Raw genomic sequence first — 144179 nt, 5'->3', positions numbered from 1 at the left:
TTGTAAGTGGAACTACTTCCTTGATTTTTTGGTAATTTAATTATTAATGTATAGAAATGCTACTAATTTTGTATGTTGATTTTGTTTCTTTTATCTTGCCTGGATACTTTCGCTATCACATCCAGTACTACATTGAATAGGAGTGATGAAAGTGAACCACTTTGTCTTATTCTAGTTCTTAGAGGAGAGGCTTTCAACTTTTCCCATTCAGTATGATGTTGACTGTTGACGCATCATATGGACTTTTAAATTTTGAGGTATGTTCCTTCTATGCTTAGTTTGTTAAGAGTTTTTATCATAAAGCAGTGTTGAATTTTATCATTTTTCTGCATATATTGAGATGATTTTATGTTTTTGTGATGTGATGTATCATATTTAGAAGACATACAAATGGCCATTTATATGAAATAATGCTCAACATCACTAATTATCAGAAAAATGCAAATTAAAACCACAATGAGATATCATCTTCTATCAGTTAGAATGGCTATTATTAAAAAGACAAAAAATAATAGATGTTATCATGGATGTGGAGACAACTGAACTTTCATATGCTGTTGGTGGGACTAAATCAGCACAGCCACTATAGAAAACAGTATGCAGATTTTTCAAAAAAGCCATGGGTGCAGCAAACCACCATGGCATGTGTATACATATGTAACAAAACTGCACATTCTGTACCTGTACCCCAGAACTTAAAGTATAATAATTTTTTTTTAAAAAAAGCCAAAACATAAAATTACCATATGATCAAGCAATCTCACGACTGGTTATGCATCCAAATAAAAATAGATCAATGTATCAAAGGGATACATGCACTCTCATGTTTATTGCAGTACTATTCATGATAACAAAGATATTAAATCAACCTAAGTACGCATCAACAGCTGAATGGATAAAGAAACTGTGGTGTTAATACACAGTGGGATACTATTTGGCCATAAAGAAGGAAATCAATCATTTGCAGCAACATGGATAGAACTGGAGGTCATTAGGTTAGTGATATAAGCCAGGAACTAAAAGGCACATATTGCATGTTCTCATTCATATGTGGAAGCTAAAAAAGTTGATCATGTGTTGGGAGAAAATCTAATGATAAATACCAGAGACTGGGATGGGTGTACGGGTGGGTTGTGGGGTGGGAGGTAAAGAATTAGAAGAAATAAGCTCTAATCTTTGATAGAAGACTAGGGTGACTACAGTTAGCAACAATGTAGTGTTGTTTTAAAATAGGTAGAAAAAAGAACTTGAAATGTACTCAACACATAGAAGTGATAAATACTTGAGGGATAGAGACTCTAAATACCCTGACTTGATTGTTACACATTCTATGCATGCGACAAAATTTCCATGTACCCTATGAATATGAACAAATGTAAAATATCAAAAATTTGCTAAAAGAGTTCAATTTAAATGTTCTCACAACAAAATAAATATGTGAGGTAGTGGATATACTGTTAGCTTGATGTAATCATTTCAAAATGTGTGTGTGTATATATTTTATATATATGTATATATCAAGATATCAAATTGTACCTCATAAATATATACAATTACAATTTGTCAATTAAAATTAAAATTTTAAAAATAAAATTTTCTTTAAACATGAAAAAGATCACATAAACTTTACTTCTCATAGTAATAGAAATGCAAATAAATACAAAATATTTGTCAAATATTTTTGACCTCAGTCTTACTTTCCTTTTTTTCTGAATTCTAATTCTATATGTGTTAATTTTTTTCTTATTGTCTCTTGTGTTTTTGAGGCTTTGTTTATCCTTCTTGATTGTTTTTTTCTACATTTATTTTCTGTTGATTCATTTTCAAGTTAATTTACTCTTGCCTTCTCTTTATCCATTTTGATTTTAAGCTAATGAAGTAATTGTTATGTTATTTTGAATTACTTTTTGGCTCTAAACTTTTTATTTTGGGTCTATTATATTGTTTCTTATTCATTCCTAAGATAACCTACTTTTCATTCATGAGAAACATGACTTTCTTTAAATCTTCGAGTCATCTCATTATCTGTATAACACCCTTCTCTGCTATTACAGCATCAGAGGCATCTCTATGTTGGTCACCACTGATGATCTTTTCTTATATACTTCTGTTTCTTTGTATGTAGAAGAATTTTGGATTTTTCCCTGGACATTGAGAATAGACTTGTTACGTTCCTCCAATAAAAGCTATGTTTTAAACTAGCTATAGAACTTAGCTGAAATAAAAGTTCAAAATTCTTCCTTCTGCAATGAATTGCATCTCATTCCACTGGAATTATTCTAGTTTTAGGTGGACTACCTAGGTCCTTTACTATGCATGTGTGATTCAGCCATAATCCAGTGATTTGTGCTACAATTATACCCCTCCTTCTCTGGTTCTTGCCTTCCTGGAGTTTTTCCTTTCATATCTCAGTGGCCATGGTTGCCCTGAACCATCTCCTTTTATTCTCCATGCAAGAATTATTGTGAGTTTTCTATCAGAGACCTAGAAGCCCACCACCACCACCTCAGCACACCTGTGGGTTTTCCTGCATGGCGATATATCTAACAAACTTAGAAACTCATGTGTGCTATTTTCTTCTTCCAAGTGTTAACTCCTGCTATGGTTTGAATGTGTTTCCCAAAGGCTCATGTGTTGAAAATTTAATCTCTCTGCCCTCATGAATGGAATAATATTGGCTCTGCCTCCTGAATAGATTAATGGATTAATGAGAGCTCTGTCCTCATAAATGGATTAATGTTGCTATCACAAGAGTGGGTTTGTTATCACAAAGTAGCTTTGTTATAAAAGCGAGCTTTCTCTGAGTCTCTTAATCCTGCACTCTCAACATGTGATGCTGCCCACCATGTTATGGCACAGCAGAAAGGCCCCTACCAGATGCCCGTGCCAACCTCTTAGACTTCAAGACTCCACAACCAAAAGCTAATACATTTCTTTTCTTTACAGATTACCTGGTCTGTGGTATTTTTGTAGCAAAACAGACTAAGACAATATCCCTTCAGTTCTTGATTTATTTGTTCTCTTTCAGTTTTTTTATTTTCATAATTTTACAGGATTAATTGTCATTGTTTGCTAGAGTATAGGTTTAAATAGGATTTTACTTAGCCATACTAGAGCTAGGAATCCTGCAACCCCAGTATAAGCTAGGTCCAAATAGCAACTTTTGTTTCCTGAGACATCTTTAGAGTAATTGATTTTAGTCTAGTATTTCTCTTACGCCAAATTTTATTTTCTGTAAAGAAAACTGTGGGCAAAGATTTTCACATTTGACATTTGAAAAACTCTTCAAAGAAATCCTTGGGATCCATCTTGCAAAAAAGACCCAAAAATTTCCTTTTATCCAAGATACAATACATAATAATAAAAAATAATTTACTGATAATAAACATTAATTTATTGCTTTCAAAAAGCATTTTATGAACTTTTAGGTAAAATAAGCTACATGAAGTTACCCAAAACATGTTTTTCTTAATTTATACCTGTACTACTGAGGAGATAATTGTCAATTTTAAGGTGATTTGTCTACCACTTGACACATATATTTCTGAGGCACAGAGATGGGACTGATGGAAAAAATACTCAGCTACAATTTTATGAACAAATCTCACAAATGAGGAATTACTCAAGTAGCAATTTCATTAAAATATTGCCCGATATTATTGGGCTGAAAACAAATCTCAATGTATAATAGTCTACTTTCTAATTGGGATGATACAAAGAGCTGACAAAAACCATGAAGTAGGACACCAACTATTTTATTTGCCAAAGACTAAAATGCCTTCTTCATCTTCCTATATACATGTCTCTCTACATGGATTAGGGAAATGCTTAACAAAAGCCAAATCATAGGCTGTAGTAAAGCTTTATGCCAACATCTTACACTCCTCAAGAGATATCTAAATCCTTTTCCCTAAATAGAAACATTTGTGCAAAGAAGTATTGCCAGATCTGGTGTTTTCGAAATATAGGAAGAGTTTTCTTATCCAACGTAAAAAAAAAAAGGGACATTAAAATCGGGATCACAACTATTTTACTGTATTTTGTTGTAATCTAAAATATTTGGCTCCTTTTGTTGAAAATGAGCAATGTTTCCATTTTTAAAACGATACTATTAACACATCAGCCAAAATTTCTCTTTCTCTTTTTAAACACAGCAGTAAGTCAGTTTCAAGAAAACTATTTACAAAATAATTCTAGATTTATATCAATTCCTCTAAGATCTCCTCAACAAAACTTATAACATTATCTCTTTTAGAGCATTTGGGCTGCTGTAACAAAATATTATAAACTAGGTAGCTTATAAATAACATAAATTTATTTCTTATGCTTCTGGAGGCTGGGAAGTCCGGGATCAAGGTGCTAGGAGATTAGGTGTCTGGTGAGACCCTGTTTCCTTGGGATCTTCTTGCTGTGTCCTCACTTGGCTCAAGAGGATGAGGCAGCTCCCTGGGGCCTTGTTTTTGTTTTTTGTTTTTTTCTTTTTTGAGACAGGGTCTGGCTCTGTCACCCAGGCTAGAATACAGTGGCCTGATCTCAGCTCACAGCAATCTCTGCCTCACAGGTTCAAGCAATCCTCCCACCTCAGCCTCCTGAGTAGCTGTGACTACAAGCCCATGCCACCACACCCAGCTAATTTCTGTATATTTTGTAAAGGCAGGGTTTTACCATGTTGTCCAGGCTGGTCTGGAACTCCTGAGCACAAGTGTTGTGCTCCTGGGCCTCCCAAAGTGCTGAGATGACAAGTGGGAGCCACCACACCCAGCTGGGGTCTCTTTTATAAAAACGGGCATAAACTCATGAGGATTCTGCCTCTTAATACCCTCCTAATATCATCACCTTGACAGTTAGGATTTCAACATATCAATTTGGCGGAGATACAAACATTCAGACCCTAGCACTCTCCCACATCTAATTTTACACAAATGTTTTAAAATAACTTACATTTAGTGAGTTATTACTAAGCATGCAGATATTTCTGCACAGGAAAAAAAAAACTCTATTTCCATTGATCCAATTAATATTTAATTTAATTATGCAGTGATTAATACTGCAGCTAGCATAAAGTTTTGGAGCAAAAATACAATGAATTACTGAATATATACACTGGAAAGCATAATACTTGAGCACTGAGCCATGAATACCATCTATGAGTATCATTTTTATAGAGAAAATAGAGTCATTTATCTATTAAGTCAGAGAAGGAGCTTCTATTTGACACAAGTTTTCTTCCTTTATTCTCTACACAAAATATGAACTTCAGAAAAGACTTAGGGAATAAGACAGGACCAGATTTTAAACTCAATATATAAAGGAAACACAATTCAGGAAAAAGTAAGAAACATATATACATGAGAAAGGTTGTCACTAAATATCTTTCCTCTCTCATACGTGTTATTTAGTTAAGTAGTTTTCTTTAAATTTATTTCTAATTATCACATAATTGGTGGTTCTAATCATTAGTGAATAACTCAGCCTTCATCATGACTGGGTAATTTATTGTATACATTTGGGCAAATAAGCAACTACACATAACCTCACACAATTTGAATTTTACTCATTCTTAATGAAATTAGTGTAAAATAAGGCAATATAATAAAATTACACACACACACACACACACATACAATTTCCATAAGACCTTTCTTTTTTGTCTTTGGGCTACCAGGCAAGAATAACTCTTATAGGAGCAGAAAATTCTACAAAGTACATGAAATGAAATTAATGCAGTACATAAACCAAGAGCTCTGGTGTTTTACTGATGGAAGTTCACGAGAAGTGTGGGAATGAACAGTATTATTGTTGCGAGGTTGTGTCTAAATAATTGCTGATTATTCATTTATCTATTTCCCTCAAATTATAGTTGTATGCATTCGTTCAGAAACAATGCTTTTGTCAGTTTGTTTGGGGTTTTGTTGTAAAAGTTTTTAATAAATATTTTGCCTCCAAAGAACCTTTCACTCTTCTGCCTGGATTTATAAATCTGGGTCTCAGTATTCATTTTGGTGGCACGTGGAGAATGAGAATCTAAGTTCCCAATATTTAGTATGTGGTTTTCGCAGATACCACCTTACACTGCACAATGTTTGCATTAGAAACAGGACACCACATTTGTGCAAACATAGCCCTATGAGCAAAGGAATGTGGAATTCCCTGACTTCAGTGGTCCCTTTTTTGTTCTGGACGTTACATTTTTGCAAGACACAGACTGCACACATGTATATTGTGTCCTGGTAGATTTCTACTTCATGCCTTGTGTGCAGTATGGTACCCTTTCTTTCCTCCATCCCTGGCAGCCTTCACTACAGAGACTGACCTCAGTCAGGGCCTCAGGGTGCAGAATGGGGCAAATAGTCTGAAGCTCTGGGTTCTTCTTTCGTAGATATTCATATTCATCTTATCTTCCTTATTGCTGCCACACTTTGGCTTTTCAGGTAAATGTGAGGCCATTGATTCCTTAGCCTTTGCAGATTTTATTGTGCAAATCAGGTAGCACCTTGGCTTTCTCCACTATCAGTTCAAGGTTCCACTTTCTTGTGCTTTCTACATTAGATATACTTTCTAGATTTTGACAATGTTTTACTCTTCTCATTCATAGTTTTGTTTTCTTTCTGTAGTCATCTCTTAAAAATTCTCACTATTGTCATTCGATGGAGATTTTCAGAGGCAAGGGAGTTAAATCAATAATTCTATGTATCACCGAATTTTTAAAATAAATTTTATAGCAATATCTATCATTTGTCTATATCTTTGTGGTGCAAAACACTACAAGAAGAAGTTGTGAAAGAGTAATCATTACAAGCAGAATATGGCCAGTAAGAACATGGTGACATTATAAATACAACCAAGACAGTATAACACTTTTTAAAGAGGATTATCAAAACTATTTTCTCTTCCAGTCCTATTTTATATATATATATATCAAGAAAATAATGCAAATTTTAGCTCAAACTAAACATGCTATCAAAGCAAAAAAAAGCAGAACAAAACAAAGTTCAAAATATTTATGGTATAAAAAAATCACCTGGAACTCTCAGTAATGACAATTTTCTGTTGCTTTTATGTGAGCTGTAAAAAGAAACATTGGCACCGGTGCTCTGGACTCAGGCTCACTAAACACACCAAACTGTAATTGCCTGAAAGTTTTCACGTTCATTCAAATTGACTTGCCTTGTTTTAAGCTTACATTAAAATTTGTTTTCTAGATAATCTTGATTTTGGAGGAGGCATTGGAATTGGTCTTCAGGAAACAAAATACGCTCTTTCAGTAAGTAATGCTATCATTTGAGGGAATGTAAGTCAATGTACATTTCACCATTTGGAAGTATTTACCCTAATGAATAAGATTAAAATTCACTTATAAATAAACTCCATGACTAAAAATTTTAGAAAATTATACTAATATGTACATGTCTTCAGTTTTCTATTTGCTTACTGTGTGGGATGCAATCAAGTAGGTGTATTGAGGAGCTAGTATTAATAATTGTCTAGTCATTTTCTTGCAATTCGCACAGGAATTTTGTTGCTCTGGATGAGGGAAGCTAATATAGTAGAAAACAGAAGGATATAAATATTGAACTAAATGTTGGGGAAATTAGGATTAAAATTCTGAGTAAAAGGAGTTAACCAAGCGTACCAAAAAGCTCTCTTGTTTCACTTTCTTTTATCATGAGGAAATAAATTGAAATATCTGCTCTATGATCTGCAGACATTGACCTTCAGTGTGATCCACAGATACACAGTTTATTCTATTTAAAGAAGCAAAAAGGACTGACATATTGAACTAAAATACCAAACTATTTCACACAAAAATTATTTTATTAATTTTGAATGGGATTTTTAAAATGTAATACTTTGCACCATGTCCTGGGAGAAAATTATCATGAATTCTGCATTATAGACCAGAACATTGCTTAATGAAGAAATAAATATAACAGAAAAATGATATCATTAAAGACTATTTTGTGTATCAATGATATATGTATTGTCTTTCTATACTCAAGCTCAATTCTGAGCTTTAAAAGAATCATGGAGAAACTTGTCTGTCTTATCATTTCCCAGTGATTTCTGGACTCTAAAAAACACATCAAACAATTTTAAACTACCGTTATTTCTGATAGGTTGTATCTGAAGGAAATATTGTGTTAGCTTAAATCCTTAAGTTTATTTGTCATTTTTTTCATTCCTAAGCATAAATTTGAATATTTCTATCTCTCCAAATGATATCTTCTGTAGGTGCATAATCCCAGTTTTTCACAAGATAAGTTGTATTAATAATATTTCACAGAAATAAAAGTGTTCTAACTGGAAGACATAACATGTTGTCACTATTGGTATTCCTCAGTACTGGTTAAGAAGATTTTTTGATAAAAGGGCTTAAACAATAGGAATGAACCACAAACAGACACAAAATATGTTCATCTTTTAGGGGGAATAAATGAGCTTCTTTTTTTTTCTTTGCTTTTTTTCGCTTTATCAAATGCTTTCTTTATAGCATTTGATAAAGAAAGGATAGAAGAAAGGAAGGAAAGAAGGAAGAAAGATGAAATTGCATATATCATATCAACTTGAAAGTATATTCTCAGATTATAAGATAAAACAAGATTAAACTTCCTAGATTTAAAAAATCTGCAAGTACCTACAAATTCTTAATACTTCTGTAGAAAAATGAAACACCTGGAATAAAACAGTCAAACATGAATGGACCATGAATTTCTGGAATAATGTTTGAAGAGATGAAAACGTTATCAAAGCCCAGAATTCCAAATTCTGCTCTTTAAAATTTTGATAGACATATACTTTTAACATGACTAATGTGTCAGAATTCAAAATTTTCTTATTGATAAATAACGAAAAGGCAACTTGGTCCCTGGTACAAAATTAAACAAATTACGTATTATGCCATCAAATATATAATATTAATGATTTCATATTTGACACCTTGGTGATATTGCTCTCCAACCCAAGAAAAAGGTATGTCTCTCCAATTATTTATGTTATTTTAATTTTTTTCCAGCACTAGTTGTATTTTGCAGTTTACAGCTGTTTCACAACTTTCGTGAAAATTTTCCCTTAGTGTTTTATATTTTTGCTACTAATGTAAATGTAACTGTTTTCAATTTCCATTTGTTCATTACTGTATATAGAATATAGTTGCTTTGTATATTAATCTCGAATTTTGTAGCTTTGCCAAACTTATTTATTATTTCCATTTTAAAAATACATTCCACAAGATTTTCTACATAAACTATTATATCATTTGCAAGTAAAGATAGTTATTATGACAGATGCTCCATTTTATCTTTTTTATAATGTACTTGCAATGAAGAAACTTTGAAGATTTTCAGAGGACAAGTAGTCTAGAGTAATTGAAATACATATTGAGCAGAATTATCAAATAAGATTTATGTTAAAACAAAGTAAGCAAATTCATACGAACGACTCTAAGTTCCTCTAATCATGGCTCTAAAATGAATTGACGCATCTGCCTCAGGCCGATAACAATGGATAATGCTTTCACTGGCTTAATGCTCAAGGGAAATGACAGTAAGATCTTACCCTAAAAAAATACCTAAAACAATCTTTGTCTGTCTTCATCTTTTTATTGGAATAAGGCTATTAGCATTTTTTGCCTTACACATGTGAGATTATAACTGTATTACATGTTTAATTTTGTGCAGTACATCTTGGAAAGATATAACAGCAATTCAGTCATAGAGAGCCAGAGTGGGGATCTGACACAGGTATCTGAGGAATGATTGGAAAAAGAGAGCTACTTAATTTGCAAAAGTAAAAATTAGCCATAGATGGGAGAGGAAGGTGGGGATACGATAGGTAATAAGGGCTTCTAAATGTGCAAGGAGCCTTCACATGAAAAGAATTAGGGTACATTCACATGGTTGAATGTGTCTTTTAGAAAATTATGTGACTATTTTCATTTTTATTCACTCACTTTGAAAGTTTTAAAACAATGGTATTCTGACAATTATTACTCTGCTACTGAAAATTCCTAAATCCAAACTTTACAAGCTGGTCCTTGAGACAAGTATTTGGCTCTATTATTCACAATTAAAAGAGAGAGAATCACTAATAGTATTGCCTTTTGCATTTATAAATATTTGGCACAGTTAAAACTTTTGAAGCCTTTCAGCATCTTGGCAAATAAATTTGAGACAAAGAACAATAATTGCAAGTTGGCAGTGTTTATACCTTGAATTATTTACTATTTTTTATTAGAAATACTTGAATAACACCAACAACACTTATCACATTTACTGGAAAGGGATTTGTGCTTGTTAGACAATATTTTCAAAGCAAAATTCAGTTTTATATAAAATAGGTAGTAAACATATTTCTCTAAAAAGTTATTCTTTCTTCTCTTTATTTAGTTGTTTTATATAAACAAGTTCTTTTTTTAACTTTTATTTTAAGTTCAGGAATATATATGCAGGTTTGTTGCATAGGTAAACTTGTGTCATGAGGGTTTGTTGTAAAGATTATTTCAGCACTCAAGTATTAAGCCTAGTGCCCATTCGTTATTTTTCCTGATCCTCTCCATTCTTCCACTCTCCACCCTTCACTGTCCCCAGTGTGTGTTGTTTCCCTTTATGTATCTATGTGTTCTCATCATTTAGCCCCCACTTATAAGTGAGAGCATGAAGCATTTGGTTTTCTGTTAAAGTTAAAATTGCCAAACTGCCCAAAGCAATTATAAGTCCAATGCTATTTCTATTAAACTACCATTCACATTCTGCACAGAACCAGAAAAAAAAAACTATTTTAAAATTCAGATGGAAACAAAAAGGAGCCAGAATAGCCAAGGCAATTCTAAGCAAAAAGAACAAAGCTGGAGGCATCATGCTACCTGACTTCAAAGTATACTACAAGGCTACAGTAAACAAAACAGCATAGTACTGGTACAAACGAGTTCTTAAGAAAGTTTTATATTAAATAACTTTGTAGCTAAAAGAAGTACTTTAAGGATATGAAAATGAAATAGTATATATTTTCCTGCTATGTTTCTAATTCCTCTTTCCCCTATTTACTTGCATGTCTCTCATTCTTTTTTTTTTTTTTTTTTTTTTTTTGAGACAGAGTCTTGCTCTATCACCCATGCTGGAGTGCAGTGCGATCTCAGCTCACTGAGACCTTCACCTTCTGGGTTCACGTGATTCTCCTGCCTCAGCCTCCCAAGTAGCTGGGACTACAGACACATGCTACCATGCCCAGCTAATTTTTTGTATTTTTAGTAGAGATCGGGTTTCACCATGTTGCCCAGGCTGGTCTTGAACTCCTGGCCTCAGGTGATCCACCTGCCTTGGTCTCCCAAAGTGCTGGGATTACAGGGATGAGCCACCTCGCCCAGCCAGTCTCCCATTCTTTATATTAATACTATTTTCACTAGAAAAGTGATGATTATTGGCTTAATGTGGGCTTGTTTTTGGTAAATGTTATAAGTGATTAAAACTGAATGCATCCCTTTAAGTTCTTGGACTCTATTAATTCTTAGTTTAAATTAACTAAATCTAATAATGTTTATGGAAGAAAATTTCTTATTAAATGAATTTGAGATTTATAGTCCCTTAGATACAACACTCATATAATGGACACAAATATAGTAATGGTGTAGGTGAATTTAAACATAATTTATTTTCGAAACTACAAAAAATAACTAATACTCAGAAAAACACTACTATGTTCCAGGATCTATCTGAATTGCTTTATATACTTTAAGTCACTGAAAAATAATTTTATTATTAGCACCATTCAGCCTATGAGAAAACAAAGGCACAGAAAAGCTCAGATTTATTCAAAATCACACAGATGGAAATCTTTGAGCTGTTGTCACACTCAGATTCCACCATGTGCTTCCAATTTCCATCATAAAAAAACTTACTGAAGGTTAAGAAACATATTTGTTAATTTTGTTTATGGCTTACATTTTGTATAATCAAAGTTGCTATTCTCAAGCATAAGGAATTTAAATTTCAGAAATTTCTAATGATTGATTTCATGTTACTGTGCATATGCACGACTATTAATTAGAGTAAATCATTTCAATATCTATACTTTCTTAAGGTATCAGGAATCCTCTAAGTTGACTAAATAATTTATAAAATTCTTATTGATTCTCATTATGTGCCTCTGATATGATACACTTAGAATATCAAAGTAAAAATCCAATTTAAATATGAATGGCTACCAGGTACTTACTGGGTACCTCTTTGAGAGGGTTTCCAAAGTCAGGCCACTTTCAAATCCTTTCAGTCATTTGTACAATACTGATATTACTAAATTATAAAAGGAGTTATTAAAAAATCAATGAGATAACTTCATACAATTAATAGATTAAAATGGATAAACTTGTGGCATTGTAAGTTCAGTGATTTATTCATTTATCCAACATTTATTCAACACTATTTCAAAATTCACCCATGTGATCCATAATGACGACAAATGGTGTGGTGTATTTAAGTCACCCACAGAGTCTGCAGATGGTTTTTAACAACTGCCTCATATAAAAATCAACTCTAGAATCAAGCTGTTGAGGAAGGCTTCTTCCTTCCTTACTGAGTATCATTGAAACCTAACTCGGGTAAGGATAGTGTTTCTGTTTCTCTGGCAGTACTCTACTACATATGCTGCTTACTATCTTTCACATTGCCATTATACTAGGTTCATTTGTGAATTGGGAATTTGATTTATTTACATCTGACTCCTCCTGTTACTGTTGCCTAACAATTTTCTGTTCATTGTCCTCATTTTTTGGTCACATTTTTCTCCGAAAAAAATCCAGTCTTCATTATGGATATGTAAATATTTCTATAGATAATTCACCTTCTTCACTGTAACCACTCATTATTTTGATCATACCTTAAAATGTGTCACTATAGGCCCAGTGTGGCAGCTTGCACCTGTAATCCCAGCACTTTGGGAGGCTGAGTTGGGCAGATCACCTCAGGTCAGGAGTTTGAGACCAGCCTGGCCAACATGGTGAAACTCCATCTCTACTAAAAATACAAAAATTAGCTGGGTGTGGTGGTGTGCACCTGTAATCCCAACAACTTGAGGGGCTGAGACAGGAGAATCTCTTGAACCTGGGATGCGGAGGTTGCAGCATGATGAGATTGCACCACTACACTCCAGGTAGACCACAGAGTGAAACTCAGTATTTAAAAAAAAAAAGTGTCACTATAAATAATTATTTTCATGTAAAAAACGGAAAGTTATATATCTCATTTTCTTAACAACCCATATGGTCTTCCTGTAATGAACAACATCACTCTTCCTTTAGAGTGTCAAACTAACTGATCTTTAGATCTCACCCCATAAAATATAGCATGTCTTATATATTGCAGTTGAAATAATAGTTCTAAAACCTAAATATAATTATGAAAACTTTTTGTCATACCTATGACAACTCTGGCTGAAACTGTCCAAAATTCATGCCGCACCCCAAGAAACTAAGAAATATATTTAAAATTATACAGATAATAATGAATAGCAATATTAGTTGGGATTCTTCCCCCCCAAAAAAACCAGAACCAATACTAAGTGTATGTGGGATGTGTGTGTGTGTGTGTGTGTGTGTGTGTGTGGAGAGAGAGAGAGAGCGAGAGAGAGAAATGGAGAGAGTCTTCTTTTTAATTATTATTTTAAGGAACTGGCTTATAAGATTGGCCATTAGCAAGTTCAAATATGTAGTACAAGCCAACCAGCTGGAAATTCAGGTAAGATTTAATGTAGTCTCGAGGCCAAATTCCTTCTTCTTTCGGGAAACTTCAATCTTTGTTCTTAAGGCCTTCAACCAATGGGATGAGTCTCATCCATATTATGACGAGTAATGTGCTTTATTAAAAGTCTAATGATTTAAATATTAATTACATGTAAAAAATACTTCCTGAAAAAGAATCATCTAAAGAAGTCTTTGAATAAATAACTGGATGCCATAGCCTAGCCAAGTTGGTGCACACTATTATCAAGAAAGAATTGAAAATATGAGATAAGAGTTGAATAAACAATTGTACATTTATACTGTGCAGATTTTAGTTAATGTGCATTGACTGTGATGGATATATGCAGTATTTTGATAAGCAAAAAATAATGGAGTTATTCAGCAGTATGGTATCATCTCACATAAATAGCATTGAGAATATTGCAATGTGTAACACTTGGAAATAATGTCAACATACATGTTATATATGTTCATATCTTTTCATACTGGTATGTTTATGTTTATTTCAGATAAAATTCCTGAAATATGCTGCTGGGGTAAAAGAATAAATATGTTATTTGTACCTTATTTTTAAAAATGACTGTGTATAAAAATTACCAAGAAGTAGCAGGATAGTAATTATAATACCTGGTTTAAAGCAAAGCAATACAAAACAAAATGTTGTGGGTAATGACTATAGAAAAACTAATTACATATTTTATATCAAAATGACATACTGTTGAGATGAGATGAATCCGTCAAGTTACCTTTCCATTTTCCAGTTGAACATATTGTTATATTCTCCATAGGCATGGAATGGATATGATACATGTCAACATCAAATGATTTCTGACCATGAGAACGCAGTAGATGGGAGGTAAAGAGTTAAACTTCTATGTGGAACAAAAAATTTCCTAAAGAAATAAACAAAACAAAACAAAATGTGGCTAGGTTGTGGCATGCCTGAGGTAGCTCTTGAAGCCACATACAAATTCTTCAGCGTCACAGATTTTGTTGAGTTGTGATCTGCTGGGGGTCACTTGCTTAGGGTAATTAACTTCAGCAAATGTCTCAATTCAGGAAAAGTAAATGCAAGGAAATAACTTAATAGAACTGACAACCTTTGGAACAAGTTGTTCCAGAACTGGCTAACAGAATTATATGACAAGACATAGATTTCAGATATATAAGCTATGTTTTTTAAAATAAGCAAGTAAAATTAATGCAGTACTATATTTTACTTAACTCAGTATGTACCATGTATTATCATTTCAACATGCGTCAGTATAAAATTATTGATATGATACTATGTATTGTTTTATTTTCACATAAGGTCTTTGAAATCCTGTGTGTATATTATATTTACACAACTTTTCAATCCAGACTAGACTTATTTCAAGTGTTAAATAGTCAAATCTTTCTAGCAGCTGTCATATAGGCCATTCTAGAGTTGGTCCTCCCCACCGTGTTTGAACTATTAAATTCACCTGGTTGGGACCAGGAAGCGCTCCATAATCTACCATTCGTGAATAGGTGAATAGAATGTTTTGTGGCTTAAATTTGAGTAACTGTCAGAAAATAGACAAACCTGTTTCATTTCTTGAGAAGAGCAGTTGGTGGAGAAATTGGGGCAGCCAATGTAGAACATTAGTGTAATGCTAAGAATGACTTGATAGTTGCTTTTGTAAATTGTATATAATTTTCAAACTTGAGCAGCTGAGATCTCCATTTATTCATTCATATTTACTGAGTGACTACATTGAACAAAATTGTCGAGATACAAAATTGCTAGTGTTTTAGAAACAGACTCTGCAAGTTAGAGTGCATCCAAAGGAACAGAAAATAAGTTAACAATAGAATACATAATTAAAATTTTGACAAGTATAGACATGTTTTCTAAAGATATACAGAAAATAATCGTAAAAAAAAACTATAAATCAAAAAGTCTTAAAAGTCTTATCTTGGGAGATATTTAAATCAGGACTTGAAGAATAAGTTCTACAAATAGTAGCAGGAAACTATTTCACAGATTAAAAATAATAAGTGCAAGGCAATATATCAAATTAGACATCAGTATGTGCAAAAATATGAAAGTAATCGATTGGATCTGGAACATTGTGAGTGAGAGAAAAGAGAATGAATTTGGAGGAATGACAAGTAGCTAGCTCAGGAATGCAGCACAGACCATCACGAGTTTTCATATTAACTTGCTGAGTGGCCGTAAGTTGTTTATCACTTTTTGTTTCAACTTATTATTGATAAAATGGACATAATAAAGATAACCACTTCCCATGGTATTTCTAATGCTTCAGTGAGATACCAAATAGACAGTGCATGGTATATTTCTTGCACATAGTAACTACTTAATGAATGTTAATTTTTTTTATTGCTGGCACTATGCTGAGGAGTTTGATATTATTTGAAGGCAGAGTAAGACATAATTTAGGTAGTGGCATGACATATTGCAATAAGCACTTTAGAAGAATGACTCTGGGCCGGGCGCGGTGGCTCACGCTTGTAATCCCAGCACTTTGGGAGGCCAAGGCGGGCGGATCACGAGGTCAGGAGATCGAGACCACGGTAAAACCCCGTATCTACTAAAAATACAAAAAAATTAGCCGGGCGTGGTGGCGGGCGCCTGTAGTCCCAGCTACTCGGAGAGGCTGAGGCAGGAGAATGGCGTGAACCCGGGAGGCGGAGCTTGCAGTGAGCTGAGATCGCGCCACTGCACTCCAGCCTGGGTGACAGAGCGAGGCTCCATCTCAAAAAAAAAAGAAGAATGACTCTGGCAGCTGAACAAATGTGAAGGAGACAAGTCTAGTATTAGAAGTATTTAGAGACCAGTTAAGAGTCATTGCAATAGTCCCTGTAAGAATGTTGGCTTGTAATTGGATAATAATGGTAGACATGGAGACAATTGAATAACTTTGATATCTGTTTAAGAGGTATATTCAACAGAACTTGATAATGGATTGAATGTGGGAGACAACAAACAGAGAAAATGATATATTTTAACCAACAATCTTGCCCATCATCTCTTAGCACTTCCTGACATCTTAGGGACAGGAGCCATTGCCAGCAAGTTTCTTGTTAAGTTTTGCTGGTGAAAAGTTTGAAAGGCAGAGAAATAAAGCCAATTTGGAAGGCAGAAGAGAAGAAAACCCATTAATTTTCCTCAACAGCCTCAGGCATGTGCATGGTTTTTGGCAGATATTAATTTGTGCAGCTCTTTAGTATTTCCCTGAAAATGTCCCCGTTTGGTGACATAGGCAGTTGAGATTAGTGTCAGAAGTTTTCTTGTATTTTTGCAAATTAATGATTTTTTGAAAATCAAAGAATGAATTTGAGAGCTAGCAATATTTTTTTTTGACCATGACCTCTCCAGCATTCAAAAGGATTTTTTGGTGTATCGTTTCCTATATTAAATACCTATCTTCAGGAAAGAGTAGTTTCTATTTTTCTGTTGACTGCTTGATGGCAGAAATGGGCTGAACTTCCCCTCCATTCTCATTATTTTAATTTTAACTCTACCAAAAGAGGAAGTTCTGTGAGTTCTGGAAGGTGAAAGATTAAAAAACAAAACTGATTATTCTAGTAATGATAAGCAGACCATGGACATCGAAGGAAGCAATATTCTACACCTTTGAGGCTTTATTATTTTTTTCCGTAAATTTCCTGTCAAGTGCTATAGATGTCTGTGATCATAGACATTTTCCTGCAAATCTGATAACTTTCTAATCCCTGACAACCAAATGGAAACTATGTAGTAAACTTTCTCCTAGACTTTTTAAAATTGAATCTTCTAATAATTTTCATGCATTTAATTTCCTAAATTAAATTTTATCTCATTTGACTTACCAAGAGTTATGAAAATCAAACTCCAATGTATACATTACTGTACCCTGTAATTTATGTTTAGCAAATATTAGATTAGGAAATAGAGTAAGGAAATAATGCATCTGGATTTTAAGAACAATAAAACCCTTCACAGTATTTCTTTTTTTTTTTTTTTTTTTTTTTTTTTTTTTTTTTTTTGAGACAGAGTCTCACTCTGTCGCCCAGGCTGGAGTGCAGTGGCACGATCTTGGCTCACTGCAAGCTCCACCTCCCGGGTTCACGCCATTCTCCTGCCTCAGCCTCTCCGAGTAGCTGGGACTACAGGCGCCCGCCACCACGCCCGGCTAATTTTTTGTATTTTTAGTAGAGACGGGGTTTCACCGTGGTCTCCATCTCCTGACCTCGTGATCCGCCCGCCTCGGCCTCCCAAAGTGCTGGGATTACAAGCATGAGCCACCGCGCCCGGCCCACAGTATTTCTTATGATATTTTTGTAGATACCTCTGAGAAATGTGGGTTCTATTATAGTGTTTGTACAAAGTGTATTACATGTTAATGGAAGTCCCTAAATTGAATTCTCCAGCTGATAAGGTGTGATACTAATGACCTTTGATATAAGACTAATATGCAATTTTATGTTTTCAATTTTTCCATGACTTCAATTAAATTGTAGAAGATATGTCATCGTATTATCAAATGTAATAAATCTGAGAAATCAAAAGAATAGATTGTATACTGTTAAAGATTCTCTTCATCTTGTGATTTTTGGGGGGGCCAGTTTACTAAGTTTTTTATTATTTTTTTTTTACACTTGTAAAATCCAAATCTTTAGTTAATTTATAAGAAGGCATAGAGAAACTTTCACCTGCTTGGCACATTTTCCCAAGTTTGACATAGGCTCTCTAAAAATAATGTTGGTGTAAATTCATGCACCATAAATACATGATAACATTCAGGCTGCTGTAGTTCATTTAATTCTTATTAGCTTGAAATAGAAGGCGTCTATGACCCAAAAAGAGCAATGGTCTCTCTTAGCACAGTTTTAACCATTCCTCTTTTTGGATAAGTGAATTTAGTAAGGGTAATTTATACCTATCCTAAGAGCCTAATTTATGATTTCATTGATCACTTATTAAGCACACAGCTCTGTATTATATTCTGTGATTATTAAAGAGATAACTTTTTGGCATGATCAATTAGGATCAATTCAGAAAGGAGTAACAGAGATGAATAAAAAATCTAAGCCAACTAGTGATAAAAAAGACAAATAACCACTGTATCTTCATGTGTCCTGCAAAGTGTCACTATGGGACTCTGAAAATGAAGTGACTTGCATTTAATCCTGTTTCTAAATGTACCTCTTGATGCATTTACTAGTTTCAGAAAAAGGGCATGTGGATAGAGACAGTGCTTTAAAATTATTTCAGAATATGCTTTCTTAGTTTAATTTTAAAGTCAAGTAGACTGATTTCACACTGGACTATGTTTCAAAATAAAATTGCCCATAAAGACACTATAGTTATATCCTGACAAATTCATGTTTTAGAAAAATTCCCATAATTCTTTAGTAAAGCATTAAACCCACTTCACTGTTAAATTCTATAAGAAAAATGATCTACAGGCTTTTGCTTTAAAGAAATGACAGGGATGGCCACTACTTAAAGAAGATCTGTATCTTATGAGAAGTACTGTATATGATAATCACTCTACTGAAAGTGTCCATTCAAAGAAATAGCTGCACTGGGAGAAATTACGGGTGAAATGTGGAGTTATATGCTAAAAATCTAGGTTATTTCAAAGTCATGTAGTCTTCTTTTAACCAAGCTAAGTTAAAGCAGAGCTGACTGAAAAACCAGTAGTAAAGAAGCATCTTCTTTAAGAAGTGAAAATACCAGAAAACCAAGGATAAAAATGGCATTGTTGATCAACTGATCTGTTGATTGGTTGTCCATCGAGCTATGGGACTATACCTAATCAGAGAGTCAGATAGCACTTAGCTAGATATAAGGAACATAATACACTTACTAGTTATAATAATAATAAAAGTTTACATATTAAGTATCATCATTTATAATATACTTTCAGGTACATTTTCTAATTTGATCTTCAAAAACATCCCAGGTTTATTAAGCAGATGTTTTTAATGAATTCCTAGAAAGATATTAAAATATGAATAAGCAGGTTATGAAAACCTAATTGGTTTTTCTCCTTTCTAACCTCCTCTTTCAGATAGATCTTCCTGTAATTGATTTTGCACATGAAAAATCTGAAGTAGGGGATTTAAATTACTTGCCTGTAACTGATAGAGTCAGTACCAGAACCCATCCTCCAGAGCATAATCAAGGCAAATTCTGTATCATATTGTTTAACTCTCAGGACATTGAAAATAAATCATCATTTAAAAGACTAAAAGTATTCAGCTATAAAAGACATGAGCATTCAAGCCATGAAAAGATGGAGGCAACTTAAATGTACATTGCTAAGTTAAAGAAGCTAGACTACCATATTAATCTGTTCTCAAACTGCCCAAGACCGGGTAATGTATAAAGAAAAAGAGGTTCAGTGGGCTCACAGTTTCACATGGCTGGTGAGGCCTCACAATCATGGCAGAAAGCAATGGATGAGCAAAGTCATGTCTTACATGGCAGCAGGCAAGAGAACTTGTGCAGGAGAACTCCCATTTACAAAACTATCAGATCTCATGACACTTATTCACTAGCATGAGAACCTTATGGGGAAAACCACCCCCACCATTCAATTAGCTCCACCTGGCCCTGCCCTTGACACACAATTTGGGTGGGGACACAGCCAAACCTTCTCAACTACAAAAGCTAAATATTGTCTGATTCAAATTATATGACATTCTAGAAAAGACAAAAGTATAGAGAAAAGTAAAACTGGCTTTCAAGTTTTTGGTGGAGGGGAAGGAAGGCTGAGTAGATAAAGCACAGGGAATGTTTCAGGAAAATAAAACTACTAAATATGATACTGTAATTGAGGACACCTGACAGAAGGCACTTGCCAAATATCATTGAATTTTATACCACGGTATGTCATTTAATATAGGTAAATAAAAATATTTATTTTTATAATAAAATATGACAAAACAATGTAACTTGCTACAAATGAATGAAAAATATCACTGAGGGGGAGAGTTGCTGACCTAAGTAATTTTGTAAATGAATGGATTCTGTAAAAATAAAGGTGAGAGAAAACTGTAAGCCCTGTTATCTAGGTGATAAAGTTTTGTCCAACAAGGGTACTGGTTAACAATCCTGATATGATAGATGGCAGATACTAGAAATCAGGTTTCCCACTGTTGGAGTGAAGCTTAAAGATAACAAGTGTAGAAGGCTAGAATCATCCATGACCTAGTGAACTAGAATTAGAGACATCAATATTAATTCTGCACACTTAATGTTGACACACACACATCTTATACACAATCACAAGGGTATGCCATTGAGACACAGGAGTTTCAATGGCCAAACCTGGAACAATTTGAGCAACAGAATAAACTACTATTAGATTATCACCCCAAAATATAAAGTAAATATTCATGAGTTCATACTGATATAAATAAATGATTGAATAACTAAACAAATGAGGAAAACAGATCAATATCCCTTGCAAAAAAGTCTAAAAAAAATATGTGGGTACTCTGCTCTCAATGAGAGGAAGCACAATTCCCCACATCTTAAGTGGGGGCTGCACATAGTTACTTACTTTCAGAGACTAATATATGAAAAAGGGGAAAAAAGAGTAATTTGAGAGTGGAGAAATACAACAACCTCTGTCTTAGCCAGGTAATCAATGTCAACATTAGCAGTGATAAACCATGTTGATAGTATGTAGTTTTGAAGTGATAGGAAAATGGCACTTTACTTCTGTGTTCTTCCTTTCAAACACCTATTAGCCTATCGTAATCTTTAGAAAATCATTAGTCAAATCCCAATATTTCTACAAAATGCTTTACCAGTACTATTCAAAACTGTCAAAGTCATCAAAGATAAAAAATAAATAAAACTCTGAGAAGCTGTCACAGCCAAGTGGATCCCAATGAAACTTAAACACTGAAAATAACAAGGTATCCTGGAACTGAAAAGACGTTAGATACAGATGAATTGAACCAAAAAAAAAAAAAAAAAAAAAGAAAAAGAAATAAAACACCAGTTAAGATCTGAGGAAGTCTGAATAAAGTATGGACTTTAATACTAAAGTATCAATAGTGGTTCATTAATTGTAATAAGTGTACTGTTGTAAAATATTAACATTAGGGAAACTGAGTATATCGTATGTGGGTATGGGAATTATGTGCTATCAACAATTTTTCTCCAAATCTAAAATTGTTTTTAAAAATAAAGCATAGTAAAATTTTCTTGGGAGGTAAACATTTGTGGTTGGAGTTGTTTCACGTCAAATACTATACAACCTTCTCTGCAAAGTGAGTGGCACCCGCAGAATGGTATAGCACAGTGTCCTCTCTCCCTATCATGTAACCAAGCTTCCTGCCATTAATTTTTGCGTTTGCTTGGCCATCAACTTATAGCCCAATAAATGAGATCCACTACCTGTAGGTTTGGCCTACCTTTGAGGTAATTCTCATTTACCTGCAAGCTGAACAAGGTTCTAACAGCCATAGAAATTCCACCGTGGAGTAGGTAAATATGCATGAGGCACACAGTATCATGTCTGCAAAGATCATGGCGATGACCGACTCCTTAGCTCCTCATTAAGCTTTTTCCCACCACACAGCTGTGCTGGTTCCCCCACTGGGACTGAGTAGCCATTGGGAGGATCACTCCTCGATTTTCCTAACCCACTTTATAGTTACCGCTAAAAGCATTCCAATTGTGAAAAATATCATCTTTTGAATATAGCTTTTTGGTAATGAAAAGGTTTTGTGTTTTTTTTTTTGTTTGTTTTCCCAGCATCTGCTGAAGTGCTGGCATGTAAAGGGTACTTAATAAATATGCACTAATTGGATGAATAAACGAAACTTGAATATGAGCGCTGGCCTTATTTAAATTAGAAAGAGGCTGGGGCGAGAATCTGTCAGAGCGAAGTCTCCATCTTACCGTGTGATTTCTTCCCATTCTGATAGACACATACGCACATACAGAAATTTCCTCTGATTAACTTGTAGCGTTGTGCTGAGGAAATGGGAAATACCGTTAAAACGTCTGTCTGTGCATTTGTGCAATTATGTATTTGTGTGTTCATCTCACAACTTCCTGTGTTAGAACCAAGTCATCCTAAAATATGAAACCACATAGGAATCATCCTAAAATATGAAACCATATGGGAATCATCCTAAAATATGGAACCATATAGGAATCATCCTAAAATATGAAACCATATAGGAATCTTTTAAAATGTCTGTGTGCTTGTGCATTCATGTATTTGTGTGTTTATCTCACAACTGCCCATATTAGAACCAAATTATTCTAAAATATGAAACCATATAGGAATCAGGTCGATACTACATTTTATAGCTATTTCATGATATTAAAAAGGAATTTTGAAGCTTGAGAAACAAAAGATTTTCTAAAATTTGCATTTTTATCATATTACTTTTCGTAGTTGAGGGACACTTTGGAGACATATTGTCTTACAAAGTGGTTTAATAGTCATTTAACTATACGAGACTTAACTTTTGAAAATATTAAGAAAGCCAACTATGCACTATAGTACTCCAGAGAATATCTACCTATTTTTTAAGTATTCCAAGCCAATATCTCTTGATTCTTTTATTATTAATGCAAAATATTATAGGTATGCTATCTAAAAATTCATTATTATTCTGATCTTCTCAAATCTGGGGCAATGTCTTAAGGCAAACGCTAATTGTAAAAGCCACATATCAGAACATTTCTACCTGAATTAAGTAACTGCCTGGAAGAAGAGAAGCATATGGAATTGCTTTATAAAGGTGATGATGATGTTGAGATTCTTATGTCTCTCAGTGGGACTGTTGCCATGTTTAACATATTTAATACATTTAAGCATTTCACCTTTCAGAAAAGCAATTAGAAGTCATAATGGAATACTCTGATTTACTCAATGCTATGTAGAGTATAAAAATAAGTACAAATGATTAAGGAAGGGAAATTTGGGACTGCCATCTGCCTCAGGGATGAGTGTACATGCCATAGAAAGCAGCATTTGGCTTTTTGAATATTGCAGCATGTGGCAAAACAAGAGCCAGCATGGAATGAATAGCTCTGCCTCCATAATGCTCTTTGAGTTCCAACCCCAGGGTTCTACAGGCTTTGTGCAACCAGTTTTATCAGGAAAAGAGAGCACATAATAGGTAGCACGACTCACAATGGCACACACTCTTCTGCAATCTGGAATATTCACTAAATAGGCTAACATGATTCATTCATAAAAGTCTAATGACTCTCAGTGCTAGTTATCACTATACATTTTAATAAAACTATCAATTATTTTTGACTAATATTGCAAATAAATAACATAAAAATGAAAGCCATAAGAAATTTAGCATTTAAATTAATATGATATAAAATTCTGTGTGGAATGATACTACTTCTGTATACCTATTAAATCACATTCTCTTCTTCTGAGCTGGTAATAGTAATGCTTGTCTTGGCACAAACTACAGAAAGGCCCATATGCAGCCACCTAAGCAAAAATAGGTAGAATGCACCCCCTGCTGGGGGAGATCATGCAGGTGACTTGTCTACTCTGCCTTTGCCAGACCATAGTCAAGCTGCATTTCAGCAGTAGGGACAAGACATTTTAACTACTTAGTATCACAGTAATGATACAATGCTAATAACTGTCACCATGCTGTAATGTTTTCTCCAAAAATATTACCAAGAAAGGATTCTACATTACTTGCTTTCCACCATAGACTAGAAAGCAGCCACTTAGCCATATTTGTCCTTTGAAGATATATCTAGCTATGCAACTCCTGATGTGTTTTTTCTTGTTTTTGCCCTTTACATGTTTATTATTTCAGAGATTTGCATGGGCCCTAAATTGAAACACAAGACATTTTAAAATATGGACTCAAATGAAAAACACCAATTAAGTTGACTGGTATTGTCATAAGTTAGCCACCTTAAAATCAATACCTTATTTGAAAATGTATGTTTGAAGGTGCAAAATAAAATGGGTTTTATATATATATATATATGTTTTCTGAGTATATATATATGATTTATATATATATATGATCTGTATATATATATGTTTTCTGTATATATATATATATATATATATACAATTTTTTTCTGTACCTTTGGATATTCTGAGTGTGTTATTTCTATGGTTCATTGGCACCAATAATGAATAATATAATAATAATAATAATAAATACAATATGTGACATGTAACCTACTAATAGAAACTCAGACTTAGTAGTGACATAAAAAATGGACACATGGATTTATTTTTGAAAAAAGAATGCTATTCACCTCCTTAATCCATCTATGTGAATATATAATATTTATACAGTATTAACATCTAAAGTAATAGAAAAAAAATCATTGGCAACCATAAGTAACAAAAGCAGCTATGTTACTAACTGAATGAGGTGGTGCAAATGGGCAGACATTATTCTGTAATGGACAAAAGCCTGAAATCTAGAATTTGTTTGCCTGGATTTAAGTTTTATAAATAAAAATATAAATACCGTTTATTCATATATATATATATATACACGTATTCCTTATATAATGGCATATATAGTGTATTGCAGTTTTTCTAAAGCAATAAGACCAGCTTACTTCTGGGGGACCTCTGTTTTATTTAGGCTTCAAAAGGACTCCTTTAGAAGACATACTGAAAAAATATTTTTTTCAATGATTGTGAGAACTGGTCATGATTTATTGCTTGTATAAGTGCAAATCTTTTCTAAAAACTATTAATTTAAGAAAATCAACATCTAAGTCTGATAGGTTGTAACCATACTCACTCTTTTAAAAGTGAGTAATTGATACGCTTTTCAGCATGTTAATTTTGAGTTATGACAATTGTTATGGTTTGGCTGTGTCCCCACCCAAAATCTCATCTTGAATTGTAATCGCCATAATCTCCATGTGTCAAGGGCAGCACAGCCAGTATGCTGTAAATGGACAAAACCCTGGAATCTAGAACTTGTCGGCCTGGATTTAAGCTTCAACTCTGCCACTGTTAGGTGTACGACCTCGGGCACAATACAAAGACTCTCTGTGTGCTGGTTTCCTTATCAGTGTCTTGGGGGTAATAATGATACCTACCTCATTAAATGAAATAGTACCTTAAAAACACTTAGAATAAGACGAGAGAGAGAGAGAGATTTAGAACAGATTTGTTGGCTATAGTCATTAAAAACTGAAAAAACCACAGTCCTCCTATTATGAATGTTTTCTTCTTTTGAGCTGCAGCGCAACTCCATGAGGACCAGGTAAAAGCACCTACACCTTTGCAAGGTGTGAATGGGGGCTAAGCTCAGCAACCAGTCTCACCTGAGCACCGACCGCTCGCCCTGGCCCCATTTTCTGACTCCACCGCCAAGTGTTTCTCATCATTACTTTTTCAGCCAGGACACAGATAATTTAAGATTTTACTTGGGGTTTATTATATAGAACTCAAATTAGAGAGACTCAGTAGATGCCACTAGTGTAATAGATGCTGCTAGCAAATAAAGTTTGCTCCTTGTTATTTACTTGATATTTGGGTTGACAACACAAGCATGTGGAAAATTTAGAATTTTCTCAGTTCACACGTTTTCCTAGTACGTCCTTTTGTACAAATTTCCTTTTCTGGTCTTTGCGCAAAAAAGTAAATAAAGTAACAAGCCTGGGTATAGATAATATGTTATAAAAAAGGGAGACTTTTGCTGTTGAAAACTGTATTAGTGGGACAAATTAATTTAATAGTGTTTGATAATGAATATACTATGAATATATACACTGTATATCAACCTTTTATTATTACAACTAGTAAAACTTAAATATTTTTAAATTATTAGTGAAATTCTCTCTATATAAATTGAATATGTGAAGTGTTAATACATATGTTTTATATAGAGTTGAAAATAGATAATCAGTTCTACAAAGGAAGCTTCCAGAATAACACAGAGGTCATCTGGGATAAGAAAAATGTTTCTGAAAACTAAGGTGTCAGTTTTAGCTGGACAATTGCCTACAACTTGCCTGAGACCTAAGATTGGCTCAGATATGCGAAGGCTAGATGATAAAAACGTACTCATCAGAGAACATATGGGAATGTGACCTTAATTTTTATTTTTAAAAAGTATGAGGACAGGGGAAAGCAGATAGGGATGTCAAGGGTGCAGCTTTTCATCTTGCATTTTCAGAAGTGACAATCTGCTTGTAATTTAATTTTTATTTCTTAGTATAAAATTACAACTGTGGTCATCAGATCTTAGATATTAACAACGTGTTTGAAAAGCTACCTGTTAGTGCTATTAGTATATTTCTTTTGTTCTATGTAGTTCTAAAATAATATGGGAATGTATTTTTCTTCTCTATTACTTACAAAATGAGATAAACCAACTCTTTTTCAACAGGATTTCTCCTGAAATATCTATACCTAGGGAACATTGCCACAAAAAGGTTGGTTACTACTTAACTTGCCAGCGTTTTTTTCCCAAAATAAATGCCATAGAATGATTAATTTTCATCAGAGCACCTCATACATAATGCATAAGTTGAGCAATTAATTTCTTCCTTTGGTATTAGAAAATTACCCTGGGAGGGTCAGGGTGAGGAGGCAGTAAGTAACAGGAAGATAATTATTGCCCTGATTTAGTTCCCTTTCTTCTCTCTTCTTCTCCATATTAATTCTCGTACTTGAGTAAAAGGGATAGATCTATAAACCTTCCTAAAGGTAAAATTAATAATATAATGATTCCTATTTTGATAATAATAACAACTGGTAAAAATGTCAAGTGTTTGCTATACATTTGGAAATATTCTACATTCTTTGATATTATTTCAGTTAGTTCCCACAACAATTCTATGACTTACATATTCTTAATACCTCCGTTGTACAGGTGAAGGTATCAAGAGAAAAAATTCTAAATAACTTACTCAAGGTTACATGGCAAAGAATGTTAGCAACAAAAAGTTAATTAAAATGAACTTCATAGACCACTTACTTTCACTAGCATACCAACTAGGTAATATTATGGAAATGTTTAACATTACCACGTGTGAATACTATCCATCGACTTTTCTCCCTTTTATAGATAAAACATTGTATTGATGTCTACCTCTATATAATCATAAAAATATTGTAGTTTTCCTGCCCAGCCTTATTTGTAGCTGAGATAAACCACTTAGCACTGTGGAAGTCAACGGAATGTATATTTTAAATATTAAAATGAATAAATACAAAGGAACTGCTTGAAATAAAGCTGTGTAAACTATTTTAATATGCTCTCAGATGTAAGGATACTATAAATTATATTTTCTTTGTATAGTTAGCTTATGGTTTATATTTAAAAAGTGAATTTCAAATTATTATTTAAACTACATGAAATGCCAAATTGATTTATGTTTCCAGACTATTACTATTTGGTGGGAATTATCATGAAAATGAATTCTTTTATTCAGTTTGAGACATTTTTTCTGATGCCTACCTTGGCCAAATATCGGACAGTTTCCACAGCTTCTTGTCACTTTCAAATATCTTTTAAAATCTACGCTATTTACTAGAAGACCTTAACCTCACATCCAGTATAAAATCTAACTCCTATCCTCTCCCAGAGGAGCAGACCTCTGATGCTTCTGATCCTCTGAGATCTGGGTAGGAAGGAAGATATGAGAAAAAGGGGACACAGTAAACATGTTGGTGGCATCCTAACCTCACAACCAGTGACCTCTGTAACCACAGGCATCTGAAGGCTGGTACTCTGTCATGGGGCACATGCACGGACAATTCAGAGACACATCTCAAGGACGTGAGATCTCTATTGTTCCTTGACCTATGTAATGTATTTTTGGATGACTATCTTAAGCTCCCTCTCACCTCCATCTGTGCAAAATTTCTACAGCTGCAGTCCCTTAAGCTATGTAAAACTCATTCAGCTTCACCCTGTCAAAAGCTAGGAATGGCAGTTCCCAGTTACTACCCTCTCCCGTTCCCTGCTATTTCAGATGGATCGGACAGTCATCTTCAGAGCTCTCTAGGAAAAAAAAGGCAGCAAAAATTTCTAATAGGTCTCAAGGAACTACTTGCAATTGAGATGCTAGTCCTTCTTCCTTCAGGAAATCACAATTTCCATATAGACAGAAGGATCTGACTACGTAAAAAGTCACATATTCCTTTCCTCCATTTATCTGTCTACTTAGTCTCCCTGTCTTTTACTATCAAATACCATAGACTGTAAAAAATCTTGAAGCCACCTTGTAGGTTTCTGGTAGCCCTGAGAGCTGTGTAATGCATCTGTTACCAAGTTGTACTTTAAAATGTGAAGTAGGATTCTTATGCATGGCACATGATTTCATATTTCTTACACTTTGTGAAAATTTATTCATATGAGACTTTCTACAGCCATCATTAATAACCTGTTTTGATTGAACAGTATAACTTCATCAACTATTTTTCCTCCAGATATATCAATGAGTTCAAGCAAGATAAATGTCAAAGTTGTGTAATTTTTGGAAAGATTTTGAAAAATCTTTACTGTATCCACTAACTACTCAGTACTAAGCCATTTTGAAAAATACTTTAATTCCATATTAATATTCTATAAAAATAGTCAATGGAAACCAAAAGAATTTCCACAAGTGACTAAGTAAAATAGATTGGATTCATTACTACATTAATTCCAGAAATATTTATTGGTCACTTTCTGTGTGCTAGAAACATTTTTACACAATGATAAATGAACAAAACTGATAATTTCTTGCCATTAAGGGTTACATTCTAATAAGCAATAAGGACAACAATAATACCAGGTAGCTGAGTAATTTAATACAAAGCAAGACAAAGCCAGGGTCACCAGAAATGGCAGTGGTCTTTCTGAGGAAGTTGCAGCTGATCACCGACCTGAATGAAGTGAGGTAATGGAAAATAGAAGTGTTTGAAGGAAGATTGCTTTAGTAACTGAGGAGGAGAGAGGAAAGAGGAGAAACTGCACAAGTGGGTAGAGATGGGAAAGTCCATGGCCCATAGGGAAGGTGAGGAAGTTGATTTTTATTTTCAATGTGCTGTGAAGCTGTTGAGATCACTCAGAATTGGAAAAGAAACAGATCATGGGTTCTAACAGAATAACATCAGCTGTTGTTATAATAATTCACTGTTATTTATTGAGCAGTTATATTTTGTCAGGCACTATTGGTGCTGCTGGTTTTACGTATCTTATAATTAATTCTTCATAACAACCATGTGAAATAGGTGATTGGACCTCATTTTACAAAGTGAGGTCTGGAAAGATTAAGCAGTTTAACAAATATACGTTCGTTTAATTGAAAGCAACTAATTCAAACAAAGGTCTGTTAAGCTCAAGCACATGCACTGAGTGAACAACTAGAAGTTCACTAGTCCTAATTTTCTTGTTTTTACCATTAAAAATTTAAAGCTTACATACAAAGCTGTGAGTCAACTAAAGGAGATATTGAAGTACTGTGGGTATTAATGTGAAGCTGTGCTATTTTCATAAATATTTTGCATTAATTTAGAGTTTATTAAAATTTACAAAAATAAATTCTTAAGGTAATGCCTTTTTAGCTTAAGAGCTGTGTTCTTGCAACACCCATGTGATGCAAAAACATAAAATAATTATTGAAAATAATACAAAGTATAATTCCTAGGAAGTTGCAACTTCTGTATTAGAATCAGATAGTATCTTTTGATGTGGTTAAAAGGAACATATTTTAGACTACCAAACAGATGTGCAATCATGTCTGTGCTTTCCCTGTGTATCCTATGATTGACAATCTTATCATCAACTCAACCAGGATCTATTTTAATATATCTCTTTAGTGCCACTGGACACAAGTATTAAAAATATTTGTATAAGTATTCCATTAATGTGCATTTTAATGAGTTGTTTATCCAAATGTATTCATTGTTTATAAGGCTTTTATTCATACAACATTTCTGTGATCCCCAGAAAGCCTTTTTCTCGTCTATTTTCCATGGATTCTTCCATCTGTTGTTTATCATACTTTTTAGTTTTCTACTGAGATTACCTAGCATTCTTTTTTAAATAAAGGAAACAATACTTCATGGAATAATTCATGAAAAGTTCTCTGACTATACGTTTTCAATGTTCATGTCAGTATGATAGAAATGTAAATGTTCTCTCCATTTGTACATTTCTATTTGATTTGCAAATTTTTGCTCCTTTAAATTTTCTCTTGTTTGGTATTTTTACTCTTTCCTAAGTAAATAATGATATCATTGCATAAGAATTGACTACATCTTATGTCCTCTCATCCACTTTTAATATCTTCCTAAATTATTTTACTTCAAATCTGGTTTTTTCAAGCTTTTGTGAAATGATAATATTTGTGTCACCAACTTAATGGTGCCTGTTTCAGATTGATGAAAAACTTTATTTATTATGTGATATAGATGTTTAAATTTCAAAGTACCAATAAAATATATTATAACCATTTAACTACTTCATCAATAGTTCAAAATTACTCAAATTATTTGATTTAACATGTATGGCCAATTTGGTTCAGCTTAGTCTCACATGCTATTAATAAAAAAAGATCATATGAACCAATTTTAAGAATTTTGTATTCACTACTTTCTTCCTGCTCAAACTATAAATTTTGAAATCTACCTTGATTTGGATAGAATAATAAAGGCCATTCTTAAAAGGTCAATTAAAATAAAAGTGTTTTATTAACTTGTTATCTAACATTACCATAAAGCTTTATGCCCAACAGCTTAGCATTGATTTCCTTCTTAAGGCTACAACAAATGTAACTATTGCATCTAATTTTATATCCAGTAATTAAAAAATGACACTGAAGCATCAGTCATATTCCAAGTTCTTAACAGAAAGGGAAATACTGAGAGTTGTATCATGTTTTATTCCATGAATGGTAACAGTCAGCTCAGTTGATCATAATATTTAAAGTGAGTAGTAACTGAAGTTTGAATCCAGTATTCCTTTAAGTTGTCTAAATAACTTTTAGTAGAGATAAAAATTTACTTAAATTTTTCCACATTTTCCACCAGTTTAATAAAGTTTGCATTTCATTATGAGTAAATATTGACTTGTATTTTGCTATTGTATTTTGACATGATAAGAATGTGTTTTGAGTTGCATATGAAAAAAATCTATGACAAACACCTAAATATATTTTCCTTTTTTAACACAAAGTTGTAATATCAAAAATAATACAAATTTATACCATATATCTCTGATTAATTAATATACACCAAGTATCTGTTCAAATTTGAAATCAGTTTTAAAGAGTGCTCTTGGCAAAGGTTTTAAAATATCAAACTATAATGAATCATGGCATCTTAGTTAGAAACCTGCTTTCCATATGAGGTAAATGTTTTTAAACATATATGTAATCACCCACATTATCCTAGGTGTTAAAGTTTTAAAGTTTATCTCTACATAGTATCAGGAACTTAACCACATAAACATTTTATTCTTACACTGTGAAAGATGAAAATTGAGTAAATAAAATAACACTAAGATACCTTAATTCAGTGCCTTTCTCACGTTAACCATTTAAAAAGGTTGAGCATTTGCATTAGATGACATTGAAAAATAGTAGAGGAATATTTTAGTCATATGCCAGAGCTGGTTTTATAAGACTTTTATTCATATAAAATTTCTGTGATCTCCAGAAAGCCTTTTTCTCATCTATTTTCCATGGATTCCTCCAACTGTTGTTTATCATACTTTCTAGTTTTCTACCAAGATTACCTAGCATTCTTTTTTAAATAAAGAAAACAATACTTCATGGAATAATTCATGAAAATTTCTCTGACTATACATTTTCAATTTTCATGTCAGTATGATAGAAATGTAAATGTTCTCTCGATTTGTACATTTCTATTTGACTTGCAAATTTTTGCTCCTTTAAATTTTCTCTTGTTTGGTATTTTTACTCTTTCCTAAGTAAATAATGATATAATCGCATAAGGATTGACTACATCTTATGTCCTCTCATCTACTTTTAATATCTCCCTAAATTATTTTACTTCAAATCTGGTTGTATTGATGCCTGTGAGTTGATTGCTTACATTTCTCCCCACATCTCTGTTCAATGAGAGCATGTAGGTAGCTTAAAATAATCATGGGGTATTTACTCCAGGGAAATCAGAAAACTCCATAGACTAGGGCTTTTCCCACCATAGAGCCAGGGCACAAAACTCTTTAAGACTACCTACCATTTGGTTCAAATACACATTAGCACTTTTAAAAATTTTGATGGTAAAAAGCCCTAATTATTTGACTGCACTGCAGAACCAAACATGCATGCTAACCTTTTAAAGCGAGGTCCCAACTCGTTAAGGTAATCGTAGCTTTCATCCTGATCAGAGACTGCTGATTCTAAGGAGCTCAGGGATCCAGCTAATGACCCTGTTCCCTCAAAAGCGTAGGTCTGGAGGGAATCAAAAGGAGGGGCACACGGATCAGTATCAGCTTCTTCGAGCTTTTCCAGAATGAATTTCCTGAATATGGCACTGTCGGGGCCAACTTGCAAAGACTGCCTGTATAGGCTCCTGATCTCAGCGCTTGTGGTTTTCCGAGTCTTGCGTTCCCGCATTCCGGTACTGCTCCTCAGCTCTGCTATATCAAAGGCCTCTGTATCTTCTTCTCCACCCCCTTCATCATCATACTGGAATATGTTCTCTCCGAAATCTTCACTTTTCTCAGGAAACAGAATCTCTTTTCTCCGTTGTTTTAAACCCAAAGTCAAAAAAATAAACCCTGATGAAGAAAGCATATCAGAATATCAATAAACAATAAAGAATATTATAAACATTACAGTCTTTGCTCTCATTTCAAGCTCAAGATGAGTGCTTAAACTTTATGATTATAAGACAAAAAGATACATTTGTTATTGAAAATTTGCCAAAGGGACTTGCAAAATTACAAAAGAATGTAGCACAATTTTTCTGGCTGATGACTTAGAGACAAGGAAAACCATAAAAATATAGTGAACTATTTTAGATGATGAACAATTTAACATTCAAAATCTATTTTTCTCAAATATTAAAATAGAATAAAGTAGAATGATAAAAGTTTGCAACCTGAATGCATTTGTCAACTTTAGTAGCCAATGCTTCATATTAATAGTAGTTCAGAACAACAGAACAGTTTGATATTCCCTATTGGAGCAAAATTCTGTGGCATAATTATTTTCCAAATTAATATGTATTGACTATGAAGCATACATCAGGCATTCTTCTAAAAGCTTTATATTTATTTATTGATTTTATTCTTGTGAAAGCCATTATATTATTATATCCTATTATAGATGAGAAAACTGAAGCACACAGATGTCAAATGACATCGCTAGAAAGACACAGCAAGTTAGATACAATGGGATACTGTTTAGTCACCAACAGTGAAGTCATTTACAGCAACGTAGATGAACCTGCCAGACATCATGTTAAGTAAAATAAGCTAGGCACAGAAAGAAAAGCACTGCATGATCTCACTTATACGTGGAATCTAAAAAAGTTGGTTTCATAGAAGTAGAGAATACAATGGTAGATACCAAGATTTGGAGAGTAGTCAGGGGAGCGGGAATGAAGAGAGGTTATTCAATTGGTACAAAGTTACAGTGGGACAGAAGGAATAAGCTCTGGTGTTCTATTATACCATAGGGTGACTGTAGCTAATAATTTATTTCAAAATAGGTAGAAGAGATAAATTGGAATGTTATCACTACAAAGAAAGGCTAAATGTTTTCAGTGACAAATATGCTAATTATGCTGACTTGAGCATTATATATTATATACAGGTGTTGAAACAACACACTGTACCCCATAAATATGTCCCATTTGTATCAATTATAAATACAATAAAATAAAAAAAGACAAAAGTAGAAAGTTGGTTCAGAGCCTGTGCTCTGTGATACCACATAAATTTCAGAAATTCCAAACTATCATGCATTGGAATCATAACACATTTGTCTAGAATTATTATTTATTATATAAGATAATTTTAGCATCATGTAGAAACAGAAAAAAATCAGAACATTTTTGCATTAATTTTAAATAAAAATGTGTGTGTGTGTGCATGTGTCTTTGTGTATGGGTATCAAGGATAACCAAAACCCAACCTAGGATCTTATGTGGCTGTTCAGAATTTCACATGTAGGATTTGAAACACACATGAAGTAATGTTATGAGTAGTATCACAAAGAGAAATACATTGGTTATGTAGTATTTATATAAAACTTGCATTTAAAATATCTAAAATAAATAAGGTCACCATATTTGCATTCAGTTATGGTACTTTAGAACTTATATAATATATATGGTTGAAATAGAAAGGAGTCTAATAAATAGTTTTCTGATCTGAATTGGAGATAAACATTTATAAAACATTCAAAGGAAATCACTATTATAATAGTTGACCCATAACTCCCACCTGCTAAATTTTACTCACATGTGTAACTGCGAAGCTGCCCCTTGTTTGTTTGTAGGTTTTCAGGGCTTGGTTTAAGTCTGTATCTATAGGTAGCTCAGTATTTTACTCCCCCCATATTATACTTTTACTATTTATCTTTGGGTCTGGATCTAGCCATGTAGCTGTGAATTCAGCTTTATAATCAAAGATCATTAAAAATAATTTTACAAACTGAAGCTAGGTCCTAAACAATTGTAATGGTAGGTGGCAAATGAGGAATGGATGGGTTTTGAAGCCTTAAGAAAGATAAGTTAAGTGAAAACAGGCAGGTCCTGAAACATATCTCATGCCAGTTTGAATGGTCAGTTTGGCATTTCAGAAACCGTCTGATACATTTGCTCTCACTATTCAATGTAGTTTCATTGGCTTTCGGTTTGAAGTTTTGAGGGAGGCAAGAAAAGAGTTTAGACTATATATTTTGGCATTAAAAAAAGGAAAAGGTTATGCTAGATGAATATTTTATAGTCCTGAAAGCCTGATTAAGACCTTTTGGGGTTCAGCTGCCTCATGTGTGAAATGAATATAAATTATCTGCTTATAAAAATAGTGATAGCAATAGAAAAAAACAAGCAAACAAAAACCAATAGCGCTCTTTTACTGGGATTTCTTTCTCTTCTGTACTTGGATTTAAAAAGACGTTCTCTTATACATTCCTCATTTCTAACACTTAAATACTTATAAATATAATTGGTATGTTGAAGAGATATCCACACTTCCATGTTCATTACAGCATTATTCACGATAGCCAAGATATGGAATTGATGGAAGCTAAGTTTCCATCAGTGAATTAATGGATAAGGAAAATGTGGTATATAGACACAATCAATGCTATTTAGCTTTAAACAAGAAAGAAGTTCTGTCATTTGCAACAACATAGATAAAACTAGATAACATCATACTAAATGAAAGAAGCCAGGCACAGAAAGACAGACACTGCATGACCTCACTTTGACAAATCGAAAAAAGTAAATAAATAACTCATATAAGTAGAGAGTAGAATGGTAGTAGCAGGATAGGTGAGAGAATGAAGAGACATTGATCAAAAGACAAAGTTTCACTTAGACATTAGGAAGAAATTCAAGAGATCTGTTTTACAGCATGGTAACTATAGTTAATAAGGTATTTTATACTCAAAAATTGCTAAGAGAGTAGATTTTACTGTGCTTTTTTTTTTTTTTTAAACTCTAGTCAGTTGTAGTAGAGTGTTGCGTAACAATGTGTTGTGGTCACGGAATTTTAGCACATCATTTTCTAGCTGCGTGACCCCTCATAGCTTTTTGAGTTTCCATTCCTTCATCTATAAAGCGTAGGTGATATTAGTTACTACTTAATAAGGTTATTGTGAGGTTCAGATTGCATAGTGCATATAAAACACTGAAGATTGTCTCCTGGAGTGTAATAAGCACTCGAGAGAAGCTCACCATTATTATCACTAATTTTTACATATTTTATATTGTTACATTGTATATGTGTCAAGAACATGCATAAACAGATGTGTATACACACACTCACACACTCATACAATTCAAAGATCACATCTTTATCCACTTATTTATCCACTTGATTTAAGAATAATACTACATTCAGAGGAGCAATAAACATACACACAAACCCACATTATAATGCCATAATAGAATTAACTATTTTATGTATTTATCATATACATACATTTTAAATAAATGAGTATATGTTGAGTTCAGCACTACCTACCAAATATGATCATAATGCAAATGAGAATAGCAATGATGACTTCTGTCTTGAATTCCATGGAAAGTGCAAGCTCCTGGTACTGGCAGGTCTGTGTGCTCCCACTGTCACCACAGTCACAGACATGGATGGTAAGGGTGTTTGTACTTGTAAGTGACGGGATTCCATTGTCAGCAATTAAGATGGAGATGTAGAAGACAGGCTCTTCTTGAAGGTTAAAACCAGTTCTATTAGTCAAAATGACAGCTGTGTTATCTAAAACAAAAATCCATGTGTATAATTTTTTCAACTACATAAGAGAAATTTGTATGCAATAGTCACATGTACTAGGGACAATAGTATAGAGATATGATCAAGTTCAAATAAAAGGAAGAGGAAATTTCTGATGAGAAGACAACTACAACATCCACACTAAATTATTAGTGTTTTGACATTACCTAAACCCTAATTATGTAATAAGATGATTATTTAAATTATGCAGTAAAATTACTATTTAATATTATTAAATATTGAGTTGATACTACTTAATTATTTAATTAAAGTATTTATATTATTATTGAATTACTTAAATTGGTTCCAAAATGTCTTTGACACATATATAAAACATATGTGTAACACAGAAAATAGCTTTTTAATCAGATATCAATAATTTATAGGGACTACCAATATGAAATATATGCTGATAGAGCTGGCTTTATTTGTGTTAATTACCTATGACATGGTTTATTTTCTAATACTTGGGACCCATTATTTATACAAATCCAGGGAATATACAAGACTTTCAAAGTTATCTGTCAAAGCACATGATCTCAAATACTATATTTTCTAATTAGACAAAATAATTTCACTTGGTAGACAAGATCCTATTAGGATATTTCATATCACATTGATGTTATTAATCTATTTTTGTATTTAAAATTCTGAAAATCATTACACTTAGTCTGATTCATTTACCTAGAGAGTCCATTCAAAAAATCCATGAAAACAAACCATAAGCACTTCAACAAATATACAATTACTCTTCTGTGAATACAAAAATACTATAAATAACTTCTGCCATTGTAATTTCTTGTACGTCAGAACTGTATTTTCCCTTTACTTCTTTTTTTACCATCCCTCAAAATATTTTCTGTAGTCACCAGACAAATTTTAGAAGACAATAGCAGTAAAAGGAAAACAAATAAAAGCCTTTTGAAATGCATGCTTAAGTAGGACATTTCCCAAATCACCTTTTTAAAGACAATTCACTATGAAACACTTAAGGTCTACAAAGCCCATGTGATTTTATTTGCTAGGCAGATCTAAGAGTTGAGAGACAGTTGACACTTTTTAAATATGTATTTTATTAAATTACTTGTGACCACAAGCATTAAACCAAATCAATTTTGTATGCTTCAATGTATTTATTTCACCTCAGTAATTTATTTTATATTAATTTAAATTAATCTCTATATATACAAATATCAATGTATTTAAATATATATATTTAAAATCTCCAGCTTAGATTCATTTATATTAATATATGTATTTTAAAATATAATTTTTAACTTACAGTATAATAATAAAATAAATAAAATAACGTTGAAGTTTGCAACATCAGAAAAATAATAATAATGATACGCATACCCCCTGAATCTCAGAGTTTGTTACATGGCTAAATTTTGTGGAAAGCAGTTTGGAGATTTCTCAAAGAGCTCGAAAGAGACATTTGTGGTTTTTGTCTGAAACATATTTGAGTTTCCTCCCTGGGGGAATTTGACGAGGGCAAAACAGACGGAAATGTGTTGCATTTACTCTCGTATGAAAGGTCTCTTCTGGAACAAAGCTTAACCTCAGCTGTAAGGAGAACTGCAAGTATTTGGTTACAGATACTTGAGTATTAAATTAACGGTGTTTCATCACTTTGAGGTATAAAAAAATTAAAATAGAAGTTCTTATTATGACAAAAATATCTCTTACTGAAGCTCGTGAAAAAGAAGCAGCGTGGCTTTGTATAAAGTTAATCCACCTCTACAGAAAGGAAAAAGAAATTCTCCCCCTACAAAAAATTCTTTGGAACACTTATTCCTTAGATTGATACAAATTATTTAGTTTTGAAGGAATAAGAACTATATTAACCCAATTTCATATATTCTAAGCTCCTAATTGATGACCCTAAATATTTTTGAATCAATCAAGCTAACATGACTGTAACTAAAATAAATATCATTTTCTTCCTCAGTCATAGATTGAAGTCTGAGTTAGTGAAAACATGAAAGGAGCCGTGGTGTCAGAACTGCAATTATATTCGCAGGGTCATTCAGACTTTACAAGAACTTACAGCCATTGATAACTTTAAAAAGTGTTTCTACTTTGAAGAAATGCGGTGAGAAATGGAGCCAATATTTTTAGAAATTAACATTGAGTTTGGTTTGCCATTTTCATTGTTACTCTTTTGCTTGATTTCCAAACATTATTATGTTGCAAGAACAGTATAAAAATCAATGCCATAAATTCCATTAAAGTCTAACATAGGTCACAAAAACGGATCAAAATTCATTATGAGTGAATGACATTACCTTGATTATCTATGATTGTAAAACTTGAATTGTTAGTGTCTTCTACAGATAGATTAAAGTAAAAATGGTGCTCTTCTATGGATTCATCTCTATCCACTGCACTGATAGTCTGAATTACCTAAAAAAAAAAAAAGGGGGATAGACTTTTGTTGTTGTTTGGATTCAGGAAGAAGATCACTGCTGTTATTATTATTAGCTTTTATTCACATTGCTTTATTACAATCAGTAGGGACATTGCAGAAAATAACTGTCAAATCAGTAGATAATATTAAAATATTTCTTCTCTGGCTAAAAATATGTTCACTTCCTTTTTTCAAGGGGTGCTGTAATATTACACAATAAACAAATTCTTGTTGATGCATCAGGTGGATTCCAAAAGCTGTTTGTTAGAAGTCTCCAAAGCTTTGCTTTTGTATTACTCACACCCTCCCTGTCTACATTTCACTCTTTCTTCCTTCTTAACTTTTTCTTTATCTGAATGTCAGACATTATGATTTGCTAAAGTTGTCTATTTCCTGTTTTTACTGAGAGCAAAACTGTGGTAGAGTTACTGGCTTACTAAACTATTTGCTAAAGTAATGAGATTTGCAATTGATTGAGGAAATAATGCATTTAAAACGTAGGGGCAATGTACATGATTTCCTTTGACCCATAATGATTATAGGAAAGTGTTTTACATCAAATAAGTTCATCTGTATATCTCAGATCATAAAACAGTGAAGTATTGCAGATATGAACCAATCCATTCTCAATTAATTTTTTTCTTTCAAGACATGAATCTGTCAGTCAAGTAGTTCATTATTGTCGAAAAAGATGCTGTCAAGATCACATAGTGAGATTGTGATTAATTGTGGAAATTAAAGTAAATTGATTATAGAAGTTATTGTTTTGAATTTTCTAGAATTAAAGTGCTTTTAACAATATGTCAAACAAAAATAGCCTCATATGCAAGATGACAAACCCAGATTTATATTATACTTCAAAAAAATAGATATGTCATCACAGGCATAAAGAACATTAGGAAACCAATACGATCTGTATATTATTTCTCCACATTGATTTATTTTTAACTCATTACACATTACTAATAAATAATATTCATTTAGTGTTAAGTAATTTAACAAAACACATTTTATTCAATCCATGCTTATAATTATACATGTGGATATTGATTTGTGTTAAAGTAAAGGCTGTATTTTAGAATATTACAGGATTTTGTATAGGCTGGGTAGAGGGCAGGGGCTTGGAAACCCAATGTTCTGAATTGTGGCTTTGCCATTTACAAGTTTTTAACCTTGAAAAATAAAAATACTAATACTTAACCTTCAGAGTTCATTTTCAGGATTACAGGTCTTGGCTTGTCAGAGACTTTGTCACACGACAAACTGTCTATTATGTGTTCCTCATGAAAATATTCTCTTGTTGAGTTTTTGCATACCATGGTGTCCTGAATATTGTTAGTAATAGGCATATGAATATCTTTATATGCATATTTACTGAAGTAAGATTGATAACAAAGTATAGAATTCATGTTTATCTTGCTGGTGCATGTGGTTACAGTGTTCAGATAAGGAATATTTTATTTTACTACCTGATGTTCTGTATTAAACATGAGCATCTGACTAAATGTTGTAAATGTCTCCCTTTGGGAATGAAGACTTAAGAAGACTGGAGATAGACTGTATGTATTTCAAAAGATTTTTAATAAATCAAAATACCTTACACGTATGTACAGGAAACTGAATGAGCAAGATTTCAACAGTCTGCCCCCTTTTAAATGAACATGTCTCTGCTTATATTTGCTCTGTACTTTGGGCTTCCAATAAGATGTGTTTTACTGGCTTTCATAATTGTTTTAGAAAAATAGGAAGACACTGACATAAAATGAGTCATATATCAAGTATTATGAATTTTATTGAATTTACCTTGAACAGGTACACGTAAAAATAAACACATATCTCTAATAAAGAGACCACATTAATGTGTTCATAGGTCTTGATGGAGGATATTTATTTTTCCTTTAAATATAACAATGAAAAGGTTTTCATTTTCATTTTAAAATAAAATTCTAAGAAAAACTTCTATCTGTTGCACTGGTTAAAATTATTATCAGGGACCTATCGCTGACCTTATACATTTATGAAAGGAGTAAAGATAAAAGGTAAAAGTATATACCAAGAACAGCCATGGCTTGAGAGATTGGGAAAAGAGAAAAGCAAAATAACTCCAAATTATGGCCAATTCTGAAAGAAAGCTCAGATTTTTTTTTTTTTTTTTTTTTTTGAGACTGAGTCTCACTCTGTCACCCAGGCTGGAGTGCAGTGGCATGATCTTGGCTCACTGCAAGCTCCGCCTCCCGAGTTCATGCCATTCTCCCGACTCAGCCTCCCGAGTAGCTGGGACTACAGGTGCCCGCTACCACGCCCAGCTATTTTTTTTTTTTTTTTGTATTTTTAGTAGAGATGGGGTTTCACCGTGTTAGCCAGGATGGTCTCAATCTCCTGACCTCATAATCTGCCCTCCTTGGCCTCCCAAAGTGCTGGGATTACAGGCGTGAGCCACTGCGCCCGGCCCAAAGCTCAGATTTTTAATATTCTTTTTGCTCTCAAGGTAGAATTTTGGCCAATTTATTTCTGACACAATACGTTCCATCATCTATATACAGTGCATGGAAAGCTACAATGGAAATATATTGTGTAAGCCCCAAGAATCAAAAAGTAACTACAATTTAATAAGAACTTACCTATGGGCCAGGATCTGTTCTATACATTATCTTAGATAATCTTCACAATGGTCCTTTGGAATAAATCGTATTATTGTTCCTATGTTATAAATGTTTATATTAAGCTTCATATAAGCTAAGTCTCTTAGGTAAGCAAATTGGCTGGGCCAGAATTAGAATGTAAGCTGATGTCATAGTCAATATGCAATATGAGTAGTAAGTGTAGCCCTCTAGGGCATATTGTTCACACCCTAGATTTGTTCTTGTCCTACCATATTTGCATACAAAATGATACCATAAAAAACATGGAATTCCAAAAGCAAGTAAAAACATGTCTCATAAAAGATAGTGACAGAGAAATGAGTAATATAATTTTATAGGATAAGCACCAAAAATAATGGTTAAAAATAGAGGAAAATAATGTGTTTTGACATGGGAGAAAGGGAAGATTTTCTAGGGTAAGAGTACAGCCAGTGAGCTAATACTTGAATAAAAATATGAATTGATGAAAAAAGTGTGATCCTAAGCAAAGAATATCATGAAAATTAAAGAACTCAAAGATATCATACATTAGGTATAAATGTGTGAAATTAATATATTGTAGATTAAAGATGGCCAACTATTGGAAGTTTCATAAGTTCCAATTTAGTTATTTGACTTTAAAGATAATCAGGAGAATAAAGATAATCATTTTCCTACTATTAATCATTATGCACTGTCTTTTTTTAAGAAAAAGTCACACGTGGGCCAGTTTACTAAAATATCATTCCAGATTAATTATCCTGAGTCAAAAATAAGCCCAGTACTCACATTCTTCAAACCAAAGAGATGGTTCTTATTAAACATGCAATTGATGGACAGCTAGTTTAAGATGCAACTCTTGTACACAATGATTTGGAGCAAGCAATACATTTGTGTCTGTTTCCTTACCTTCATGGCAAGTTACAATGAAACCTACTTCCAGGATTAGTCAATGAATAAATTGTTGAATAAGATTATAAACTATAAATTGAATCATGAACTCTAAATCAATATACAAATACTGAGTATTAATTTATATAAGTCATCAATTCCTTGAAATGCACTTAATAAACAATAAAAAATGCTTCTCAATAGAAAAATGTTAAACAAGAAGTTGGAGTTGTAATAAATGAAAACCTGGAAAGATTTTCTTAAAAATCTTATCTGAGTTGCTTATTTAGTTATTCCAGGTAGGTATACCTTGTATTAGGCTAAAGATGCAAATTTTCTCCCATTGCCAAGAAATTATTACACAAACATATGTATGAGACCATTACTTTTTATGTTGTTCTAATGAGTAAATGATTTTAAATTACACCTGTTTTGACAAAATATATCTATAAAACTCAAAAAAGGTGTTGAACATCTGTTCAAACAGGCCAAGTGCAAAATAATACACTAATAGAACTAGAACCAACAAGAAAGTCTAGGCTGTAGTATGCTTGTTGTCTTTCTTTGTTTAGCAAAATATTAGAAGAAAAATGTTGAAAAGGTCATTATAGTATAATATTTCAGACCTGGATAGAACTGGGGATACTCTAAGTTTTCTAAAAGGACTTTTCAGAAAATTACATTATATTTATTTAAATGTCATAGATATCGTAATTGTTTTTGCCATTAACTTGTAGAAATTGATATTCAGTTGAAAAATACACATTCCTAGATTTTTATCTCAATATGCACTTTCTAATTTTCCTTTTAAAGTTAATATTCCAAATATACTTTTAAAATTCACATGAAATCAGCATGTATATGGAAAAATATTAAATTGTAAAATATCTCATTAGTATCTTAAATGTATCCATTTAAGGTGTATTTCATTAGTACTTACAGCACGCCAAGTAATCCTAAGGCCTGGTGGTACAATCATGGATAGAGTTAGTCTCTGTTACCACTGTTCACATTCTAGTGGTGTAGAAGATCAAGCAGAATTGCAAACTTAAAAAGTATTGAGGAAGTACAGAATACCGAAATTACATTAAAAACGCTACAAACACCTAAAGTACTTAATACTTAAACACTGGGGGGTCAGAGAACCTTGTATCTGTGCTGAAATTAGATCACACTGCAGAAGTGAGGAGGGGATACATCGCGGACATATTAAAGAGTTTCCACTTTATACTGAGGGACACCCCCAGGCTCTAAGTTGGGAATGACATGATCATTACTTTTATTTGGGATCACATGGTTCCAGGCAAAGGACTGCATTTTAGAATGCTCCTTCTGAGGACATCCATAGTGTAAGTCTGGAAACAGAGAATCTTGTCCACAAGCTATTGTCATGATCCTATTGAACAACTGCTTGGTAATCAAAATCACTTTACATGATATACAAAAAAACACTAACAATCACAATTATGGAATGTGTTATTTTTAATGAGAAACAATACAGAAATTACTGAGCAGTGTTCCTAAATTGAGAATGGTACAGTATGCTTCAAATAGAGATACAGTTCCTGAGTCCCAAAATTTGCCTAAGGGTATGCTGAGCTCCAGAAGATGTCACCAAAGTAATGTTTTTTCACCATTTTCAAGAGGGCTATATATTCTCCTCGCTACTCTCCATCCAGTAAAATCTGATTCTCCTGAAACTGCATGACTGCAGACTTATCTAATAGATATAATTGACTTATAAAACTGATACATTGTTGCATATGTGCTGTGAGATTGGATGAAGCAAAGTTTGATTTTACAGGAACATCCCTCTGCAGACCTGCTTAGGTCAGGTTCACTCTAGAAGAGAAGATAGGTCCCTTAGGTGAGGTTCACTCTAGAAGAGAAGATAGGTCCCTATTAGGGTAGAAAGAATGATGATAGAGAGAAAAACATTAAAGACATATGTAGGAGATGGGATCAACTGAACCAAATTATTGATTGGATATGGAGAATAAAGACTAGAATTAATTTAAAATGATGTCTGTATGTTTTTTTTCCTGCAAAACTTGACATTATAATAATTTTCCTAAGGATACTGAAAAAAGGGAAGGCTTAGGAGCAAATTTGGTGTAACCATGGGACATCTGAGTTGTTTTCTCAGGTTAGTCAGACACATAGCTTAAAACAGAAAAATCAGGCAGAGATACAGTTATTTGGATGTGAACTGTAGTCGAGAGGAAGAAGTGGATAAAAGAAGAAATAATGAGTTCGGGAAAACTTCTGGACACAAAAGTGAAAGGAAGAGAATCATAGATCACAAAATGCAACCACTGAAATTTAGGAAAAAGAAAATTTTTACATGGAGACAAGGTAAATGTCTTTAGACAAAATATTGGTATGAGTGAATCTGAAAATTATCAATATTATACTTTACCTCCAAAAAAAAAAGACATTTAACATCAGTCAAAATAATGGCACTCATTGATTTGAAAAATAATAACCATTTGCACCACACGGTGAAGGCAAATTACCCTGATGTCAGCTCATTTATTGTACTAATATTTTGCAAATTGCTGAAAATTCTCTCCTTCTCTTCCCCACCCCAGCCACTTACACATTAAGAACAAAACCAAAAATTTAGTTTACCCACATAGGTATTTGAGTAAATGTTTGGATTCCTCCAGAGTAGAGTGTGACTACTCTGGCATTTTTATTTTCTATGATTAATTTATTATCCATCCAAAGAAGATAGATATCAGACATCTTTTTACCTGTCATTTTCTCTGGCTGTTTGAGCATGTGGGAAATGAGACAAGAATCATCTTCATAAATTAAAAATATGTATAAAATATTAAATATTCTGTTAATGATTTTAATTAAAAGCATGTGAAGATGATATTTTGGATATATTATATCAAATAAACATTATTAAATTAACATTATCTGGGTGTTTTTTATATTTTTAAACGTGGCTACAGGAAAATTTACACTTCTATCATTTATTTAGAAGCACTGCATTACATACTCTTATATTTTCAAATAATTTTTCTTCTTTTCAGTGACTTTATTTTATATGTACTTTATATATTGTATGAAATTCAGCTTTAGAACTCCAAGAAATAATAGTGTAAGAGAAGGCATTGATTTCTCATTACTGTTTTAAATTATATTACCCTATCAGTTTCAATATTACATAAAGTTTTGATTATCGATTGAGGACTATAATATTTTATCATTATTATACGTATTATGTGTGCGTTGTGAAGTCTTATATTTATTACCTAGGATTTAGGATTATTATTCTTATTCTTTACTTATTTATTTATTTATTTTTGAGATGGAGTTTCACTCTTGTCACTCAGGCTTGAGTGCAACAGTGCGATCTCGGCTCACTACAACCTCTTCCTCCCAGGTTCAAGCGATTCTCCTGCCTCAGCCTCCTGAGTAGCTGGGATTACAGGTGACCACCACCATGCCCAGCTAATTTTTGTAGTTTCAGTAGAGATGGTGTTTCACCATGTTGGCCAGGCTGGTCTCGAACTTCTGACCTCAGGTGATCCTCTTGCCTAGGCCTCCCAAAGTGCTGGGATTACACAAGTGAGCCAATGTGTCCCGACTAGGTTATACTTAATAATACTGAGACTATGTCACAGAGAAGTTTCTAAGGAATATTTTCGGTCAAGAGACTTGTATAGTTGAGTTTCAAAGTTACAATTAATTTTCATGTTATTTAAACTTTCCTAAAAATAATAAAAAGTTAACAATATACAATGCTTTGAAATCTATAAATATTTTACATATCAAGTCAAAGGAACTAAATGATACACATAAAAATTATATAAAGAAACTTTTCATTTGATACTAAGAAACGCTTAGATAAAAGTAAATTGTTTTAATCCTCTTTTCCGTTTTTCTTACATTATTTCATTTTCTTTCATTCCAGTCTAATGACTTTTTTAAAAAACCTGCATTTTGAAATGATTATAGATTCACAAGAAAATGTAAAACTTGTGCATGCAGTCTCTCAAACACTTCATTCAGCTAAACCAATGGTTACATCTTATGTACCTGTAGTACATTAATATCACACGCGTATGATGACAAAACAAAAAAATCAACCTCTATAATACATTTATATTGGAGTTCTTAACTTTTGTTTTTTACTTTGTTAATTTGACTCCCTTAAACATCTAATGAGCGACATTATTAACCTGCTCCACTCTCATCTCCAGCAGACACTGACAATGTTGTTTCTGTGCAACATCAAGTGTACATAGACACAGTATAGCTCATTCAAATCTCTTTAGAAGAGAATGAACTCCATCTTAAGAACTTGTAATGTATGACATGACCCTTAATTGCCACTGTTAATATTAACAAAACTACTTGTACCACAGTTCTCTTTTACCTTCTTTCTTATTTGTTTTTTATCTTTACAAAATCCTTAGAAGATAGAGATTGTAGAGTAGAAGTTGTATGATTATTTTGAAATGAGGAGATTAGTATTTAGCATGGCTAGGATATTATCATCTAATTGGGGACGTGTGGATGAGTGATAGAGATCTTCGGCTATTGCACTGTGTAATTTTTTGTTATTTTAGCCTGTTGTTTTTGATGTTTCATTCTCACATAAGGGGAAACATATTTGAATTAAACCTCATGGTTTCCTATACATGTGATTTTTAGACAATAATCAGGAATACCAATCAGCCCATACAATGCCAGGAACTTAACACTAGAAAACAAACGTGTATTGCAATCCTCTCTAAAGAACCACTTTGCCTTTCAAAAACATGGGACAAAACAAAACCTAACAAAGAAACAAAAAACAAAAGACATTTAAATAATACATAAAAAGAACAACACTTATTTTGCTATCCTGCTCATTTTTCTCAAAGGGTAAAAGAAGCAAATCCATCAAATTCAAAAAGATGCACTCAGCTATCATTGGAAAGCTGTGTGCTAGTATTGCTTAAGAGTAAATGAGGGCCGGGTGTGATGGCTCACACCTGTAATCCCAGCACTTTGGGAGGCCAAGGCAGGCGGATCATGAGGTCAGGAGACGGAGACCATCCTGGCTAACATGGTGAAACCCTATCTCTACTAAAACTATAAAAAATTAGCCGGGTGTGGTGGCATTCGCCTGTAGTCCCAGCTACTCGGGAGGCTGAGGCAGGAGAATCACTTGAGCTCGGGAGGCAGAGGTTGCAGTGTGCCGAGATTGCACTACTGCACTCCAGCCTGGGTGACACAGCCAGACTCTGTTTCAAACAAAAAACAAACAAACAAACAAACAAACAAAAAAGTGAGAAACGTGATAGACGGTTCCAATCGAAAGAGAAATAGAGCAGCCTCAGTTATTAAACACCTATCTTTTTTTAAACTCTGGCCAACCTGGGGCCAAGAATGATAACTAGCTGGAAGAAAATAGCTGGTTTTTTTTTTTTTAAATTTTCTGATGCTGTAGCACATCTAAGCAATCTCCAAAATATACAAATAAATCCATCATGAAAAAGTTACCAATTTTTTTGGAGATAAGGAATTTTTTTCAAAAGAGTAAAGAAAATATTGTATACAGTATAATTTTAAGATCTGTATATCTTCACTGAAACACATTTGGAGAATTTTATATTGTTTTAAAATTCTATATTTTACCCATTCTACCTATTAATAGATTTGCGTTATAAAAAAAGTGAACCAGCAAATTTCATGGACAACCTTATAATCACATAACAAATTTTAAAAAACAAGTTTTACAATTCAAACAATTTTTCTTTAATTATTTTTCAGTACAAGTCTTCAAGTCTGATAGTCTGATAACCTTGATGACAAAATAAAGGTAATACAAGAAAATGTTGCTCTTGTAGGATGATTTATTGATTGTTATGTAATCTTATTGCCTTAAATAGTGTTACTTCAAGATATTAATCTGGTTGTTTTATTAATCTAGGAGGTACTTTGAAAGATCACTTTTCTTTTTATTAGGTTTAAGGTGCTTTATTAGATAAATGGTGTCCCAAAACACCCTTTACTTTGGTTATTATTCTTAAGTAAAATTTTCTTTATACTCAAAACATATAATTTCATTTTATATACATTTTACATACTTGCTGAAATTTCTATACACGCAAATAATTCATCAAACCAATCTATGAATCAATTTACTAAAAATGTTCACTCCCTATTAATATTAGTAATAAATAGAATGCGGTTTCTGGATTTGGTAAATTTTTTAAATGTTAATTTCTATGAATGCATATTACAGAGAATAATTTGGGAAAGCTTCAATAGTACTCTTACCTGGTTAAAACATTCAGATTGATAAATATGTCACCTGCAATAGATACAAAGTGCTTCGATATTTCTTCGTTGGCAAAGTCACCCACGGTATTTACATTAAGTCATTTACTACATCAACACTGAGAAACTAACTTTTATAAAGATCATTTCTTATCAACCAGCAAATATTCTTGCATACTGAGGACAGAATGACTTCTTCAGGATTTTGCAAATAATTATCTTCTCACTTATCTCTGATCTTTATTTATTTATTTAGTTTGTTTGTTTGTTTGTTTTTGAGACATGTCCTCACTCTGCCCAGGCTAGAGTGCAATGATGCAATCATAGATCATTGCAGCTTTGAACTCCTGGGCTCAAGTAATCCTCCCTCCTCAGCATCCTTGGTAGCTGGGACTACAGGCATTAATCACCATGCCCAGCTAATTTAAAAAAAAAAAAAAAGTAGAGATGGGATTTCACTGTGTGTCCCAGGCTGGTCTTGAACTCCTGGACTTGAGCGCTGCTCTTGCTTCGGCCTCCCAAAGTGCTGGGATAACAGGTGTCAGCCATCACCCCCTGCCTGCCTTTATGTTTAATTAAAATGTATTAGTCTGCCAAAAAGTTACAGGGTTTATGTAGTTACTTGTTCTGTTTTATGTTGTTGTTGTTGTTTTGAGACGGAGTTTCACTCTGTCCCCCAGGCTGGAGTGTAGTGGCGCGATCTCGGCTCACTGCAAGCTCCGCCTCCCGGGTTCACGTCATTCTCTTGACTCAGCCTCCCGAGGAGCTGGGACTACAGGCGCCCGCCACCATGCCCGGCAATTTTTTCGTATTTTTAGTAGAGACGGGGGTTCACCGTGTTAGCCAGAATGGTCTCGATCTCCTTACCTCGTGATCCGCCCGCCTCAGCCTCCCAAAGTGCTGGGTTTACAGGCGTGAGCCACCCAGCCTGGCCTAGTTTTGTTTTGAGACAGAGTTTCACTCTTGTTACCCAGGCTGGAGTGCAATGGTGTGATGTCGGCTCACTGCAATCTCCACCTCCCAAGTTCAGTGATTCTCCTGCCTCAGCCTCCCAAGTAGCTGGGTTTACAAGCATGTGCCACCAGGCCCGGCTAATTTTGTATTTTTAGTAGAGACGGGGTTGCGCCATGTTGGCCAGGCTGGTTTTGAACCCTTGACCTCAGGTGATCCACCTGCCTTGGCCTCCCCAAGCGTTGGGATAACAAGTGTGAGCCACCATGCCTGGCCAGTTATTTGTAATAGAAACGATTATTAATGTTTTACACAGCTTTCAAACGTTTTTTATACAACTTGATTTTTTATCATTTTTCTTTTAAATATAATATATTTTATTTTACATATTTTTTCTTCTTTTTGGTATAGTTACTTTTTAATATGTTTCATATTAATTCGAACACATTTAAGCTTAAAGAGTTCTGTGCTATTCCTAGGATTTATGTATTTATTAGACATTTAAAATATTTTGGCCTTAAAAAAACGAAATTAACAACTTTCTATAGGGATATCTGGAAACTAGTGCTGAACTATATGTAAGATTGTCTGTAGCAATTTGATAGAAATAATATTTACCTATAAATTATTTTTAATAGTTACAATTAAAATAAACCCTCTGAAAAATTGATACCTTTTCCTAAAACATTAATTTATAAATATTTATACTTATTAAAAGTAGTTGAAAAAATAAAAATCACAAAAAAATGAGGTGAAGTTTTCTTTAATACTGTCTTTATCACTATTAAAAATGAAAGAGGAAGCGTAGGAATTAATTGGACAGGTTTTCCAATTTTATTTACTGACAATTCCATCTGTATTTTCTGCAATTCCTCACTAACAGATCACAGAATCTTGGGAAATGACTGATTCCATATTTAGGACGGGAAATGTGAAAGGCCTGGCTCCGTATCAGCCTGGGTCCAACAGAGGGAGAAAACCACATGATCATTTGAAAGGAGGAATTCTAACAGAATTGTAAGCTATAATATCAGAGCAATCACAAAGATGTAAGGAGAACTCTAAAGGGTATCCTGACCCTCTGAGAAAATATCAGGACAGACAAGCGTGGGCGGAAAGCCTTCTCCCTGGGACCAGCTTCAGCCTACCTTGGAGGAGGTGCAGCTGCAGCATACCCTATGGAAGATGTTCACAGGTTGCCTGGGTTCACATTCTAACCCACATTCTTCAGGAAAGAAGAAACAACCCTCCAGGATACCAGTGGGCTGAAGGATAAATATGCAGGACTTGGCGCGCACTGCGTTGCCAGGTCTGGAGCACAGTGTTTACACTTGGGGGGGAGGGGGGAGGGGAGGAGGGGAAGCGGGGGGGGGGGGGACTCAAGGCAGTTATCATGAGCCCAGGCTGCAGTTGCTGGTTGTCAAGTGCCTGTACATTTGGTACATTACAGTCTGTATGTGTGTCTGGGGCAAAGCACCACACAAATCCCCACACGTCCAGAGAGCTGACCATGCAGCATGACAAAGGGAAAAGCAAAGATGCCACGTACTGGATCTAGAAGTGTTCTCCTGCGATGTTCATCCATCGCCCTCTACCGACAAGGCTCAACCTTGCACTCACTGTAAAGGAGAAAAGCTCTCCGGGGGTGGGGGCGGGGGGTTGGGGGGCGCAATTCCTGTGCGCAGCGCAGGACCTTGTTAAGCAGGTACTGAGGCATGAATGTGCACCAAGAAGCAATAAACTGATCAGTGGCAGAACCGAGAACATATTGCTGTACCAGAAACCATGTAAGCAATCAAAGACTAGTATGTTGTCTAAAGTACACAGAAACTGACATGAATGTGTGAGGATCTATTTTTCTAAACATTCTTTGTCCTTTTTATAATTCCTTTTGTGATGTAGATAGCTTATTTAGTTAGACAAGAAAAATAAGTTTAAGAGATCGATTGTATATAGTTAGTAACAATTGACTGTGGTTAATAACAACATTTTGTATACTTCAAAATTTCTGAGAGTAGATTTTAAGTGTTCTCTCCACAAAAAACAAGTATGTAGGTAATGCGTATGTTAATTAACTTGATTTAGCCATTTCACAATGTATGTGTGTATGTTTGTGATATATATAAACATCATCATGCACCATAAATATGTGCTATTTGTATTTGTTAATTAAAAATATTTTAAAAAATAAAAATAAAGAGTACTCTAGGGAAGTGGAAACAGTGAACTTCGTTTTGGGTTTCTTAATCCCTGCCGAGTCTATCATCCTACGCACATACTCTTCTTTTAGTTTCTGGTATAATGAAGCTTTTTATTTCTTACCAACATTCTCTAAATTGTGTGTCCTTCATGTTTTATTCTGCCCCAATTTTATTTTTAGCAATTCCCTTTCTGGGATCTCAGGCTGAGATTATATCAAAGAAGGTGCCACCTTTCTCTTTACTATCACTTTCTCATTCTCAGGTGGAGAGCTGTCAAAGCGTTTTTCCATTTCGTTTGTGCCACCAAGTTCCCTGCTTGAAATCTAAGAAAGTATATACTGGTTCTGGATTTTCTCTTGGCTTAATCCAGAATTTACATTATTTAATTTATCCGACACATTTGTGTTCTAATGGTGTAGACATTTCCTTATTTTGGTGATTAACTGCTCCTTATGTTTAAACATTTTCTCTATTTACTTCTAAATAGAATGCTCTTCAGAGTTTCCTTATCAGCACCACTTAATATTATTGTTAAGATTATGGTGAACCTAATCAAATAACTTTTACTACCCTTTGTAATAATTTTTAAAAACGACTTATATAGAGATATTGCATTAAAATAATTATGGCTCATATGTACACCATTTCAATTACATGAGCTATGCTTTATTACCTTCGAAAGCATTTTTTTTAGGGGTTGCTTCATTGGTTTTAGTGTACATACATTAATATTTCACTTCTAGGAAGGAAGAACAGATTAACAGCACTTTAAAAAGTTTTTAGTGGCACTGTGGGAGGCATATATTAATGTTAGGTGTTTGGTTTTGATTGTATTAACAAAAACCTACCCAGTGAATTTCAAATCAGAAATATGAACCCAAGTCAGTCTAACTCTATGATCAACAATGGAGGAAACACAACAGTCTTGTGCTTGTGATAGCCATAACTCCTGGATTATTAAAACAAGGAATCTCAATATATGAGAAAGTATCTACTATAATGTTATATACATTGACAGCACTCAAACCATGTGTCCACTGATTTCAATTCGTTAACGATCACGTAGAAGCAGGGTGAGAGGAAATCGTTGGCTTCTCCTTGGATTTAAGTGGAGGAACATGACAGGTAGCCATGTATCATTCTTTCAGATGCTTATAGGACTGAGACGGACTTCCAGAATTTGACAGTGACATCTGCATGTCCCAAAATAATTATTTCATGATGTGTGACATTCCTCCTTAAGGGAAATCGTAAAATAGGGCTGACCAATGTCCTTTATTTTGAGTTTGAAGAGTGCATATCCCAGGAAGGAGTTTGGGATCAGTCAAATTGACCTTCCTTTTATTTTTGCCCTTAAAATCATAAATAGCATTCTTTCTGAATAGAGAAACAGAAAAACTTGTTTTTCATATTTTTAATTGTGCACATAATCTAAAGAGAGCTAGTCTTTATGATTAGCATGGAATATGGAGTTAAAATCACTATCATTCTTGGAGACAGACATAAATTTTAATTCTGGCTTACCTATTGCTACATTATATGACTCTGAGAAAGTTCCCTAAGTTACCTAAACTTTTTAAGCATAGTATACATATATGTACATTTATAAGAAGTATTTTATTTCATAGCTTCTTCCATAAAGCTTTACACTTATACTTTAAGCAGGGCACAAGAAAACTCTATGCCATTGCATCCAATAGATATTTCTCTTCCTCAGTAAAGTTTAAGACTGAGAATACTTTTACAGTACATTGGAATAAACATTAGCATTTGAGTTTCCTTTGTATCAGTTCTACCTATTTGTAGATAATGGTATTTCATTTTTGTGGTTGTTATAGAGGTACTTCAAAGAATAAACAAATATTAACTTACTTCAAATTAAAAAATTATATCTTCAATGACTATGTGGGTATGTAGACACTTTTATAAATCTAGGGTACATTATGGAACTTAGTAACATGGTGGTTTTAAATGCCTTGAATATTATCAAGATACTTAAACATTTTCATGATATGTCATCATCCAAAGAATTATTTCATCATTGCTCATAAGTTTTTTCCACATATATATTTAAAAGACATGTAATTTGAAATTTTGTGTAATGAAAGTTTGTGTGAAGAATGACAATAATGAAATAAATCTTCAGTATTCATCATTCTTCTTTTTCAAAATTGTGTTGCTCAAAGTATTACATTAAGTTTGAAAAATATATAAAAGAGGACTGGCACACCATCTTTTAGTTTCATTTCTATTTTCATTGAGTATATGTGTATAGTAATATTTGAATAAGTGTTATAAAGATAATTTCAACATCAGGGATATTTTCCAAGAATTAGTTTTCTTACTGTATATATAAATATGTATATATATATATATACAGGTGTGTGTGTGTATATATATGTATGTATATATATGTGTATCGTGAGCTTAAATATTGAATGAATTACAAATAAAATTTTTAAAATATCTATTATATATTGGTGCACTCAAGTATACATATATATTAAGTTTTTTAGTATAACTAACAAATACTACTTAGTAATTCTATTTTGAACTATACCCATATGGTTAGTATTGTCATTTTGGCTAATTTTTTCATATTTACAAAACATATAAAATTGTTTTTCCAGGTTGCATGTGAAATATATTTTTCTGAAAGCATATGAATTGAATACTTTTCATATTATAATCACTATATGTGCATACATACATAACTATAGAATAAAATCACCAAGAATCTCTGCTGTCATAAATCTAGTAATATATTGAGGAAAATACAAAAATATTAAACAGAAGTGGCCACCTTACATTACACCTGTAATCCTAGCACTTTGGGAGTCCGAGGAGGGCAGATCACGAGGTCAGGAGTTTGAGAGCAGCCTGCCCAACATGGCAAAAACACGTCTCTACTAAAAATACAAAAAAAATTCAGCCAGGTGTGGTGGCGTGCACCTGTAATCTCAGCTACTCGGGAGGCTGAGACAGGAGAATCGCTTGAACCGAGATAGGGAGGTTGCAGTGAGCCAAGATCATGCCACTTCACTCCAGCCTGGGCAACAAGAGCGAATCTCCATCTCAAAATATATATATAACAGAACTTTGTTCAATTAAAATACTTACCACATGGGACATTTACAGAAATAGGTGTATAGAAGATGCAGTAAATTAAACCTATTTTTTTAAAGCTTAAAAACGGGCTATCTAATAAATGGATAATCTAAATACATTCATATGTACACTTCATATGTAGATGAAATGAATGAAGTAATTTACTATACTAGTACTTGAAATATGAAATATAATCATAATAAATATAAACCATAATTTTATTTATACTTCTAGAAATATGTTACATCTAATATGTAAATGTAATATATATTTATTAGAATATTATAAAATTCATCATTTCAAAAATTATTTGTATTTTAAGAAAACTGGCGTGCCACATTTAAAGTATCATTAGATTTACATTATTATTTAAAAGTTGCTTGTTATATTTGTCAATGTGTCTAAGTAACCAGATGCGTTTGAAAGTCTTAAGAACATTAGATATGGCTAATTTCTAAGTATATAATCTACTTATATTACCAGGTTTGAAGAAAAACGTCTAAGCTGAATTTCTGCAGGAGCCATGGGTCCAAGTTCATGTTCATTCTGGTTTTGTGATCTCTTCTACCCTATGCTGTATGTCTATACATTTCTAAAATAGTTCAATTTTGGTTCTAGGGAAAGTGCAACACAATGGAGAGCCTCTGAAATTTTTATATCCACCTTTTTCTTTCCCCAAATCCTTGGGTTCTAACCCATTAGAAATGAGTGCTTTAAATTTTTAAAGTCATTTGTATATTTATAACAATTCTATTATTGTTTTCAAAAACATTTTGGAAAATATTTATAGGCAAGATTTGATCATTATTTCCAGTGAAATCACATTCAAAAATACACATAGCTTAATGAAATTCACAGTCACTTCAAGAAATATTGACAATTTTCACTATGTTGCAGTTTAATAATCAGTAACAGTTAAGATGTACCTATTTCTTAAGATATGCCTACTCCTCAGCATAGCAGGAAATTGAAGATCAAAGATAACTTTGGTTACTAACATTTATTGAAAGAGAAATATAATTTCTGCTTTTGTAAAATCTAAATGCTCCCTGACTAGCTTTGTTGATAAATTCAAAGCTACTTAGAATAATTGAGTTGATAGTGCCTGTATATCTATTTAGTATCATGAACTCTAGACTCTAAAATTTTGAACATTAGTGGACATTTTTTAAAGAAAAACAGCTTATGGTATTTAATAGTCTTCTATGTGTTCTAAGAAACCTGATGATTATGTTAGTTTATTATGTACCGGAGCTTAGAAGTACACAAATAACATTCTAATTTAAGTTTCACATTTTACAAATAAAAAAGTGAGCAGCAGATAAGAAAGTGTGTGAAATAAATTGTGAAGTAATGATAATGTATTTCAAAATGAGTATGCTCTCATAAGTGTTTACATATCTAGTAATTTGTACAAAACTCAGTTTTATTTGTGTTGCTATACCTGGTATAGCGATTAAACGCTACGAAAAATCATTCTGGCATATTTTCCCTCCATATGTTTATGTTTATGTCTCATTTTACCTGTACCTGCCTGATGAATAAAAAAAAAAGAAACTTAAATGTGACTATTTAACCTATAGAATTAATTTTTTTCTTAATTGTATTGGCAAAGTGTAAATGAACTACTGAATAATAAATATACTATAAAAGTAAACTACTGAATCACTATCGTTAGCAAATTTTTAAAAACATTTTAGGAATTTGAAATTAGAGAACTTGAAATTTGCATGCTTTTAAAAATTAAAATATTATTATACAAAGCTCACAACATAAAAGCATGTAATTAATATGAATAGAATAAAATTAATTTTTTGATGTTTTAAAATAAGATGAACGCATAACCAAAATTATTATATATTATAAAGCTTATTATATATATAATTTGTATATATATTGAATATAATATATTATAGAATTGCAATAATTATATAAATTATAATATATGAATATTAAAGATGTTAATGATATCTATTATATAACAATATTGTGTAATATACAAATAAATTTCATATTATGAAACAATGATGTATTGTTTAGACTTTGTAATTTATAATGAGTCCTTACCTGACCAGAGCCTGCATTTTCACAAACATATGTCTCATAGTATTGAGAGAACTCAGGAGCATGATCATTGATGTTAAGAACTTGCACATACACTGGGATCGAAGAGATCTGTTCTATATTGTCTGCAATTTGAATATATATAATAATCATCTAACATATTTAAGTATGTCTTTAGAAGAGACATTATTAAAATTACATTAGAGGCTATGTGGTGTATTTTTATTTTACTTGAGAAAAGCAATCTGAGGACAGGATATCTATAGATTCACCTATTTATCAACAATAGAGCCTAGAAAAAATTCTATGCTCAATATACTCAAACCAAGCATGGGTGCATTGTACTTGCCATGGGCTGTAATAAGTGATGAGAAAAAGTAGTAAAAAGATAAAGTAAAATAAGGGTATATGGAGAGCTTGCAAGAGTCCAGGAATCATTTAAAGTTTTGTATTAACTCATTTAATCTTGATCAATACATGGATTATTATTCCCCCCAATTTTACTGATAAAAAATTGATAAACCATTTTGTTTCAAAAATTACAGTTTAATTATTTGTGTAAGGTTATAGCTGCAGTGCTATAACAAAAATAGCAATCAATTCTGTGAACCACTGAAATTTAGAGCGTAGCTTTTAACAACAAATAATTAGAATCTAAATATATTTTAAAGTAAAATAGTTATAATAAAATCTAAATAAAATTTTTATATAAACATTGAATTGAGAAGAATTTCTAAGTGAGCCAAGAAATTCAAAAAACATAATGAGAGAAAATTGTGGTTAAAACATTTAAATCCTTCAAATTGATACAAAAAAAGATATTTCAGAAAAAAGTATGAACTAGGAATTTACAGGAGAGAAAATTCGATTTATCTTATAGCAGACTTTCTCACTGCTGTCACTATTAATATTTTAGACTGGATAATTCTTAGTTTTGGGAGGTTCTCCTGTGCATTGTAGGATGCTTAGCGGCATTCCTGACTTCCATCCCCCAAATATCTGCAGCATCCCTCCCACCCCAGTGTGTCAATCCAAACTGTGTTCAGACATTGTCAATGTGCCCTGGTTGAAATTTGGGGCAGAAGTGTTGAGCCAAATGGCCTGCGGTGGAGACACACTGAGCTATCATGATGTTCACGCAGCCTCTCACCACAGGTAAGAAGAATGGTTTAGCACATGCCATTTGTGATAAAACAGCACCCAGTGATAGCTGAGTGCTGAAAAATAACAACGTAAACCAACTCCAGCAATGGATACTGAAATTTAAACTACACATATCTGTGACCCAATCTGTTAAACTTAAGCTACAGTCTAAAGTATCAGTATTTGAGTAAATGACCCAATTAAATACATTCCAGAGTTATGTGCATCACATCCAAATTATATAAACGACTCAAATGTACATCAAAAAAGAATTGGGGAGAATAAATTACAACTGAACTATGACATTATGTGGATTTATTAAAAATGTGTGAGTCTGGCCAAGCATGGTGACTCACACCTCTAAACCCCAGCGCTTTGGAAGACCAAGGCAGGAGGATAACTTGAACTCAGGAGTTTGAGAGCAGCCTGAGCAACATAGTGAGAACTCGTCTCCACTAAAAATCCAAAAAATTAGCTGAGTGTGGTAGTGTACATTGTAGTCCCAGCTACCTGGGAGGCTGAGGTGGGAGAATCGCTTGAGCAGGGGGTTGTGGCAGCAGTGAGCTGTGATCGGGCTACTGCACTCCAGCCTGGGCTACAGAGTGAAACCCTGTCTCAAATAAAAGAGTGAGTCAATGTAACACGTTTTTGTTGTGAGCTCTGAAACTGGATGACTTGAGTTTGAATTTTGGTTCTCAATTTGAGAAAAATACTTAACCAGAATGCCTCAGTTGGCATTCTGAAAAATGGGTGTGATAGTAGTAACTGCCTTATAGGGTTGTTGTTAAGATTAAACATATACATAAAGCAATTACATAAATTACATGAAGCAATTACATAAATTGAATAATATACATAAGGCAATTAAGAGTAAATAGCACTAACTGAACAATGAATGTTAAATATCATTTTATTGTATCTACTAACCAGACGTATTTTGTGAACTGAAAAAAGTAAGTTGCAGCTGTTATATTGTGTAGTTGTTTTTTTTTTTTAAACTTTCTCTCTCTCAGGCTGTAGTGCAGTGGCAGCATCCCAGCTCACTGCAACCTCCACCTCCTAAGCTCAAGTGATTCTCCTGCCTCAGCCTCTCTAGTAGCTGAAACTACAGGCACATGCCACCAGGACTGGCTAATTTTCGTATTTTTAGTAGAGACAGGCTTTTGCCATGTTGGCAACGGTGATCGCGAACTCCTGACCCCAGGTTATCCATCCACCTTGGCCTCCTAAAGTGCTGGAATTACAGGCTTAAGTCATCATACAGGGCCTCTCTTTTTCTTAAAAACAAAAAATAAAAAAAAGCTATAGGAAAGGTGCATACAATTAAAAGGTTATAAGGGTGGGATTCTTTAGTTTGTCTCAGTGTTTTTATTTAAAATATATGTACTATTTGTAATGATAATTTGACAGAAAAAAAAATTAAAAATTAGAGGCCTGGTACTTGTTGAAAGCAAGGGAAAATATTTTTTCTTTCCTTCCTTTTCTCAGAGCATTCATACACACACACACACACACACACACACACACACACACACAGAAAGAGAGAGAGAAAGAGGAAAAAAAAGCTTTGTATGTAAGTTTTTTCTTTGTCCCTTTGAAGTGTATGGAAATCTTTCAAAAGTTCAATAAGTTTCTTGGAAGCTTTAGGATGCAGGATTGTATTTCTTAAGTAATGGTGACCATCTCTTTGAAACGTAATCTTCGAGGAATACAGCATCCCTATAGCCTCCATTGGGAGAGGATAGGAGACTCGTTTTAGCAACGTTCTTGTTCTAAGTTGTAGAACTACCTCTTGTCATAGAGACATGAAAAGTTAAGTTGTCCTTTGGATAAAACCACTTAGCAAACACAGGCGGTCACTCCATCTACCCAGTGAATATCGAATAAATTTTATGTGACAAATAGTGCTAAGTCCTCATACTTGAACGTCTAGATAACATTTAACTTGAGAACATGTATATAATGGATTGCATTTGCTTGACTACATAAGAAGGTGAGATTTCTTCCCATTTTGGCAATCTCTTAGATTTCCTATGATGCATGTCACATTGTGTTTTAATGCTTTCCAGTAATAAAATTTTTCTCTCTGTTCTACCTTTGAGGAGAGGTTTTCTGGGCTGGGATGAGATTTTGCATATAATTGTATTTTCCCAACAATAACAGTTACAATTAAGATATAAATTGTAATTTTCAATTAATTAAAAATTAAAATTTCTAGGATTTATTACACACACACACACACACACACACACACACCCATGGCCTTTAAGAAATACAGCAACTATTAGTATTTATCATTTTGAGACTTTTCTCCATTGTGTGACATTTAGGATGAAAATAAATTAATGGAACATTTAAAAATGAAAAGATATTTCTAAAGATTTCAAGAAGAAATGAACCAGAAAATTAAGGTTCATATTTGTTATGGTTTTAGCACATACATCATCACAGAATATCTTTTTGCTTAAATAATTAAATTGTATAACGTAATTCAGTTGTGAATAAACTGACAGAAAATTAATAAGAAATTCATAATGTTTTTATCTTTGTGTTCCTAAACTTTGCTTGAAATTAAGTTCAAATTAAATCTTTGGTATTACTGTACAAAATGTATATAAAACTTCACAGCTTCACCTTAAAATAGTTAGTAGTTTTATTCTTAGCTGGCATACTGATAAATAGCATTGTGCTTAATTTGGGAAGCTTTCCAGAAAAGAGACTAAGCACAACGAACTTCATTTGCTGGAAAAAAAAAATGTTAAAAGGGAACATCTCTTTGCTATAATCAGTATAATTACTATGGTGAAAGCTTTTCAAGGTAGTTAGCAAATGCAGCTAGATGATTTTTAAAACAGTTTTATGTAATGCCCTGTTTTCCACCAGTAGGTGGTTTATTTATATTGCTATTGAAGCTTAAATGGTCAAGCCTAATTATTTTTGGTTCAGTATTGATTTCATACTAGTAAAAAAATGGCAGTTACACATATTTTCCCCAAATAGATCTAAAATGGGCTTAACGATGTAGAATTTTTTTAAATGTTAGAGAAACAAAAAAAAAGGAAAATTTGTTATCCAGTGTTATAAAAGCTCATTCCAACTAGTTTTTCCTTAAAATGAGAAAAAAATTGTTCTCAGAAATATGCAATGAATAAAAGCTGCATTTAAAATAAACAGCTTTCCATTTTCTGACACGAGAAGCCTTGACGTTTCCTCTGTTGCAGCGGGCATTTATTCCATTGTAACATTTGCCGCCTTTTATGGTTTAGTTAAATGGAACCTTGAAAACCCAGATTCAAGCTCTCCTACAGTGTTTCCATAGAATTGTTCATTGTATCGCAAAAAATATGCGGAGATGCCTTCTACTCCACCATATCACCTGCCATTTGCCTAATAAAGTAAGGAAAAGAGAGATATATGCTCCCTGCCTCAACAAAGAGTGAAGAAAGGAAACACGATTATTAAAATTCTACGTAAAATCAACTGTAAGGAAAGATGCATCTGAGAATATTTTCTATTCGCAATTTTAATACTTTACAATTCTAAATCTATTGACAATTTTAATACTTTACAATTCTAAATCTATTGACTATGGAAATGACTTTGATATTTTATATTGTGTTACATTTATTTCTTTAAGCTTTAATAAATATAATTGTATGAATAACTGATTCATAATTTTAAACACAATATCCAAGTGGTCAATCAGAATAATTTGCAACCCGAAAACGAAATCATCTGCCTAAATAAACATGCAGAATTTCAGGTGAATTTCATTTATATTTTGTGGTTTCCTCAATTTATTCTTGTATGAAAAATTATTTACTGTTATAATTAGAAAATAACAGTTCAGAAGGTATTTAGTGGTACGCATATAAATAAAAACTAATAAAATAAAATACACAAGTACACACATTTACATTGAATGTCATTTAAATAATTCCAACAACATTTTAAAGTAGCCTAGTCCCCATGTATAGAAATTGTGTAATTATTTACGAAATATGGCAAACAGCTGTATTGGATTTCAAATGAGTACTTACATTTTTCTGTGGCTGTAATACTTAGGTTGTACCAAGCACTGATTTCACGATCCAGTGAGTTAGTTGTAGTGATTGTACCATTATCATCGATATTGAACACTTCGCTCCTAGTAATAGAATACCTGAACCAAAAGGAAAGTATACCTTAATGTTTTTATTCTAGCTACATAACAGTGTTACATAACACTTTTAAGCAATAAGACATGTTATTCAATGCATACTCTACATAGCCAATATATACTACTGAACAACTTTTAAAATAGTATATTCCTGTATTTAAGATTCAACTCAGTGGAGACAGAAAAAAATATATAACATGACTTTAGATTTAAATTGATGGACGCTAAATCTAAAATTAATGATTGTGAATCTTTTTTTCCTATTAAATAAATTAAAATATATCTTCAGGCTAGACAAGTATTGATCTCTTTCCTACGTCACAGGTGTTGCTTGCGAATCTGTTCATTTTACTACAACTACTTGACTTGATATTTAACAAATGTTTTTGTTTGTTTAAAAAGTAAATTTGATAAAAAGTAAGGTCTATATAGTAGATAGAATTTTAATTCTTTTGGGAAACCTGAAAGACCTCTGGAATCTGAAATCAGGACTCCAAAAGAATATATATATATATATATATATATATAATGTAAAACATATATATAATACATTATATATGACACATATTTACATTTTATAACACATTACATATTTTATTACATATATAACATACATGTAATATTTAATACATATATGCTGTATTCTATATTACATATACATGTTTTATGCATATATAATATATGTAATATATAATACATATATGTTTTATTATATATTACATATATTATAAATATTATATAAATATATTATAAATATTATAAATACATATGTATGTGATATATTATATCATATTTATTTTATATTATATATATTTTTACATATAATATATATGTTTTATATCTATATACACACATATGAAACAAAAGTAAAATATAGTAGTTCTAATGTGCTTTTAGATTGTGCATGGAAGAAAGCCAAGTTACAAATTTCTCCCATTAAAAAAAAAAACTGAAAAATGATCTCAACCTCCACAATGAAAGAAGACTTTGAAATACTCAGCATGTCTCATCTACATGGAAACAATTGATAATAAAAATTAAAGAGTAATAATATCTAGGGTTCAATAATGGCTTCTCATTGCATGTATATTCCTGAAGACTTTGATGAGATATCAATGAAGTTTACCATAATTATATGGCAAAGATGAGAATATTTTAATTTTGAGTTCCAGTATTTCCAAAAACATTATACCACTTTGTAACTTGGTATTCAGATAAGGATTCAATAGAAATTATGAAGAATTAAGCTTTAGAGGAGTTCAGTTTTAACTGTACTCCATTTAAAATATTTACAAGTATTTTCCCTAAATATACCCAAGTGGTTGCCTTTCACACATAATAGATTTGTTGGCAAAATTATACAGTGTTTTAACAGTTGTTATTTTGAATTAAACATCTAATCCTATTTCTGTAAAATGTCATTGCACATAAAGCCCATTTAAAGTTTGATAGGATGTTATAGTCTTTAATAGTTTAATTTGCATCTGTTAGAATTTAGGAAGAAGAGCCACATGAACAATAAATTGGTTCAGGTCCCATTAATTAATTAAAACAGAAATAAAAATATATGTAGCCCTTCTGGGATGTGATATAAGCAGTGATGTGTAGTATATATCATTTTTCTTAACCCCTTTTAGAACCACAAATTCTCATTATGTAAATTTTCTTTTCCCCCACTCCACCTTCACTGGACAAAATTTGTTTGGCCTTGAGGTAAGTTTTAGTTAAATTTTACATATATGTAAAATACAAATATATATTTTTCCCATTTTTAAACTAGGGAGACAAACATCAGAAAATTCATAAATATGTAAACAGCTGACTTATTTAGATATGTACCATCATCACCTCAGCAAAATTTAAAATTTGGAATTTTCCCACTAATCCAATTAAAAATATTTAAAATAATTTTGGACTTACAGCATTTCTACATGCTCTTCACTCAGCTTTTTCTAATGTTAAAATCTTATATAAAACTTTAATCTTTTTAATAAATTAATCGCTATAATGTAATTAATCAAACTACAAACTATAGTTGGATTTCACTGTTTTTTTTTCCACTCATATTTTTTTTCTTTTACAATCCAATCTAGAATCCAATATTGCCTTTCATTTTCTTGTGTCCTTAGTCTCCTCCACAATTCCTCAATGTTCTTGTCTCTCAAGACCTTGATGCTATTGAAGAGTATTGGTCAATTATTTTATAGAGCGTCTCTCAATTTGGGTTTGTCTGATGCTTTCTCATGATTAGACTAAGGTTACATATTTTTGGCAGGAATAACACAGACATGATATACTTTCTTAGGCTATCATAGCAGGGGAACATGATGTTCATCATGTCTCATGAATGGTGATATTAACATTGAGAACTCGATTAGGTGATGACCCCATTTCTTGGGTAAAATTGCTATTTTTTTCTTTTGTAATTCATAAGGATCTCAGAAAACTATTTTAAAATGTTCTGGTTTCTCAAACATTTATCCACTAATTTTCAGTATCCATAGATGAATAATGTTAACATTTTTGAATACTTTCTTTCTGGAACCACAAGATGCTCCTGGATAATCTTGTCTTTTCCTTACAACAGCTGTGGATTCCAGTTATCAGATGAGTTGCAGCATCTTTGATTGGAGAGCAGTATTAGAAAGCAAGATCTAGTATTAAGAGTTCCCATTGCTTCTTGAGTTTCATTGTTTTTAGGTCCTTTGAGCAGACATCAACAGGAAATATATGTATGTATACCCATGCATACAAACACATCTGTATTTATTTCCATATGATTCCTTCTGTCTGTATATATATTAAGAAGGCATTCATGCATCACACCTCAGATTTCAATCCAGTGACACACCTTCATGTAACTTTTCTTAATTTTTTATTTGTAACCATTTCCCTTGACAGTAATCAATCTTAGTCTTATTATCTACAGTATATTTACTTACGTGTTCAATCCCAATATACATGTAGAGTAACACTGCAGTCCCAAAATGGTACCCATGTAAAAAATATATTCATTATGTAGAGTACATTTTTTCTGAATAGCCATTGTTTTGTCTCTAGATTTAGAATTGAAATACTCTCTTCCAAAATTACTTAGGTTGTATTTTCCTATACAACATAATTTTGATTATGTTATTTGTCTATAATATAATAAAGTACATTTGCAATAGTTTGCCTTCAATTTTGGGAATATCTCCAAAGTTCTGTTTGATTTTTTTTTTTCCAGAGTCTACACTAATTGGTATTTTACTCTATATCATGGAGAATTCTGTGAACTTGGACAAATGAATAGTCATGTGTCCGCCTTCACGTAGTGACACAGAACAATTTTATCACCCTCCTTTCCTTTGTCATATCTTTTTAGTTTAGGTACCACAAGGTTTATTTTTGTTTGTTTATTTTTTTTAATCCATTCGCCTATTGAAGGATATTTGAGTCAATTCCAGTTATTGGAGAACATGTGTAAAGCTGCCATAAATGCTTGCATACAGGTTTTCATGTCAAAATAAGTTAATACATTTTCTAGGCCTGCTGCAACAAAACACCACAAACTGGGTGGCTGAAAACAATAAATTAACTCTATTAGATTTATCACAATCAAAGTATCAACAGGGTCATGCTTCCTTTGAAGCCTGTAGGGGTGAATCCTTCCTTCCCGTTTCTAGCTTCCAGTGATTTCTGGCAGTCCTTGCTAGTCTTCCGCTTGTAGACGCATCGCTCTGATCTCTGCTTCGGTTGTCACATGGCGGTCCTCTCCCAGTGTCTGTCTTCTTATAAGGACACCAGTCATTTTGAATTAAAAACATACCTGCTCAGTTTATGACCGTATCTTAACTATTTACCTCCACAATTACTCTATTTCTTAACAAGGCCACATTCGGGTGTACTGGATGTTAGGACTCAACATGTCTCTTTGGGACACAATTCAACCCAAAACACAAAGTCTCCTTTATTCCTGGGTAAATGCTTGGAAGAGGGATTGATAGGTGTTGTGGTCAATATAAGTTTAATTTATAATAATCTTGTATCTTTCTGCATTGATAAACTCACTTATTACTGGGCATTTTTGGGAATTTCATGGAATTATGTAGGCAATAATCAAGTCATCTGCAAATAAAGAAAACTACATTATTTCTCTCCAGCTTGTGTGTTTTTATTTCTTTTTCTCACTTACTGCATGGCCAGGACTTCCAATATTATAGACTTGGTCTAGTGAAAGAGTACATTCTTACCTTGTTTCCAATCTTAGGGAAAAAGCACATAATATTCCATAATTAAGTATCATATTAGCTGCATTCTTTTGTAGATGCTCTGTATCTGTTTAAGAATCTTCTATTCATATTGTGCTGATTGTGCTGATAGTTTTTATAATAAGTTAATTTTGAATATTGTCAAATGTTTTTTCTTTGTCTATTGAGATATTATATGGCTTTTCTTTTTTAATCTGTCAACATGGTGGTTTATATGAAAATATTTTAATATATAGACACATCCTTGCATTCCTGGGTGCACTCCAGTTGATAAGAATATACTTTCCTTTTCACAAATAGCTCAAGTTACTATTATTGTAAGGAATTTTCATATTTGTTTATGAGGGATATTGATCTGTAGATTTCTTTGCTTGTTACATATGGTAGAATTTATCAGTGGCATCAGTTTTTACTGGAACTGCTCTTTGTTTTTGTGAAGCTTTTTAACTGACTTCTTGGTGGTATATATATGCTTGTGTGTATGCATGTGTATGTATACATATTTATGAGGTGGTACATATATGGTTGTTTGTAAATGTATATATATGTGTGTGTGTATGCTAAGGTTACTTATCTTTTAATATAAATTTAGTGGATTCTCTCAAGAACTTCCTCTAAATGTATAGGCATAGAACTGTTCAAAGTAGCCCCTATAATCTTTTTTATCTCTGTGGGATCAGTATGTGTGCTCCCTTTTTCACTTCTGATAATAATAATTTTTGTCTTCTCTCTCTCTCTCTCTGTTTGCCCCTTGGTCTTTCTTGATAGAGATTAATAAACTTTAGCAATATTTTGAAAGAATCTGCTATTGGCTTCATTATATTGCTCTGTAGCTTTCAGTTTCACTGCTTGTGATCTAATTGTTTTATTTCCTTTTTTTTCCTGCTTGCTTTGCTTTTTATTTGCTCTTTTCTAACAGGAAATAATACACCATCTTTCTCATACTTACAAAATATTTCAAAGTTTGACTTTAGGCTTAATTTGAAAAGAAACTTCAATAACGTCCAAAAAGTAAATAATACCCATTGATACCAAAAGAGTAATCCCTATATCTGAAGTCCAAAAGATTAAGGCAATTGTCTTAGTTATCACAGACAGCTATTAAAAATTACCATAGACTGGGCAGCTTATAAACAACTGATATTATTTGTCACATTTCTAGAGGCTGGAAGTATGAGATTATGATGCCAGCATGATTGGCTTCTGACAAGAGCCCTCTTTCAGTTGCAGACTGCTGACTTCTGTGTCCTCACAGCCAGAGAGAGGCTTGAGAGAGCTATCTGGGTTCCCCTTTAAGGGCACTAATCCCATTCATTAGGGCTCCACCCGTGTGACTTGATTCCTTATAAGACCCACCTTCTCGTACCCACCTAATACCTTTTCATTGAGATTTAGGATTTCAAAATGGGACCCACCTTGTAATACAATTTCACTGGTGTTTCGGATTTCAAATATGAACTTTGAGGGACATAAACATTTAGACTTCTGAAATAATACATAGTCTTAGTGATAAAATAAAAATTTTAAGAATAATTTCTTATGAAGTTCTTAATAATTTTATGGTAGTAATTTTATTACAGATTGTTTGGGCTCCTCTAATTTTTACCACACAAGGCTCCTTAAAAGAATTCTATCATCTCACTTTCAAGTCTAAATATTAAATTTTTCCATTATTTCTGTGCCCCATTTTTTTTAAATTGACATATAGTTTGTTATTATAATTCATATAAAGGTAGAACTTGCCCCTCAAGCTTTTATGACCTCAACTACAGCAAGAATATGTTGTTAAACCAGTTTATTTATCCCACCCAAGACTTGATGAAACTGAGTTTGGGAATTTCCATGCTTTACAGAAACAGCAGGTGATTCTTAGTAGGAAAAACTAATATGAGTTTAATGAATTGGGGCTAATTTACTATGTTTAATATGTGTTAGTGTTTCTCCCACAACAATGAAACATCCCTAAGGCTAAAATACAATAACCTAATATTTTTTCTGGTTTTCATATCTCTTACCATGCAGTGAGTATTAAAGAAGAGATATTATCAAATTAAAACTCAAATTGAAATCGTTTTGCATTTTATGTTCAAACATTTTGGGGATCTTTTGCTTACAAAAAAAAAGAGATAAATAAAGAAAACCAAAAAGAAGCCTCCTGAAATGTGCTGAAGTGGATATTTTCATAAGCAATCTGATTTTGTTTTTATGATGTATTTTGAATGTTTGTTAAATCAAGCTGTATCACATGGAAAAAAAATCAACAATATCAACAACACAAACTGCTGTATCCCTAGTGATCCTAACATATATATGAAAAGCAATATTATTTAAAAGACACTTTTAAATGAAAGAGCATCTGTCAAATCATTAAAACGTGTTTCTTTGATGGATACAAGTTATTTTAAAAGTAATAATTGCCAGTATAAAGGTAGAAGTCATTAGCTAAAATATTTTCAGACTGAAGTAAGTAGACACCAATGGTGATACTATAAAATACAAAACCTCTTAATATTTGGTTGCACCTTAGGTTTTTCTTCACATATATGTAGCATTTTCACATGTAGTAAGCATGCAATTCTTCATTGTGCATTATTGTGCTTTAAAATGTATGCAGTGGTATTATCTATGCATCACAAGCATCATGAATTATAATTTATTCACTTGTATTCCTAAAATTAACAGTTTTTAATACTTTATTATTATAAATGATAACATATTGAATATCTTAATCATCAAAGCATTTTTCAACATTCCATATTATTTAGTGTTCCCTGACGAACAATGAATAGGTATATAGATACATCTTTTAAAGTAAATAATTGATATGCACTTACACAATCACTAAAATCTCTATGACTAATTAAGAATTATATATGCATATCAGAAGGCAACATTTTATGAACTGGAACTATAATGGAAAAGTGGGAACATTTCTTGGTATCAAAAATTAAATTGAGCTTTTTCACTGAGCTACTGCAAGATCTTCACAGAGCCAAGCAGTAGCTAGCATTTTAATTAATATATGAAGGTTTATGGAAAACAGGTGAGTAAGTAAAGCTGTTGGAGAAATCATTATGTAACAAGCTTGGTTTTTTATGCCCAACCAGACTATACCTCAACTACTGAAACAAACAAACAAAAAATAAAACAAAAGGAAAATAAATTATAACATAGTAACTGAAAATAACAGACTATTTTAATAGATGGCAAATATTTGTTTAATTGTAATACAAGAATAGATTTTTTTTTTTTTTTTTTTTTTTTTTTGAGACGGAGTCTCGCTCTGTCGCCCAGGCTGGAGTGCAGTGGCGCGATCTCGGCTCACTGCAAGCTCCGCCTCCCGGGTTCACGCCATTCTCCTGCCTCAGCCTCTCCGAGTAGCTGGGACTACAGGCGCCCGCCACTACGCCCGGCTAATTTTTTGTATTTTTAGTAGAGACAGGGTTTCACCATGATCTCGATCTCCTGACCTCGTGATCCGCCCGCCTCGGCCTCCCAAAGTGCTGGGATTACAAGCGTGAGCCACCGCGCCCGGCCAGATTTCTAACCCTTTGAACTCCTTTAAGTGGTATCCTGTAAAACACAGGTTCCCAGCCCCCAGGCCATGAACTGCTACCTGTCAATGGCCTGTAGGTGAGGGCAGGCGAGCCAGCCTTACTGTCTGAGCTCTGCCTCTTCTCATATCCGCGGCAGCATTAGATTGTCATAGGAGCATGAACCCTGTTGTGAACTGTGCATGTGAAGGATCTAGGGTGAGAGCTCTTTATGAGAATCTAATGCCAGATAATCTGAGGCAGAACAGTTTTATTCTGAAACCATTCCCCTTCACCCCCCCAACCTTGGAAAAATTGTCTTCCACCGAACTGGTTCCTGGTGGCAGAAAGGTTGAGGACCACTGCTATAAAAGCTTTCTCAATTTTTGAATATCATTTCAAGTAAATAGTATTTAAATAAGCCACTTTTTTGTTGTTGTTGAGACGGAGTGTCGCTTTGTCGCCCAGGCTGGAGTGCAGTGGTGCAATCTTGGCTCACTGCAAGCTCCAACTCCTGGGTTCACCCCATTCTCCTGCCTCCGCCTCCTGAGTAGCTGGGACTACAGGTGCCCGCCACCACGCCTGGCTAATTTTGTTTTGTATTTTCAGTAGAGACGGGGTTTCACATGTTAGCCAGGATGGTCTCGATCTCCCGACCTCGTGATCTGCCCGCCTCGGCCTCCCAAAGTGCTGGGATTACAGGTGTGAGCCACCACGCCCTGCCTTAAATAAGCCACATTTTGATCAGCTTTGTTTCAGCTCTAATTGGGGGTTTTAAAAAAAACGATTTTTTTCTCTTATCTCCTTTCCCCAATTAAGAGGGAATATAATGCACTGAATTTTAATTGGTAATTGCCTCTTTCTTACACGTGTTTGAAATCACCAATTTTACTGCATCTTAACTGACATTGAGGTTCCCTATTTTGTTTAAATTGTTACAAATTAATTAAGACATACAGAAATATAGATACAGATATAACCTTGTTTAAATTTGCACGCAGGCTAGGGGCGGTGGCTCAAGCCTGTAATGCCAGCATTTTGGGAGGCCGAGATGGGTGGATCACGAGGTCAGGAGTTCGAGACCAGACTGGACAATGTGATGAAACCCCGTCTCTACTAAAAATACAAAAATTAGCCGGGCATGGTGGCACATGCCTATAGTCCCAGCTACTAGGGAGGCTGAGGCGGAAGCATCGCTTGAACCTGGGAGGCAGAGGTGGCAGTGAGCCGAGATTGTGCCACTGTACTCCAGCCTAGAAGACAGAGTGAGACTGCCTCTCAATTAAAAAAAAAAAAATTGCATGCAATTTTATTTTTAATCTAATTTATATTTACTTATTTATTAATGCAAAACTGGCCTTACAAACATACCTGATAGGAGATTTCCTATTGTCTGGGTCTGTGGCAGACACCATGCCTACAAATGATCCCTGTGGGGTTTCTTCAAAAATTTCAAATATATAATATGGAAGGAGGAAAAAAGGAGGCTCATCAACATCTTCCACCTGGATCTTAATGAAAGTGGTGGAAGCTTCAGTGTGGTACTTCATGAGCTGCTCAGCAACATGATGGTTTTTAACTTTTGCTCTAATACCATAGTGGTTCTGGTGCTCAAAATCCACTTTCTGCAAAGAAACACAGTGTACACAGAAGAAATGGCTTTAGTAACCCAAGATACTACTTAGAAAAAAAGTTTTACCTGTTAAATTAAGTCTCAGTGGCCTTTCAGTTAGATTTTTCTTTTTATGTACATGGATCTCTCTGACATAATTGTTAATCAGGCATAACAAATCTGTGTGTATATTGTTATTTACCTATTTTAATTTGGAGATAAAATTGTACTTTTGAGAGCATAAACATCTAATGAAACTGAGAATTAATTTCCTAGTATTTAAGATATTTTCCAAAAAGTTTTATTATAAGAATTAAAAAAATGTTCTGCATATAATTCAAAACACTCTGTAATAACTATCTCATCTCTAAAATCCTTTTCTCCATAAAACTTAAATTACGGGTTCTCATTTCAATTATTTAAAGAGTTAAAAACTAACCAGCTACACAAAATATGTTATGTTTTAGTTTTGCGCTATTCTGCAAGGCAAATAATTTTAACATGTCTACCTTTTTTAATATAACTATTCCTTCTTGAGTTTCATGATTAGTAATAATGTCAAATGTTTGCGAATCATCCTCTTCAATGCTGTAATCCATTTCTGCGTTCTCTCCTATGTCATTATCATATGCCATGATTGTTCCTATAGAAGTCCCAGTGGGTGCAGATTCAGAGACAGTCAAGCGGTATAAACCTTTAAAAACAAAATTTGAGGTATTTTGGATAAACACTTAATATAGGAAACTTGCAATTATAGTTTTTTTTTTTCATTTGTTTATTTGTTTTTTCGAGACGGAGTCTCATTCTGTCGCCCAGGCTGGAGTGCAGTGGTGCGATCTCGGCTCACTGCAATCTCTGCCTCCTGGGTTCACGCCATTCTCCTGCCTCAGCCTTCTGAGTAGCTGGGACTACAAGCGCCCACCACCAGGCCCGGCTAATTTTTTGCATTTTTAGTAGAGATGGGGTTTCATCGTGTTAGCCAGGATGGTCTCAATCTCCTGACCTCGTGATCCACCTGCCTCGGCCTCCCAAAATGCTGGGATTTCAGACGTGAGCCACCGTGCCGGGTCACAATTATAGCATTCTTTATTTTTGATCTGTAGGGAATCCCATATCTACCTTTCCCAGTTACTTGTTCTTAATCTTTCTTTTTTCTTTCTCTTTTTCTTTCCTTCTTTCTTTCTTTCTTCCTTTCTTTCTTTCTCCTTCCTTCCTTCCTTCCTTCCTTCCTTCCTTCCTTCCTTCCTTCCTTCCTCTCTCCGCCCCCATATATAGTCTCTTTCCCTTTTTTTTGAAATATAAATATTTTCTAATCTATTTGAGCATCTATCATCATCTCTCAAATATATCTTAGGAAAGTCTATCACCAATATTATCTCTATTTACATGCATGTCTCCTCAATATTCATGTTTTACTTTTTATTGTAACCTTCAACCATACCAAATTAAATTTGACAGAAATAACTTTCAATTTTACTCTAGCAGTCCTGATACCTGAAGTTACTGAATAAATATACATGTGGAATAAAGGTGGGAGAGTCTGCATGCAAATAGTTGAGTTCCAAGAACGATAGTTTGATTTTGGGGGTCTGAGCCTGCATTACATTAGCCATCCTGGAAATGCAAGGAAATATAGATTGAAAAGAGTTGGTAAATGAATGTAGTATAAAAAACATTTTGTAGTCAAAGATGAGCTAATTGATTTGGTCCTGAGAAATAACTGCAGATGTACTTAAAATACATAAATATAACTACAAATTGCTGGGCATTTTTTTTTCAGGAGTAACTTGTGTAAAACTGATATAGAACTATACTATTTTTAAATTATCATTTGCAATTGCATTTTCATCCATGTCAATATATGACATTATTCATGTCAAGCGGCATCAGCAAACATGCAATATTTTAAAGAATGGAACTCCTTAGAATTCTAAAAAGAAGCATGTATAATAAAATTCTTCTTTAAAGGGATTCCTAGTCCTTTAGCAGCATGGAGGAGGCAGTCACTTCAAAGACTGCATTTGAGACCTTACTTTTTAAGTGGGATAAGTGTTAATTTTTAAGAGCCAATATTTTACTACATTTTTAGAGCAGAAGTTGAAGATTGACTATATAGTAGTGCTTTTTACATTATAGAAAAATTGTTTATGTTATTGGAAGATTAAAAATCACTGACATTAATCTGTAGAAAACAATTACATTGCCATGAACGTGAAAGCAGATGTTTAAGACTTAAATGTTATTGAGTTGATATTAAACTATTGGTCTTCAAAATGAAAAAGAACTGAAATATTTTCTTCAGTCAATATTTTGTCTACACAGGTTTCCATAATTTCAAAAATTATTTTATTGAACATGATTTTTACAAGGTCCTGTCCTAGAGGCTGGAGATAGAACAGGTGACAATATATATAAAAGCTGCCACCATCAGCTCATATTCTTGACGATAAAACAGACAATAAATAAGATACTGGTATATATGAAGGTAGTATTCTGGTGGAACGGTTTAAAATTAATGATAAGGTGTAAAGTATTCACTGTAGATGTGACTTTTGGATAAGAATTGAAGAAAGAAAATGAGTATCTGGGGAAATACAATTTCAAGAAGAGGAAAAGCCAGCGAGTCTGGAGTGTTCCGGGGAAAGAGAGAAGGACAATTGCCTGGTGTTGGCTTCTTAGTAAGCAAACGGGAAGATAGAAACACTAAGGTTTCAAGAGGTAATGAGACAGGACTGGACAATGGCAGATTACTTCAGACAATTATGACTACTTAGGTGATACTAAACCTAAGGATTTTGACGTCTGTGAGGGAGATGGGAAGATCTTCAAGTGATATGATCAGATGTGCATTTTAACAAGATTATAAAGCTGTGTTGAAAATAAACTAAAGGAGAACAATGGTGTAAGCAAAGAGACTAGATGAGAGCCTATTGCACTAACAGAGACAAAATAAGATGGTGCCATGTGCCAAGGTGCTAGGGGTGGAGTTGGTGAGAAGTGTTCATATTTCGGATATTTTCTAAGGCAGAGACAAAAGCATCAGCAGGGAATTAAATTTTAACTCTGAGAAAAAGAAAAGTAGAAAAAGTAGCTTCAAATCTTTATGAAAGGAAGGAAGAGGGTATGCATGTGTGTGTATGTGTGTGTGCATATGTATATGTGTGTGTTGTGTGTATGTGCATTTGCTTAGAGAATATTGAAAGCCAAGAGCTATCAGAATTGTGGAGGTTATCAATTCAGACTGGGAGAAAAATTATGGTTGACCTGGGTATGGCCACCATAATCTGAGTGGGATCACTAATTCTTCAAACAGTGGTGTTTATATCAAATAAGCAAGGTTTTGGCTTGAAGAACATGAAACCTGGATGTGTGGGTACATGAGATGGGAAAATCTGTTGGAATTAGGGGTTCAGAGGAGGGGCAGCTGGAATCAGGAGTTCAGTTAAGTATGTGTTAGGTTTTAAATGTGTAATATATATATATGTGTATTTATATATAATATAGGTGCATTATATACTATATATGTGTATTATATATGTTATATATGCTATGTATTGAATGTATATTATATATAAATATATTATATATTTGTTATATATTATATAAAATATTTATTATATATTATATAATATGCATTTATATGTAATACACATATATAATATATATAATGTACATTTAAAACCTAATATACACTTAACTGAGCTCCTGATTCCAGCTGCCCCCTCCTCTGAACCCCTTTATATATACATATATATATTTTTAATATATAATATATGAAGTTGATGAGCAGACAGATTTACTTTTGCAGAGCTCAAGGGAGAAGTTCAGTCTGAAGATGTATATTTAATGAGGTTCTCAGCCTAGAGGTGGTATGTAAAGCCATGTGTCTGGATAAGATCATAAAGGAATGAGTATAAAAGGGAAGAAAGACAAGATCAAAGGCTTGACTCACAAATATTCCAAAGTTTAAAGTATATAAAGAAGAAGAATAAAAGGCAAGGAATGAAAAAACAGAGACTAGTAAGATAGAAGAAAAAGCTAATGAGAATGGAACATTAAAGTTTTCAAGGAGAGGTTGATCAATTACATAAAATTCTTCCAAGAAATCAAGTGTTATCAGAACTGAGAATTGACACTGCATTCCCTTTAGGTTATTGATAGAAATGATCAGATCAGTTTGGTCAAGTAGTGTGGATGTAACTCAAATGGAGGAAGTTTTGAGATTTTGAGGTCATTAATTGGAAACAATAAGTATTAACAGCATTTTAAATGAATCTTCTCTAAAGAGAAAGGAAAAATACAAAGCATCTTTAGCTAAGTATGGAAGTGAAGGCAAGAAAGTGTTTTTGTTTTGTCTTGTTTTAGGATGTGAGAAAAAACAATAATAAACATGTTTGGATATGATAGATATTGACCAGCAGAGGACGCTGTTAACACAAGGGAGAGGGATGTTTGAGCGATGCCTTTAATTGGAAGGGTAGGGAGTGTTGCCCACAACAGAGTATAGGTACTGAGTATTTAAATTGAGAGGAGGGTAATGGGATTCCCACAAGGGAAAACCATGTGGACAAGAGTAAGGAGGCCAGTATCAGATTCACCCACACTCGTATATGAGTGAAAGTATTAAGAGTAATACCATCGTCTCATATTCAGATTCGAGTAACGAAGATAATTTTTAAACATATTTTAAATATTCTAATTTATTCAAAATATTTTCATATTAAAGTCAGGAAAAATCAGAGGGAAACTGAGAAAGGTAGTAGAAGCTTCAGGATATTTTATCGCAGCAAGTTCCTTGGGAATTTTCCTGTCTTCCAGTCTTCTACTTGCTATTTAATCATCACCTGCATAAATTTAGACCAAATTTATTTAATAAATCCAGCCACTATTTCCCACATATTATATGCCAATTATTTTATAAAGTTCTGGATATTTCATATTTGACTTAGCGCTCTCCTCTTGCCTTCAGAGGCCATATTAATGTTGTGGACAGAACACAACATATGTATCATATACATCAGATGTGATACTACATAGAGAGAGATGAAGGTGCAGACTCTGACCCCTTTGCCTATAGTCCATCCACAGAGGAACTGTTTTCTCAACCCATATAACAGTGGTAATTTTTTAATATGACAAAATTTAAAATTGCGAGATAGAGCAGAAATAAAAAAATGAGATTTGCGATATGTATTGAAAAATCAAAAGATCTGATAACCTTGCATATGTTGGCTACACTGAGTAGTGTCCGTATTATTTAGGTTTGGGCATTTGTGTGTGCACACACACATTAACAGATATTCTCAAGTCTGTACAACTAATGAATGGAAAATTCAGGGTTTAAAAGCAAATTTGTATGATGCCAACTTCCTGTGCTTATTCATGGACTCAACTACCAGAAGGAAGTCAGTGAAAGTAACATTTCACTTGGGCCATTAAAAATGACATGATTTCCCTTGACTTTGAGGAATGGGGCAAGGAACAGAAAAGGATGAGGAAAAAAAGTAATCAAAAGATAGTTTTGTTTCTGTCTATAAACAATCAACAACTAAGAAATCATGCTATGGTATAATTTTTTTTATTGGCTCCTTTCTTTGTTCCATGCTAATTAAATTTTCTTCTTAGCATGATAATTACTTATGCTTTCTGGAAGTGCTTATAAATGTATTCCTGTAGCTAAAACAGTATAACCTGAAAAATAAATTTTCTAGAAAAGAAATTCCTCCAATAATTGCATAAGAAAATTTTATGAAACATACCATGTGGTTATATTTAGCTTGTAGTAATTGCTTAAATTATTAGAGCAGGTGTGGCCTATTCTGGCTTATAAAGTAAAAAGAAATACAAAAAAGTCATTTTTAAATGATTATCTATGGTTTGCAGAAGAAGGACCCCACAAAGATATGTGTCCAAATTCCCCTGAACGCATAAATATGTTACTGAAAGTGGCAAAAGGGAATTAAGTTTGCAGATGGAATTCCAGTTGCTAATTAGCTGACCTTGAAATGGGAACATTATCCTGCTTTATCCAACTGGGTTCGGTCTAATTACATGAGTGCATAAAAGTGGAAGAGGCAAATGTGTGGGTTAGAGTGTTGTCAGTGTGTGAAGTATGTGGCACTCCTTGCTACTTCTGGGATGTGTGGGCTAAATCAAGAACCATAAAGAGGCCTTCAGGAATTAAGGATGTCTCCCAGCTTACAGCCATCAATAAAACAGAGACCTTAACTCTACATACATGTAAACTGAATTCTGCTAACCCTTAAATGAACTAGGATCCTACAGCAAGAAATGCCTCCCTGAATCCTTTGATCATAACCCAATGAGACCCATAATATATTTGTTTTAAGCCATGAAGTTTGTGGCAATTTATTACAGCAAGAATAGAAACTAACACATTATTCTTTCATTTGTATTTAACATTTAACATGAGTTAAAATAATCATACCAGAACAACTGACAAATTTATTTTATACAATTTTAGTGTTAATGTAGTGCTTTTAGAATGAAAACTATATAATCTACTTATATTTAACACACTCATATTTATATTGTAATGAAGATTTAGAATCCTTTTTACTTACTTTCTTTAAATATAGGCTTATTGTCATTAACATCTGAAAGTTTAATTAATACACTTGTTGTTCCAGACAACGCTCCTGGCTGACCAATCATGTCCTTGGCTTGAATGATTACCCAATACTCATCTTGCAGTTCTCTATCCATTTTAGAAGATATTCTTATGACTCCTTTAAAAATATAATAAAATTCCGATTATTTAATTATTAATCATGACAGAGTTCTAGTTGATTTAACCATTGCAATATACATTATTTTGCTATATGTTGAACCACTACAATGTGACAGAGACTTCCCTGGAGAAAAATAATAAAAATAAATTAAACATCAACACTGCCTCGAGTCTAGAGTGATCATCACAATACTAGGAACACTGGTAGGCCCTTAATAAAATACTATGTTAAGATAATCCACAGGTAGAAAAAAATGAATGTCTGTTTTTACTTTAACCTATTTTCTGCTATCTTTTCTAACATAATATCGGCTTGCTACAGTTAACTTTGTCCCCGAAACTCTGAAGTTAGTATATTATTGTTAAATTTGTAAATTACAATACAAAATTTATGAAATAAATATCATGCCCTTATTACTTTGAAGTCTACTTAGAATTATGAGATCTGAAGAAGACCTGGTTGTTGACCCCCAGTCATTTTATGTGTGTGTGTGTGTGTGTGTGTGTGTGTGTGTGTGTATACACATATATAATATATTCAAACTCAAGATAATTAATGATAAATATTGCAATAAATGCTTAAATTCTATAAAATTATTTAGCATACATTTATTAACTATCACTGAAAAGAACCTAAGAAAATCTTAAGACAGGTTCATAAGAGAGGATTCAACATTTCTAAAGATTTGGGGAGCACATACACATTCACAAAAAATAAATAATAGCCAATACCCAAATTTATCAAGGGCAAAATACTCATAAAAAATTGTGATATTAATGAACATAAAGATGGAAACAATAGACACTCAGGACTACTAGAGAGGGGAAGGGAGGGAGATAGTTCAAAAACTTCTGATCGGGTGGCATGCTCACTACCTTTGTGTGACGGGATCATTAGTACCCCAAACCTCAGCATCACAGAATTTACCCATGTAATAAACTTGCACATTTACTCCCTGAGCCTAAAAGTAAATAAAAAATACAATAAATTTGTGAAAAAAATGACATATGAGTATAAAATGCACACCTGATTTCAAAGACTGAGAACAAAAAATGTGAACTATCTCCATAGTTTTGTATTATTTGTTGCAATGGTAGTATTTTTGATTTATTGGATTAAATTTAATATAATATAATTTTTAAAAAAAATTGTTATATGAATTTTTAAAAGATAAATTAGACCATAACAGGAGGGGATTTTAGTTGTGGACTAAAATGTTTCACACACGTAATCAATTGTTTGAATCCAATGGAAAGCATTGAATATGTTGCACAAGTGCTGCTAGTGTCTCCCTGTATGTGACTCAGGGGAGAGGGACCTAGGAGTCTTTGTTCCCCATTAACTGTGCCTACTTTGCTTTCAACTTTTCCTCTCAGCCTTTAGACTGAATAAAGGATATGTATTTCTGGATCTTATGCACTTCAGAACTTACGCTTTCAGTAATTTAATCAGTGTTTGTCGCTGTCCATACCAACGCTTCTCCAGCAATGCAAGTAATAGTTTAGCTAACCTGTTCAGTATATTTAATAAGTCATTGTGCAGGGTAGGGGCTGGGGGTGGAAAAAAAACATGGTCAGGAAGGCCTGGTATGACCCAGCATGTGTTTGTACTCTAGACACCTCCCTTTCTTTTCTCTTCTGCGTTTCTCCACACTGGTGTTCAGTTATTCTAAGAGTTCCAACTCTTTCCCACCTCAGGAATTTCCCTAATTTTTCCCATGCCCTGAGATCATCTTCCACTCTCCCTTCCTTGTCTACAGACTCAGCTAAACTTTCTGATTTCAGTGTATTCTGCCTTGACCACACAATATAAAGTCAGCCTCACTGGTTTTCTCCCACTGAAGCTTTTTGGTTTTACTTCATAATTACCCACAGTGAAATGTATGTGTGTATTACTATTCATGTTTAATATCTATCTGTAAGTTCCAAGAAAGAAGAGTCCATTATTATATCTTGTTTTTGTTACTATTGTGTATTATTTTAAATTTTGCAATTTGTACCTTTATAAATCTAGCAAGTTGTGTAACATTTGGTACATATTCAGCCTTTCTAGACCCGAATGTGTGAGGGAATTAAAGTCTAATGTTTTGAGGCATTCATTGCATATAATAAAATAATTTTTCTTCCATACATTTGAAAAAATAAAGGCCATGTACATTCCTGAGAGAATTCAGAACATAGGTACTCAAATAATATTTTTTAAAATCCGATTCTCTCAAGAAACCCTAATTGAAAAAGGCTGAGACATTCAATATTTGCTGAATGAATAAATAAGAAATGTTTAAAGATCTAACACAATACTTTAATTCTTTAAGGGTTTTGATATAAGCTGGAAATAGTATTTTCCTTGTATTAAAAACCATAGAAATTTACTTCTTTGGCACTTCTGACTTTCTTGGGTGATTAGTTATATATATATATTTTTTTTTTTCAGTGGAGACTATAATCTTCTAAAGGAAAAAAAAATACATGGGCCTAATCTTTGTTTAAAACAAAAAAATTAATATTTGTTTAATGAATTAGGGTCATGAGATTGTTTAAAGAAAAGAAAAAACTGTGTTCTACTTATTTTATGTTCAATTGATTAATGCAGATTGGTAAAGCAATATTACAAAAAGAATCAAATATTGTATTCATGTAAATCAGAAATCTGTAAAATACAGAATTATTTTTAGGTGAATGTCTCATATCAATGTGTACACTTAGCCTTATACTCAGACTTAATCTCAGTCATTCTGCAGGGTTATGCAGCTGTATTTCATTGTGGTTTTAGTTTGTATTCCCTGATGACTAATGAGGCTGAGCATTTTTAATATGCTTACTGGCTTTCGGTATATTGTTCTTTGTCAATTCCTTATAAATGTTTTTCCCTATATTTTTAAATTGGGTTGTTGGTCTCTTTTTCTAATTCATTTAAAAGAATCTTTACATATGATTTATACCACATACGTAAGTAATTTGTGCTATGGACATGGAAAATCCAATCTCCTAACCTAGAAATATCAGCTAAAAGACTAAAAGTAATTAAATGCTTAGGAATTGCAATCTTTTTACTTATTGACATATCAGGTCTACTGTAAAAATGTTTCTAAGCAGAAAATTTTTGCTGACAATTGCCTTCTTTAGAATCATGTTAAACTTTGCTTGTTTCATTCACAAATACCTGTTGTTGGTTCAACAGAAAAATATGGCTGGCCTTGAAGTAAGCTGTAGAGGAGACGAGCATTATTACCACTTGAAGGATCGTCAGCATCACTTGCTGTCACCTGGATAACTGATGTTCCTAAAGATAACATAATACAGGAAATTAAGATTGTGGTTTTATTCAGGATGACTTGAGTTCTGTGAAGCGATCTTTCTTTACCAAGCAAGATGTTGTTACAAAATGAAAGCTCAATTCACCTCCTTGTTCTTAATTATAAAAGTAATGTATTTTTTTGTTTTTTTTTTCAGGCAAAAGAATATAACTTTTAATACAAAATATTCCTAATTCCCGTATGCAATATGGAATTTTAAACATGTAGACTGATGGCCTAATAAAATGTAGCTATTAAACAATTCACTGTAATGTATAATTTATAAATCAGAAACTTTTCCAAGGTGTATTATTAGTGGAGAAATTAAAAGGAATTTGGAAATGCTTTTCACCAAAAATTATAGCATAGCCTGTACCTTAAACAAGGTGGATAAGGTTGATAAATATTTACAAAGATTATTGAACTGAGCTTGAAAGAGTATCCAGTTGAGGATAAGGATGGGCTTAATTATTTAGCTCCTTTAATTCTCTTTTCTAATATACCTATTGCTTTGATGAATTTTTTAAAAAGCAAAGTAAAATCTTGCAGATATTGATAACATAAGAATTCTCATTAAAACTCAGTAACAAGAAATAAAATCATATGGAATAATTATTTATACATTTAAAATTAGTGCTCAGATTTTAAAAATATTTATTCAGAAATACTGAGTTTTCAAAGTATCTTTCTGTAAACATGGAATTGAATGTTACGGATCTTATTGGAAATATGTATTTGTTGAAACACTATGTACTGTGTCAATAAGAAGAGCAACACTAATGACACAAAATCAAATAACTTCTGTGGTTTTGTTTACAACTAGCATCATGAATTTTCTCATCGTAGCCCAATTTTATAAACTGATACACTCTAATAGGAATCCATTCTATACTTCACTAACATGAAACTTTTACTGTGGCCCTAAATAGTATGTATTCTTTGCTCTTTTGTCTTAATATTTTTATAATGCTATTTAACATATGTTTTAATATCATACAGCATATTCTATTGAAGTAGAATTTCTTCTTATTCATATAATTTTAACGGGTAATACCTTTACCTGATTCAAAATCAAGAACAATAAAATGCATGAGAGGGAAACTCTGCCTCTTTTCCAAAACTTATTGAATAACCACTCAATGTGTAGACACTTACTAGTTTCAGATGTTTTAAAGTGAATTTATTTAGTAATTTGTAAAAGTTTTTCCAACAAAATAGTTAACAGGGACCACCACTTTCATTGATCTATGTTGGGCCAGACTTGTTCCTTTAACTATCCTTCTATGCACCGATCCACCTACTTATCCCACATTTCCTTATTATAATTCTCTATCATTTCTTTCCATAAGGGGTTCCCATCCCTGGTTTCTAGAATTATATTTCCTATCTTTGGCTTCAGATACCATCATCGAAATCATAGCATTTTTAGAGTTGACTAAAATAAATTTTAGTAATATAAGTCTTTGGAGCCCCTAAGCTAGTACTATACAAATGAAAACCAAGAAATCCAGAAAATGCAATGACTCACAAAAGGTGACCTCATACTTTGATGATAGAAATATGTCATACAGTTAGGTTCTTTTTTCCAGTCCAGTTTTTTTAACATGCTTTTTCTATAAAATAAATTTTATTATATATATTTAAAGTATGCAACATGGTATGCATATAGATAGTAACATGATTACTATAGTAAAGCAAATTATATCTATCATCTCACAATGTTACCCATTTTTGTGTGTGCATGGAAAGAGCAAGTAAAATCTGCTCACTCATCACAAATCTCAAATATAATACAATATTATTAAATATAGTCCTCATGTTGTACATTAGATCTCTAGATTTGTTTATCTTACTTATCTGATACTTTGTATTCTTTGACTTACATATCTCCATTTCCTCCATCCTCATACCCCCAACACATTGTTTTATTCTCTATCTTTCTATATTGAATTTTTTTAGATTCCACATATAAATAAGATCATGAAATATTTTTATTCTGTGTCTGGCTTATTTCACTTAGCATAACGTCCCCCAGGCTCATCTATGTTGTGGCAAATGGCAAGATTTTCTTCTTTGACAAGACTTAATAATATTCCACTGTAAGTATATAACACAGTTTCTTTATTTATTCCTCTATCTGATAAGGGATTTAAGAGAACTCATACAACTCAATAGCAAGAAGCCAAATAATCAGATTAAATAATTGGCAAAGAACCTGAAAAGACATTTCTCCAATGAAGACACACACAAATAAATGGCCAATGGTTATATGAATGGGTTCTCAACATCACTAATCATCATGAAAATGCAAATAAAAACTACTATGACATATCACTTCACACTTGTTAGGATGTCTATTATTAAAAAGACAAGAGATAGCAAGTGTTGGTGAGAGTATAGAGAAAAGGGAACACTTGTGCACTGTAGGTGGGAATGTAGATTCATATAGCCATTATGGAAAACAATATGGAGGTTCCTAAAGAAATTAACAATAGACCTACTATATGACCCAGCAATCCCACTACTGGGTATTTATTTAAAGAAAATGAAATACACCACTAGTAAAGATATCTGCACTCCCATGTTCACTGCAGACTTATTCACAATAGCAAAGACATGGAAACAACTCTCAGTTCTCTTGACTTCCCTTTGTATCTGATACCAATGTGTACTCCTTACACACACCTGGATTATTGTGCCTGCTCAGTAACCTACTGTACACCTGTTCTCTCAGGTCTCCTCTTGATCAGACCCATAGAAAGCAAAGAGGTAGTGACATGCCGGAGCAGGTGAACATTTTTTACTGATGCTTCATTTACTTGTGAACAAAAGTTACTTCTTCAGTGTTTTCCTCCTGTTGTCTATTAAGTGGAGAATCTAATGTATTCTGTTAATACATTACACAAAATAATTTCCCTGAGTGTGTAGAAAATCTAAAAGGTCAAATACTTAGAAATTTTAGTGGATAAAAACTGTGATATTATAAATATTCAGAATACCACTCACACATGAATTTGATGAGGATTTTAACTTCTGGGGAAATATTTGTTATTCTTTCTAATGTAACTTGTGGCATTTTAAAAGAACCAAGGCTATAGAATTGGTGTAATTCAACAATGTTTTAGAAATGTTTACTTTTTGGTAAGGACTATCAATGAGAAGTGATTCACTCCTTACATTTTTGTGTGTGAGAAGATGTTTATGTGTATATATAGGCATATATGTATACATGTAGATCTAAGTATGGTGTATTTATATATGTGTATATATACATGTATATATACACACATATATTTTCAGTAAATGTGTGTTTTACATTTACTGAAAAGGTTCCTTGATGTTCAGCTCTGCCACCTTCTCATGAAGGGGTTCTCTGTATTTATATAATCTTATCTCTGATTCTCTAGTTGGCTCCACTAGCTATTCATTGCTTCAGGGCAAATATTATTGTTTGAACTACTGTAGTTTTGTCCTAGGCGTTTGCTCCTTATTAGTGCAACTCCTGCAGGTATTCTTCTTCAATAAAATTGCCTTGCAGAGGTTGCGGTGTTCAGACATAGCGCCATTGTACTCCAGCCTGGGCGACAGACATGTAGCTGTATCTAATTATATATATGTATCTAATATATATGTAAATATATATATATATATTTGAGAGGGCAAAAATATGCAGCAGTATTTCCAAATATTTAGTGCTTGTAGTTTTTCTCTTAATTTTTATTCATGCCTTGGAAATGTCGGCTGCAAAATTTACATGAATCTTAGCAATGTTGGATTTTTACAGGACCCTAATTATCTTTGTTTATTTTATTTAGTTGTTTCCTACTTTCTTTTCCCTCTTTCAGTTATTATTGACACCATGATTTATAGAACACAGTTTAAGCAATTTTAAATCCTCTTGGATTGTTTCTATGTTTTAAAGAGAATTAAGCCTGTATGTTTTCCTAATGAGTAACTTATATTTGGCAGAAATCCTCAAGAAATAGTCAAGTAACATAAAGAGATCACAATAATAATTAAATATAAAAGCAGACAGCAATATAAAAATATTTAACACAATTGTAAATATTTATATTTTTATAAAGACTTGCTATTTGTAAGTGAATCAATTTGTACATTCACCTGTAGTTAGGAATTAGTTTTATAGTCCACATAAAATTGAAAACATTACTATGAAACCAATAAAGTGTCTTTCAGTGGAAATGATCAATTGTCTTATAGTGCCCCTTTCCTAGTTAAATATAGGTTAACTAACACTTGTTGGTTTAGACAACGAATGTTTAATTCCTACATAATTTTTTATAAGAACATATGTATTTCAGTATTTGTCTGTAATATCAGAACTGTGTCATGTTTGAGTCATAATGAATACCACCACAATGCTCTTTTCAAGTACTGGAGGATTTCTAGGCTTATGTAATTACTTCCGTTCATGTCCTGATTATTGTTTACTGTCAGAATCACTCCGAAGAGGGTTATGAGAAATGCGGCTCCCATCCCCGGTCATCCCATTTCCTAAAAACAACCCGCTCATCACTATGAATTGCTGTTGTGTTCTAAAATATTATTGCTACTATTCTACATAAGAACCACTGTTTATACAGGCCATATCTGTATCCTCTTGAAACTTTTAAAATTGTATTTCCAAGGAAAATATATGTCAATTTTTTATATAAAAGAGAAAAATAAAAAAATACAAAGTACATCTAAAAATCAACTTACATTTGCAATAAAAACTTCTTAAAAATTAAGAATAAAAGGAAACTTTCTGAATCTGATAATGAATGCTTTTAAGCCTTCACAGTAATTACATTTAATTGTGAAGTGTTAAAAGTTTCCCTCTGAAATAATAAAAAGAAAAAATTGTTTTTCTGTCACTTTTTTTTTTTCAGCATTGTACTGAACTTCCTAGACAATGCAATGAGGCAATATCATGCAGTTATAACGCATTTATAGACAGGTAGATAAATATTGGAAAAGAATAAATAAAACTAAATAAAGTCAATAATATTTTTTGCTAGAAACTCAAATAAAATATGCATATAGTTACAGAAAAATATTAAATTCATAAATTTAAGAAACAACAGGGACACAAACGATATATAAAATTGCATTTTTAAATATATGAATATATGAAGATACATATACTCTGGTATATATATTCACGAAACCTATTTTAGTTAAATATATAATATATATGAAAAGATAAAATATTCAGGAATATCTAAACAAGAATCGTAACTTCTGCAAAACAACTAAAGATAAATTAATGACACAAGTAAATAGATTAAAATACTGGATTTAGGAATTATATGACTACTTAAAAATAAAAAGATACACAGCTTAAAAGCTATCTCAATCAAAATCCTAGTAGATTGTATAAATGTTTAACTTGGAAAGACAGTTAAAAAAATAAATAAAATTTTTATGTAAAAACAAGGACCAAGCATGGCTCAGGCATTTTTTGTTTGTTTCTTTTGTTTTGTTTTTGTTTTTTTTGAGAGGAAGTCTCACTCTGTCGCCGAGGCTGGAGTGCAATGGCGTGGTCTCTGAACACTGCAACTTCCGCAAGGCAATTTCATTGAAGAAGAATACCTACAGGAGTTGCACTAATAAGGAGTAAACGCCTGGGACAAAACTACAGTAGTTCAGACAATAATATTTGCCCTGGAGCAATGAATAACTGGTAGAGCCAACTAGAGAATCAGAGACAAGATTACACAAATATAGAGAACCCCTTTACCAGAAGGTGGCAGAGATGAACATCAGAGAAACTTTTCAGTAAATTCTGCAGGGTCACCTCGATCTCTCCATTTATCTGTCCATCTATCTAACACCAATTTTGTGACACAAAATTTGGCACCTGCTTTACACCTTTCTCAAATATCAGTTTAAAACAGATTGTAGATCCAAATGTGAAAGGTAAATAATAAAAAAAAGAATATAAATATTAGAATAATAAAACTTTCAGGAAAAAAAAATAGAGGGGGAAAAGCAAAAATTTCAGAATCAGGGCAAATATATGTATATAATATTTATGGAAAACATATATTTAGTCCTGGTGAATTTTTTATTTTTCTCAAAGCCCAAATCTCTTTTTCAATTTGTTAAACATATTTTTTGTTACGCTTCCCAGCCTGGATTGGTTGTTCTTACTCTACTGAAGAAGGATAGCATATTTAGGGTGCATTATCTGATAAGACCATGAAGCATGGTACAGGTCATATATATGTCTAACGTCTTTAGTCTCTCTTCATTCATTTGATGAACATTTTATTCTAATAGCATTACTTGCAAAGTGGATCTTACTACATTAGTAAATCAAAAATTAAATTCTCCATTTTATACTAGAAATAGATATTTCGAACAAAAGACAAATAATATGTGTGCACATTAATAAAATCTTTTTTAGAGAAGATTTTAACATTAAATATAGCACCAGAAGAATATTCTTCATAAGTATTTACATCATTTAATGAGTTTATTAGTTTAACTATTTTATCACACAATGCCTTTGGGTTATCCCTTGTCCTCTTTCAGATTTAACTATGTCTTAAAAGAAGTCTATTTATTGCTCATTTGTCTGACACACTTTCTCACACTCCATGGAAGAAGCTACAAGTACAAAACAAATGTTTGCAAAACTCACTCTGGGTTATTTTAATGACTTAATAATAGTCATTCTGAAAGACAGAAAATCCAAGACAAATGCTTCTAGGACATGATGACAGAAACATAGAAGTAAAGCAGAACTGTTCTGGGTAAAACTGGAGATCTGATCACTCACTCTACCTTAAAACAACAGTGACAATATAAAGTGACCACCCGAATAGCACACAAAATGAAAATAACGTAGCACGAATTGTGTATATTGAGTTGCCACAGCCTTAAGTCCTGTTATTCCCCTCAATACACCATCCAGTAAGCAGAATTGGGTAACTACCAAATGATGGGAACTCTGAAAAGTTTAAATTAATAAGATCCTTGAAATCAAATTAGCAAGGAATGTAAACAGAGAGTGAAAAAATTCTTTTTGGGGGACTGAAGGGTCCAAAGTTCAGCATGCCTCCCTGAGTGGGGTCACTGTGGCTGGATCAGAGGTGGCAGTGGTATTTGGAAATGCAAAGAATCAAAATGACTTGTAGTTTGTATCCATTCTAAGTGAACAAAAGTGTACTTAGAAAAAAAATATTCTCTTAAGAGTCATATTTTAATTAGAGTAGCTTATCAGTTCACTTATTCTGATAATAAACATACAAATATAATTATTAATGTCATAATCTTGGGTTCCATTATTGTGTGGACAGTTGACATTGTTTGTATTACTCTGGAGAGACTTTTCATAATTGCAAATTTAAAATATTAATTATGTCTTTCTAGCTAGTTTCCAAATCTTGGCAACTTTTCATAGCAAAAGGTCTTTATAAAAATAAGTTCAACACAATATTTGACTTTGCTTATTTTATCAACCACATTCTTTGCAGAAACTTATTGTAACATAGGTCAGTGGTCCTTAACTTCTTTGGCACCAGGGACCAGTTTCGTGGAAGACAATTTTTCCATGGTCAGAGTGGGGAGTGGGCACGGGGATGGTCTGGGGATGATTAAAGTGCATTACAGTTATTGTGCACTTTATTTCTGCTATTACTATATTGTAATATATAATAAAATAACTACACAACTCACCATAATGAGGAATAGTGGGAGCCCTGAGCTTGGTTTCCTGCAACTAGATAGTCCCACCTGGTGGTGATGGGAGACAGTGACAGATTATTAAGCATTATATTTTCATAAGGAACATGCAACCTAGATTCCTCACATGTGCAGTTCACAATAGGGTTCGAACTCCTATGAAAATCTAATCCCGTCACTGATCTGACAGGAGGCAGAGCTCAGGTGGTAATGCAAACCATGAGGAGCAGCTGTAAATACAAATGAGGCTTAGCTCTTTTGCCTGCTGCTCACCTCCTGCTGTGCAGCCTGGTTCCTAAGAGGCCACAGACAAGTACCAGTCCATGGCCTGGTTGTTGGGGACCCCTGACATAGGTGACACAGGATGTACACTTGTACCACGTGCTTGAAAGGAAAATGTTAGTTTGGTCATCTCTGGAAATTGCATTTACTGATATACTTTTCATTTTTATGACAGAAAATTTTAGTGTGATAATAGTATCTTAACAGAAGATAATGTATTTGTTGTGTGTGTCAAATGAAGCATTCTTGTAATGCTTAAAGGTGCTAACCTGTGTAAAACTACATAGAAATTTTAAAGATCGAGAGCATTAATGAAAGCATCAATAATAATTTTTTTTTTTTTTTTTTGAGATGGAGTCTTGCTCTGTCGCCCAGGCTGGAGTGCAGTGGCGCAATCTCAGCTCACTGCAAGCTCTGCCTCCCAGGTTCACGCCATTCTCCTGCTTCAGCCTCTCCGAGTAGCCGGGACTACAGGTGCCCGCCACCACGCCCGGCTAATTTTTTGTGTTGTTTTAGTAGAGACGGGGTTTCACCGTGGTCTCGATCTCCTGACCTCGTGATCCGCCTGCCTCGGCCTCCCAAAGCGCTGGGATTACAAGCGTGAGCCACCGCGCCTGGCCATCAATAATAATTTATCCAAACATCAGATGTATTCTGCCATCACTGAGTAAAACCTGAGGTAAAGGTAGTGTAACTCTGTTGAGTTGTGTAAATTTTATTATTAACCAGGAGTTATGCAGAGGATGAAACTATTCTCATGCAGATGTTTAACGTGGCTTACAAAACTTTATTAAATGATGTTCTTTCCTGTGTCACATAGAATGCTTTATCCACTGGTGATTATGGGAAGCATACAAACAAAAAATCATAAAAAGTGAAAAATTTTCCTATGCAGACTAATTTAGATATTATGTAGGCAACAGAGAAATTAGCAACCTGTGGCAAGGGCATTTTATAATTAAAGCTTACATTTATTATGAAATACTAAAGTACAGGTGCCACAGTGTACTATAGTGTTTGAATGCCAAGATTCCAGCTGTATATTTCAAAATGACATTTACTTTAGTATGTTATATTTTATTGGTTTTGAATTCAATCGTAAGAAGATTAACTGTTCTTTTCTTACAATGTAGATATAAATTTAATGGAAAAGCTATTTTTACATCCAGTTTTAGTACAAGTATACTTTGATTAATCTGAAACAAATTTATTGAGATGTTGGGTTGTATAATTGTCAACTTCAATGTTATAGAGATCAAATAATATTATAGTGATCCACACTCTGCATATGTAATTTCTGCAACAATAAAACAGGTATAAGATGAATGAGGTGATCAAATGATCAAATACATGACATAACAGTTGTATAGGTATATCTGCTCACTCCTTCACATTGGGAACTTATTTTATTAGTACGAGGATAATTATTTTTCTACCAGTACTGACTGACCCATTCTTGCTGCATTTATACTTGAGCTGCAATTACTCTACAACCTAAAGTCTCGAAGTGAAACTCAGGAAACAGATAATATTTGCCCACTTGTCATCTTAACTGGGCAAAGTATTCTTCAAATTTTTTATTTTTCTGTCCATAGTCACCTAAAAACTAGGTCATTTTTATTATTTTTGTGCTGTATTTTTGACACCTCTACTTTTTATAATCTGAGATAATGGAATTTAAGTAAAACAAATTAGACTGTGTTTAATAAATCAAACAATAATATATTCAGAAGAATAAGAAGAGAAATTTATCCCAGTCTCAGTCATGTTCAACTCATGTGCCCAAAGGCAAGAGATTTATAGATTCTAATTTTCAAATGTGATAAATTTTGAAAATTTGTGATTTTTTATTTTCCTGAGTATTAACTGAAATTAAATTTGTATAGATTTTCCATACAAAGATTAAGGTGAATTTAATATTTCTATAAAAGCTCTCCTTTATGACATATTTTGCCATATTGTTGATGAAGAATATTAAATTTTCTATGTGCTTTTCCAAAAAATGCAACTTAAAATATTGTATAATAATTACAGAGATCATTATAATGTATTATATTTGAATTTAAAATCTGAAATGCTGTAATAAGCTTCTTTAAATAGTAAGATAAACAGAGTCTTACTCATTAGTTATCCCCATTCATTTTCAAAAGCATCCGGTTTTGAAAATAAAAAGAAATGGTCATTGCAAGTGTAAGGAATGTTGGACACTTACTAATATTAAAAATGATACCCTCAGTGACTACAGATATGAAAAATTTGGTGGAGGATATTTATTTGGAAAAGCTCCAAAGAGAGTGGATAGTCTTTTTACTAGACAATATATTCTCCTTGCTTTTATTAGGCAGAAATATGTGAAAATAAATTTTAAGGAAGTCGGGTTTTAAATTTTCCTTTTGCATTTGAACATACACAGACATATAAACAAAATGTATTAACACTAATGTTCATTCATAATGTGTACAATATCAATATCTATTTATTATGGTTGTTTTCCATGTAATGTGACTGGCTAAAGCATGTTTTACTTTTAGCAGGATTTTGTGCTGATTTGCAGAAGATAAGTTACCCGACTCTGCTTTGGTTTAATTGCTTATTAAGTAGTATACTACATGTATTTTAAATGCCCCTTCTTTTTTTTTGACATTATAAGGTTTTAGGTAAAACTAGCAAATATTATTGAAATGGAAGATTACATATATGATAGGCTGGCTATTCAGATATAATTTCAGAATGATTTCCATGAATTTCACATCTCCTGATATCTTCTATTTATATCCTAAACTATTCTAATCACTTATTTAGCATTTTTTGTCCACCCATGTACTCGCTCATTTATTTATTCAATCCTTCCAAACCTCAGCCACTCTATGACTTGTGGTCTAATAAATCTTATATTTTTGGATGGCAGAAAAATAGTAACTTTGCAAATCCAAAGTGACAAGTGGGAAAGCATAATGTTTTATCTCAACTCTACTTGAAAGTTCTAGTTTGAAATTAATTTCATTTCAAACATAAATGCAGTCAGTAAAAGCCCATCATTACTTGTAAAGAAATGTGTGTTTAATAAGCAACAAGTTAATAATTTTCTTGATTTTATCTCTTGACATAATGAAATATGGATTCCCTTCAGTAATTCAAACCAAATTCTGAGTTCAAGTGCAGATTCAAATATAATAATAGGCAGTTCACTTCAATACAACAGAAATATGTGTAAGAAAAAGAAACAGTAAAATGTTTGCAATAGTTGTTTTTGAAGAATAAAGTAGCTGGCTAGGAAATTTGTAAGTAAGGTCAACATTCAAAAACTTAAATGGCTGTGGATATAGAAAGATAATGAAGAATTGAAGTTATATTTAGGTACTAATATCCGCAGTATTCATTAATTTAATATTGAGATTGAGGAAAAAAGAGAAATCACATATAATTTTATTAATTGATTTATTTACTTCACAGTCAACACAAACGCAGGAATGCTTCAGAAGGAAACCGTTGCTAGAAGTTTGGCAAAGCAATAGAAATATTCCCCTATTTCCATATTATATAACACTTCTAATAGCAACTGACCATCACTCAGCTGGCCTCTCCCTCTCATGAAAAGGTTATACAAAGTGCTCATTGGTTCTTGCATGATTTCATACAAAGCCTGGACCCTAACTGGCACTCACACAGTATGTACTGATTACACAAATTGAAAAGATAATTTGTACCTCTATCTCAAATTGCAGTGCAGAAAGAGATTTGTGCTTGCTAGACATTGCACAGACCGAACTATCTTTCGCAATCTCTCTGAACATCTACAGTGGGGCTGCACTGATACCATGATACCAATAATTCTCTCATGGGTTCACTACCCAACTCTGTAAAATGGCAGTTTTGTACCTCCTCTTCTCTAAAATTTTACCCATGCTCTCTCTCAATTACTGCCTTCATATTATGCTTTGCTGATAAAATAGAAACGTTTATTAACTGATTGGTTATGAACAAATATGTTAATCTATATGTCCCTTCTATAAGTACAATGGATTCCATGACCTTGTTTTTTTCAAGAATAGTTTTTTTAGAACTTATATCCCTTTTATTTTGCTTCAAAAAATAGTATTCTCTGGAATCATTCCCCATAGTACATAACAGTTCTGTTCAATTTCCTTTCTTAAAAAAACAATTGAATAGTCATAAACAAGCAAAAAATCCTCTTGACCTACATCTTTTTCTACCTAGCGTCTCACATTTCATTTTCTCCCTGTGGCGTAACACCTTTTAGATTTGGCTTAAATCATTATTACTTCCTCTTATTCTTCCTTTTATGCCATACAATAGTCTTCAGCATACTATAATAGCACAAATTAAACTGCTGCACTTATCAAAAAACCAGGGGTCCTCAACTTACCAAATCAAAAGTCACCACTCTGTCTTAATCTTAGCCTCACAGCAGCATTCCACATGGTTGAGGGATTTCTTCTTTTGGAACATCTTTTCTCATACTTTTCCCTTCTTCCTACAACACTTGCCAATCCCGCTCATTCTAATTTGCCAGCCGACTGCTTTTTGCTTAACAGTCAAGTCAGCCTGAATGCTTTTATCTTCTCCAGCTACATTCTCTGCCAAAGGGATATCATTCATTGCCATGCCTGACATACGTGCTATATGTCGATGACTTCCATATTGATATATGCAGTCCTGAGCACTCTGCTATGGATTCTTTTTTCCTAGAATGTGGCATGGATGGCCTCTTTGTATAATTTACCTCAAATATCACCTTCTAAAATGTCCCGTTTCCTCCAGACAATTAATAATCATCATACCTCACCCATAAATAACACTTTTATAGTATACATGATCATATATTACCTCCTTTAATTAAAATAACTGTTTATTTGTATATAACTAAAATGTGTTTCATATTAGCAGGTAACTCCTTTATCTCCTTTACAATTTTATCTATAGTTTCAAAGGAAGATTCCTAGCATGTTACATCGTAATGTATGGAAGAAGAAGAAAGAGAAAGAAGAAGGAGAAGGAGAAGGAGAAGGAGAAGGAGAAGGAGAAGAAGAAAAGCAAGAAGCAGAGGGAGGAAGGAGGAAGAGAGGGAATAAGGAGACAGAGGGGAGGGCAGTAAGGGAAAGGAGTAGAAGGTGGAGAAGGGGGAGGAGGAGAGGGACGGATGAGGAAGGTGAACTGTTTCTTTGCCTACCTACCAAAATAGAGTAATTTAAAGTGCTATTTACATCTAATAATAATTTGCCTTGATATATATTACACAGGCAAATTTGTTTCTGCTGTATTTAAAGACCTATGTTCCAAACAATGTAGAAATACATCTTTAAATTCCTACCTGGAATGTTAAAAATCAAGAATCAGGAAATTATATAATGAAATATATATTTTTTGAATCATTGGCTAATGAATCAAGTAATGAGGTAAAGTAGTTATAAGCATGTTACCATAATTTAAAATGGCCATTATCAAATCACATTTATTTGTGACTGTTAAGTAAATTTTTGAATTAAACTTTCCAGTACATTGTGCTACAAAAATTTTTTGAGTGAATAACTGAGAGAAGTTTTGCATAGTCACAATTTCCCCTTTACTGGAAAGACATTTCTAATTTCCAAGACAGTCAATTCTTATATCTTATGGAAACCATTCTCTCCTAAATGCATTATATTTAAAATATTAACAACAACAACACTGGGTTTTGAAAAGTATCTTCAAATAAATACAGCCACACACAGGTGTTCAACCACTTGGTTTTGTCTTAGTGGTTTTTTTTTTTTTTCATGATTTTGATGTATACAGTAGAGTCTAATAAATTCACTTTTCCTATTTTTTATGCATATCTTGCCAGATTATCTTGTTTGCTTTTATGAGATACAAAAATATGTTTTGTTTTGAAAAAGAAATTCTTGTACTTAAGAACCTAGTAAATGAACAAGGTACAAAAACTTATGAATTGCTCAAATAAACATGTCTAAACTTCTTTTATTCCTGTGAAGGCTGAGATATTTTAATAACATTAATGTGTAGTATCATTTTTTCAAAATTTTGATGCATAGTCTAATTTTTCAAATATATTACTTAAACATAATTGTAGAAGGAAGTTCTAGTATAGAACCTTAAATCATCTACTTCCAAAACGTATCCTTGAAATTTTAAACTTGCTTTCATTGTTAATATATCTTTGATGTAAATTAATATGCAATACCTTCTGGAGACATCTCTGGTACAATGGCCTCATAAGGTTCATCTAGGAATTTTGGTTCATTGTCATTGATATCCGAAACTTTGATGACAAACTCAGACTCAGGTTCCACAGCCCTTCCAGTAGTGATGTCTATTACCTGGGCTCTTAAGGTGTAGAGGGATCGCTCCTCTCTATCAAGCTTCTGTATGGCATATATGTCACCTGTTCTTTCATCAATGATAAAAGTACTTCCAGCTCCAGCTCCCAAAAGCTTGTACTGGAAAGAATTGTTTCCATTGTCTAAATCAGATCTTAGCTGCAAATGGAAAGAGGGATCATTTAGTTTCCAAACATCTGAAATGGACAAATCAAAATACAGATTTTTTTATGTACGTTAATTATTCCCCAAGTTAATGATTTTATATTATTTCCATATTACATTAAATGAGGCAAAATATTAATATCAAGATTAAAATCTATCACCAGGGAGAAGGAAGAGTGAATATTTAGTGTAAAGAGCTATACAAATTTCATTATTCTAAACAGAAACAAAAATAACTGGATAATAAGGCTTCTTTTGTAAGTTATGCACAACATAGTTGGTTCAGTTTTGATTTATAATTAAATTCTCAGTCACTAAAACTCTACTCTCAAATATTTATACTAGATTGGGTCCTTGAGATAGAACGACAATTTAGTGACATTTAAACACTGATGTTCTATTTCTTGCCTGGAAATACATGGAAACAAGAAACTATTAGAATGAAAATTAGGGTTCATAAAGATAATAATAATCTTGACTGTTAATTAGGTATTTATTACATGTCATAAAATCTATACATTGCTTTATATTAGTGTTCTCAAGTAATTCTCATATCAATATTATGAAATACATATTATTGATATGATCAATTTTTCTATAGAGAAGAAAAGTGAGATTTTGTTTTACAAACTTTCTTCAGAGTCATATGGTCTTTGTGTGGATATAGAATTTACAACATGAGGCTATCAAATCTTCTATGAGGCTGTCAAATTTCAGATTCTCCATGTCAACAACTCAGTTACATGTTCTTTAGCCCTTGGGTTTTAGCCAGAAAGTATAAAACTTTCTTCTAAATATATTCTACCTAATTCTCAAATACACACTTTCAGCCTGTGCACTCATTTTCATATTTTCAAAAAGCAAAGTAAATTAGTTCATCATTCATACTGTTGAGGTATTATTTAGAATTTTTAATTTATCTGTAAAAAAAAGTCTAATTCTGATATAGTTAAAATTATCACATAGCTTTTCATATCTAAATTATTTGTACGTAAGAGAAGTATGTCATGGTTCCCTAATCATTGTGAATCCACATTTTGTTGATTCACCATGTATGAAAATGCTCTTATAGAAAGTTACAGTTCCTCCGAAAATTTACAAAGCTAACCATGAAATCAGTTGTAAACAAATTCGTGATTTTTCTGATGGCTCAAGTTATAATATCTTATTCTGCATAAATTAATACACTTTCCATGCAGTTGTGGAGAAAATCTAAAGGTACTAGTAACTAATCTTGCATTTTAATAATGTGCCAAATATCAATGCTATGTAATGAAACAAATTGAGAAAAATAACATCCAGATTGTCTTTCTGCTAATATTTCTTTTGATAGTTCTTAATTATTCATAAAATAAATTCTTTATGTGATGATGTAAGAAATTGAGGAACATAATTATACAATCAAATCAATATATCAAGTGAGCAATGTATGGTTCATATTTTTAAATTAATTCATTTCAATATGATTTGATAATTTATTTGATATTATAATGAAGATAAATTAAGTTCAGTAATAAATAAATATATTGCAAATATATGTGCAGTGTAATTTTCAAAAACAAGTGAGCTTGACATTTTTAAGACCCAGATTTAAGGGAAGACAGAGACAAAAACAAAAAAGCTTACTTGAACACCAGCCTTTCAGTGTCACAAAATGCATACGTTAAACACATTTCAATTAAATGGCCTGTAGTGTTATACAATTTTCTATACTTTTATTCAAAAAACTTTTCCTAATTAGGCTGCTACTGTCAATTTGCTAAACAAATATCACTTCAAATTTTCACTTAATTGTACTTCCCAATCTTAATCATTTTTCAAACAAATGGATCAAAGAGAGTTATCTTGAACACATCAGCTAAATTGTATATTTACTAAGTCTTTTGACAAGCACCTAAACATTCATTATTGTTCTTTTTGAAATCAGTGATTCGCTTGTTTTTTAAGCCTGATGAGTTTGTGTAGCAGAAAAACATTTTTCAGAGTAGTTTCATAAATATGTCTATAAAATGAAAAAATAGGCAAAACCAATCACTGTGAGAAAGGAGGTAGCCAGAGATTTATGTGGGGAGTAGAAGCAAACAAACTAGAAAATGTGACAGCCCCAGAGGTAGCTGGTGTTCCAATTACACTGATGCACTTCCCTACAACACCTTATTTACTAAAAGCCAACAGCTGATTTTAGCCTGTCACTCCATTCAGTGATGGGAGAGTATATGGTGTTCTGTGCAGTCCACTGTAAAGGTAGCTAGAGACTCAGTTACCGAGTCAGCACCTAACTGTGGACCTTGTTAGTGCCAACTGTGCATACTATTTACCTGTAGTCTGAGTCGAAAATAAAAGGAGATGAGAAATATTTCTTGTAATGTGTTTGTGTGTATGCGTGTGTGTGTTCACAATACACCCTCCTCCCTGCACGTTTGGAAATACTTGCCTAAAATCCTAATCTAAGGCTTTGGTTGAATATACTCATACACATTTGGCTGATGACATAGATGAAGTTCTATGGAATCCAGATACCATGCTAATACTGCAGCTCTCCTGAAATGGCTAGAAAATGAGAGTTAATAAATTTTGAGTGCTTCACCCTTTGGGCCCAATTAAATTTTAGTGCCAGTTAATTAGCGGTTAAACTTATTTCAGTTCATTTATCTAGAGAAAAAGCCTTATGGAAAAGGACATGATACTGTAATCACCTTTGTTTAAAGAAAACCAAATAATAAAATACAAGCCAAAAACATAAATAGGAGATGCATTGTCTCATTAAGGAATTGTTTTTAAACTATATTCTTTTAAGAAAGTGAATATAATTATTCCTTTTACTTTAACTTTACTAATCAATTTAAGTGTGTAGGCCCCTGAAGCTACTTAACTGTAAAAGAATATGGTATTAACCTGCTTCATTAAAAATGAACAAGGTAAATCAACAGCTACTTAGCATAACAGAAAATTGGGCTAAATACTGTTGGTAAATGATATTTGTCTCACTGTGACTGCTTAGATTCATTACCAAAAATAACACAATCAAGTTTCCAGATGTTGAAAATGAAGGCTGCATTTTCATACGGGATACTAAAGTGAAATTTAAAAACCAGAGCTATCCCTCTTCAAGATTTTAGTGGATGTTTTAGGTGCTTGCAAATCTGAAACAATTATTGATGCTGATATTTGATGCTTTTCAATGGCTTCACTGTCAAAATGTGGAACTCATCAAATCTCCCAACTTCTCCAACATATTTATTTACATTGTTGTGCTATTTACTGTAACATTTTAAATAAATACCCGGCCGATGTGATGACTAGTCTTATTCATTTCCTCTGGTACAAAAAATTGGTTCCACACCCAGCCACGCTTCACTCTCAAATGAGATCGCACTGGCTGCTGGACTTTCTTTCTTTGAGAGTTTTCTGTTGCTCCAAGACAAGGCCATAGGAGAGGAATTCCCAACATAAAACGCAGCAGTAAGTGACAGTTCATTGCGTTGACTCTTTGATTCCAACTATTACTCTTCAGAGGAAACAGGACGTCACTAACAAAACTCTTGCCTTCTTTTATAATCTTTTTTGATTCTGTGTACCTTCTATATACCTAAAGCGTCAGAAACAAAACAAAATTTGACATTTTAAAATAACATTTTCTCACATAATTACTAAAGACAGGTTACAACTTCTGCATCTGACAAAAATGGAATAAAAATAAACATTTAATTTATCTTCCAATTAAGCTGGCTAATTATGATTTGTAGCTCAGCAATAATTTGATTAGAATAATTATAAATTTCTGCTCAGGCACTGCTAGTTTTAAACTGCAGTCATAAATCTGCCTGAAAGTTGAAAGATTGCTCTGGGAGTCTCCTTGATTGACAGCTGACATTGAGATAGACTTCCTTTTAATTTGACTTATTTGACTTGCTTACTTTCTCCATTCTTTCTCAGTAAAACTCAAACTATCTCATTAAAGCAACAGTCAATCCAGGAGGAAAAAAGTCATATTTTTCCTTTTTATATTTGGTAGGGATAAGCTTCCTCATCCAATTTCCCAAATTATGGTATTTTATGTAGTAATTAGACAAAATGGCAATTCAGCTTAAAACTGGTGAATTCAATAATCAGTTATACTGATACGATAAAACACTGAATAGAAAGCTTGCACAAGATATTTACTCTTTTTTAATTTCAAAGATATGGGGAAGAAGTGTTTATCAGCTTAACAAAAACAAAATCCTCTTAGGACAATAAATACAAAATTATAGTTCCTGGGTAAGAATGGGTGAATGTTTGTAATATGTAAGGATGATATGAAATGTATCTTCTAGTATTTAAATATTAAAACAAAAGACTCTGCCTATTGAGCTTTACATTTAAAACTTTCCATTGACCCAAGGCTCTCTCTTCATGATGGGTAATTCTAATCCTTACATGTAACTTAATACTTTTGCATTTCCAACATCTACATCCAGCCAAATTTGATTTATTTTATAAAGAAAAATAATTCTGTAAGATTCACAATGGAGTTTAACATCATATAATCAACAGAAAAGCCAGAGTTCATGTTAGGACTTTTTCTACATGATTATGTTTTGAATTTTCTGCATGTATTTTTGAACGACTCCTTAGAGATTTTTTAGGTCTTTGGCTCGTGTTAAGAGGAGTTGTTAAAAAAACACCTAGTTAAGAAAATACACAGGGATTCTGTGGTCCCGGTGTACTTCCTTTAAGCAGATGTATTCCTTGTTAAAAGTTTACTTAATGAAGGTCATAGAGAAATTCAACTGAGGTGAAAAAGATGAAATTTATCTTTATGCTACATATTTGAAATTCAGATAAATCTGCTCTTTAGAAATTGCTAAAATATATATTTTTGGTAGCTGATGAATAAAAATACTTGGAACTGGTACGATATTATTCATGAAAAAGATATTTTTTCATAAGTTTGGCAAATTATCACCAACACTGATATGAAGTTAGCTGGCCATGTTTCAGTGAATATAATTTTTGTGAACTTTATATTATGGTATTTTGATACATATAAAGATAAATAAAATAGTGTAATGAATACCTGGATATCATTACCCTGTTTCAGTAATTACCAACACATGGTCAATATTGTGTCATTTCTACACATGCTCACTTTTTAATATTAAAACCAATTTCAAATTCATATCATTTTAACCATTGAAGCCACACACACACACACACACGCAAGTATACATGTTATGTAAGTGTGTATACACACTTTTAAACATCAAAGTCAAAGCTTAAAATTAATAAAAAATTTTAATATAATAAAATATTCATACAGTGTTCAAATTAAAATCTTTATCTTTGAATTAAGTTTTAAATATGTCCACACAATGCAGTTTTTTGGTACATTTCTCAATTCTCATTTGGTCTACAGGTTTCCTCTAATTTTTCTTTCCGTTTATACGCTGAAGAGTCAAGGTTATTTGTCCTATAGAGTTTCACATAATCTGAATTTTGCTAATTGTATCACTGTTGTATGATTCAGTATGTTTCTTTATCATCCATATTTTTTATAAATGTTTAGGGGCTTGATTAGAAGTAATATAAAATATTCATCAAAAATATTCATAGCCAATCCTATTGCATGACATCTTCAGTAGACTAGGACACAAAATATATGTTCAAGAAACCAGAAGAAATGTTGAACGTGTTAAGTAGAAAAATTGAAAATAAAATAAAGATTAAACTTTTAGAGAATAATACTACAATGTCTACGATGAAATACACTGCATATGATTAATGGCATATTATTCACACTGAGAAAAAAAACGGTTCGATTGAAGACAAATATAAATCTTCTGAAAAAACATAATGAGAAAAAAGTTAAAAAATTAAAAATGAACAAACTATCACTGAGTTGTGAGACAATTTCAAACATTCTCATTTATGTATAATTGCAGTTTCTAGAACCAATGAAATTTAGAAACTCATGCATCCAAAATGTTTAACAAAACTTAAGCACAGATGTTAAAAAATATTATACCAAGGCGCATCATGATTAAATTACTCAAAACCATTAATAACGAGAAAATCTGAAAGATAATCAATGATATGTTATATATAGAATAACAAAGATAAAGTTGATAGCAGATGTCTCATCTCAAACAATGCATGCCAAATGACAGTGCAGAAACATTTTTAAGGTATTGAAAATGAAAAGAAATCAATCCAACTGAGAATTTCTCAACCAATCACAATGATTTTCGTAAAGAGATCAGCTGAATTGAAAGAGAAGAAACTGAGCTGTCAGGTATTGGAGCAGCTAATTCAAAGAACAAGTAAAAAATTTAAGAGGTAAGCCTTTAGACACTTACTGCAATAGTATAAGCAAGAGGCTAAAACCAAAGAAACTGTTGCATCTTCTTTCCTTATTTCCTCCATGGAACAGCACTCTAACCGAATCAGAGGATAAGCACAGACATGTGGATCATTGCATTATGATGGTAGTGCTACAAAAAACTAAGTCATTTTTTATGGACTCTGGGTTCAGGGGAGTGCAAGGGGAGTGTTAAGAGTGAAAAAGTACTAAGTACATTGTCAGAGTGGGAAACTGTCTTCAAAGTTTCACCCACTTTAGTCAATAAGGAGACCTCATCAGAAATGCTTGAGAAAGACTTCTGCCCAAGGCCACAGATAAAGCCCTCTTTACACTTTAACACTGGGGCTAGTAATGTAAATATGAGAAGAGCATGACCTAATGGAAGGGACTGTGTCCTTGACTGCAACTCCCTTCAGAGTATGCAATGCACTGGTTGTGCATCAAATCTGGTGTGACACGGGAATGTTTTCGCAATGAGTACTGTACTGCCAGGTCAAGTCTTTATAGTTGCCTATAGCCAGGCCTGAACAAATCACAGTTGTTACCCCAAAGCCATATTCCTAATCTTCAATAAAGGAAAGTGGGATGAAGACTCTGTCTGGTGTACAGCATCAGCACACAAGGGGAACTACAATACAATACATGATTAAAGAAGTCCTTCAAGAAGAAATAAAATAATACTAGAAGGAAATCTGGATCTATGCAAAAACAGAATCACCAGAAATGGAAGGTGTATCAGTAAATAGAAAGACCTTTTTTAAATTATAATATCATTAAAGGATAATTGGCTGTTAAAGCAAAAATAATAACAAAGTATTGTGGGGCATACATCATTTACAGAAGTAAAATGTATGAAATTAACAGCATAAAGATTAGGAATATGCTATTTTAAGCTCCATCAACCATATATAAAGTGGTATGACATAACTTAAAATAGATTATAATTAGGGTACATGTGCATACAATAAACCTAAAGCAACTACTAAAATAAAGTAACAGAGTTTACTACAGGCTACAAAATAGTTAAAACTGAAGCCTAAAGAATACTCAATCCAAAGAGGAAATAAAAGAAAAAAGTGAGCAAAGGACAGGTGAAAAAAACATACAAGTAGCAAAGTGGTATGTTTAATAACAACCATAATAATAATCACTCTAAATATTAATGGGATAAAAAATCAAAGTACGAGATGAGGATTATTAGATTTTTAAAAAGACTCAACTATATGTCTTTAAAATGATTTAAAATATAAAGGTACAGTAGGTAAGAATTTAAACAATGAAAAATATATATCTTGCTAACTCCAGTCAAAAGAAAGCTACAATGGCCATAATATTAGATAATGTAGATTTTGGGACAAAGAATATTAGCAGTGATAAACAATATCATTTCATAATTATAAATTGCATAATTATAAGTGATAAACAATATTATTTCATAATTATAAATTATAATGTCATTTTATAATATAAAACAATATCATTTTATAAGAATTATGTCAATTCATTAACAGGGCACAACTTTTCTAAATGTTTATACACTTAATAACAATGCCTCAAAATAAATGAAATAAAAGATGAAATAAAACCTTATTGTATTACAAGAAGAAACACACAAATCTATAATTCAAATTGATTCATTTCTATTCAACATTATACTGAAAATTCTATCCAATGAAATAAGAAACGAGAAGCATCTAGATTAAAAAGATAAAACAAAAATGTTTATTTACACAAAGCATAAATACACATATAGAAAATCTTATGAAATCTATAAAAATACTGGTAAAATCTATAGGTAATTTTAGCAGGGTTGGAGGATACAAGGTCAATATTAAAATCAGTTATATTTCTATTTACTAGCAATGCATAATCAAAATTTAAAATTTATACAACAGTACATTTTATAATAATGTAAATAATTCAAAGATTGGGACATAAATCTAACAAAAATGTGCAATACCTCAAACACTATAAAATACTGCTAAGAGGAATCAAGAAAAATCAATATAATTGGAGATATTTATTGTGATACTGGATCAGAAAACTCAAAATAGTTAAAAATGTCAATTCTCTCCAAAGTGTTGTATAAACACAATTAAAAAAATACAATTAAATTTAAAATACAAAATAAAATTCCAAACAGGTATTTTTATAAAACTTACATGCTCATTCTATAATTATATATGCAAAAGCATGGGACTTAGAATGACTCAAAGAACATTTTAAAAGAAGAGGAAATTTGGAAGACTATGCCATCTGACTTTAAGACATAATGCTACAGTAATCATTATGGTAAAGTATTGGATCAACAAATAATTTAGTAGAACAAACCACAAAGTGCACAAATACACCTACATTTATGTGATCAATTGATATCTGAAAAAGTTCAAAAGGCGAAATCAATGGAGAAATAACAGTCTTTGTGCTAAAACACCTGAGTATTCACTTGAGAAAAAGATACTTTGATCCATACTTTACCGTGCACAAGGTCACAGAAAGTGAATACAAATTTAGATGAAGTACTTGTAATTTCTTTGGCAAAGATTTCTTACAACATTATCAAAAGTGCACTTGTTAAAAACTGACAAATTGGACCGTAGCAAAATTGAGATAATCTCTGTATCAGATCCCATTGCTACTGTAAAGAATTCCCACAACTCAGTGTCTTAAAATGATACACATTTATTGTCTTACAGTTCTATAGGTGAGATGTTTAAAATGAATTTCACTGGACTGAAACCAGGGTGCCAGAAAGGTCATGCTTCCACCCGAGTCTCTAGAGAAGAGTCTATTTCCTTACATTTTCCAGCTTCTCAAAGTGTATTCCATTCCTTGCATGCCTTGGTTCATATCCCTCCTCTAGGCCAGCAGCAGAGCATCTCCAAATTTCTCTCTACTCTATCTTCACATTGGCTTCTCTTTGTTGTGTTAAATTTACCTCTTCTCCCTTTTATAATGATACTTATAATTTCCTTTAAAGTGCACTTGGATAATCCAGGATAATCTTCCTATCTAAAGACCATTAACTGAATCTCATGTTTATCTACGGAGGTCACAGTCTTTGGTTTTAGGAGTGAAGACCTTGATATCTCTGACAGCCATTATGTGGTCTACCTCAGATGATAATTAAATGAGAAAACAAGTCATTCTGTATTCAGAATGTACAAGGACTTTCAAAACTTGGAAACAGAAATTCATCACAATTTTTTGAAATAAGCAAAATATTTAAAGAGACATATCACAAAGAGTTGACATGTAAAATAAGTTGAAAAAAGATAATCAACACCTTCAGTTTCAACAGGTAAATGCAAATTAAAACTACAATGAGATACCAGTAAACTCTTACTAGAATGAATATCATTAAAAGACTGACCATATCAAGTATTGAAGAGAATATAGAGCTACTGTACCTCTCATACACTGCTAGTGTGAATGTAAAATCGCATGACTATTTAGAAAACAGTTTGGCAATTTGTTAAAAAGTTAAACATAGAGGCCAGGCGCGGTGGCTCACGCCTGTAATCCCAGAACTTTGGGAGGCCGAGGCGGGCAGATCACAAGGTCAGGAGATCGAGACCATCCTGGCTAACACAGTGAAACCCCATCTCTACTAAAAATACAAAAAAAAAATAGCCGGGCGTGGTGGCAGGCGCCTGTAGTCCTAGCTACTCGGGAGGTTGAGGCAGGAGAATGGCGTGAACCCGGGAGGCGGAGCTTGCAGTGAGCCGAGATCGCGCCACTGCACTCCAGCCTGGGTGACAGAGCGAGACTCCATCTCAATAAATAAATAAATAAATAAATAAATAAATAAATAAATAAAAAATAATTTAAAAAAAGGTAAACATATACCTGCCATATGATCCAGCCATTCTAGATATTAGGTAGATATCAAGGATATCTATCTAGATATCTACCTAAGACAAAATAAAATTATATTTCCATATGAAGATGTTTACATGAATATCAGAGCAGGTTTATTTGTAACAGACAAAAACTGGGAAAAGTCAAATGTCTATCAACAAGTCAATGTACTAAGAAACTGTAATATGTCTATGCAATGTAATGACACTCAGTAGTGAAAAGAAATGAACTACCGATATAGTAACATCTCAAAATAATAATGAGTAAAACAAGCCTGCCAACAAATTCAGGTTGTGTGTTTCCTTTTGCATCTAATTTTAGAAAATTTAAAACAATCATAGTGAATGAAATCAGACAAAGAACTGTGGGAAAATGGGGATGGGAGGAAGATCCGGAGGGAAGGATGATGAAGGGACATGAGGAGACTTTTGAGGGTAGTGATGATTGTGCTCATTATCTCTATTGTGATGACAGTCTTAGAAGTAGAAATATGTCAAAAATTCGATTCAGCTTGAGTATATGCAGATTATTGTGCCAGTTATACTTCATTAATGTTGTTAAAAATCTTGACTTGTCAAAACCTAGAAAAACAAATTAGACAACTAACTGTGGAACAACAGATAATAGATGTTTCTGATGTGTTATGATATGACCTTCATAAAGAACATTGCCTGTAAAGTATTTTACCAAAAAAAAGTTGAAAGCTAATTTTCAAGTTACAGGAAATTAACTTGTAATAAAAGAACAAACTAAATGGGAAATAAAGTAAACAAAGTAAAAGGAAACAATCAAACAAACCCAAATTGTGTCTTTCTACAGATTTGCTACCCACAGTGTAATCTGTGGAATAGGAGCATCTTACTACAAATGCCAAATCTTGAGCTTCTTCACAGGTACTGACTTTGAGTCTGCATTTTATCACACTTACCACAAGGTCTGAATATACAATAAATATGAAAAAAGCATTGATCTACCACAGAATTGATCTAGTTTATTTGACATGTCAAAAAAAGCAGGAGTTTAGGAAAGATATTGTTCTAGATTAAGAAAGATTTAAGATATGTTAGAACTAGTGTAAAATGTGGGCATTATTTGGGTCACGACTTTACAAAACTGTTTTTATATTTGCATTTTTATGGATTTATAAAAAATTTAGACTGTATAAGGTATAATACATAGTAATGTAGAGATGAGCAGTAGATGATAATGAGAAAGTATTGCCAATTTTGTTGGTCATTGAATGTTTCTTTCTTGTTACATAAAAACATGCCCTATTTTTAGTCATGTATACTTGAAGCATATTGGTATTAGAAATGACAGGATGTCTTGAGAAAAAGCATATTTTCTTTAAAATATCTGAAAAAAATGGGAGGATAGGCAAAACCATTGTGGTAAATTGATAATAACTGTTGAATTCGGGTCATGAGTATTTGGATAGTTGTTCTTTTCTTATTGACTTATGCTTAAAATATACGTATTAAAACAACAACAAAAATATACAGCAATGTCGTACTTTTAAATAAATATGTTAAACAAATACAAGTAATTATTGTAATACCAGCTATTGATGACAATGTATAGAAAGCAGAACTATACAACCTCATAAAATTGAAAATTTTGACACTATTTTGGAGAATAATTTGGCCAAAAGCAACAAATTTTACAATGTGTATATAAAGTATCAGTTATATTTCACTATTTTTACCTAGAGAAATATTCAAATTTGTCCACTGGGAAGCAAGTATAAATTGAATTAATTGAAAAAAGAATGTTTAAATTAGGATACCATATGATACTAATTATGTAAGTGTTTCACAATTACAAGGCAATGTCTCATAATACTCTTGGCATAAAGCAATTAGTTAGTAAGTCTAGGCAGAGAAAACTGACAAAATTTGTCATGGTAATTACAATGATTGAAATAAGTGAAATTTGTCTAAAAGTTGAAACTTAGAAATTTCTACAACGTTTTCCTCCCTCGAAAACAGTTTAAAGTAAATATGACAAGCAACAACACTCATGACATCTGGGTCATTTTTCTACCAAGTGCTATTTTTCCCTATTAAATATATGATTGAAATATTTCTCAATTAAATTTAGTTAAAAATCATCATTTATAATTCTAAGGAAAAAGCCCTTTAATTTGAACACCCTTAGATAAAACATTCAAGAAAAATGAACGGTAACAGTAGTTATATCTCAATAATGAAATATTGTGGCTTTGTTTATACTCCTCTATATTCCAAACTTTCTATAATGGTCATACATTTCAGCAGAAGTGAAAAACATTTCAAATAATGCTCCACTTCTGATTGAAGACTGGTGGCAGCTGTCAGCATTGCTAGACTGAGAAACACTTTGGGCTGAAACCAGGCAAATAAGAAAAAATGCTCTAGCCTGAAATGGGCCCTGGATAAACCAGCAGTGGCATTTTGCCCTGCATTTGCAATCTTGTTTATATTTTCCAATCAGATGAATATGCTAAAAAATCTACATAACATTTCAGTATGAAGAAATGCTAATACTATGTCTTATGTTAGTGTGTTTATATTTTTTCTCTTATTGCTAATACCTGGGAATGTTAATCCATATTTATTTTCAAAGTTGTAAAATATATTTCAGAATAAAAGTGCATTTATATTAGCACAATATTAGATACTAAACTAATTATAATAATATTTAAATAGCATTATTATAAGTAGAAACAACATATTATGGCCAAATAAAATTGCAAGTATATTTGTGATGATTAATATTAGGTGTCAACTTGATTGAAGAATCCCTAGATAGCTGGTAAATCATTGTTTCTGGATGTGTCTGTGAGGGTTTTGCCAGAGGAGATTAACATTAGAGTCAGTGAACTGGGAGAAGAGTCATCCTGGGTTGTGGTTGGGCACCATCCAATCAGCTGCCAGCATGGCTAGAACAAAGCAGGTGGAAGAAGGTGGGAGAAGCTGGCTTGCTGAGTCTTCTGGCTTTCATCTTCCTCCTGTGCTGGATGCTTCCTGTCCTTGGATATCAGACTTTAAGTTCTTCGGCCTTTGGACTCAAAGTGGTTTGCTGGAGGCCTCTCAGGCTTTTGGCCACTGAAGGCTGCACTGTTGGCCTCCCTGCTTTTGAGACTTTGGGACTCAGACTGAGCGACTACTGGCTTCCTACCTCCTCAGCTTGCAGAGGGCCTATCTGGGACTTCACCTTGTATCCGTGTGAGTTAATTCTCCTAATAAACTCCCTTTCATATATGCATATATCATATTAGTATTGCACCTCTAAAGAACCCTAATACAATATTTTTTCTAATGTGTTATTTATATCACACATGCTGGGACTTATATTCAGTAATTTTAAGTGACCTGTCCTGTAAACAAATGTATTCATAACTAGTGCTACAACTGATCTTAAAGACATCAAGTGTATTCTATACACTGTACTTTACTGAATGGAAGAAAAAAATGCATAAATATCTAACACTGTGACATCTGTAGCTGATGGTTCACTTTGTTTACATTGAATAAAGATCTATAAATTACATTTTAATGTTTGGACCATTCTTCAAATGACAAAATAAATGTTTTCTATTATCTCTTCTTAGTATACATTTTTTCTCCTTGTTCTAAAGATTCTTGAGGTCAAGTAAAAAAAAATTAGTCAGAATGATGGATTTGGTGGCTGTGTGGGAGAAGATATAAGTTGAAGCTAGGAAATGTGGATGGGATAAATATAGAAATTTAATCCTGTTTGTGATCTCTTTAAAAATCAAGGGAAACTTGGCAGCTTCATAGAATGATACTATGCATAAAAAGACTCTGAAATGGCTTTCTCAGAACCACTAGTATGAAATATAAAGAAATGCGAGTGGATATAGTTTGCATACATAAGTGAAAAGGAAGCAATATTTTGGGCCCCAAAATTTTAATAACCCATGTGCCAACTCTTTCTCTAAACATTCATTCCGCAGCACTAAAATGTGAAAGATCATTTTCTGTTTTATTTATGAATGCTCATTAAGCATATAATTTGCATATTTAATGTCACCAAAAAAAAAAGCCCTCTGGGACAGCTAAAGCAGTGTAGACTCAGAATACCTATATTGGAGCCTCTGATGCCCTCTGTGACACTACACAGCCTTCTACATTCACTATTGATGTGAAATCCTAAGATGTACAGCAACAAGTGCCATTTCATTTCTGGGCTGGATATCATGAACTTTATTCAGGAGCAGTGGTAGAGGACTGTGGATTAATGAGCAGCATATGTGAAGTGGTAAGCACTGACAACATTAAGACTGAGTGTGCAAAAGTTCTAAAATGGAAAGAGATAGATTCCAACTGGTTAACTAAATGCTGGTGAAATTTCATATTCTTAGATACAGTAGTTCACTTTTTCTTCCCCTCCACAAACTATCAAAACATGATTTGCCCTTATTTGTCAAGGGTAAATTTTTGTATGTTCCTGTATTGAAGATTTGCCTAAAACACATTTATCGGTATAGATCTTAATTATGTCTTTACCATCTTTGCAGTCTGATTTTTTTTTAAATTATTGTACTTTTTTATGAGTCTTTGGTGCTCTTAGTGTTATACAAAAATAAACATCAGACATATAAGCATTGATAAATATATTCTTTGTTTAAAAAACATAGTGACAGCAACAGAATGAAATGAAGGGAATCTGAAATTTATAGGGTTCGTGTGAGAAAAATAGGAATAAAAACATGATTTTCTTTTTTAAACTTTTATTTTTTGTTTGGAGGTACATTTGCACGTTTGTTATACAGGAAAACTCATGTCACAGAAGTTTGTTGTATAGATTATTTTATTACTCAGGTACTAAGCCTAGTACCCAATAGTTGTTTTGTTCTGCTCTTATCCCTCCTCCCACCCTCCGCCTTCAGGTAGGGCCCAGTGTCTGTAGTTCCCTTATTTATGTTAATGAGTTTTCACCGTTTAGCTCCCACTTATAAGTGAGGACGTATGATATTTGGTTGCCTGTTCCTGAGTGAGTTTGCTAAGGATAATGGCCTCCAGCTACATCTATGTTCTCACAAATCACGTAGACCAATGAAACAGAATACAGAGCCCAGAAGTAAGACTGCACACCTCAATCATCTAATCTTTGACAAAAACAAGCAATGGGGAGAAGCCTTTCTATTCCATAAATGGTGTTGGGTAACTGGCTAGCCATATACAAAAGATTGAAACTGGACCCTTTCCTTACACCACATACAAAAATCAATTCAAAATGGATTAAAGACTTAAACATAAAACCCAAAACTATAAAAACCCTGGAAGATAATCTAGGCAATACCATTCTGGACATAGCAACAGGCAAAGATTTTATGACAAAGACACCAAAAGCGATCACAACAAAAGGAAAAATTGACAAGTGGAATCTAATTGCACTTAAGAATCCCTGCACAGCAAAATAAACTATTAACAGACTAAACAGAAAAACTACAGAATGGGAGAAAATATTTGCAATCTATGCATCTGACAAAGGTCTGATATCCAGCATCTACCAGGAACTTACAAAAATTTACAAGACAAAACAACCTCATTAAAAAGTAGGCAAATACATGAACAGAAATTTTTCTAAGGAAGACATACACTTGGCCAACAAGCACATGACAAAAAGCTCAGTCTCACTTATCATTAGAGAAATGCAAATCAAAAGTACAATGAGATACCATCTTACACCACCCAGAATGGCTACTATGAAAAACTCAAAAATAACAGATGCTGGTGAGGTTGAAGAGAAAAAGGTACACTTACACTGTCGGTGAGAGTATAAATTAGTATTTACATTAGTTCATTTATGTCATCATTGTGGAAAGCAGTAAGGCAATTTCTCAAAGAGCTGAAAACAGGACTACCATTCAACCCAGCAGTCCCACTACTGGGTATATACACAAATGAATAGAAATAATTCTACCATAATGACACATGCATTTTCACTCATGCACACATGAATATACGTACCATAAAGGTACACGAATGCTCGTTGCAGCACTATTCACAATAGCAAAGACATGGAACCAACCTCACTGCTCATCAGTGACAGACTGGATAAGAAATGTGGTACACATATACCATGAAATATTATGCATTCTGATTTTAACTTAACCATCACATGAACGCAGCCTATTTCTTATTACTTTCCTGCATGTTTGCAGTCAAACCTGTACAATATTTTCATGTTTTTCTAAAATCTGATTTTTCTCTTAATGTTCTTATGACAAGATATAATACAGAAAAATAAAACATTATTTTACTTCTAGTATCTAAACAGGCATTCTATTATCCGTTTATTTCAGAAGATAACCTCACATATACCTGTCCTTATTTTTAGTTTTCATGTACAGTTAAAAACCACTGTAAACACTCTCAATAGCCTAAATCCATTCACTGGGAGGAGGTACATAAAATTGGTCTCACAGTTGAACAAAGAACCAACCGTTGAATACAAACATTAAAAAATTTATATCAACATATTGTTACTCAGCAGCCATTAAATTTGGTGCCATAAAACCATTTTGTCAAGTGAAATAAAGAAACGGAACACATACAATATAATTTCTTTAATTAAAGGAAAAAAGTTGTAGACAAATGCAGGGAAGACGTCCTGGATATATATAATATAAATTGATTTTATATAAATAAATGTTATTTTGCACCATAGTAAAGACCAAGAGAGTCACTCTCTACTGACTTTTGGGTTATTTTCCCTAATAGTTTGAGATGGAATGTTCTAAAGGCAGTTTGCTGGAGTTAACAGTAGCATATGTGGAGCAAGGATGGCTGAATAACTAACTCAGCACCAACACTTGCTAGTTCCATCACCTTGGACAAATAGCTCGACCTCTGGTTGTCTCAGTTGTCTCGTGAAAATTGAGGATAATTATTATGCCTCTCAAGCTTTGTATTCTTGATGAAACGAGTTGCTGCATCCAAAATACTGTCTGGCACGTATTAAGAGTTAAACGTTTTTAGTGAGCTACATGAAAATAGCTATTGACAGGTGAATAATAAGCATCTAGTGATTTCTGTATTTCTCAAGGTCAAAATATTCAGCTATTTTCATTTCTGCTAAAAATATACACACATAGAAAGCTTTGTAAATGACTATTGCAAAAATACTTTAGTATATATTTTCCCTGATGTATATGTTCCACATGTATTTTCAAATTATTTGAATGTCATTATTTTTTTTCTAAGCATGGTTAAGTGACTATGACAGATACATATTATCATGCTTGAAGCAATACATGATATTACATGGACATATATAAGCTGAAAATGATCCCAGTGTGACTCAGAACAATTATATTTTCAAAGAAGACTAATTATGACTTAAGGGATGAAAAATATTATAATCTATGCACTTATGCAGTTTGAAACTGAATCTAATTAGAAATTGTCTTTTCTATGACCTCTTCTTGGTTACATAAAGCTAATTATTCCATCTGTGAAAACTTGTAAAAATATAATGTATTCTGGAAAGCTCATGGAAAGCTGAAATATTGAGCTCAACTAAGCCCAGCTTCTCATAGAGAAAAACAGATGGCAATTAATATAATGTCTCCATTTTTAGAAAGCTATTGAGTAGACTTGGCCAAAATGATATATCATAGACTTAGAATCTGTGGTGATCAGAGAGTTCCAAAGCTTTCCCCAAACAAAGAAAAACAGAAAAACTTAAAGGTTTTGAAAATGCTACTAAAAAATAAGAATAAGAGTTTCTCTACATCAATTTAAAAAACACATCTTACCTCTCCTGTTGGGAAGTGAACACATGAAGCAAGCAAATACTATAAAGCCTTCGTGTGAAACAAATAGGAACACATGGCTCTTGGGGCCTGGAGTGGTAATATTAAAAGGGGAAGTAGTTAGAGAATATCACCTATCTTTCTTCTAATTTGAGAGATTTTTTATAAAAAGGAAAAAAAAAGAAAGAAGCCACAAAGTGTCTATAAACAGTCCCCTTTCATTCCAAAAGCACCTCTGTAATACCATATAGAGCAGTAACATGGAGAGTTAGTGGCAGATTTTACACTATGTGGTGAAGACTATTTTAAAAAATGATACTAACATTGTCTCAATGCTCAGTTCAAAAAGATTCTCTGTATTCTTGTGAATTTATTTAAATGTTGTCTGTGTAGTTAAACACAGAAGAAAGAAAATTAATATTAGAACAATGTTAAGAAAAAATAAATCCCCTTCTTGAATTGTTCTGGCTGGAATATCTTTTGGAATCCGTATTACCTATTGTCTTTATTCCCACTTCCATGCCTATCTTTTTATTTAACCTATTTTTATCTTATATTAACATTTTAATTTTATTAGTTAGTTACAATATGATTTTAGTCTTTAAAGAAATTATTTGGATCTTCTAATCAGTGCTTACCAGGACATTGGTATTACCAGGACATTGAAATAATTGTTCTGTTTCTCCATCAAACACCCTGGATCCATGACCTTCTATTGCCCTCTTGAAGGTGATATTTCATCCCAGCACTCTGACTAATCCTGCTCCTCAGCAAAGGACAATATAAGTAAGAGAATCAATAATAACATGGAGGCAGAACTGACAAAACTTAATGACCAATTGGATGTCAAAAGAAATTGCCTGTGTTAGGAGTGTCAAATGAGAGTTGGGAAATGCAGAGGTTAAGATACCTTCAAAAATCACAAGTGACAATGCTAACTGGTGCTGGTTACTCCAGACCCAGAAGGAACTGTGATTGCTATCATGACATTCTTCCTTCCACTCCATCACTCTGAGAAAAGTCTAGGTTCAGTTTTTTAAGATTTCATAAACTGTCCCTAACTTCTGAATGACTAATCAGATGAAATGGCTATGACTGGTATATAAAATTAAAAAAAACAAAAAAACAGAAGAACTAAAATGTTTTGGTCACTGTGGTAGGCATATAATTGTTTACCAATATCTCTCTTGCAATTGCACAAGGTTACATGACTGGTTTTACTAACAAGATATGAGTAAAAGTGATGTACACCATTTTCAAACTGAAACACCGAAAGGCCTATGAATAATTGTCTCGTCTTTATTGCTTCCTAGTTTGGCAATCAGTAGTTGAAGGATGGCGGAGCCTCTACCAAGCCTGGGTCGCTGAGTGACTGTGAAACTTGGATGCACTTCCCCCACTAACTCCCACCCAATGTTTGTGGTAGAAGGTTGCTGAGAAATGGAAAGTTAATTGGTTACTGTAATAGCCTCGTTCCCAGACTAACAAAATCAACTGTGTCTCTAATGGCATAGTGGTACTCATCTGTTCTCTTAGTAATTTGTCTCATAATTCAATGATACAGTAAATATTATATTCATTTCAAAAGAGAAGAAAGATCAAGGTGAGCTTGTACAACAACTCCTCAAAAAATGTCATTTTGTTCAATGTCATTTCAGTGTAATGTTGATGAGAAAAAAGTTGATTCACTGCCAGAGCCACTATCTGTGTTGAGTCTGCACATTCCCCTCATGTCTGCATGGGATTACTCTGGGTACTCCAGTTACTTCCCACTTCCCAAAGCTGTGCACATCAGGTTGGTTGTTCATCTACAAGGTCCCAGTCTGAGTGAGTGTGACCATGTGAGGGTGATCCTGCAATGGGATGGCACCCTGTCCAGGGCTGGTTCCCACCAATCTCCCTGAGTTGCTGGGATAGGCTCCTGCCACTCAGGCCCCGAACTGGAATAACCAGGTTGGAAAATGAACGAATAGAAATTATTGCAAAATGAAGATTTGTAAACGATCATCACACAAATGTAGGACAATAAACTATGCTGGGTAGGAAAGAGCTCAGTGAGCCAGCTGTATTTGTTAATTCTTGTGTTTGAACTTCGTGGTGGCCAGAGGTGATCCTGACAATCTTTGTTTTGCAAACATTCATTTCTTGATTTAACCCATCACCACTACAACAGCCAGTCACTCACTGATTCACCCAAAATCGGGTAAATAATGATCTTACTCGCTTTTACTAATCATATATATATATACAGCTCACATTTATTTCAGTGTTTAATATTAGAAATGTTTTGGTCCTTATTTATAACTTTAGTGAAGTTTTTGTTACCAGAAATATGTCATAGGGACTAAACTCTCGTTTATCTCAACTAGCCTCTGATAAAATTGGTTTTATTACACAGTGTTTCACTTAAAGTTGCAGTTTGAAGACTAAAGTGGAATGTATGCAGATACACCACTAAACTACTGATTAGGGAATCATACATCCCAGGCTTCTTTTGATGATTAATGGATTAATAGCTTTTCAGAAAGCAGAGAATAAACAAATAATGCTTCCCACTTCCAACAATAACAACAACCCAAGAAAAAATGTAAAAAGTAAAAATAAAAATCTTTAAAGGTTGATGAATAAGGTAGACTGAAAATTTAATGAACCTTCAAATAAATCATGATGGTTTAACAAAACCATCAATTACCATACATGTAGAGTGGGAAATTCCACAGTCATAAAATTATGCAAAGACTATTTTTTCCTAAAACATTGTTCAGAATAATGATCAAACATTATATTAGTTAACCATGTTTATCACGTAAATTATATTTGACAAATTGAATGAATATATATATTTGAATACATAAACATATATATACACATATATATATATATAGCTGTAAAGACAACATGAAGGATTACATATTTTTCTTTGAACCAACAATGTATTTCATTTTCCCAAGAATTTCTAACAGTATTTATTTCTTTGTTCTTATGTTTTCATTATGAAGATATTGTTTCACTTTGCACTTGTTGAAACTCTTTTTAGCCACTGCTTACTATAGTAAATAAACCATTGTATTCAATTTGACAGTTTTTGCTGATGTTGTGATAGTAGCTACATAATACCTAGACAAACATATCATCCAAATATTCCTTTCTCCAATTATCAGTTGTGCTTTCAGCACATCTCTCTATAACGGTAATATCTATAAATTTACTGTACTATCGAAAATAATACTTAGTAAGCACCACTGCCAAATGGTATAGAAAGTATTATTTTGTTGTGGAAAAGGCATAATATAAACATGATTTTATAAAACACACAATCCTTCGTGAATGGAAAAAGAAAACTAAAGTCATGCACTTCGTTAATTTGCCTTTCTTTTTGTGTATATGTATGTTTGTGTTGTGTAGAATCAGTACAAAATCTAAAAAATAATATAATTATATCACAGAACCACATAAATCTAATTCACATGAACTGACTGAAATATAAAAATCATTTGATCCAAGCCTGCAAAAGCACTTTATTTGACAATAGCAGTAATTATGACTTTAACAAATGAACAAATATGACAAAACTATTATTATTTTATTTGTTAGACCTCATTATATTTAGTTTAAAATTTTATTGTGAATATGGAGAATACCTCAATCTTTAAATAAATATATAGACAAATAAGGGTTAGTTTGATCCCTCAATTTCAGGGAAATTGTTTCTATACATTATTGTACATAGAATCATTTCAAAAGCTTGACAAAGCTTGACAAAACAGATAATCCCACTCCACAGCTACTGATTCATGAGCTGGGCATTTTTTAACAAGCCTCAAAGATGACTTGAAGGCAAATATTTTCATGAAATATCATCACCATCATCATCTTGTCAACCATATTGCGTGTTTACTCTGTGATGATTACTATGCAAAGATAACGGCATTCCTTAATTGACTTGTCTTACAATAATTCTATAGTATATGTTCTATTATGTTGCTATTTTATAAATGCATATACTGAGCATATTGAAGTTAAGTAACTTGTCTTAGCCATAAAGCAACTGGTGGGATTGGAATTAAGACAAAGGATTTTGCTTTCTTTAGAGCTGGTACCTTTAACCAATGTTTTTGCAGAAGCCATTTTCTGGAATATGTATATCTTTTTTTAAAAAAGAAAATGCATGTAGAAGTTGGCTAACACTTATTTATAGAACAGCGTTTTTCAAACTTTTCATAATTTATTCTTATATCAGAAAAAAATACTGCGGGTGAACTCCAATATTTGTATATGCATTTATATACTAATGATTCACAAACACAACTGTTATCACTATGTAAAGTATTTCCTAAAATGAACTCAAAATTGAAATGCAAAAGAATGAAGTAAAGCATAAATATAAATGAAACTTCTCATATTTTTCCATAGTTCATTTAAAAGCATGGTGAGCCTGCTGTGTTATATAAACACTTCCTTGCAGACTTCCCTGTAAGATGAAGGAGCATGGCATCATCATGTTGGATTTTGCCGGTCTGTATCTTCCACCTAATCCTGTTTGGGGTCTATCATTTTCCTTTTCTTCCTCAAGAGGATAATCAGCAGTGATTTTTTTTATGTATTACATTTTAAGTTCTCATTTTACAACATTAAGTCAATGTTGACCAGTAAGTAGAATCTGCATAAAATGTAACGATTTGTACCTCCATGATACGATAGTTTCATGACACTAGTCAAGACTCTTAAACACTCTCAGATTGAGTATCTTCAACTGCAAGACGATTTAATAAATGTAACCTCTAGATCTTCTGGATAAATCACATTAAAAATAACTGAAACTGTAGTTAGAATATATCAAATGTTTAATAAAGGTCCTTATGTCATCTAAACATGTGATTTATTTAAATACTTATAATGTCTGACTTCTTTAAATAAATGCTTATTAATCAGTTCCTGGAGTGCATAAGATAATCACTGGTAATCACCCATTGCTACAAGAATCATCAAAGGAACAGCTCTCAATATAAATGCTATTTAAGCCATGCAAGAAAGGGTTCCTTCCAAGATGGAACGATTGAAAACGGGAAATATTTGCTATGATCATTTACAAATGATTTTAGGTGTATACACCGAAGGTTAGTGTGCACAGTTTCTATTATGTAAAATTTTCAGATTTGGCAGTAGACAACAGTACAAATCTATCATAAATACTTACAAAAACTAAGAGAGTTTAGATAGAATTTTAATTTAGCAGAAGGTTAAAATTCTTACCTTATATTGTCACTGTCATGTCCAAATATAGATTTTGAAAATCATTGTTAATCTAGCAACTTACAAGTTGAATTCTATTTACCTACTTTCCTATTTATTTTAATGGAAAAAACATTCCTGAAAAGTCATATTGGTATTTGAGGAAAATTAAATCTTGGGGTTCTATTTTGAAGACATTTTTTGCACATTCTAGACATAATATCTTCAGATTATGTGGCTTCAGTGAATATCTGCCTACTGAAGCATCACAAAACAGCCTAAACAATCCATATGTATCTCTTTTCTAATCTCCACACCTACAGAACTACTTTCCACAAGGCATTTCAAAGTGCATACTGAAATTCTTACTTTCTATTCACTCTTCCACCTAATTGTTATGTTCCTTCTTTCTCTTAATGAAATCAGCATCCTGTTGAAAGCTCACACTTGAATAAAAGGTTCTTCTCTAATGTTTCCTTCAGCTAACCTCCCATATACATACATTCGAGCATGAAGCCTGACTAGAGATGAACTATGATCAATTCTATGTCTTAAATCCCTTAAGTAAATTCATTTACCTCCTATTACCTCCAAGTTCTTAATTAATAATAATTTTAAAATCTTTATTTTGTACGTATTTAAATATGAACAAATAATTGTACATATTTATGGGATGCAGAGTGGTATTTTGATACATGTATTCAATGTGTAATGACAAAATCAGGGTAATTAGGACAACAATCACCTCAAACATTTATCTTTGTGTGTATGTGTTAGGAACATTCTGAATCCTCTCCTAGCTTTTTAAAAAGTATACATTAAATTATTGTTAACTATATTCACCATACAGTGCTATAGAAAAGCAGAATTTGTTCCTCCTCTCTAGCCATAATTTTAAATCTATTAAACAATCTTTCCCCAGTTCCTCTTCTTCCATTCTTTCCTTTCTCTAATAATCATAATTCTTCACTCTATTTATGTTAGCTTAATTTTATTTTAGCTTTCACATAAGAGTTAGAACTTGCAGTATTTATCTTTCTGTGCCTGACCTATTTCACTTAAAGTAATGCAGTCCAGGTTCATCCATGTTGCTGTGAATGATAGAATTTCATTCTTTTCTATGGCTGAATAGTATTTCATTGTGTATATACACCACATTATATTTATTCTTTTATTTCTTGATGGACACTTAGTTTTCTTCCATATATTGGCTATTGTGAATTGTGTTGCAATACACATTGGAATGCAGGTATATTTTCAATATACTGATGTTATTTCATTTCAATAAATACCCAGTAGTGAGATTGCTGAATCATATACTACTTCTATCTAGTTCTATTTTTAGTTTTTGGAGAAATCTTCATACTGTTATACATAACGGCTGTACTATTTTACCTTCTCGCCAACAATGAAGAAGCTCCATTTTCTCCACATTCACAACAGTATTTTTTTTAGACTTTTTGATAATGGACATTCTAATTGGGGTGAAATAATATCTCATTGTGATTTTGATTTGCATTTCCCTGATGATTAGTGATGTTGAAAATTTTTCCATATACTTATTGGCCTTCGTTCATAAATTCTTGTTATAAATTGTTTATAATAACAGCAAAATAAATAGGAATTGTATTTTTGAAAGTAACCAATAATGTTTCTAGAGTGTTAAATACTAAAAGTCATTTTATTTTCAATCTCACATCTGTGACTCTATCTTAAAGAAATAAATTGATATCTAAAATGTTCTTATACAAAAAATTTATCAATGTATTATTTATTGTGTCTAAACTTAAAGCCTAATTACTGAGATAAGCTGTGTACTTTTTGACATATAAGTTCTCTTAAGTGTTTAAAGATGTTGGATAGGATTATGGCAAAGATATTTGGAGACTTGCATAGTAGAAAAACGTAGCAGTCGAAAAAACTTCAGAGTATCAAGAAAGTAGAGTTCTACATAACGTTGTATTAACAAATAAACTAGTGTTAACAGATGAATACAAATATATATATATTTTTTCTAATTTGTCACTGAAAGAGACCACAACATAAAGAATAATTCTGCTTATTTCTTCCACTAATGTACACCATAAGTTTCCAAATTTGATCTTTTATATCAGCCTTCAATTAAGAAAAAATAATAATTTGCTGTATAGCTGAAGAGAAGTTTTAGGAGTGAATCTCAGGAAACAGAAATAATGAATTGAAGGGTAACTGGAGGTTAAGAATGAAGTTCCACAATTCAAAGTAGTCTTTCAAAGAAGTTGCTGAGAGAGGGAAAACAGAGAGTTGGGATGATAGCAATGAGAGGTTTGGAGTTAATGAGGATTTTTTAGAAGACAGATAATATGCTGAATGAAAATGGGCTAAAGAGGTGGAGCCAAGATGGCTGAATAGGAACAGCTCCGGTCTACAGCTCCCAGCCTGAGTGACACAGAAGACGGGTGATTTCTGCATTTCCGTTTGAGGTACCGGGTTCATCTCACTAGGGAGTGCCAAACAGTGGGTGCAGGACATTCGGTGCAGTGCGCTCTGCGCGAGCCGAAGCAGGGCAAGGCATTGCCTCACTCGGGAAGCACAAGGGGTCAGGGGGTTCCCTTTCCTCCTAGTCAAAGAAAGGGATAACAGACAGCACCGGGAAAATCGGGTCAGTCCCACCCTAATACTACGCTTTTCCAACGGGCCTGGAAAACGGCACACCAGGAGATTGTGTCCTGCACCTGGCTCGGAGGGTCCTATGCCCACGGAGTCTCACTGATTGCTAGCACAGCAGTCTGAGATCAAACTGCAAGGCGGCAGCGAGGCTGGGAAAGGGGCGCCCGCCATTGCCCAGGCCTGCTTAGGTAAACAAAGCAGCCAGGAAGCTCGAACTGGGTGGAGCCCACCACAGCTCAAGAAGGCCTGCCTGCCTCTGTAGGCTCCACCTCTGGGGGCAGAGCACAGACAAACAAAAATTCAACAGGAACCTCTGCAGACTTAAATGTCCCTGTCTGACTGACAGCTTTGAAGAGAGTAGTGGTTCTCCCAGCACACAGCTGGAGATCTGAGAACGGACAGACTGCCTCCTAAAGTGGGTCCCTGACCCCTGAGCAGCCTAACTGGGAGGCACCCTCAGGAGGGACAGACTGACACCTCACTTGGCCGGGTACTCCTCTGAGACAAAACTTCCAGAGGAACTATCAGACAGCTGAATTTGTGGTCTCATGAAAATCCGCTGTTCTGCAGCCACCGCTGCTGACACCCAGCCAAACAGGGTCTGGAGTGGACCTCTAGCAAACTCCAACAGACCTGCAGCTGAGGGTCCTGTCTGGTAGAAGGAAAACTAACAAACAGAAAGGACATCCACACCAAAAACCCATCTGTACATCACCACCATCAAAGACCAAAAGTAGATAAAACCACAAAGATGGGGAAAAAACAGAGCAGAAAAACTGGAAACTCTAAAAAGCAGAGCACCTCTCCTCCTCCAAAGGAACGCAGTTCCTCACCAGCAACGGAACAAAGCTGGATGGAGAATGACTTTGACAAGTTGAGAGAAGAAGGCTTCAGACGATCAAACTACTCCGAGCTACGGGAGGAAATTCAAAACAATAGCAAAGAAGTTAAAAACTTTGAAAAAAAATTAGACGAATGGATAACTAGAATACCCAATGGAGAGAAGGGCTTAAAGGAGCCGATGGAGCTGAAAGCCAAGTATCGAGAACTACGCGAAGACTGCAGAAGCCTTGGTAGCTGACGCGATCAAATGGAAGAAAGGGTATCAGTGATGGAAGATGAAATGAATGAAATGAAGCGAGAAGGGAAGTCTAGAGAAAAAAGAATAAAAAGAAATGAACAAAGCCTCCAAGAAATTTGGGACTATGTGAAAAGACCAAACCTACGTCTGATTGGTGTACCTGAAAATGACGGGGAGAATGGAACCAAGTTGGAAAACACTCTGCAAGATATTATCCAGGAGAACTTCCCCAATGTAGCAAGGCAGGCCAACATTCAGATTCAGGAAATACAGAGAACACCACAAAGATACTCCTCGAGAAGAGCAACTCCAAGACACATAATTGTCAGATTCACCAAAGTTGAAATGAAGGAAAAAATGTTAAGGGCAGCCAGAAAGAAAGGTCGGGTTACCCACAAAGGGAAGCCCATCAGACTAACAGCTGCTCTCTCAGCAGAAACTCTACAAGCCAGAAGAGAGTGGGGGCCGATATTCAACATTCTTAAAGAAAAGAATTTTCAACCCAGAATTTCATATCCAGCCAAACTAAGCTTCATAAGTGAAGGAGAAATAAAATACTTTACAGACAAGCAAATGCTGAGTGATTTTGTCACCACCGGGCCTGCCCTAAAAGAGCTCCTGAAGGAAGCACTAAACATGGAAAGGAACAACCGGTACCAGCCACTGCAAAAACATGCCAAATTGTAAAGACCATCGAGGCTAGAAAGAAACTGCATCAACTAACGAGCAAAATAACCAACTAACATCATAATGACAGGATCAGATTCACACATAACAATATTAACATTAAATGTAAATGGGCTAAATGCTCCAACTAAAAGACACAGACTGGCAAACTGGATAAGGAGTCAGGACCCATCAGTGTGCTGTATTCAGGAAACCCATCTCATGTGCAGAGACACACATAGACTCAAAATAAAGGGATGGAGGAAGATCCATCAAGCAAATGGAAAACAAAAAAAGGCAGGGGTTGCAATCCTAGTCTCTGATAAAATAGACTTTAAACCAACAAAGATCAAAAGAGACAAAGAAGGCCATTACATAATGGTAAAGGGATCAATTCAACAAGAAGAGCTAACTATCCTAAATATATATGCACCCAACACAAGAGCAACCAGATTCATAAAGCAAGTCCTGAGTGACCTACAAAGGGACTTAAACTCCCATACAATAATAATGGGAGATTTTAACACCCCACTGACAACATTAGACAGATCAACGAGACAGAAAGTTAACAAAGATATCCAGGAATTGAACTCAGCTCTGCACAAAGTGGACCTAATAGACATCTACAGAACTCTCCACCCCAAATCAACAGAATATACATTTTTTTCAGCACCACACCACACCTATTCCAAAATTGACCACATAGTTGGAAGTAAAGCTCTCCTCAGCAAATGTAAAAGAATAGAAATTATAACAAACTGTCTCTCAGACCACAGTGCAATCAAACTAGACCTCAGGATTAAGAAACTCACTCAAAACTGCTCAACTACATGGAAACTGAACAACCTGCTCCTGAATGACTATTGGGTACATAATGAAATGAAGGCAGAAATAAAGATGTTCTTTGAAACCAACGAGAACAAAGACACAACATACCGGAATCTCTGGGACACATTCAAGAAGGTGTGTAGAGGGAAATTTATAGCACTAAATGCCCACAAGAGAAAGCAGGAAAGATCCAAAATTGACACACTAACATCACAATTAAAAGAACTAGAAAAGCAAGAGCAAACACACTCAAAAGCTAGCAGAAGGCTAGAAATAACTAAAATCAGAGCAGAACTGAAGGAAATAGAGACACAAAAAACTCTTCAAAAAATTAATGAATCCAGGAGCTGGTTTTTTGAAAAGATCAACAAAATTGATAGACCGCTAGCAAGACTAATAAAAAGGAAAAGAGAGAAGAATCAAATAGATGCAATAAAAAATGAAAAAGGGGATATCACCACCGATCCCACAGAAATACAATCTACCATCAGAGAATACTACAAACACCTCTATGCAAATAAACTAGAAAATCTAGAAGAAATTGATAAATTCCTCGACAAATACACCCTCCCAAGACTAAACCAGGAAGAAGCTGAATCTCTAAATAGACCAATAACAGGCTCTGAAATTGTGGCAATAATCAATAGCCTACCAACCAAAAAGAGTCCAGGACCTGATGGATTCACAGCCGAATTCTACCAGAGGTACAAGGAGGAATTGGTACCATTCCTTCTGAAACTATTCCAATTGATAGAAAAAGAGGGAATCCTACCTAACACATTTTATGAGGCCAGCATCGTCCTGATACCAAAGCCTGGCAGAGACATAACCAAAAAAGAGAATTTAAGACCAATATCCTTGATGAACATTGATGCAAAAATCCTCAATAAAATACTGGCAAACCGAATCCAGCAGCACATCAAAAAGCTTATCCACCATGATCAAGTGGGCTTCATCCCTAGGATGCAAGGCTGGTTCAACAAACGCAAATCAATAAATGTAATCCAGCATATAAACAGAACCAAAGGCAAAAACCACATGATTATCTCAACAGACGCAGAAAAGGCATTTGACAAAATTCAATAACCCTTCATGTTAAAAACTCTCAATAAATTAGGTATTGATGGGACATATCTCAAAATAATAAGAGCTATCTATGACAAGCCCACAGCCAATATCATACTGAACGGGCAAAAACTGGAAGCATTCCCTTTGAAAACTGGCAAAAGACAGGGATGCCCTCTCTCACCACTCCTATTCAACACAGTGCGGGAAGTTCTGGCCAGGGCAATCAGGCAGGAGAAGGAAATAAAGGGTATTCGATTAGGAGAAGAGGAAGTCAAATTGTCCCTGTTTGCAGATGACATGATTGTATATCTAGAAAACCCCATCGTCTCAGCCCAAAATCTCCTTAAGCTGATTAGCAACTTCAGCAAAGTCTCAGGATACAAAATCAATGTACAAAAATCACAAGCATTCTTGTACACCAATAACAGACAAACAGAGAGCCAAATCATGAGTGAACTCCCATTCACAATTGCTTCAAAGAGAATAAAATACCTAGGAATCCAACTTACAAGGGATGTGAAGGATCTCTTCAAGGAGAACTACAAACCACTGCTCAATGAAATAAAAGAAGATGCAAACAAATGGAAGAACATTCCATGATCATGGGTTGGAAGAATCAATATCGTGAAAATGGCCATACTGCCCAAGGTAATTTATAGATTCAATGCCATCCCCATCAAGCTACCAATGACTTTCTTCACAGAATTGAAAAAAACTACTTTAAAGTTCATTTGGAACCAAAAAAGAGCCCGCGTCACCAAGTCAATCCTAAGCCAAAAGAACAAAGCTGGAGGCATCACGCTACCTGACTTCAAACTATACTACAAGGCTACAGTAACCAAAACAGCATGGTTCTGGTACCAAAACAGAGACAGAGATCAATGGAACAGAACAGAGCCCTCAGAAATCATGCCGCATATCTACAACCATCTGATCTTTGACAAACCTGACAAAAACAAGAAATGGGGAAAGGATTCCCTATTTAATAAATGGTGCTGGGAAAACTGGCTAGCCATATGTAGAAAGCTGAAACTGGATCCCTTCCTTACACCTTATACAAAAATTAATTCAAGATGGATTAAAGACTTAAATGTCAGACCTAAAACCATTAAAATCCTACAAGAAAACCTAGGCAATACCATTCAGGACATAGGTGTGGGCAAGGACTTCATGTCTGAAACACCAAAAGCAATGGCAACAAAAGCCAAAATTGACAAATGGGATCTAATTAAACTAAAGGGCTTCTGCACTGCAAAAGAAACTACCATCAGAGTGAACAGGCAACCTACAGAATGGGAGAACATTTTTGCAACCTACTCATCTGACAACGGGCTAATATCCAGAATCTACCATGAACTCAAACAAATTTACAAGAAAAAAACAACCCCATCAAAAAGTGGGCAAAGGACATGAACAGACACTTCTCAAAAGAAGACATTTATACAGCCAAAAAACACATGAAGAAATGCTCATCATCACTGGCCATCAGAGAAATGCAAATCAAAACCACAGTGAGATACCATCTCACACCAGTTAGAATGGCCATCATTAAAAAGTCAGGAAACAACAGGTGCTGGAGAGGATGTGGAAAAATAGGAACACTTTTACACTGTTGGTGGGACTGTAAACTAGTTCAACCATTGTGGAAGTCAGTGTGGCGATTCCTCAGGGATCTAGAACTAGAAATACCATTTGACCCAGCCATCCCATTCCTGGGTATATACCCAAAGGACTATAAATCATGCTGCTATAAAGACACATGCACACGTATGTTTACTGTGGCACTATTCACAATAGCAAAGAGTTGGAACCAACCCAAATGTCCAACAACAATAGACTGGATTAAGAAAATGTGGCACATATACACCATGGAATACTATGCAGCCATAAAAAATGATGAGTTCATGTCCTTTGTAGGGACATGGATGAAACTGGAAAACATAATTCTCAGTAAACTATCGCAAGGACAAAACACCAAACACTGCATGTTCTCACTCATAGGTGGGAATTGAACAATGAGAACTCATGGACACAGGAAAGGGAACATCACACTCCAGGGGATGTTGTGGGGTGGGAGAAGGGGGGAGGGACAGCATTAGGAGACATATCTAATGCTAAATGACGAGTTAATGGGTGCAGCAAAACAACATGGCACCTGGATACATATGTAACAAACCTGCACATTGTGCACATGTACCCTAAAACCTAAAGTATAATAATTAAAAAATAAATAAATAAATAAATAAATAAATAAAAAGAAAATGGGCTAAATGCCCCACTTTTTAAAGACCCAACTGTGTGCTGAATTAAAAATATCTGTTTCATGTACAATGACACCCACAGGCTCAAAGTAAAGGAATGGAGAAAAATCTATCAAGCAAACAGAAAACAAGAAAGAGCAGGAGCTACTATTCTTCTTTCAGACAAAACAGACAACTATCAAAAAGGACAAAAAATGGCATCACATAATGATAACGGGTTCATTTCAACAAGAAGACTTAATTATACTAAATATATACGCACCCAACACTGGAGCACAAAGATTTATAAACCAAGGTATTGAAGACCTACGAAGAAACTTAGATAAACACACAATCATAATTGGGAGACTTTAACACCCCAATGACAGTATCAGACACACTAATGAGTTAGAAAACTAATAAAGATATTCCGAACCTAAACTTGACACTTTACTAAATAGAACTAACAGACATCTACAGAGCACTCCATCAAACAACAGTAGAATATACATTTTTCTTATGTACATATGGCACATGCTCTAAAATCAACCATACACTTGGCCATAAAGCAATTCTCAATATATTCAAAAAGCCCAAAGTCATACGAATCCCAACCTTGGAACACAGTGCAATAACAATAAAAATAAATACTAAGAAAATCACTCAAAACCATACAGTTACATGGAAATTAAACAAATTGCTCCTGAACAACCTTCAGGTAAACAGTGAAATTAAGGCAGAAAGGAAGAAGTTCTTTGAAACTAATGAAAATATAGACACAACATACCAGAATCTCTGGAACACTGCTAAAGCAGTGTTAAGAGGAAAGTTTATTAGTCTTAAATGTCCATATCAAAAAGTTAGAAAGATCTTTACTTAACAACGTAACATCACACCTAGAGGAAATACAAAAACAAGAGCAAACCGACCCCAGAGCTAACATAAAAAATAGCTAGCTGAACTGAAAGAAATGTAGACATGAAAAACACACATAACATCAAAAAAACCAAAGTTGTTCTTTGAAAGAATAAATAAGATTAGTAGAGTACTAGAAGACTAATAAAGAAAAAAAAAAGGATCCAAATAAACACAACTGGAAATGTCCAAGGGGACATTACCAATGGCCCCACAGAAAAAAACAAAACAAAACAAAAAAACCCGAGAGACTGTATGCACACATAGTAGAAAACCTAGAAGACATTGATAAATTCCTGGAAACATACAACCACCCAAGATTGAATCAGGAAGAAATTTAAACAGATCAATAGTGAGTTCCAAAATTGAATCAGTAATAAAAAACCTACCTAACAGGAAAAGCCCTGGACTAGACGAATTCACAGCCAAATTATACCAGATACTATAAAGAAGAGGGCGTACAATTTTACTGAAACTATTTCAAAAATTAGAGGAGGATGGACTCCTTTCTAACTCGTTCTATAAGGCCAGCATCATTCTAATACCAAAATCTGTCAGAGACTCAACAGCAGAAGAAAACTTCAGGCCAATATCCTGGTGAACATAGATTCAAAAGTCCTCAACAAAATACTAACAAACCAAATACAGCAACATATCAAATTTAATCCATCATGATAAAATTACCTTTTTCCTGGGATGCAAGATTTGTTTAACATATGTAAATAAATAAATGTGATTCATAACATAAGCAGAACCAGAAACAAAAATCACATGATCATGTCCATACACACAGAAAAGCTTTTGATAACATTTAATATCTCTTCATATTAAAAACCCTGAAAAAAAAGGCATAAAAGGGACATACCTGAAAAATAGTAAGAGCCATCTATGACAAATTCACAGCAAACATGATACTGAATGGGCAAGTGCTGGAAACATTTCCCTTGAGAACTGGAACAAGACAAGGATGCTGACTCTCACCACTCCTATTTAATATAATTTTGGAAGTCCTAACCAGAGAAATGTCAAGATAAAGAATTAAAATGCTAACATAGGAAGAGGTAATGTCAAAATATCTCTCTTCACAGATAATATGATTCTATACCTAGAAAAGTCTGCCCAGAGGTTCCTAGATCTCATTAAAATTTCAGCAAAGTTTTGGGATACAGTATCAAGGTACAAAAATCAGTAACATTTCTATATACGGATAACATCCATGCTGAGAGCCAAATCAGGACCACAATCCCACTCAGATAGCCACAAATAGAATAAAATACCTAGGAATACAGCTAGTCAGGGAGGTGTAATTTCTCTATAATGAGAATTACAAAACTTACTGAAAATCAAAGAGGACACAAATAAATGAAAAAACATTCCATGCTCATGGATAGGATTAATCAATATTGTTAAAATGACCATAATCCTCAAGCAATTTACAGTTTCAATGCTGTTTTTATCAAACTACCAATGACGTTCATCACAAAATTAAAAAAAAATCATACTAATGTTCACAGGAAACCACAAAAGAGCCCAAAGAGCCAAAGCAATCCTAAGTTAAAAAAAAAAAAAAAAAAAAAAAGCTGGAAGAATCACACTACCTGACTTAAAAGTGTACTACAAGGCTACAGTAATTAAAACAGTATGGTACTGGTACAAAAACAGACTCATAGACCAATAGAACTGGTTAGAGAACCTAGAGGCTGCATATCCACAACCATCTGATCTTCGATGAAGCCATCCATAATAAGCAATGGGGAAAGGACTCCTTTTAAATAAATGGTGCTGGGATAACTGGCTAGGCATATGCAGAAGATTTAAACTGGACCCCTTCCTTCCTCCATATGAAAAAATCAGTACAGATTAAATACTTAAATGTAAATCCTACAACTATAAACACCCGAGGAGAAAACCTAGGAAATACTATCCTGGACATAGGCCCTGGCAAAGATTCCATAACAGACTCCAAAAGTGATTGGAACAAAAATTAACATTGACATATGGGACCTAATCAAACTAAAGAGCTTCTGCACAGCAAAAGAAACTATCAACGGAGCAAACAGACAACACACAGAATCAGAGAAAATATTTGCAAACTATTCATCTGACAAATCCAGAATCTATAAGGTACTTAAACAAATCAGCAAGCAAAAAACAAACAACCCCATTTAAAAATGGGAAAAGGATATGAACAGAGCTTCTCAAAAGAAGACATGCACACAGCCAACAAGCCTATTAAAAAAATGAGAACACTTGGACACAGGAAGGGGAACATCACGCACCTGGGCCTGTCATGGGGTGGGGAGAAGGGAGAGGGATAGCATTAGGAGATATACCTAATGTAAATGAGGAGTTAATGGGTACAGCACACCAACATGGCACATGTATACCTATGTAACAAACCTGCACGTGGTGCACATGTACCCTAGAATTTAAAGTATAAAAAAAGTATTCCAAATAACACTAATCATTAGAGAAATGCAAATCAAGGTCACAATGAGATACCATCTCACACCAGTCAGAATGGCTCTTACTATGTCAGAATATAACAGATGCTGGCAAATTTGCATAGAAAAGGGAATTCTTACACACTGCTGATGTGAATGTAAATTAGTTCAGCCACTATGAAAAGCAGTTTGGAGATACCTCAAAGATCTTAGAACTACCATTCAACTCGGCAACCCTAGTAGTGGATTATATTACTACCATTCAACTCAGCAATCCTAGTAGTGGATTATTAACTATATATTTGAAGGAATATATAGTTCCACCATAAAGACATATGCACAAATATGTTCATCACAGCACTTTTCACAATAGGAAAGACATGGAATCAACCTAGATGCTCATCAACAATGGACAGAATAAGGAAATTTGACAATTTTACACAATGGAATACTATACAGCCATAAAAATGAGATCATGTCCTTTGCCTCAATAGGATGGAACTGGAGGCCATTATCTTAAGCAAACTAATGCAAGAACAGAAAATCAAATACTTTATGTTCTCACTTATAAGTGGAAAACTAAACATTGAGTACATATGGACACCAGAGTAATAGACACTGGGGCCTACTTCAGGGTGGGGTGAGAAGAGGGCGAGAATCAAAAAACTATGTGTCAGGTAGTATTATCACTACCAGGGTGATGATATAATTTGTACACTAAACCGCAGCAACATACAATTTACAAATTTACACATGTAACAAGCCAGCACATGTACTCCCTGAAACTCAGAGTTAGAAAGTAAAAATTTAATTGAAGTTATAATAAAATATCGAATACTAAAATGGAAAGTACACTTCAAAGACATGTTATAAAAGGTAAATAAGAATATATTATTATTTTGATACAAAATATTTTGGAATTCAATCTCTTGAGATAAGAATTATTTTAGTTTCAAATTGTATAATATAAAATTGAATGTTTAGACTCTCTTTCATAAAGGATATAATGTAAAAAATTGTATCACTTGTTTTATATTTATTTTTTATATTTTCTGCACATTAACTTAAAATAAATTCAGAGTATTTAATCATGAAAAGGTATTGTCAACATAAAATGTGGAGCCAGATGGACTAGGTTAGCACAATGTTTAATGCTATTATTGCATATTTTGGGGATTTTTTTAAATTGTCTGCTATTAGCTGTGTATGAAGAGTGACTAAGTAATATTTAGCCAGCACGGAAAGAGAAATATCACATTTTGTCATCTTTATGTGGAATCTAAAACAATGGAACTCATAGAGGCATAAAGTAGACGGGTATTTACCGAGGCTGGTGGGGTGGGGCAGATGAGGAAATGAAGGTCAAATCTCAGACAGGAGGAGTATGTTTCATGTTTCAGAAGGGGTTCTATGAGACAGTGTGGCGAACACAGTTAATAGTAGAGTATTCTACATTTCAAAATTCCTAAGAGAGCAAAGTTCAAATGTTCTCACCACAAAAAATGTTAAATATTTGAGGTGATGGATATATTAACTGGCCTGATTTAATCATTCCACATTGTTTTCATGAATTCTAAAATCAGTTTATGTCTCATAAATTTATTCAATTATAAATTGTCAATTTTCAATAAAAAATAAATATTGAAAACATCCTATAAACAGATTAATAAATTGTTTTAACATTAATGGTATGAATATAGGATAAATAAATTCCTACTCTTTAATTCAAAAATGAGAAATTTGAGAATATCGCCTTAATTATAAACAAAAATGTGTATGGTATAAAACAAAACAGAAGTGTTTTGAGTTTTTTAAACACAGAAGACAGTAAAGTATACCTCCAAGGGTTGTATGTAATGGGTTAAAAATATGTATCAACTTAAGGAAGGAAAACAGTCATGAACATTTATGAAAAAGTCGTGAATATAGTTAATTCATATTACAAGCTGGATTTAAAAATAAAGATAGATAGGATATCTTAAGTTTGTAAATTCTTTGAAATTGGTACCGATAGAATAAACATAGTTTTTTTTAGTACTTAAATGTAACAGCATTTAGTTTAATCTAAATGCGTGACTGGGATTATTGAATAAATAAATGTGTCTTTATTCCTAAAATTTTAAGTTTTGTGGACTCTGAACCTGCACCAAATTGTCAATAAGTATACAGACAGCTAGTATATGCTGTTGAAAGGGATGCTGTTTTATATAAAATAATTCCTTACTTTATTTTTTAAAAATCTGGCGACCCTAAAGTTCTAATGTTTTGTTTCATAATGTTTAAGAGCCAGTTAAGTAATGTCTTGCTGAGATTTTTAATATTTAACTCACCCTCTTAAAAGTCTATTGCTTTTTCCTTTTTTATACACAAAAAAATCCCAATGATATAATTATAATCTCATAAAAATCATATTTGTGAGTTAAGAATTGTGTGTTTTAAACACTGGTTTAAAAATGCAATATACACACACATACACAAAATGACAACATTGCTCTATATCTTTAAAAATACTTTAAATTAAATTTCATATAAGTGGTTTTATTAAATCCATATTGTATAAAATGACATGAAAGTTTTATAAATAATTCATGTGGTCTCGAAATTATCAAAGGAGTATACACATGCATTCAAAATTATCTGTTAATAGAGAAATGTGTAGCCAGGTACACATATGTGTGTGAAAACATAAATACACTTATTTGTTATTAACCAATAAATTTGGAGTCAAATCCTCATATGCCTACAGGGTTGGGTTATTCGATAAGCATTCGACAAAGGAGAGAAAATAATCAAAAATAAACCAATGTCTTACATAGTCCCCCAAAGAAAAGTCTTATTTAGAAGAAGGGGAATTATATCCACCTGACGAGTGACATTGTAGCCCATTTATTTCTCAACAAATACTATGGGGGAAGAGTTATATTTTGCTTTACCAGTTCAAGAGCAATTTCAAGCACTGTCAAGAAGTATTTGCTTGGTGACAAATGACACTACTCTCTTGAAGATTCAGAGATGTATCTATACCTTTTCTCTTTGCCTTTATTATTATTCTAGTAACATTTTATGTTTACCTTTATGTTTAGTAGTATTATCTCTCCATCAAAGAAAGTCATATATTCTCCATCAGGCCTTTTTTAGGAATAAAATAGATGGCAAACTCTCTGACACAATTTAACTACAAAACAACTTATAGACAGAAAAATAGTGACTTTTTTTCTGTGATGTGTTTATGGTTTGCTCATTTCCACAGGAATGACATTTCTAAATTTTGCACACAGATAAAATCGCCTAGGTTATTTCAAGACACGACTGATGTGCCAAAATTATCCCCACTTTAATACAGCATCTTGCAAATTTGCAAATTTCATTTATCATGAAACTTCTTAGAATTAAAAAAACAGCTAAACTGGATCTAATGCTCTGGTATGTTGAAAAACCACTGTCCTAAAATAACATTTCAAATTTCACTTGTTGTGCCAAAGCAGGATTTCTAAAAATGATGTTTTGCTTTAATCTTAAGACATACTTAGATGATTCTGAATATAATTATTGAGTAATTAATGTGACACATTTTGACAAATGTATGTATTCTAGAGTATGTTTTAAATTCAGACAAGCATTCTCTTAACGAATCATATCAGCATATTCAAGAGCGTAGGCATCATTTGAAAAGGAAATTGATCTGTTACACATTTTGACAGGTTTTAGAGCATTTAGCTGTATTCTCTCAACTGAAAGGTGGTGAGAGTGGGTTAAAAAAAACTCTTTAAGGGTACAGTTTATCTTGTTTTGTTTTGATTTTATTTTAAAGTGGCAAACATCTTTCTAGTCACTTTTGCAAAGACACTCATTTTGTCAATCAGAGGCTGTCTTCACCATTGATAGAAAGCATTCCTGTGGGATTATTGTTAGCTTCCATACTTAGTTGTGTTTCAACTTCAATCTGTTTCACCAAAGCAAAGATACAGGTGATAGAAGATCATGGATGTTAAAGGGAATCGTCATGACAACAAATTTTTCTTATTCACCAGCATGGTTCTCAAACACTTGGTTAGGAGCAATAAATTCTCATGTAAAGAAGGTATATAGAAAGATCAGTATCTCCTTTTAAACAGTTTAACACATTTATTCCTATTGCATTACTACTCACTAACATGCTGAATACTGCTATATAATGTTTTAAACATAACATATATTTAACAGTACATGCTAAGATCATGAGTGGCAAAACTGGTCAGTTTATATTTAGTTATAGATGATATATATCAGATTATATGTAGCTCTATTAGGAGAAATTCCTGAAAGATGGATCTGGTTTCTTAAGAATGCATAGGAGGCATCTGCGCACGTCATTTTAAAGCATCTTCAATTTATGATAACTTAATCAAAATTTTTTTTATGTTTCTTGAGGAAATGTACCTTACAAACATTCCAAAGTGAAAAACAAAACAAAACAAAAAATATAAGTAGAAGACATATGCTTTTAGATATATGCAGATGTGTTTGTGTGTGCCTAAAATTATAAATATTTCACTGCAGGATAAGTAAAGAATTTACTAATGTGTAAGACTGTAAAAATCAGATATTTATATAATGATATGAGCATTTCTTTCACTGCTATAAAGTCTTGGTTAAGTGGAAAACATATGTAAAGGAAAGGAGATCTGGTGGTTTCTAAATGACATAAATTGATTGCTTAAAAATTTTGAATAATTGCAGACAATAATGAAATGCTTATTCCTTTTAAAAATAAATTTGTTAGTTATTTTATTTGGTCAATATAAATGTTCACATTACATTGAAATTTAAATTCCTGCAAATTAAAAATTATAGTAAGTAGGCATACTGCTGATAATTACAATATTATATTAAGAATTTGAAAAAAGAATATATTAATGCATATAATTTACTTAATATTGTAACTACATCTAAAGCATAAATATATATTACTAAATTTTCAAATATTTTATCTAAATAATGTCTTTCTTACAGATATATTAATTCAACAAATGAATTAATAGAGCTAAAATATAAATTGACATAATCTAAAGAAAACCTTTGCCACTCTATTTATGTATTTTTTGTTGCTAAATATTTTGTTTTTATATTTAATAGATTTATTAAATCCCTTTGGTAAACTTATTTGGAAATATTTTATTATAGTTAGTAATTCAATTAAAATTGCATGTACCAAATTAGAATTGAAACAATATAAAATTTTTTTACAGTATGCATTTTCCTAATTTATACTTTTCTTAATTTATACTATCTTTCATATTTGAGAAATTACCTTTTGTGTTATGTATAAATGTTACAATACATATAGGTAAATTAATATGTGTGTACAATTTTAGACATATATGTGTTTTTATTCATAGTAATGCTAATATTTAAATTTTTTTGGAATTATAATATACTTAAAATTTTTCATATTTATTGTGTATATGAATATTTTTTCCCATATACTTAATGATGACAACTCTACTGTTCATATTATCTGATCTACATGGTAAATACATGATAAATAAAAAATAAAACCTTGAACAAAGAAAAAAGTGCAAAGATAGAAAGACATGCAAAGAAAGGTTGATTCGTTTATTCTAAGAAACTTGAGAAGTTTTAAATATCCTAACATAGGTGTAACTTCCCCCCCACCCCAATAATCTATGTTACAGAGATGGAGAATTGTTCTCACAAATACGTGTTTTGATAAAGTTCAGTACACATCATGGTTTTAAAATTTTTAGAATATTTTCCTTATTTCCTATGTAAATATTTTCCTTAATTTTTTATAATATTTTCCTAGCAACAGTTTGTCAAGTACTTTTTGACCTACTGACTCATTAAAGATGATGCATGTAGTTTATAATATGCCTGATTATCATAGTCTTACCTTTGTAACTTCACCTTCTAGTTCTGTGAAAATTGAACAGCAAATTTCGTGTTGGACACATGAGGAAGAGTAGGAAAAACTTTCTTCTTTATGCTTCACAGTCTTCTCAGCAAACTCTCGATGTGCCTCATTGCCCAGAGTTACAGACGCTTGTGCTTTTAGTACCACAACACTGTCAGTATGTCACTGCTTACTCAATGCTATTTTGGGTTCTCTGAGTAGAGTCATAAACACTGAGCCTTTTGTGCATAATATCATAAGGGCACTCTGACACTGTTTCATAGTCTGGAATTAAAATGCAGACAGCTAAGCGAGTAGTATGAGCTGATTATCTTTTTTTTTTTTTCCTTAACAACAAGCAAAAACAAAATAAAGTACTTATTGGCCTGAGTTGACAAAGAGAGAATTCAACTTATGTACAAGAATTTTGCAAGTAGAGAGGACATGCCCTCTGTTTGGGGATTAGCTGATGAAACAAATGATCAATTTAAAGCAGACACAAAACTTACTAAAAAGAGAAATGATTTTCCACTGTGTGTCTATGCCTTCTGGCTGTTTCTTAATTCGATCATTTCTCCTCAGAAATAAAGTAAAAGACATAATGAGAGAGAAATGTCTAAACTTTAATAAGTCCTTTTCTTTTCCCTGGTTTATTATTATGTAAAATATTTTATTTTATTAATGTTTATAATTAGATTTTGATATAAGCTATTATTATTTAATATAAAATACATATGTATTCTCTATGCTGTTTACTCAAGCTGTTATTTAGTTAAAAATCATTTTTGAGCCAAACTAGAGAAACATTAAAATATTAAAAGTTTCTTAAATTATACCTATATAATAAGAAAGTCTATGTGGGGCAGGATTATTCAAACATCCTGTTAATTCTGATAGATATTTTGGTCACTATCCTCTTAGATTTTTCACTTTCTCTTATTTTTTGAGGAAAGAAATGGCAAAAGCTATATGGGCAGTAAATAGGATACACAAGCACACACATATACACACATGCACATGTGCACACATGCATACACATACATGTGCACACACATATACATACGCACACACACGCACAAATGCACATCCTATGAAGTTGTGAATGTTAGGAGGAATCGATAATTTATGAACAAATCCTGAAGAGATGAACCTGGGAGAATAGATTGTGGATAGCAGGAAAAGGATAATGTGGAAAAAGTTTATTTTTTCAGGTAGAAAAAAACATTCAGGTAGTAAAAAACATTTCTAGGTGTTTCAAGATGTTAGTAAATCAGGAAAAAAATAAATTTTACAAAGAACCTCTGAGGTATTCTTATATATTTCCCCTTCATATTTTTTACAATATCAAAAAAGGTGGAGACACCTGTTTAAAATATTTATTTACATAATTCACTGTTCTATCTATGACCTAGTCTAGGATTTCTGTAAGAATCTAACATTTTATGTGATGCCAATTTATATCTTGATGTTTATAAAATACAAAGCTTCACTTAGGATTGCAACCACAGTTTATGGCCCCAGTGTACCTGTAAACATGATGTCCCAAAGGCTTATTTTAGAGCCTAAGGGAGCAAAGGTGGGTCTGAATTTGCTGCCCCGATTATTACAGTACCAATAAAGAGCAATGAGAACTATAGAAACCACACTGAGACAGGATTAAATTTTCTAAAGAAGGTAAAGTGTGAAACTACATGTTTTATGTAGAATATCATTAACAGCAAACTGATTTTATTAAATAGATGATCTATTATCAAACACGTCCAGGCACTAGTTGCTGTAAATTACTTAAGAAATGCATGCCCTTCCTGGAAGAGGATATAAGATGAACAGCCAATAGCCAAGGATCCAGCAAGTTTCATCCGCTATGCCACAACCAAGAATGAAGACTTGGCAGTACTTAGGGGACTGGTCATCAGATAAACTCAGTGATTACTTCTTTTTTTTTTTTTTTTTTTTTTTTGAGATAGAGTCTCTCTCTGTCGCCCAGGCTGGAGAGCAGTGGTGCAATCTCGGCTCACTGCAAGCTCCACCTCCCGGGTTCACGCCATTCTCCTGCCTCAGCCTCCGGAGTAGCTGGGACTACAGGCGCCCGCCCCCACGCCCGGCTAAATTTTTGTATTTTTAGTAGAGAAGTGGTTTCACCTTGTTAGCCAGGATGGTCTCGATCTCCTGACTCGTGATCCGCCCGCCTTGGCCTCCCAAAGTGCTGGGATTACAGGCTTGAGCCACCGCGCCCGGCCCAGCTTAGTGATTACTTCTACGTCATTTTCTTTATAACAGGAGAAATATATCTGACTAATTTTTCCTATATGGGGGGGTAATGCATAGTAAATGGAACATGACTGTATAAGAACAGAAGCTCAAAATTAAATACACTACTATCCATATGTAAGTCAGAGTTATCATACTCAGAGTTATCTGAGGCCCCACAGCAGTAAACATGTGGCAGGATGGACAATTCCTGAAACACAAGTGGTGTTTTATAGCTGCACAGTGAGATTCTGGTCTATTTTCACATGCAGTCTGGGGGAATTCCAGAGTTATCACCTGCCAGCAGGCTAAGGAACAGAGCTTGAAGTTGCAGAAGCCAGAATTGTATTGAGTTACTCTAAATAAAAATTTGAATTCAAATATTATAATTCAGAGCCACCAATTTTTTAAACCAGACAATTAAGAAATATGTATCTAATGACTAACTGCAGACAAGACTGGCTAATGAAGTTTGAATCTAACTAACTGAACAGGCAGAAATAGAAAGTTAAACATCATGCAAGTTCTGATCTATCCCTTGAAAATAGACATTTAATCAGAAAGTTTATCTACTTTATATCATAGACTATACATGTGCCTTCAATTAGATATTTAGGCCTTGTCCAATCAGGTGTTTTCAGGATAGCATAATCTAAGGACCACATCCTTCTCACATGGTCTGGAAGCATTTTAGCTCTTAAAAATATATTCAAGTTGTTTGGGGAAAAGCTTATAATATGTTAATACAGAAACATTTAAAACAGGTATTTACTGTATGCTATCACTATATCAATGAGAAATCTATTGACTAGCAAGCAGACAGCAAAATCAAACAAAATCAAATCCAAAAATGAATAGAATAATGAAAAAATTCAATGTATACATAGAGAAATAAAGTAGGTTAAGGGTTAGTTGATCCAGTGGCTTCCTACTGCAATCAGTTATCTAGGTTCTTGGGCTTTGTTTGGTTCTCCAACTTTTCCTCAAAGCCCTCAAAAACACTGTCACTTTTGTCTTATTCATCAAAACAATCACTTGTCCTTGTATGAACAAAGAATGGCAGCAAGAAAAGCTTAAGATAATTGTCATTCCTGAACCTGAGAGAAAGAATTAGTTGGTAGAAAAACAGATTCATTTCCCTAAATTAGAGTGGAGTGGTTGAATCTACTTGATGACAAACTAGATGTCCAGTGTTCACTTTAGATATTCATGTAAAATAGCTTTTAAAATGCTGAAAATAAAAATAATAATTTTCTTCATGGATTGCCATTAAATGATATTCTTTTCCAACAGTCCAATTTGCTGTGTTTTCCATTCTGTTTTTAACATTGAACATATATCACAATGATAAATATGGGGAAATAAAAAAATGCACAATGATAGAAGAAACAATAAAATATTCACTAATCTATATACCTCTAACCATGCTAAAATACTTTGTGTCAAAATTACAAAAATTTTGCTCAGAGTAAAGAAATATTGTCTTGAATATGGCAACAATTTATATGGTTTGAAGATTTATCTTTTAAATTCTAGTTACAGTAGCCACTTGTCTAATATAATAAAAATTTTTATTGTCATATATATGTCCTTTTCTTATTTTTGTATTCATTCTTTTTTCTTTTTTTAAAATTTAATTTAATTAATTAATTAATTTATTTATGCTTTTTGAGACAGAGTCTTGCTCTGTCGCCCCAGCTGGAGTGCAGTGGGGCGATCTCAGCTCACTGCAAGCTCCGGCTCTCGGGTTCATGCCATTCTCCTGCCTCAGCTTCCCTAGTAGCTGGGACTACAGGCACCCACCACCATGTCCGGCTAATTTTTTGTATTTTTAGTAGAGGCGAGGTTTCACCGTGTTAGCCAGGATGGTCTCGATCTCCTGACCTCATGATCTGCCTGCCTCGGCCTCCCAAAGTTGTTTTGTCTTTATTTTCTTTTGTAAGAAGACTTTTCTCTGGAGCACTATATTTAAGAAATATATATATGTATATACATTTGCCAAGCCGCAATATAATCTCCATGACGGAAGAAATCCATTATAGTAATTAACAATGAATAAATGTATAAATAACACAAAAGGCACATTAGAAAAATAATTTAGTAACTGTCAATACACAAACAAACAACCCAAAATACTTAAGTTCAGACATAAACATGTAGAGGTATGTCAGCCTTGTCTTCTGTTTATATTACCAGAATTCATTAGAAACATCTCGCCTAGGCACCAACCTCTTTCAAACTGTAGATTAACTTTTACTTTTTCTTTCACCAGGACAATATTAATATGAACATTTAATTTCTGGAAGAGTTTCCATGTTTTTATAAAATTTTGGTTACTTAGTAAATTTATAGATCATGCATATCAGCATTATAAACATTCTCTCTGGCATCATTTAGAATTGTAATATAAAAGATGCGAAGTTATCTATCATCTATCATCTCTCTAATCTATCTATCTATCTATCTATCTATCTATCTATCTATCTATCTATCTATAGTCTATCATCACCTATAATGTTTATGCAATGCATTCTTCTACAAGTCATAAGACTTGACTCTACAAGTCAAATACAAGACTCTGACCAACCACTTACTTGACTACACATGGTTGACCAGCGTCTTGTGTTTGTATCATTATAATCCCTAGCCCAACGTATTACATAAAGTAAATTTTTATTTAATTAAATTTTTATTGAGACTTGAGAAATCATAGGGTTATTGTAATAATGTAAGGGAGTTACTTTGCATTGTTCTTGACAGATTACAACTTCTGTATTATTATTACTACCAAATAATAACTGCTATTGTTACTATGCTTAATGGTAATAATAAAGATAGTAGTAGATGGTAGAAAGATGAAAATCATATTTCCAATAAAATAGTAGATTTAAATCAAAACAATATATTTAAATACTATATTTAAATTAAAATAATAGATTTAAATCAAAAGTAGAGAATAATGCAATATTAATATATTAAATAAGCATAGTGTTTCAAACTATTTGTACTCCACATTATTGTAAAACTGTATGTATGTGTGCATGTATATATACATATATGCATATATTACACACCACGCTCCCACATATATATGTGTATATATACATATATATATCTCACCAATCTTACTGAGCTTTTCTTCTAGTTTTAGAGTTTCAGGTCTACATTTAAGCCTCTAATTCATTTTGAGTTGATTTTTGTAGAGTGTCTAATTTCATTTTTCTGCATGTGGATATTTAGTTTTCTCATCACCATTCATTGAAAAGACTATCTTACCCATTATGTGTTTCTGAAATCTTTGTTGAAATTCAATTAACTGTAAATGTGTGGATTAATTTCTGGGCTCTCTATTATGCTCCATCAGTCTATGAGTCTGTGTTTATGCTAATACCATGCTGTTTTGATTACTGTAGCTTTATAGTAGACTTTGAGATCAGGTAGGATGATGCCTCCAGCTTTTCTTTTTTTCTCAAGATTGATTTAGTTATTTGGGGTCTTTTTTGGTTCCATTTAAATTTGGGAGTTCTTTCAATTTATCTGAAAAATATATGTAAAATTTTAATAGAGAATGTATCAAATCTGTAAATTACTTTGGGTAACATGAATATTTTAACAATATTAACTATTCTCATCTGTGAACATGGTGTTGGTCAACAGACATATGAAAAAAATGCTCAATATCACTAATCATCTGGAAGATGCAAGTTAAAAGCACAATGAAATATTACCTCGGACCTAGATTGGGTTAGGTTAGATTGGCCATGAAAAAACACAAAAGATAACAAGTGTTGGTGAGGATGTGGAGAAAGGGAACTTTTGCACACCCTTGATGTGAATGTAAATTAATTCAGTCATTATAGATTGCATTATGGAAGTTCCTCAAATAACTAGAAATAGAAATACCATATATTCAGCAAACCTAGTTCTGTGTAAATAGCCAAAGAAACAACAAATCAGTATGTGGAGGAGATAGCTGCACTCCCATGTTCATTGCAAAATTATTCACAGTAATAAAGATATAGAAAAAAACCTAAGTGTCCATCAACGCATGAAAGGATAAAGAACA

General features: G+C 33.1%; 1 protein-coding gene across 3 annotated transcripts; it reads right to left on the bottom strand.

The window, feature by feature from the left end:
• Positions 1-29239: 29239 nt before the first annotated feature.
• CDH19 (cadherin 19) lies at positions 29240-138039 on the bottom strand. Of its 3 annotated transcripts, none has more exons than XR_001115579.2 (12): positions 137864-138039; positions 100162-100467; positions 96578-96872; positions 82269-82388; positions 78939-79103; positions 72864-73048; positions 72114-72367; positions 62841-62962; positions 57661-57782; positions 39415-39532; positions 36860-37083; positions 29240-33439 (listed from the first exon to the last, which is right to left on the bottom strand). XR_001115579.2 is itself a non-coding variant. In XM_003264324.4 (12 exons), exons 2-12 carry the CDS (start codon positions 100354-100356, stop codon positions 32949-32951), a joined length of 2319 nt encoding a protein of 772 aa, XP_003264372.2. In that variant the 5' UTR covers positions 100357-100467; positions 137864-137991; the 3' UTR covers positions 29240-32948. The 3 variants fall into 3 exon arrangements, 2 of the variants coding, with proteins under 2 accessions (XP_003264372.2, XP_004087745.1); XM_003264324.4 differs by having other exon boundaries at positions 36860-37111; positions 137864-137991; XM_004087697.3 differs by lacking the exons at positions 36860-37083; positions 39415-39532 and having other exon boundaries at positions 137864-137991.
• Positions 138040-144179: the final 6140 nt, after the last annotated feature.

The sequence above is a fragment of the Nomascus leucogenys genome, chromosome 4, assembly GCF_006542625.1.
Source record: "Nomascus leucogenys isolate Asia chromosome 4, Asia_NLE_v1, whole genome shotgun sequence".
In the NCBI taxonomy this organism is placed as follows: domain Eukaryota; kingdom Metazoa; phylum Chordata; class Mammalia; order Primates; family Hylobatidae; genus Nomascus; species Nomascus leucogenys.
The sequence above is the reverse complement of the archived record's forward strand: the minus strand, read 5'-3'. Positions and strand labels throughout refer to the sequence as shown.

Coding starts and splice junctions, on each gene's coding strand:
- CDH19 (XM_003264324.4), bottom strand. CDS start 100,356: ATGAACTGTCACTTACTGCTGCGTTTTATGTTGGGAATTCCTCTCCTA. Junction 57,783..62,840: donor TATTACAGCCACAGAAAAAT/GTAAGTACTCAT, acceptor TTCAAATTGCAG/ACAATATAGAACAGATCTCT. Junction 37,112..39,414: donor TACAATCATAGATAATCAAG/GTAATGTCATTC, acceptor TTTTTGTTTTAG/ATAACACAGCTGTCATTTTG.